Here is a 144,179-nt window from a genome sequence, read left to right as displayed (position 1 = left end):
ATAGCCAGTGTCTAACCCAGGGTGGTGTGGAGTGCAAAAAAACGATGGATTTAGGCCCAGATCCTTGTACTGGGCTGAATGTATGACATTGTTCTACATTCTGTCCATCAACTGTGTTTTTTGCAATTTTCACCCCGAGTGGGCTGGGTATGCTCAAAAGTGAGTCCCAGGCTCTCCACACCACTGGAGTCAAGCTATCCAGGCTGATGAAGGCTGATAGCCAGAAACCGGTCCTTGGATGCTTGATTCCGGTCTGGGAAAGACATGGCTTGGTAGTTCGGACTGGACTGTTCCCATGAGGCACTGGGTCAGAGCTGATTTGCATATAGCCAGTGTCTAACCCAGGATGGTGTGGAGTGCAAAAAACGATGGATTTAGGCCCGGATCCTTGTACTGGGCTGAATGTATGACATTGTTCTACATTCTGTCCATCAACTGTGTTTTTTGCAATTTTCACCCCGAGTGGGCGGGGTATGCTCAGACGTGAGTCCCAGGCTCTCCACACCACTGGAGTCAAGCTATCCAGGCTGATGAAGGATGATAGCCAGAAACCGGTCCTTGGATGCTTGATTCCGGTCTGGGAAAGACATGGCTTGGTAGTTCGGACTGGATTGTTCCCATGAGGCACAGGGTCAGAGCTGATTTGCATATAGCCATTGTCTAACCCAGGGTGGTGTGGAGAGCAAAAAACGATGGATTTAGGCCCAGATCCTTGTACTGGGGTGAATGTATGACATTGTTCTACATTCTGTCCATCAACTGTGTTTTTTGCAATTTTCACCCCGAGTGGGCTGGGTATGCTCAGACGTGAGTCCCAGGCTCTCCTCACCACTGGAGTCAAGCTATCCAGGCTGATGAAGGCTGATAGCCAGAAACCGGTCCTTGGATGCTTGATTCCGGTCTGGGAAAGACATGGCTTGGTAGTTCGGACTGGACTGTTCCCATGAGGCACAGGGTCAGAGCTGATTTGCATATAGCCAGTGTCTAACCCAGGGTGGTGTGGAGTGCAAAAAAACGATGGATTTAGGCCCAGATCCTTGTACTGGGCTGAATGTATGACATTGTTCTACATTCTGTCCATCAACTGTGTTTTTTGCAATTTTCACCCCGAGTGGGCGGGGTATGCTCAGACGTGAGTCCCAGGCTCTCCACACCACTGGAGTCAAGCTATCCAGGCTGATGAAGGATGATAGCCAGAAACCGGTCCTTGGATGCTTGATTCCGGTCTGGGAAAGACATGGCTTGGTAGTTCGGACTGGACTGTTCCCATGAGGCACAGGGTCAGAGCTGATTTGCATATAGCCATTGTCTAACCCAGGGTGGTGTGGAGTGCAAAAAACGATGGATTTAGGCCCAGATCCTTGTACTGGGGTGAATGTATGACATTGTTCTACATTCTGTCCATCAACTGTGTTTTTTGCAATTTTCACCCCGAGTGGGCTGGGTATGCTCAGACGTGAGTCCCAGGCTCTCCACACCACTGGAGTCAAGCTATCCAGGCTGATGAAGGCTGATAGCCAGAAACCGGTCCTTGGATGCTTGATTCCGGTCTGGGAAAGACATGGCTTGGTAGTTCGGACTGGACTGTTCCCATGAGGCACATGGTCAGAGCTGATTTGCATATAGCCAGTGTCTAACCCAGGGTGGTGTGGAGTGCAAAAAAATGATGGATTTAGGCCTAGATCCTTGTACTGGGGTGAATGTATGACATTGTTCTACATTCTGTCCATCAACTGTGTTTTTTGCAATTTTCACCCCGAGTGGGCTGGGTATGCTCAGACGTGAGTCCCAGGCTCTCCACACCACTGGAGTCAAGCTATCCAGGCTGATGAAGGCTGATAGCCAGAAACCGGTCCTTGGATGCTTGATTCCGGTCTGGGAAAGACATGGCTTGGTAGTTCGGACTGGACTGTTCCCATGAGGCACAGGGTCAGAGCTGATTTGCATATAGCCAGTGTCTAACCCAGGGTGGTGTGGAGTGCAAAAAAACGATGGATTTAGGCCCAGATCCTTGTACTGGGCTGAATGTATGACATTGTTCTACATTCTGTCCATCAACTGTGTTTTTTGCAATTTTCACCCCGAGTGGGCTGGGTATGCTCAAAAGTGAGTCCCAGGCTCTCCACACCACTGGAGTCAAGCTATCCAGGCTGATGAAGGCTGATAGCTAGAAACCGGTCCTTGGATGCTTGATTCCGGTCTGGGAAAGACATGGCTTGGTAGTTCGGACTGGACTGTTCCCATGAGGCACTGGGTCAGAGCTGATTTGCATATAGCCAGTGTCTAACCCAGGATGGTGTGGAGTGCAAAAAACGATGGATTTAGGCCCGGATCCTTGTACTGGGCTGAATGTATGACATTGTTCTACATTCTGTCCATCAACTGTGTTTTTTGCAATTTTCACCCCGAGTGGGCGGGGTATGCTCAGACGTGAGTCCCAGGCTCTCCACACCACTGGAGTCAAGCTATCCAGGCTGATGAAGGGTGATAGCCAGAAACCGGTCCTTGGATGCTTGATTCCGGTCTGGGAAAGACATGGCTTGGTAGTTCGGACTGGACTGTTCCCATGAGGCACAGGGTCAGAGCTGATTTGCATATAGCCAGTGTCTAACCCAGGGTGGTGTGGAGTGCAAAAAAACGATGGATTTAGGCCCAGATCCTTGTACTGGGGTGAATGTATGACATTGTTGTACATTCTGTCCATCAACTGTGTTTTTTTGCAATTTTCACCCCGAGTGGGCTGGGTATGCTCAAAAGTGAGTCCCAGGCTTTCCACACCACTGGAGTCAAGCTATCCAGGCTGATGAAGGCTGATAGCCAGAAACCGGTCCTTGGATGCTTGATTCCGGTCTGGGAAAGACATGGCTTGGTAGTTCGGACTGGACTGTTCCCATGAAGCACAGGGTCAGAGCTGATTTGCATATAGCCAGTGTCTAACCCAGGGTGGTGTGGAGTGCAAAAAACGATGGATTTAGGCCCAGATCCTTGTACTGGGGTGAATGTATGACATTATTCTACATTCTGTCCATCAACTGTGTTTTTTGCAATTTTCACCCCGAGTGGGCTGGGTATGCTCAAAAGTGAGTCCCAGGCTTTCCACACCACTGGAATCAAGCTATCCAGGCTGATGAAGGCTGATAGCCAGAAACCGGTCCCTGGATGCTTGATTCTGGTCTGGGAAAGACATGGCTTGGTAGTTCGGACTGGACTGTTCCCATTAGGCATAGGGTCAGAGCTGATTTGCATATAGCCAGTGTCTAACCCAGGGTGGTGTGGAGTGCAAAAAAACGATGGATTTAGGCCCAGATCCTTGTACTGGGGTGAATGTATGACATTGTTCTACATTCTGTCCATCAACTGTGTTTTTTGCAATTTTCACCCCGAATGGGCTGGGTATGCTCAGACGTGAGTCCCAGGCTCTCCACACCACTGGAGTCAAGCTGTCCAGGCTGATGAAGGCTGATAGCCAGAAACCGGTCCTTGGATGCTTGATTCCGGTCTGGGAAAGACATGGCTTGGTAGTTCGGACTGGACTGTTCCCATGAGGCACATGGTCAGTGTTGAAAGTTGGACTGAGACCGTCAACATTATCGGCGCCCTCTTGCTCTCCTTAACCTTTTTGTGCGCGTAAAACGGCCGCCATTTTGAACACCATGGCTTCCCTGCTCCCGCCGAGAGCCAGCGCGCCTCTCTCCCACTCCTAGCTTCGCCGGCATCCCCCGCATACTGACAACCCCCCTGCCTGCACCTGCCGCGAATCATAAAACCCCTCTTCAGCGCTGCTCTGCGCCAGGCCCTCGTCCTGTTCCCAGCGCGACACCTCCCTTCTTCCCATTTATGATCCCCGGCCCTTTGATGCAAACCCCTTTTCCCCGTGTGCCCGTTTGTCTTCCTCGTTCCCAGGCCGACACCCAGCTCTGCCGATACTGTTCCTTGCCCCTCCCCGTGCAATAGAAAGTTTCCCCCCAGCAAGGGATCCCCGGGTTGATCAAAGCCCCCCCGCCCTACGAGATCCGATCAAACCCCACACACTCCGTGAATCGGCGGAATATCCAGCTGCGCGATGATCATCACCTGTTGTGAACGGGGCGGGGACTCCCACTGTAACCTTGCGTGGGAACGGGCTGGGAAGGGGGGATTCGGAGGATGTCTTTCCGTACATCAAAGTATCGACGAGAATGTGTTACATGCAATAAAAAGATAAACTTGTGTATAAGAGGCCAGGCCTCAGGGATGCAGTTAGAGCACCTCAGAACGATACCTTCTGTCCGTTTCGTTGTGTTCTCCTCCGGAGAAAATAAAAAACCTTGTTTCCTGCCTTCCAGTCTCCAGCGCCTGCCTCTTCAATAGTTTAACTTCTTTGTGGGTTCAAGAGGCGACACCGCCGGGCAAATACTTAAGGATCTTATATCCTGGTTGGTAGTGCCCCCCAATTATTTTCTACAGTCAGAGCTGATTTGCATATAGCCAGTGTCTAACCCAGGGTGGTGTGGAGTGCAAAAAAACGATGGATTTAGGCCCAGATCCTTGTACTGGGCTGAATGTATGACATTGTTCTACATTCTGTCCATCAACTGTGTTTTTTGCAATTTTCACCCCGAGTGGGCTGGGTATGCTCAAAAGTGAGTCCCAGGCTCTCCACACCACTGGAGTCAAGCTATCCAGGCTGATGAAGGCTGATAGCCAGAAACCGGTCCTTGGATGCTTGATTCCGGTCTGGGAAAGACATGGCTTGGTAGTTTGGACTGGACTGTTCCCATGAGGCACATGGTCAGAGCTGATTTGCATATAGCCAGTGTCTAACCCAGGGTGGTGTGGAGTGCAAAAAAATGATGGATTTAGGCCCAGATCCTTGTACTGGGGTGAATGTATGACATTGTTCTACATTCTGTCCATCAACTGTGTTTTTTGCAATTTTCACCCCGAGTGGGCTGGGTATGCTCAGACGTGAGTCCCAGGCTCTCCACACCACTGGAGTCAAGCTATCCAGGCTGATGAAGGCTGATAGCCAGAAACCGGTCCTTGGATGCTTGATTCCGGTCTGGGAAAGACATGGCTTGGTAGTTCGGACTGGACTGTTCCCATGAGGCACTGGGTCAGAGCTGATTTGCATATAGCCAGTGTCTAACCCAGGGTGGTGTGGAGTGCAAAAAAACGATGGATTTAGGCCCAGATCCTTGTACTGGGCTGAATGTATGACATTGTTCTACATTCTGTCCATCAACTGTGTTTTTTGCAATTTTCACCCCGAGTGGGCTGGGTATGCTCAAAAGTGAGTCCCAGGCTCTCCACACCACTGGAGTCAAGCTATCCAGGCTGATGAAGGCTGATAGCCAGAAACCGGTCCTTGGATGCTTGATTCCGGTCTGGGAAAGACATGGCTTGGTAGTTCGGACTGGACTGTTCCCATGAGGCACTGGGTCAGAGCTGATTTGCATATAGCCAGTGTCTAACCCAGGATGGTGTGGAGTGCAAAAAACGATGGATTTAGGCCCGGATCCTTGTACTGGGCTGAATGTATGACATTGTTCTACATTCTGTCCATCAACTGTGTTTTTTGCAATTTTCACCCCGAGTGGGCGGGGTATGCTCAGACGTGAGTCCCAGGCTCTCCACACCACTGGAGTCAAGCTATCCAGGCTGATGAAGGATGATAGCCAGAAACCGGTCCTTGGATGCTTGATTCCGGTCTGGGAAAGACATGGCTTGGTAGTTCGGACTGGACTGTTCCCATGAGGCACAGGGTCAGAGCTGATTTGCATATAGCCAGTGTCTAACCCAGGGTGGTGTGGAGTGCAAAAAAACGATGGATTTAGGCCCAGATCCTTGTACTGGGGTGAATGTATGACATTGTTGTACATTCTGTCCATCAACTGTGTTTTTTTGCAATTTTCACCCCGAGTGGGCTGGGTATGCTCAAAAGTGAGTCCCAGGCTTTCCACACCATGGGAGTCAAGCTATCCAGGCTGATGAAGGCTGATAGCCAGAAACCGGTCCTTGGAGGCTTGATTCCGGTCTGGGAAAGACATGGCTTGGTAGTTCGGACTGGACTGTTCCCATGAGGCACAGGGTCAGAGCTGATTTGCATATAGCCAGTGTCTAACCCAGGGTGGTGTGGAGTGCAAAAAAACGATGGATTTAGGCCCAGATCCTTGTACTGGGGTGAATGTATGACATTATTCTACATTCTGTCCATCAACTGTGTTTTTTGCAATTTTCACCCCGAGTGGGCTGGGTATGCTCAAATGTGAGTCCCAGGCTTTCCACACCATTGGAATCAAGCTATCCAGGCTGATGAAGGCTGATAGCCAGAAACCGGTCCCTGGATGCTTGATTCCGGTCTGGGAAAGACATGGCTTGGTAGTTCGGACTGGACTGTTCCCATGAGGCATAGGGTCAGAGCTGATTTGCATATAGCCAGTGTCTAACCCAGGGTGGTGTGGAGTGCAAAAAAACGATGAATTTAGGCCCAGATCCTTGTACTGGGCTGAATGTATGACATTGTTCTACATTCTGTCCATCAACTGTGTTTTTTGCAATTTTCACCCCGAGTGGGCTGGGTATGCTCAGACGTGAGTACCAGGCATCTCCACACCACTGGAGTCAAGCTATCCAGGCTGATGAAAGCTGATAGCCAGAAACCGGTCCTTGGATGCTTGATTCCGGTCTGGGAAAGACATGGCTTGGTAGTTCGGACTGGACTGTTCCCATGAGTCACAGGGTCAGAGCTGATTTGCATATAGCCAGTGTCTAACCCAGGGTGGTGTGGAGTGCAAAAAAAACGATGGATTTAGGCCCAGATCCTTGTACTGGGGTGAATGTATGACATTGTTCTACATTCTGTCCATCAACAGTGTTTTTTGCAATATTCACCCCGAGTGGGCTGGGTGTGCTCAGACGTGAGTCCCAGGTTCTCCACACCACTGGAGTCAAGCTATCCAGGCTGATGAAGGCTGATAGCCAGAAACCGGTCCCTGGATGCTTGATTCCGGTCTGGGAAAGACATGGCTTGGTAGTTCGGACTGGACTGTTCCCATGAGGCATAGGGTCAGAGCTGATTTGCATATAGCCAGTGTCTAACCCAGGGTGGTGTGGAGTGCAAAAAAACGATGAATTTAGGCCCAGATCCTTGTACTGGGGTGAATGTATGACATTGTTCTACATTCTGTCCATCAACTGTGTCTTTTGCAATTTTCACCCCGAGTGGGCTGGGTATGCTCAAAAGTGAGTCCCAGGCTTTCCACACAACTGGAGTCAAGCTATCCAGGCTGATGAAGGATGATAGCCAGAAACCGGTCCTTGGATGCTTGATTCCGGTCTGGGAAAGACATGGCTTGGTAGTCCGGACTGGACTGTTCCCATGAGGCCCAGGGTCAGAGCTGATTTGCATATAGCCAGTGTCTAACCCAGGGTGGTGTGGAGTGCAAAAAAATGATGGATTTAGGCCCAGATCCTTGTACTGGGGTGATTGTATGACATTGTTCTACATTCTGTCCATCAACTGTGTTTTTTGCAATTTTCACCCCGAGTGGGCTGGGTATGCTCAAAAGTGAGTCCCAGGCTTTCCACACCACTGGAGTCAAGCTATCCAGGCTGATGAAGGCGGATAGCCAGAAACCGGTCCTTGGATGCTTGATTCCGGTCTGGGAAAGACATGGCTTGGTAGTTCGGACTGGACTGTTCCCATGAGGCACAGGGTCAGAGCTGATTTGCATATAGCCAGTGTCTAACCCAGGGTGGTGTGGAGTGCAAAAAAACGATGGATTTAGGCCCAGATCCTTGTACTGGGGTGAATGTATGACTTTGTTCTACATTCTGTCCATCAACTGTGTTTTTTGCAATTTTCACCCCGAGTGGGCGGGGTATGCTCAGACGTGAGTCCCAGGCTCTCCACACCACTGGAGTCAAGCTATCCAGGCTGATGAAGGATGATAGCCAGAAACCGGTCCTTGGATGCTTGATTCCGGTCTGGGAAAGACATGGCTTGGTAGTTCGGACTGGACTGTTCCTATGAGGCACAGGGTCAGAGCTGATTTGCATATAGCCAGTGTCTAACCCAGGGTGGTGTGGAGTGCAAAAAACGATGGATTTAGGCCCAGATCCTTGTACTGGGGTGAATGTATGACATTGTTCTACATTCTGTCCATCAACTGTGTTTTTTGCAATTTTCACCCGAGTGGGCTGGGTATGCTCAGACGTGAGTCCCAGGCTCTCCACACCACTGGAGTCAAGCTATCCAGGCTGATGAAGGATGATAGCCAGAAACCGGTGCTTGGATGCTTGATTCCGGTCTGGGAAAGATGTGCTTGGTAGTTCGGACTGGACTGTTCCCATGAGGCACAGGGTCAGAGCTGATTTGCATATAGCCATTGTCTAACCCAGGGTGGTGTGGAGTGCAAAAAAATGATGGATTTAGGCCCAGATCCTTGTACTGGGGTGAATGTATGACATTGTTCTACATTCTGTCCATCAACTGTGTTTTTTGCAATTTTCACCCCGAGTGGGCTGGGTATGCTCAAAAGTGAGTCCCAGGCTTTCCACACCACTGGAGTCAAGCTATCCAGGCTGATGAAGGCTGATAGCCAGAAACCGGTCCTTGGATGCTTGATTCCGGTCTGGGAAAGACATGGCTTGGTAGTTCGGACTGGACTGTTCCCATGAGGCACAGGGTCAGAGCTGATTTGCATATAGCCAGTGTCTAACCCAGGGTGGTGTGGAGTGCAAAAAAACAATGTATTTAGGCCCAGATCCTTGTACTGTGGTGAATGTATGACATTGTTCTACATTCTGTCCATCAACTGTGTTTTTTGCAATTTTCACCCCGAGTGGGCTGGGTATGCTCAAAAGTGAGTCCCAGGCTTTCCACACCACTGGAGTCAAGCTATCCAGGCTGATGAAGGCTGATAGCCAGAAACCGGTCCTTGGATGCTTGATTCCGGTCTGGGAAAGACATGACTTGGTAGTTCGGACTGGACTGTTCCCATGAGGCACAGGGTCAGAGCTGATTTGCATATAGCCAGTGTCTAACCCAGGGTGGTGTGGAGTGCAAAAAAACGATGGATTTAGGCCCAGATCCTTGTACTGGGGTGAATGTATGACATTGTTCTACATTCTGTCCATCAACTGTGTTTTTTGCAATTTTCACCCCGAGTGGGCTGGGTATGCTCAGACGTGAGTCCCAGGCTCTCCACACCACTGGAGTCAAGCTATCCAGGCTGCTGAAGGCTGATAGCCAGAAACCGGTCCTTGGATGCTTGATTCCGGTCTGGGAAAGACATGGCTTGGTAGTTCGGACTGGACTGTTCCCATGAGGCACATGGTCAGAGCTGATTTGCATATAGCTAGTGTCTAACCCAGGTTGTGTGTAGTGCAAAAAAATGATGGATTTAGGCCCAGATCCTTGTACTGGGAAGAATGTATGACATTGTTCTACATTCTGTCCATCAACTGTGTTTTTTGCAATTTTCACCCCGAGTGGGCTGGGTATGCTCAGACGTGAGTCCCAGGCTCTCCACACCACTGGAGTCAAGCTATCCAGGCTGATGAAGGCTGATAGCCAGAAACCGGTCCTTGGATGCTTGATTCCGGTCTGGGAAAGACATGGCTTGGTAGTTCGGACTGGACTGTTCCCATGAGTCACAGGGTCAGAGCTGATTTGCATATAGCCAGTGTCTAACCCAGGGTGGTGTGGAGTGCAAAAAAATCGATGGATTTAGGCCCAGATCCTTGTACTGGGGTGAATGTATGACATTGTTCTACATTCTGTCCATCAACTGTGTTTTTTGCAATATTCACCCCGAGTGGGCTGGGTGTGCTCAGACGTGAGTCCCAGGTTCTCCACACCACTGGAGTCAAGCTATCCAGGCTGATGAAGGCTGATAGCCAGAAACCGGTCCTTGGATGCTTGATTCCGGTCTGGGAAAGACATGGCTTGGTAGTTCGGACTGGACTGTTCCCATGAGGCAAAGGGTCAGAGCTGATTTGCATATAGCCAGTGTCTAACCCAGGGTGGTGTGGAGTGCAAAAAAACGATGGATTTAGGCCCAGATCCTTGTACTGGGGTGAATGTATGACATTTTTCTACATTCTGTCCATCAACACTGTTTTTTGCAATATTCACCCCGAGTGGGCTGGGTGTGCTCAGACGTGAGTCCCAGGTTCTCCACACCACTGGAGTCAAGCTATCCAGGCTGATGAAGGCTGATAGCCAGAAACCGGTCCCTGGATGCTTGATTCCGGTCTGGGAAAGACATGGCTTGGTAGTTCGGACTGGACTGTTCCCATGAGGCATAGGGTCAGAGCTGATTTGCATTTAGCCAGTTTCTAACCCAGGGTGGTGTGGAGTGCAAAAAAACGATGAATTTAGGCCCAGATACTTGTACTGGTGTGAATGTATGACATTGTTCTACATTCTGTCCATCAACTGTGTTTTTTGCAATTTTCACCCCGAGTGGGCGGGGTATGCTCAGACGTGAGTCCCAGGCTCTCCACACCACTGGAGTCAAGCTATCCAGGCTGATGAAGGATGATAGCCAGAAACCGGTCCTTGGATGCTTAATTCCGGTCTGGGAAAGACATGGCTTGGTAGTTCGGACTGGACTGTTCCCATGAAGCACAGGGTCAGAGCTGATTTGCATATAGCCAGTGTCTAACCCAGGGTGGTGTGGAGTGCAAAAAAACAATGGATTTAGGCCCAGATCCTTGTACTGGGGTGAATGTATGACATTGTTCTACATTCTGTCCATCAACTGTGTTTTTTGCAATTTTCACCCCGAGTTGGCTGGGTATGCTCAGACGTGAGTCCCAGGCTCTCCACACCACTGGAGTCAAGCTATCCAGGCTGATGAAGGCTGATAGCCGGAAACCGGTCCTTGGATGCTTGATTCCGGTCTGGGAAAGACATGGCTTGGTAGTTCGGACTGGACTGTTCCCATGAGGCACAGGGTCAGAGCTGATTTGCATATAGCCATTGTCTAACCCAGGGGTTTGTGGAGTGCAAAAAAACGATGGATTTAGGCCCAGATCCTTGTACTGGGGTGAATGTATGACATTGTTCTACATTCTGTCCATCAACTGTGTTTTTTGCAATTTTCACCCCGAATGGGCTGGGTATGCTCAGACGTGAGTCCCAGGCTCTCCACACCACTGGAGTCAAGCTGTCCAGGCTGATGAAGGCTGATAGCCAGAAACCGGTCCTTAGATGCTTGATTCCGGTCTGGGAAAGACATGGCTTGGTAGTTCGGACTGGACTGTTCCCATGAGGCACATGGTCAGAGCTGATTTGCATATAGCCAGTGTCTAACCCAGGGTGGTGTGGAGTGCAAAAAAACGATGGATTTAGGCCCAGATCCTTGTACTGGGCTGAATGTATGACATTGTTCTACATTCTGTCCATCAACTGTGTTTTTTGCAATTTTCACCCCGAGTGGGCTGGGTATGCTCAAAAGTGAGTCCCAGGCTCTCCACACCACTGGAGTCAAGCTATCCAGGCTGATGAAGGCTGATAGCCAGAAACCGGTCCTTGGATGCTTGATTCCGGTCTGGGAAAGACATGGCTTGGTAGTTTGGACTGGACTGTTCCCATGAGGCACATGGTCAGAGCTGATTTGCATATAGCCAGTGTCTAACCCAGGGTGGTGTGGAGTGCAAAAAAATGATGGATTTAGGCCCTGATCCTTGTACTGGGGTGAATGTATGACATTGTTCTACATTCTGTCCATCAACTGTGTTTTTTGCAATTTTCACCCCGAGTGGGCTGGGTATGCTCAGACGTGAGTCCCAGGCTCTCCACACCACTGGAGTCAAGCTATCCAGGCTGATGAAGGCTGATAGCCAGAAACCGGTCCTTGGATGCTTGATTCCGGTCTGGGAAAGACATGGCTTGGTAGTTCGGACTGGACTGTTCCCATGAGGCACAGGGTCAGAGCTGATTTGCATATAGCCATTGTCTAACACAGGGTGGTGTGGAGTGCAAAAAACGATGGATTTAGGCCCAGATCCTTGTACTGGGGTGAATGTATGACATTGTTCTACATTCTGTCCATCAACTGTGTTTTTTGCAATTTTCACCCCGAGTGGGCTGGGTATGCTCAGACGTGAGTCCCAGGCTCTCCACACCACTGGAGTCAAGCTATCCAGGCTGATGAAGGCTGATAGCCAGAAACCGGTCCTTGGATGCTTGATTCCGGTCTGGGAAAGACATGGCTTGGTAGTTCGGACTGGACTGTTCCCATGAGGCACATGGTCAGAGCTGATTTGCATATAGCCAGTGTCTAACCCAGGGTGGTGTGGAGTGCAAAAAAATGATGGATTTAGGCCCAGATCCTTGTACTGGGGTGAATGTATGACATTGTTCTACATTCTGTCCATCAACTGTGTTTTTTGCAATTTTCACCCCGAGTGGGCTGGGTATGCTCAGACGTGAGTCCCAGGCTCTCCACACCACTGGAGTCAAGCTATCCAGGCTGATGAAGGCTGATAGCCAGAAACCGGTCCTTGGATGCTTGATTCCGGTCTGGGAAAGACATGGCTTGGTAGTTCGGACTGGACTGTTCCCATGAGGCACTGGGTCAGAGCTGATTTGCATATAGCCAGTGTCTAACCCAGGATGGTGTGGAGTGCAAAAAACGATGGATTTAGGCCCGGATCCTTGTACTGGGCTGAATGTATGACATTGTTCTACATTCTGTCCATCAACTGTGTTTTTTGCAATTTTCACCCCGAGTGGGCGGGGTATGCTCAGACGTGAGTCCCAGGCTCTCCACACCACTGGAGTCAAGCTATCCAGGCTGATGAAGGATGATAGCCAGAAACCGGTCCTTGGATGCTTGATTCCGGTCTGGGAAAGACACGGCTTGGTAGTTCGGACTGGACTGTTCCCATGAGGCACTGGGTCAGAGCTGATTTGCATATAGCCAGTGTCTAACCCAGGGTGGTGTGGAGTGCAAAAAAACGATGGATTTAGGCCCAGATCCTTGTACTGGGGTGAATGTATGACATTGTTCTACATTCTGTCCATCAACTGTGTTTTTTGCAATTTTCACCCCGAGTGGGCTGGGTATGCTCAAAAGTGAGTCCCAGGCTTTCCACACCACTAGAGTCAAGCTATCCAGGCTGATGAAGGCTGATAGCCAGAAACCGGTCCTTGGATGCTTGATTCCGGTCTGGGAAAGACATGGCTTGGTAGTTCGGACTGGACTGTTCCCATGAGGCACAGGGTCAGAGCTGATTTGCATATAGCCATTGTCTAACCCAGGGTGGTGTGGAGTGCAAAAAACGATGGATTTAGGCCCAGATCCTTGTACTGGGGTAAATGTATGACATTGTTCTACATTCTGTCCATCAACTGTGTTTTTTGCAATTTTCACCCCGAGTGGGCTGGGTATGCTCAGACGTGAGTCCCAGGCTCTCCACACCACTGGAGTCAAGCTATCCAGGCTGATGAAGGCTGATAGCCAGAAACCGTTCCTTGGATGCTTAATTCCGGTCTGGGAAAGACATGGCTTGGTAGTTCGGACTGGACTGTTCCCATGAGGCACATGGTCAGAGCTGATTTGCATATAGCCAGTGTCTAACCCAGGGTGGTGTGGAGTGCAAAAAAATGATGGATTTAGGCCCAGATCCTTGTACTGGGGTGAATGTATGACATTGTTCTACATTCTGTCCATCAACTGTGTTTTTTGCAATTTTCACCCCGAGTGGGCTGGGTATGCTCAGACGTGAGTCCCAGGCTCTCCACACCACTGGAGTCAAGCTATCCAGGCTGATGAAGGCTGATAGCCAGAAACCGGTCCTTGGATGCTTGATTCCGGTCTGGGAAAGACATGGCTTGGTAGTTCGGACTGGACTGTTCCCATGAGGCACAGGGTCAGAGCTGATTTGCATATAGCCAGTGTCTAACCCAGGGTGGTGTGGAGTGCAAAAAAACGATGGATTTAGGCCCAGATCCTTGTACTGGGCTGAATGTATGACATCGTTCTACATTCTGTCCATCAACTGTGTTTTTTGCAATTTTCACCCCGAGTGGGCTGGGTATGCTCAAAAGTGAGTCCCAGTCTCTCCACACCACTGGAGTCAAGCTATCCAGGCTGATGAAGGCTGATAGCCAGAAACCGGTCCTTGGATGCTTGATTCCGGTCTGGGAAAGACATGGCTTGGTAGTTCGGACTGGACTGTTCCCATGAGGCACTGGGTCAGAGCTGATTTGCATATAGCCAGTGTCTAACCCAGGATGGTGTGGAGTGCAAAAAATGATGGATTTAGGCCCAGATCCTTGTACTGGGCTGAATGTATGACATTGTTCTACATTCTGTCCATCAACTGTGTTTTTTGCAATTTTCATCCCGAGTGGGTGGGGTATGCTCAGACGTGAGTCCCAGGCTCTCCACACCACTGGAGTCAAGCTATCCAGGCTGATGAAGGATGATAGCCAGAAACCGGTCCTTGGATGCTTGATTCTGGTCTGGGAAAGACATGGCTTGGTAGTTCGGACTGGACTGTTCCCATGAGGCACAGGGTCAGAGCTGATTTGCATATAGCCAGTGTCTAACCCAGGGTGGTGTGGAGTGCATAAAAACGATGGATTTAGGCCCAGATCCTTGTACTGGGGTGAATGTATGACATTGTTCTACATTCTGTCCATCAACTGTGTTTTTTGCAATTTTCACCCCGAGTGGGCGGGGTATGCTCAGACGTGAGTCCCAGGCTCTCCACACCACTGGAGTCAAGCTATCCAGGCTGATGAAGGATGATAGCCAGAAACCGGTCCTTGGATGCTTGATTCCGGTCTGGGAAAGACATGGCTTGGTAGTTCGGACTGGACTGTTCCCATGAGGCACAGGGTCAGAGCTGATTTGCATATAGCCAGTGTCTAACCCAGGGTGGTGTGGAGTGCAAAAAAACGATGGATTTAGGCCCAGATCCTTGTACTGGGGTGAATGTATGACATTGTTGTACATTCTGTCCATCAACTGTGTTTTTTTGCAATTTTCACCCCGAGTGGGCTGGGTATGCTCAAAAGTGAGTCCCAGGCTTTCCACACCACTGGAGTCAAGCTATCCAGGCTGATGAAGGCTGATAGCCAGAAACCGGTCCTTGGATGCTTGATTCTGGTCTGGGAAAGACATGGCTTGGTAGTTCGGACTGGACTGTTCCCATGAGGCACAGGGTCAGAGCTGATTTGCATATAGCCAGTGTCTAACCCAGGGTGGTGTGGAGTGCAAAAAAACGATGGATTTAGGCCCAGATCCTTGTACTGGGGTGAATGTACGACATTATTCTACATTCTGTCCATCAACTGTGTTTTTTGCAATTTTCACCCCGAGTGGGCTGGGTATGCTCAAAAGTGAGTCCCAGGCTTTCCACACCACTGGAATCAAGCTATCCAGGCTGATGAAGGCTGATAGCCAGAAACCGGTCCCTGGATGCTTGATTCCGGTCTGGGAAAGACATGGCTTGGTAGTTCGGACTGGACTGTTCCCATGAGGCATAGGGTCAGAGCTGATTTGCATATAGCCAGTGTCTAACCCAGGATGGTTTGGAGTGCAAAAAACGATGGATTTAGGCCCGGATCCTTGTACTGGGCTGAATGTATGACATTGTTCTACATTCTGTCCATCAACTGTGTTTTTTGCAATTTTCACCCCGAGTGGGCGGGGTATGCTCAGACGTGAGTCCCAGGCTCTCCACACCACTGGAGTCAAGCTATCCAGGCTGATGAAGGATGATAGCCAGAAACCGGTCCTTGGATGCTTGATTCCGGTCTGGGAAAGACATGGCTTGGTAGTTCGGACTGGACTGTTCCCATGAGGCACAGGGTCAGAGCTGATTTGCATATAGCCATTGTCTAACACAGGGTGGTGTGGAGAGCAAAAAACGATGGATTTAGGCCCAGATCCTTGTACTGGGGTGAATGTATGACATTGTTCTACATTCTGTCCATCAACTGTGTTTTTTGCAATTTTCACCCCGAGTGGGCTGGGTATGCTCAGACGTGAGTCCCAGGCTCTCCTCACCACTGGAGTCAAGCTATCCAGGCTGATAGCCAGAAACCGGTCCTTGGATGCTTGATTCCGGTCTGGGAAAGACATGGCTTGGTAGTTCGGACTGGACTGTTCCCATGAGGCACAGGGTCAGAGCTGATTTGCATATAGCCAGTGTCTAACCCAGGGTGGTGTGGAGTGCAAAAAAACGATGGATTTAGGCCCAGATCCTTGTACTGGGCTGAATGTATGACATTGTTCTACATTCTGTCCATCAACTGTGTTTTTTGCAATTTTCACCCCGAGTGGGCTGGGTATGCTCAAAAGTGAGTCCCAGGCTCTCCACACCACTGGAGTCAAGCTATCCAGGCTGATGAAGGCTGATAGCCAGAAACCGGTCCTTGGATGCTTGATTCCGGTCTGGGAAAGACATGGCTTGGTAGTTCGGACTGGACTGTTCCCATGAGGCACAGGGTCAGAGCTGATTTGCATATAGCCATTGTCTAACCCAGGGTGGTGTGGAGTGCAAAAAACGATGGATTTAGGCCCAGATCCTTGTACTGGGGTGAATGTATGACATTGTTCTACATTCTGTCCATCAACTGTGTTTTTTGCAATTTTCACCCCGAGTGGGCTGGGTATGCTCAGACGTGAGTCCCAGGCTCTCCACACCACTGGAGTCAAGCTATCCAGGCTGATGAAGGCTGATAGCCAGAAACCGGTCCTTGGATGCTTGATTCCGGTCTGGGAAAGACATGGCTTGGTAGTTCGGACTGGACTGTTCCCATGAGGCACATGGTCAGAGCTGATTTGCATATAGCCAGTGTCTAACCCAGGGTGGTGTGGAGTGCAAAAAAATGATGGATTTAGGCCTAGATCCTTGTACTGGGGTGAATGTATGACATTGTTCTACATTCTGTCCATCAACTGTGTTTTTTGCAATTTTCACCCCGAGTGGGCTGGGTATGCTCAGACGTGAGTCCCAGGCTCTCCACACCACTGGAGTCAAGCTATCCAGGCTGATGAAGGCTGATAGCCAGAAACCGGTCCTTGGATGCTTGATTCCGGTCTGGGAAAGACATGGCTTGGTAGTTCGGACTGGACTGTTCCCATGAGGCACAGGGTCAGAGCTGATTTGCATATAGCCAGTGTCTAACCCAGGGTGGTGTGGAGTGCAAAAAAACGATGGATTTAGGCCCAGATCCTTGTACTGGGCTGAATGTATGACATTGTTCTACATTCTGTCCATCAACTGTGTTTTTTGCAATTTTCACCCCGAGTGGGCTGGGTATGCTCAAAAGTGAGTCCCAGGCTCTCCACACCACTGGAGTCAAGCTATCCAGGCTGATGAAGGCTGATAGCCAGAAACCGGTCCTTGGATGCTTGATTCCGGTCTGGGAAAGACATGGCTTGGTAGTTCGGACTGGACTGTTCCCATGAGGCACTGGGTCAGAGCTGATTTGCATATAGCCAGTGTCTAACCCAGGATGGTGTGGAGTGCAAAAAACGATGGATTTAGGCCCGGATCCTTGTACTGGGCTGAATGTATGACATTGTTCTACATTCTGTCCATCAACTGTGTTTTTTGCAATTTTCACCCCGAGTGGGCGGGGTATGCTCAGACGTGAGTCCCAGGCTCTCCACACCACTGGAGTCAAGCTATCCAGGCTGATGAAGGGTGATAGCCAGAAACCGGTCCTTGGATGCTTGATTCCGGTCTGGGAAAGACATGGCTTGGTAGTTCGGACTGGACTGTTCCCATGAGGCACAGGGTCAGAGCTGATTTGCATATAGCCAGTGTCTAACCCAGGGTGGTGTGGAGTGCAAAAAAACGATGGATTTAGGCCCAGATCCTTGTACTGGGGTGAATGTATGACATTGTTGTACATTCTGTCCATCAACTGTGTTTTTTTGCAATTTTCACCCCGAGTGGGCTGGGTATGCTCAAAAGTGAGTCCCAGGCTTTCCACACCACTGGAGTCAAGCTATCCAGGCTGATGAAGGCTGATAGCCAGAAACCGGTCCTTGGATGCTTGATTCCGGTCTGGGAAAGACATGGCTTGGTAGTTCGGACTGGACTGTTCCCATGAGGCACAGGGTCAGAGCTGATTTGCATATAGCCAGTGTCTAACCCAGGGTGGTGTGGAGTGCAAAAAACGATGGATTTAGGCCCAGATCCTTGTACTGGGGTGAATGTATGACATTATTCTACATTCTGTCCATCAACTGTGTTTTTTGCAATTTTCACCCCGAGTGGGCTGGGTATGCTCAAAAGTGAGTCCCAGGCTTTCCACACCACTGGAATCAAGCTATCCAGGCTGATGAAGGCTGATAGCCAGAAACCGGTCCCTGGATGCTTGATTCTGGTCTGGGAAAGACATGGCTTGGTAGTTCGGACTGGACTGTTCCCATTAGGCATAGGGTCAGAGCTGATTTGCATATAGCCAGTGTCTAACCCAGGGTGGTGTGGAGTGCAAAAAAACGATGGATTTAGGCCCAGATCCTTGTACTGGGGTGAATGTATGACATTGTTCTACATTCTGTCCATCAACTGTGTTTTTTGCAATTTTCACCCCGAATGGGCTGGGTATGCTCAGACGTGAGTCCCAGGCTCTCCACACCACTGGAGTCAAGCTGTCCAGGCTGATGAAGGCTGATAGCCAGAAACCGGTCCTTAGATGCTTGATTCCGGTCTGGGAAAGACATGGCTTGGTAGTTCGGACTGGACTGTTCCCATGAGGCACATGGTCAGAGCTGATTTGCATATAGCCAGTGTCTAACCCAGGGTGGTGTGGAGTGCAAAAAAACGATGGATTTAGGCCCAGATCCTTGTACTGGGCTGAATGTATGACATTGTTCTACATTCTGTCCATCAACTGTGTTTTTTGCAATTTTCACCCCGAGTGGGCTGGGTATGCTCAAAAGTGAGTCCCAGGCTCTCCACACCACTGGAGTCAAGCTATCCAGGCTGATGAAGGCTGATAGCCAGAAACCGGTCCTTGGATGCTTGATTCCGGTCTGGGAAAGACATGGCTTGGTAGTTTGGACTGGACTGTTCCCATGAGGCACATGGTCAGAGCTGATTTGCATATAGCCAGTGTCTAACCCAGGGTGGTGTGGAGTGCAAAAAAATGATGGATTTAGGCCCTGATCCTTGTACTGGGGTGAATGTATGACATTGTTCTACATTCTGTCCATCAACTGTGTTTTTTGCAATTTTCACCCCGAGTGGGCTGGGTATGCTCAGACGTGAGTCCCAGGCTCTCCACACCACTGGAGTCAAGCTATCCAGGCTGATGAAGGCTGATAGCCAGAAACCGGTCCTTGGATGCTTGATTCCGGTCTGGGAAAGACATGGCTTGGTAGTTCGGACTGGACTGTTCCCATGAGGCACTGGGTCAGAGCTGATTTGCATATAGCCAGTGTCTAACCCAGGGTGGTGTGGAGTGCAAAAAAACGATGGATTTAGGCCCAGATCCTTGTACTGGGCTGAATGTATGACATTGTTCTACATTCTGTCCATCAACTGTGTTTTTTGCAATTTTCACCCCGAGTGGGCTGGGTATGCTCAAAAGTGAGTCCCAGGCTCTCCACACCACTGGAGTCAAGCTATCCAGGCTGATGAAGGCTGATAGCCAGAAACCGGTCCTTGGATGCTTGATTCCGGTCTGGGAAAGACATGGCTTGGTAGTTCGGACTGGACTGTTCCCATGAGGCACTGGGTCAGAGCTGATTTGCATATAGCCAGTGTCTAACCCAGGATGGTGTGGAGTGCAAAAAACGATGGATTTAGGCCCGGATCCTTGTACTGGGCTGAATGTATGACATTGTTCTACATTCTGTCCATCAACTGTGTTTTTTGCAATTTTCACCCCGAGTGGGCGGGGTATGCTCAGACGTGAGTCCCAGGCTCTCCACACCACTGGAGTCAAGCTATCCAGGCTGATGAAGGATGATAGCCAGAAACCGGTCCTTGGATGCTTGATTCCGGTCTGGGAAAGACATGGCTTGGTAGTTCGGACTGGACTGTTCCCATGAGGCACAGGGTCAGAGCTGATTTGCATATAGCCAGTGTCTAACCCAGGGTGGTGTGGAGTGCAAAAAAACGATGGATTTAGGCCCAGATCCTTGTACTGGGGTGAATGTATGACATTGTTGTACATTCTGTCCATCAACTGTGTTTTTTTGCAATTTTCACCCCGAGTGGGCTGGGTATGCTCAAAAGTGAGTCCCAGGCTTTCCACACCACTGGAGTCAAGCTATCCAGGCTGATGAAGGCTAATAGCCAGAAACCGGTCCTTGGATGCTTGATTCCGGTCTGGGAAAGACATGGCTTGGTAGTTCGGACTGGACTGTTCCCATGAGGCACAGGGTCAGAGCTGATTTGCATATAGCCAGTGTCTAACCCAGGGTGGTGTGGAGTGCAAAAAAACGATGGATTTAGGCCCAGATCCTTGTACTGGGGTGAATGTATGACATTATTCTACATTCTGTCCATCAACTGTGTTTTTTGCAATTTTCACCCCGAGTGGGCTGGGTATGCTCAAAAGTGAGTCCCAGGCTTTCCACACCATTGGAATCAAGCTATCCAGGCTGATGAAGGCTGATAGCCAGAAACCGGTCCCTGGATGCTTGATTCCGGTCTGGGAAAGACATGGCTTGGTAGTTCGGACTGGACTGTTCCCATGAGGCATAGGGTCAGAGCTGATTTGCATATAGCCAGTGTCTAACCCAGGGTGGTGTGGAGTGCAAAAAAACGATGAATTTAGGCCCAGATCCTTGTACTGGGCTGAATGTATGACATTGTTCTACATTCTGTCCATCAACTGTGTTTTTTGCAATTTTCACCCCGAGTGGGCTGGGTATGCTCAGACGTGAGTACCAGGCACCTCCACACCACTGGAGTCAAGCTATCCAGGCTGATGAAAGCTGATAGCCAGAAACCGGTCCTTGGATGCTTGATTCCGGTCTGGGAAAGACATGGCTTGGTAGTTCGGACTGGACTGTTCCCATGAGTCACAGGGTCAGAGCTGATTTGCATATAGCCAGTGTCTAACCCAGGGTGGTGTGGAGTGCAAAAAAAACGATGGATTTAGGCCCAGATCCTTGTACTGGGGTGAATGTATGACATTGTTCTACATTCTGTCCATCAACAGTGTTTTTTGCAATATTCACCCCGAGTGGGCTGGGTGTGCTCAGACGTGAGTCCCAGGTTCTCCACACCACTGGAGTCAAGCTATCCAGGCTGATGAAGGCTGATAGCCAGAAACCGGTCCCTGGATGCTTGATTCCGGTCTGGGAAAGACATGGCTTGGTAGTTCGGACTGGACTGTTCCCATGAGGCATAGGGTCAGAGCTGATTTGCATATAGCCAGTGTCTAACCCAGGGTGGTGTGGAGTGCAAAAAAACGATGAATTTAGGCCCAGATCCTTGTACTGGGGTGAATGTATGACATTGTTCTACATTCTGTCCATCAACTGTGTCTTTTGCAATTTTCACCCCGAGTGGGCTGGGTATGCTCAAAAGTGAGTCCCAGGCTTTCCACACAACTGGAGTCAAGCTATCCAGGCTGATGAAGGATGATAGCCAGAAACCGGTCCTTGGATGCTTGATTCCGGTCTGGGAAAGACATGGCTTGGTAGTCCGGACTGGACTGTTCCCATGAGGCCCAGGGTCAGAGCTGATTTGCATATAGCCAGTGTCTAACCCAGGGTGGTGTGGAGTGCAAAAAAATGATGGATTTAGGCCCAGATCCTTGTACTGGGGTGATTGTATGACATTGTTCTACATTCTGTCCATCAACTGTGTTTTTTGCAATTTTCACCCCGAGTGGGCTGGGTATGCTCAAAAGTGAGTCCCAGGCTTTCCACACCACTGGAGTCAAGCTATCCAGGCTGATGAAGGCGGATAGCCAGAAACCGGTCCTTGGATGCTTGATTCCGGTCTGGGAAAGACATGGCTTGGTAGTTCGGACTGGACTGTTCCCATGAGGCACAGGGTCAGAGCTGATTTGCATATAGCCAGTGTCTAACCCAGGGTGGTGTGGAGTGCAAAAAAACGATGGATTTAGGCCCAGATCCTTGTACTGGGGTGAATGTATGACTTTGTTCTACATTCTGTCCATCAACTGTGTTTTTTGCAATTTTCACCCCGAGTGGGCGGGGTATGCTCAGACGTGAGTCCCAGGCTCTCCACACCACTGGAGTCAAGCTATCCAGGCTGATGAAGGATGATAGCCAGAAACCGGTCCTTGGATGCTTGATTCCGGTCTGGGAAAGACATGGCTTGGTAGTTCGGACTGGACTGTTCCTATGAGGCACAGGGTCAGAGCTGATTTGCATATAGCCAGTGTCTAACCCAGGGTGGTGTGGAGTGCAAAAAACGATGGATTTAGGCCCAGATCCTTGTACTGGGGTGAATGTATGACATTGTTCTACATTCTGTCCATCAACTGTGTTTTTTGCAATTTTCACCCGAGTGGGCTGGGTATGCTCAGACGTGAGTCCCAGGCTCTCCACACCACTGGAGTCAAGCTATCCAGGCTGATGAAGGATGATAGCCAGAAACCGGTGCTTGGATGCTTGATTCCGGTCTGGGAAAGATGTGCTTGGTAGTTCGGACTGGACTGTTCCCATGAGGCACAGGGTCAGAGCTGATTTGCATATAGCCATTGTCTAACCCAGGGTGGTGTGGAGTGCAAAAAAATGATGGATTTAGGCCCAGATCCTTGTACTGGGGTGAATGTATGACATTGTTCTACATTCTGTCCATCAACTGTGTTTTTTGCAATTTTCACCCCGAGTGGGCTGGGTATGCTCAAAAGTGAGTCCCAGGCTTTCCACACCACTGGAGTCAAGCTATCCAGGCTGATGAAGGCTGATAGCCAGAAACCGGTCCTTGGATGCTTGATTCCGGTCTGGGAAAGACATGGCTTGGTAGTTCGGACTGGACTGTTCCCATGAGGCACAGGGTCAGAGCTGATTTGCATATAGCCAGTGTCTAACCCAGGGTGGTGTGGAGTGCAAAAAAACAATGTATTTAGGCCCAGATCCTTGTACTGTGGTGAATGTATGACATTGTTCTACATTCTGTCCATCAACTGTGTTTTTTGCAATTTTCACCCCGAGTGGGCTGGGTATGCTCAAAAGTGAGTCCCAGGCTTTCCACACCACTGGAGTCAAGCTATCCAGGCTGATGAAGGCTGATAGCCAGAAACCGGTCCTTGGATGCTTGATTCCGGTCTGGGAAAGACATGGCTTGGTAGTTCGGACTGGACTGTTCCCATGAGGCACAGGGTCAGAGCTGATTTGCATATAGCCAGTGTCTAACCCAGGGTGGTGTGGAGTGCAAAAAAACGATGGATTTAGGCCCAGATCCTTGTACTGGGGTGAATGTATGACATTGTTCTACATTCTGTCCATCAACTGTGTTTTTTGCAATTTTCACCCCGAGTGGGCTGGGTATGCTCAGACGTGAGTCCCAGGCTCTCCACACCACTGAAGTCAAGCTATCCAGGCTGCTGAAGGCTGATAGCCAGAAACCGGTCCTTGGATGCTTGATTCCGGTCTGGGAAAGACATGGCTTGGTAGTTCGGACTGGACTGTTCCCATGAGGCACATGGTCAGAGCTGATTTGCATATAGCTAGTGTCTAACCCAGGGTGGTGTGTAGTGCAAAAAAATGATGGATTTAGGCCCAGATCCTTGTACTGGGAAGAATGTATGACATTGTTCTACATTCTGTCCATCAACTGTGTTTTTTGCAATTTTCACCCCGAGTGGGCTGGGTATGCTCAGACGTGAGTCCCAGGCTCTCCACACCACTGGAGTCAAGCTATCCAGGCTGATGAAGGCTGATAGCCAGAAACCGGTCCTTGGATGCTTGATTCCGGTCTGGGAAAGACATGGCTTGGTAGTTCGGACTGGACTGTTCCCATGAGTCACAGGGTCAGAGCTGATTTGCATATAGCCAGTGTCTAACCCAGGGTGGTGTGGAGTGCAAAAAAATCGATGGATTTAGGCCCAGATCCTTGTACTGGGGTGAATGTATGACATTGTTCTACATTCTGTCCATCAACTGTGTTTTTTGCAATATTCACCCCGAGTGGGCTGGGTGTGCTCAGACGTGAGTCCCAGGTTCTCCACACCACTGGAGTCAAGCTATCCAGGCTGATGAAGGCTGATAGCCAGAAACCGGTCCCTGGATGCTTGATACCGGTCTGGGAAAGACATGGCTTGGTAGTTCGGACTGGACTGTTCCCATGAGGCAATAGGGTCAGAGCTGATTTGCATATAGCCAGTGTCTAACCCAGGGTGGTGTGGAGTGCAAAAAAACGATGGATTTAGGCCCAGATCCTTGTACTGGGGTGAATGTATGACATTGTTCTACATTCTGTCCATCAACTGTGTTTTTTGCAATTTTCACCCCGAGTGGGCTGGGTATGCTCAGACGTGAGTCCCAGGCTCTCCACACCACTGGAGTCAAGCTATCCAGGCTGATGAAGGCTGATAGCCAGAAACCGGTCCTTGGATGCTTGATTCCGGTCTGGGAAAGACATGGCTTGGTAGTTCGGACTGGACTGTTCCCATGAGGCACAGGGTCAGAGCTGATTTGCATATAGCCAGTGTCTAACCCAGGGTGGTGTGGAGTGCAAACAAACGATGGATTTAGGCCCAGATCCTCGTACTGGGGTGAATGTATGACATTGTTCTACATTCTGTCCATCAACTGTGTTTTTTGCAATTTTCACCCTGAGTGGGCTGGGTATGCTCAGACGTGAGTTCCAGGCTCTCCACACCACTGGAGTCAAGCTATCCAGGCTGATGAAGGCCGATAGCCAGAAACCGGTCCTTGGATGCTTGATTCCGGTCTGGGAAAGACATGGCTTGGTAGTTCGGACTGCACTGTTCCCATGAGGCACAGGGTCAGAGCTGATTTGCATATAGCCAGTGTCTATCCCAGGGTGGTGTGGAGTGCAAAAAAACGATGGATTTAGGCCCAGATCCTTGTACTGGGGTGAATGTATGACATTGTTCTACATTCTGTCCATCAACTGTGTTTTTTGCAATTTTCACCCCGAATGGGCTGGGCATGCTCAGACGTGAGTCCCCGTCTCTCCACACCACTGGAGTCAAGCTATCCAGGCTGATGAAGGCTGATAGCCAGAAACCGGTCCTTGGATGCTTGATTCCGGTCTGGGAAAGACATGGCTTGGTAGTTCGGACTGGACTGTTCCCATGAGGCACAGGGTCAGAGCTGATTTGCATATAGCCAGTGTCTAACCCAGGGTGGTGTGGAATGCAAAAAAACGATGGATTTAGGCCCAGATCCTTGTACTGGGGTGAATGTATGACACTGTTCTATATTCTGTCCATCAACTGTGTTTTTTGCAATTTTCACCCCAAGTGGGCTGGGTATGCTCAGACGTGAGTCCCAGGCTCTCCACACCACTGGAGTCAAGCTATCCAGGCTGATGAAGGCTGATAGCCAGAAACCGGTCCTTGGATGCTTGATTCCGGTCTGGGAAAGACATGGCTTGGTAGTTCGGACTGGACTGTTCCCATGAGGCACTGGGTCAGAGCTGATTTGCATATAGCCAGTGTCTAACCCAGGATGGTGTGGAGTGCATGGATTTAGGCCCAGATCCTTGTACTGGGCTGAATGTATGACATTGTTCTACATTCTGTCCATCAACTGTGTTTTTTGCAATTTTCACCCCGAGTGGGCTGGGTATGCTCAGACGTGAGTCCCAGGCACCTCCACACCACTGGAGTCAAGATATCCAGGCTGATGAAGGCTGATAGCCAGAAACCGGTCCTTGGATGCTTGATTCCGGTCTGGGAAAGACATGGCTTGGTAGTTCGGACTGGACCGTTCCCATGAGTCACAGGGTCAGAGCTGATTTGCATATAGCCAGTGTCTAACCCAGGGTGGTGTGGAGTGCAAAAAAATCGATGGATTTAGGCCCAGATCCTTGTACTGGGGTGAATGTATGACATTGTTCTACATTCTGTCCATCAACTGTGTTTTTTGCAATTTTCACCCCGAGAGGGCTGGGTATGCTCAGACGTGAGTCCCAGGCTCTCCACACCACTGGAGTCAAGCTATCCAGGCTGATGAAGGCTGATAGCCAGAAACCGGTCCTTGGATGCTTAGATCCGGTCTGGGAAAGACATTGCTTGGTAGTTCGGACTGGACTGTTCCCATGAGGCAAAGGGTCAGAGCTGATTTGCATATAGCCAGTGTCTAACCCAGGGTGGCGTGGAGTGCAAAAAAACGATGGATTTAGGCCCAGATCCTTGTACTGGGGTGAATGTATGACATTGTTCTACATTCTATCCATCAACAGTGTTTTTTGCAATATTCACCCCGAGTGGGCTGGGTGTGCTCAGACCTGAGTCCCAGGTTCTCCACACCACTGGAGTCAAGCTATCCAGGCTGATGAAGGCTGATAGCCAGAAACCGGTCCCTGGATGCTTGATTCCGATCTGGGAAAGACATAGCTTGGTAGTTCGGACTGGACTGTTCCCATGAGGCATAGGGTCAGAGCTGATTTGCATATAGCCAGTGTCTAACCCAGGGTGGTGTGGAGTGCAAAAAAACGATGAATTTAGGCCCAGATCCTTGTACTGGGGTGAATGTATGACATTGTTCTACATTCTGTCCATCAACTGTGTTTTTTGCAATTTTCACCCCGAGTGGGCGGGGTATGCTCAGACGTGAGTCCCAGGCTCTCCACACCACTGGAGTAAAGCTATCCAGGCTGATGAAGGATGATAGCCAGAAACCGGTCCTTGGATGCTTGATTCCGGTCTGGGAAAGACATGGCTTGGTAGTTCGGACTGGACTGTTCCCATGAGGCACAGGGTCAGAGCTGATTTGCATATAGCCATTGTCTAACCCAGGGTGGTGTGGAGTGCAAAAAAACGATGGATTTAGGCCCAGATCCTTGTACTGGGGTGAATGTATGACATTGTTCTACATTCTGTCCATCAACTGTGTTTTTTGCAATTTTCACCCCGAGTGGGCTGGGTATGCTCAGACGTGAGTCCCAGGCTCTCCACACCACTAGAGTCAAGCTATCCAGGCTGATGAAGGCTGATAGCCAGAAACCGGTCCTTGGATGCTTGATTCCGGTCTGGGAAAGACATGGCTTGGTAGTTCGGACTGGACTGTTCCCATGAGGCACAGGGTCAGAGCTGATTTGCATATAGCCAGTGTCTAACCAAGGGTGGTGTGGAGTGCAAAAAAACGATGGATTTAGGCCCAGATCCTTGTACTGGGGTGAATGTATGACATTGTTCTACATTCTGTCCATCAACAGTGTTTTTTGCAATTTTCACCCCGAGTGGGCTGGGTATGCTCAGACGTGAGTCCCAGGTTCTCCACACCACTGGAGTCAAGCTATCCAGGCTGATGAAGGCTGATAGCCAGAAACCGGTCCCTGGATGCTTGATTCCGGTCTGGGAAAGACATGGCTTGGTAGTTCGGACTGGACTGTTCCCATGAGGCACTGGGTCAGAGCTGATTTGCATATAGCCAGTGTCTAACCCAGGATGGTGTGGAGTGCAAAAAACGATGGATTTAGGCCCAGATCCTTGTACTGGGCTGAATGTATGACATTGTTCTACATTCTGTCCATCAACTGTGTTTTTTGCAATTTTCACCCCGAGTGGGCTGGGTATGCTCAGACGTGAGTCCCAGGCACCTCCACACCACTGGAGTCAAGCTATCCAGGCTGATGAAGGCTGATAGCCAGAAACTGGTCCTTGGATGCTTGATTCCGGTCTGGGAAAGACATGGCTTGGTAGTTCGGACTGGACTGTTCCCATGAGGCACATGGTCAGAGCTGATTTGCATATAGCCATTGTCTAACCCAGGGTGGTGTGGAGTGCAAAAAAATGATGGATTTAGGCCCAGATCCTTGTACTGGGGTGAATGTATGACATTGTTCTAAATTCTGTCCATCAACTGTGTTTTTTGCAATTTTCACCCCGAGTGGGCTGGGTATGCTCAGACGTGAGTCCCAGGCTCTCCACACCACTGGAGTCAAGCTATCCAGGCTGATGAAGGCTGATAGCCAGAAACCGGTCCTTGGATGCTTGATTCCGGTCTGGGAAAGACATGGCTTGGTAGTTCGGACTGGACTGTTCCCATGAGGCACAGGGTCAGAGCTGATTTGCATATAGCCAGTGTCTAACCCAGGGTGGTGTGGAGTGTAAAAAAATGATGGATTTAGGCCCAGATCCTTGTACTGGGGTGAATGTATGACATTGTTCTACATTCTGTCCATCAACTGTGTTTTTTGCACTTTTCACCCCGAGTGGGCTGGGTATGCTCAGACGTGAGTCCCAGGCTCTCCACACCACTGGAGTCAAGCTATCCAGGCTGGTGAAGGCTGATAGCCAGAAACCGGTCCTTGGATGCTTGATTCCGGTCTGGGAAAGACATGGCTTGGTAGTTCGGACTGGACTGTTCCCATGAGGCACAGGGTCAGAGCTGATTTGCATATAGCCAGTGTCTAACACAGGGTGGTGTGGAGTGCAAAAAAACGATGGATTTAGGCCCAGATCCTTGTACTGGGGTGAATGTATGACATTGTTCTACATTCTGTCCATCAACTGTGTTTTTTGCAATTTTCACCCCGAGTGGGCTGGGTATGCTCAGACGTGAGTCCCAGGCACCTCCACACCACTGGAGTCAAGCTATCCAGGCTGATGAAGGCTGATAGCCAGAAACCGGTCCTTGGATGCTTGATTCCGGTCTGGGAAAGACATGGCTTGGTAGTTCGGACTGGACCGTTCCCATGAGTCACAGGGTCAGAGCTGATTTGCATATAGCCAGTGTCTAACCCAGGGTGGTGTGGAGTGCAAAAAAATCGATGGATTTAGGCCCAGATCCTTGTACTGGGGTGAATGTATGACATTGTTCTACATTCTGTCCATCAACTGTGTTTTTTGCAATTTTCACCCCGAGTGGGCTGGGTATGCTCAGACGTGAGTCCCAGGCTCTCCACACCACTGGAGTCAAGCTATCCAGGCTGATGAAGGCTGATAGCCAGAAACCGGTCCTTGGATGCTTGATTCCGGTCTGGGAAAGACATTGCTTGGTAGTTCGGACTGGACTGTTCCCATGAGGCAAAGGGTCAGAGCTGATTTGCATATAGCCAGTGTCTAACCCAGGGTGGCGTGGAGTGCAAAAAAACGATGGATTTAGGCCCAGATCCTTGTACTGGGGTGAATGTATGACATTGTTCTACATTCTATCCATCAACTGTGTTTTTTGCAATTTTCACCCCGAGTGGGCTGGGTATGCTCAGACGTGAGTCCCAGGCTCTCCACACCACTGGAGTCAAGCTATCCAGGCTGATGAAGGCTGATAGCCAGAAACCGGTCCTTGGATGCTTGATTCCGGTCTGGGAAAGACATTGCTTGGTAGTTCGGACTGGACTGTTCCCATGAGGCAAAGGGTCAGAGCTGATTTGCATATAGCCAGTGTCTAACCCAGGGTGGCGTGGAGTGCAAAAAAACGATGGATTTAGGCCCAGATCCTTGTACTGGGGTGAATGTATGACATTGTTCTACATTCTATCCATCAACAGTGTTTTTTGCAATATTCACCCCGAGTGGGCTGGGTGTGCTCAGACTTGAGTCCCAGGTTCTCCACACCACTGGAGTCAAGCTATCCAGGCTGATGAAGGCTGATAGCCAGAAACCGGTCCCTGGATGCTTGATTCCGATCTGGGAAAGACATGGCTTGGTAGTTCGGACTGGACTGTTCCCATGAGGCATAGGGTCAGAGCTGATTTGCATATAGCCAGTGTCTAACCCAGGGTGGTGTGGAGTGCAAAAAAACGATGAATTTAGGCCCAGATCCTTGTACTGGGGTGAATGTATGACATTGTTCTACATTCTGTCCATCAACTGTGTTTTTTGCAATTTTCACCCCGAGTGGGCGGGGTATGCTCAGACGTGAGTCCCAGGCTCTCCACACCACTGGAGTCAAGCTATCCAGGCTGATGAAGGATGATAGCCAGAAACCGGTCCTTGGATGCTTGATTCCGGTCTGGGAAAGACTTGGCTTGGTAGTTCGGACTGGACTGTTCCCATGAGGCACAGGGTCAGAGCTGATTTGCATATAGCCAGTGTCTAACCCAGGGTGGTGTGGAGTGCAAAAAAATGATGGATTTAGGCCCAGATCCTTGTACTGGGGTGAATGTATGACATTGTTCTACATTCTGTCAATCAACAGTGTTTTTTGCAATTTTCACCCCGAGTGGGCTGGGTATGCTCAGACGTGAGTCCCAGGTTCTCCACACCACTGGAGTCAAGCTATCCAGGCTGATGAAGGCTGATAGCCAGAAACCGGTCCCTGGATGCTTGATTCCGGTCTGGGAAAGACATGGCTTGGTAGTTCGGACTGGACTGTTCCCATGAGGCACTGGGTCAGAGCTGATTTGCATATAGCCAGTGTCTAACCCAGGATGGTGTGGAGTGCAAAAAATGATGGATTTAGGCCCAGATCCTTGTACTGGGCTGAATGTATGACATTGTTCTACATTCTGTCCATCAACTGTGTTTTTTGCAATTTTCACCCCGAGTGGGCTGGGTATGCTCAGACGTGAGTCCCAGGCTCTCCACACCACTGGAGTCAAGCTATCCAGGCTGATGAAGGCTGATAGCCAGAAACCGGTCCTTGGATGCTTGATTCCGGTCTGGGAAAGACATGGCTTGGTAGTTCGGACTGGACTGTTCCCATGAGGCACAGGGTCAGAGCTGATTTGCATATAGCCAGTGTCTAACCCAGGGTGGTGTGGAGTGCAAAAAAACGATGGATTTAGGCCCAGATCCTTGTACTGGGGTGAATGTATGACATTGTTCTACATTCTTTCCATCAACTGTGTTTTTTGCACTTTTCACCCCGAGTGGGCTGGGTATGCTCAGACGTGAGTCCCAGGCTCTCCACACCACTGGAGTCAAGCTATCCAGGCTGGTGAAGGCTGATAGCCAGAAACCGGTCCTTGGATGCTTGATTCCGGTCTGGGAAAGACATGGCTTGGTAGTTCGGACTGGACTGTTCCCATGTGGCACAGGGTTAGAGCTGATTTGCATATAGCCAGTGTCTAATCCAGGGTGGTGTGGAGTGCAAAAAAATGATGGATTTAGGCCCAGATCCTTGTACTGGGATGAATGTATGACATTGTTCTACATTCTGTCCATCAACTGTGTTTTTTGCCCTGTCCATAACTGGCAGGGCCGCTCTCATAAAAATGGTAATATTACCCAAACTATTATATCTGTTTGTCAATATTCCCTACTCCCCCAGCCGACACTTTTTCTCGATCATTAAAAGCCTACTTATGAAACTCACTTGGGGAGGAAAAATAGCCAGACTTCGGTGGGACATTCTAAAAACTCACTTGGGGAGGACAAATAGCCAGACTTCGGTGGGACATTCTCATGCGACCCTTCTGGGTAGGCGGATTTGAAATACCGGACCTGGAGTTATACTTTACCTGTGCCCAAGCTCATTTTGCCTCATATTGGATAACCCACCCTATGTGCCACACCTGGCGATTGAGGATGGATATATGACCCCGACCCCATGCACTGCCTACCTAAGCACCCCTGTAGTCCCAAGGTTTCTTGCCTCCACCACTGTACAATGCACCACCAGCGCATGGCAAGACCTAGCAATCCTCACACAATGCGCTCTGCTGAACTCCCCCTTGTGACCCTGTCCACTAGACAGGATATCCCAGTTACACAAGAAGGCAGGTGTCACAGGCTCCTCCGAAAGCTGTCAATAAAACCTGGGGGAAACTTTACATTTCTACTATGTTAGGTGATGTCAAAGCACTAACCCCCTGATTCCCACAGGATCCTCCCATCTTGTTCCCCTACATGTCCTTCTACAACAAACCGCTGCCTCCCACGTTATATCACTACTTTACAGCACAGTACAAAAAGACAGAGAATATGAACCTCCCCTAGCTAAGGGCAGATGAGAGGACGAATTAAGGCATCCCTTAACTGACTAACAGTGGTCCTTTTGCTGCAGACAGACTGGAGATATCATTGCAAACAGCACATTTTGAATCATTCATTATAAATATATCCATCGTCTCTACTACATCGCCTGGGACTGTCCACCCGTTCGCTGCTTCTGGACGGAGTTACTCGCGGCATTAGACCACATGACAGGGCTGCATGTTCCCGATGACCCCCTGACAACACTCTTAAGATACACTGAACCTCTTGCTACCAAAATCTGCAGACACGCATCCCTCGCACTTCTCCTTGTGAAGAGAAGGATCGCTTGCAGATGGGGAAGAGGGAGGACACCAAAATGTAAGGATTGGCTTCAAGACCTTATCTATTGCCAAGAACAATTGCACACTTATGCGGAACTCCTACCCCCTCTCCTCCCGACCACGGTGCCCGCTATGGCCAGTCCGGCCCTGATCAGCCATGGTACCCCTCTTTCAAATACTCATGTGTCTCAGATACAATGTCAGTAGGAAGTTAAACTCCTTTGAAGTCTGATTCATTGGTCAAACCATGCACCCAGCGGCTCCCCTGAGACCTCTGGGACCAAGTACATCACAAATATTGTACAGTACTAAAATAACATGCTTAAGTTTTGACTAATCATATACATGTTAACTATAATGCTCCTGGTGGCTGTCTTCTTTATGGCTTTTAAAGGTTCACCACTCAGGGCTGTATCCTTGCTCTAAAGATCCCATATCCTCTTTTTCTGTCCCCTCAGTACCGTCAAACTGTGCCATCCACATCACTCCATTTCATTTCTATAAAGTGACATACATATATGCATACATATAATAAATACTCAATGTGCCTAAAGGTGGAACCCAACCTACAGACAAAGCTGGCCCAATGGAAGTGGGACTGGCCCACAAACAGCATGGTGTCTTTACAATGAGCATCACTTTGGCCTCATTATGTGTACCCTGGATGGGGACAAGAAGATGTGGTTAGTTCAAATTGTGGTACTGTTCATAAAACCTGACTCTCTTCATTAGATGGTTTCCGTGGCCACAGTGAAATATTGATGATGCTACCTAGGATTAACAAGGCTGAGAAAAGGATGGGTTGTAGACTTCTACGGCCATTTTAAACTTTATTGGAAGCAATACACTTTAAATCAAAATGATGTGATTTAGATGACACCATGCTGAGAAGTCCGACATCACAGGCATCCGTGGTAGCACACCCTCTCATGCTATACCTTTTCACCGGCTTACCTGAAACACAAAGACAACACAAATCAGTTTCCCATCCTCTAGTGTACTTTGTAAGTTCATAAAACTGTAGAACTCTGCATAACATGCATTGTTTGACCGGTTGAGATATAGTGTGAGTATGAAAAGTTGCACATCACATAACATGCATTTTTGATGATTGAACTGAGACTTTTTTTCTACAAAAGGAAGGCACCAAACAATTAACTTATTTCTGTTCAGTTGTGATACTAAGAACCTATTAAGAGAACATATTGTGATATTGACAACACTTGGTGGGAACCTCATACCCAGATGGGTAAATTTCTCAGGGCAAAAATAACATATTTCTAGAATGAACACTTTTGCTGCAATAAGTGACTTCAGTATTATATTATTTGCTCATTATTTGTTCATCGTACCACATTCTACATTCTTAAAATCTTTAAGCTGACACTTGTGTCGTTTGTGTTTGGATCGATCGAATAAGCTTTCAGAAGGCTGAATTGGGCAATAAAACCAGAAACCAAAAGTTGAAACAAATAAGGAACCTCATTTTAAAGTCCATCTTACATTTTCTCAGGTAAGCAGAAGGAATATTTTTGAATTAAGGCATCATGTGCTTGACTAATCATACAATTTAAGAGTGTAACCTTCCTCAGCAATAAGTGAGGACAGGTGCCCAACAGCCAGGACGCTGAGATATAAGGATATCAGTGATGTATATTTAAGTGGAAAGACAGCAGGTACATTTAGAGGGGTATTAACATGGTACGTGGTTATCAAAGCATAATTTTTTATATTTGTTTTGTAGTACTATAGCTGCTGTGACTGTTCAGGGTAGCATTTACTGAACCATTGTTTATTGTTCCGTGTTCTGTGACACCCATTGTACCTATGGGGGCTCAAGACCTTTTTATTGTTATTAGTTCATGGTAAGAAAAAGCAAATCTTGGGGGAGGGGTCCATTTTGGCTTACCAGGCAATCAAATATAATAGGAGGAGCATCTCACACCAATCTACAGATGACTACATTTTTTCCATCCCCAAGTAGTCCATGCCACAGCTGTTCCTACCGGCTACCAGTAGCCATTGAAAATGCTGCGACTGCAGGGCCTTGTTCTGATTGAGTGAATGCTTTGTCAATCAGATTCTTCAACAACATCATCTTCCAACAATTCTGATTGGGCATGCTTTCAACCAATTAGAATATATTTTAGACAGTTTAGACCATTCTGATCAGGCTGCTAGTGGCTTTCTCTGTTTGGGTGCAAAACCTGCTTTTCTCTAGTCTGCTGTTGGGGCGTATTTGTTTGCAGTTTTTTAGATTATGATTTTTATTTTACAAGGAGGGTTCTACAAGGGAACCAGACTATGTTAAATGTATATTTTTGTCTAGTAGGGAAGTATAATGTAAAGATCTGGATTGGAGGTATCTAGTAGCAGAATGGGTTTAGAAAAGAGAAGCCAAGTAACTGTCAGTGGTGAGGCTGTATATGGCTCAGTAACATAAGATCTTCAATAATCAACACTTGCTCATAGGGAGCCAGTCAAGGAGAGGAAGATGGATAGAAATCTCACCGCCACGCAGCCCCCTGTGTGTTCTGGTTTCTGCTGCCACCGCTGCCCTCTAACCCGGCTAAGTGCTGTGTTTGCCATTCTTGATTGTCTGCTCGTCTTGGTTGTTGTTGTTATTAATCCCTTGATTGCCCCCCTGTGCCACTCTTGCCTTTTGTACCCTTTTGTACCCCTGTGCTCTGTTTCCACATGTGTGCCCCCTTTCTCCCTGTCCCCGCTAACTCCGTTTCCCCCGCCGTTTCTCCCCCATTGCTGCTTCCCTGCGGCCCGGCCCCCTCGACTCCCATTGGCCGCCCCGCTCCCAACTCACTGCTGCTCCTCCCTCCCTCTGCCCCTCATATAGAGGCTGCGCAGCAGTAGAGAGAGCGACCTTTGACCCTGCCACCAGGTAGCTCGCTCCCCTCACCGCCAGCCAGCCCCCTGTGTGTCCTGGTTCCTGCTGCCACTGCCGCACTTCTTAGCCGCCTCTAACCAGGTTAAGTACTGTGTTTGCCGTTCTTGATTGTCTGCTCGTCTTGGTTGTTGTTGTTATTGCTCCCTTGATTGCCCCCCTGTGCCACTCTTGCCTTTTGTACCCTTTTGTACCCCTGTGCTCTGTTTCCACATTTGTGCCCCCTTTCTCGCTGTCCCCGCTGCCTCCGTTTCCCCCACTGTTTCTCCCCCGGTGCTGCGCCCTGCGGCCCCGCCCCCTCGACTCCCATTGGCCGCCCTGCTCCCACCTCCCAGCTGCTCCTCCCTCACTCTGCCCTTCACATGGAGGCCGCGCAGCGACCGCGCGCAGTGGGCGCGCCCCTGGCGTGCCGTAGGCAAGCCCATCTGCGCCTGTCCGCCCCTGTCCCAGTAGCCCTGGCCCCCGCATGAGCCAGAAGCATTGACTGAGATACGACCCCGCTGCCCTCAACGCACTCAACACCGGACGACCACCTACCTGCTACCGAGCCACCCCAAGGCGCACCCAGGGATCCTTCATCTGCCAAGCCTTCAAATTCACCTGCCTCCGAACCTTCCCCCGCCCGCTGGACCAAGCAACGACAACAATCACCTCAAAAGCATCCTCCTCAACACCCGGTCTGTCCACATGTACGCCATCGAACCTTGGGACCTCCTCGACACAACAGCACCAGACATCGCCTTTCTCACGGAAACCTGGACAAACGCCTCCTCGGCCCCCGACATCGCCATAGCCATCCCGGAAGGCTACAAGATCACCCGGAAGAACCGCATCAACCAAACCGGAGGAGGAATTGCCTTCGTCTTCAAGAACACCATCAGCATCATGACCAACACCGAAGACACACTCTCCGCCGCCGAACACCTACACTTCCAGATTCACACCAACCCCAAGACCACCGTTAGAGGAACACTCATATACAGACCCCCGGTTCCGCGCACACAAATCAGCGAAACCATCACCGACTTCATCAGCCCGCACGCCCTAGCCTCACCAGAATACATCCTCTTAGGGGACCTGAACTTTCACCTGGAGGACAACAGCGACAACAACACCACCACCCTGCTCGACAACCTCGCCAACCTCGGACTCAAGCAACTGGTGAACACCCCCACCCACCTCGCTGGCCACACGCTCGACCCCATCTTCTCCGCTAGCAACCACGTCTCCTACAGCCACTCCACCGGACTATACTGGACCGACCACAGATGCATCCACTTCACCTTCCAAAAGAATACATCCCACCACCGTACGCAACAAATCCCCCACAGAAGCTGGAGCAAAATCACCACAGACCAGCTCCTTTCATCTCTGAGCCTGAACCCGGCAGCCAACCAACGGCGCAGCCCACAACCTCGCACAGTGGATCACCAACTGCGCCGACGACCTCGCCCCACTGAAGAAAACCCCTTGCATGACGGGCAACAGGAAAACCTCATGGTTCACAGATGCCCTCAAAGAATTAAAGAAATCCTGCCGTACCCTCGAAAAAACCTGGCGTCACGAACGTACTACAGAAAACATGACAGCCCTCAATTACGCCACTCGCGGACACCTCCAGCTGATTCGCACCACCAAAAGGTCATCGTTCAAAAAGCGGCTCGACAGCAACACCCACAACAGCAAGGAACTCTTCAGCATCGTCAAATAGCTCTCCAACCCTAACGCCAACAACAATGACATCACACCGTCACAAAATCTCTGCAACTCTCTCACCACGTACTTCCACCGCAAGATCGCAGACATACATGACAGATTCGGACCCCAGACTTCACCTCGAGTCACCGAACCAACGACGCCCACCACCACCCTCTGTTGGGATTTAGACTCGCGCCTACCGAACTACATATCCCATGATAACCGAGCCTCAGACTACTTCTCCCATGAGCCTTTGCTGCTGCGGGATATAGTGAGTCCGGACTGGGGAGTGAGTGTACTTGATTTTGACCCATGTACCTGCGGGAGCGCTGGCCGGCATTCTCAGTTGGTTTCCTAGAGGCTGTCTCCTTGAACTACTGCAGGCTGAGAAGAACTTCGATCCGGTAACGGTCCAGCGTTTCCTGTTTAGTGCGTTGCTGGGATTGTTAAAGAGCGGTTAGCTCTTGGACTTTGCAAAATATTCTGTTCTAGTTTTGTTTTGGGCTCTTTTAAGCAAGTCTCCGTGAGGGAGGAGTTGAAAGAGAATTACGCTGTTATTAGTGGACCGGTGGTCCGTCCAGTGGCGGAATGCAGGGGGGGCTCCTCCGCATTGCAGTCATGAATTCATGACGTCTGAAGCTCTATCTTGGATTACAAATACCAAAGCGGGCGGCGGTAGTGCTGGAACTACGCCCTGCCGTGTTTGGTGTGTCTTATTACTTTTCTTTGCACTTTTGTTTCCCATCGGTGTGAATGAGGAAATCTATATCGTTTTGCTTGTGAATCACCTTTGGAGTTGTTTTGATGACATTGAATCACTTACCAAAAAGGAGAGGATCTGTAGTCACGCTAGTGCTTAAACTAACTATGGCTGCTTTATGTCGGGGTGGTTAATTCCCCAGGGGTATGTACCATTTCCTTAGTGTTTCATACTTCGTATCATGTTAAGATAAACAGTATAAAACTAATGGTGGTTTTTATGTTGTTTAAGGAAGGAAGGTGTAAGGAGTATGTTGCTGGTTGGAAACTCAGAAGCATAAACAGGGCAGGTGACACTCCTTTCTATTTAGCGAGAATTTAATGAGAGTAGGCTTGAGGAATTGTATTAACCTGTATGCACTTTGTTTTACAGCTTCCCTTTCCCAGCAGTCCCCTTCCTTTCCTTTCCCGGTTTTTTCCCCTTTGGAGTTTTTTCCCTCACCGTATCACTTGAACACCCTGTGTTTACATATCAGGGTGTTCGGGAGGTCCGGAGGTGGAGCTTTATAACGGCGAACGGATCCTGCAGAGTGCCAACCTTGACACCCTCAGCGCCTGGACCCCCATCAGCACTGAAGACACCACCTACATCATGAACACCATCCACTCTGGCTCTCCTTCTGACCCATGCCCACATCATATCTTCAACAAAGCTGACATCATCATCGCACCCCACCTCCTTCACGTTATAAACAACTCCTTCACGTCAGCCACCTTCCCTGAGAGCTGGAAGCACGCAGAAATCAATGCCCTTCTGAAGAAACCCACACCGGACCCCAAAGACCTCAAGACATTTTGCCCCATCTCTCTTCTGCCCTTCCCGGCTAAAGTCATCGAGAAGACCGTCAATAAACACCTGTCTGCATTGCTCGAGGCAAACAACTCGCTCGACCCGTCCCAGTCCGGATTTCGAGCCAACCACAGCACCGAGACCGCCCTCATCGCAGCCACCAACGACATCAGGACCCTGTTGGACAATGGAGAAACAACCGCTCTCATCCTCCTAGACCTTTCGGCAGCCTTTGACACTGTATGCCATCGCACCCTAATAACCCTTCTCTTCAACACTGGAATCCAAGGAAAGGCCCTGGACTGGATCACCTTGTTCCTCTCCGACAGAACCCCGAGAGTCCGCCTCCCCCCCTTCCGCTCAGAGGCCACCAAGATCATCTGCGGTGTAGCCCAAGGATCCTCGCTCAGCCCAACCCTCTTCAATATCTACATGAGCCCCCTCGTTGCCATCGCACGCAAACACAACATCAACATCATCTCCTACGCCGACGACACCCAGCTTATATTCTCCCTCACGAAACACCCAGCCACCGCCAAAACCAAACGCCAGGAAGGGATTAAAGACGTCGCAGAATGGATGAAGCTCAGTCGCCTGAAGCTGAACTCAGACAAGATGGAAGTCCTCATCCTCGGACAATCCCCATCCGCCTGGGACAACTCCTGGTGGCTCACAGCACTGGGAACCGTACCGACACCCACGAACCACACACGCAACCTGGGATTCATCCTGGACTCCTCCCTCACGATGACCAAGCAAGTCAATGCCATCTCATCCTCTTGCTTTAACACCCTGTGCATGCTCCGGTAAATCTTCAGGTGGATCCCCACCAAAACCAGAAAGACCGTCACCCAGGCCATCGTCACCAGCCGACTAGACTACGGAAACGCGCTATATGCCGGAACCACTGCCAAACTTCAGAAACGACTCCAACGCATACAGAACGCCTCCGCACAACTCATCCTTTACATCCCTCGCCACAGCCACATATCCGCACACCTGAGAAACCTGTACTTCCTCCCCATCAGCTAAAGGATCACGTTCAGACTCCTCACCCACGCACACGGCTCCATGGCATGGGCCCCGAATACCTCAACAGCCGCCTCTCGTTCTACATCCCCACCCTCCAGCTCCGCTCCGCCAACCTCGCCCTTGCCAACGTTCCACAGATACGCAGGACCACCACCGGAGGAAGATCGTTCTCCTACCTGGCAGCCAAAACACTGAACTCCCTCCCCGCACACCTACGACTGACACAGGACCATCTCACCTTCAGGAAACACCTAAAGACCTGGCTATTCGAGCAGTAGCAGCAACCCCACCCCAGCGCCTTGAGACCCTCGTGGGTGAGTAGCGCGCTATATAAATGTACTGATTGATTGATTGATTGATTGATAGAGGAGATAGCCGACAATCCTACAAAAGAGAATTGCAATAGTCCAAAGTAGAAATGATGAGAGCCCGAAATAGGTTATTTCTGGAGCAGCTCTGCAGGAACCAAGTAATTTCTCTGATTACTTAAAGCATAAGGAAGGATGTAGTAAGCTTCTCAATATGTGCCACAAAGCAATTTGTCATGAAAAATAACATACAGAATTATTAGAAACCAACTTGCCTATGGACATTAATTTGCCTGCTTCATCAACCACTGTCCCAGTTCTCAATGTCTGCTCCCCCATCTTGAGCACCCTTTCTGCCTACAAAACACAGAGGGGCATATTTACAAGAAGATATCACCACCAGAACATCACTTTTAGCGATGTTCTGGTGGCGATATGCCCTTCTCCATATTTATAAAGTGGTATTAAGTCACTTTTTCTGGCCTAAGGCCACTTTGTAAATAAGGCCCCTTTACATGCATAACATAGAAAGGCATTACAAAGGGGGGTTTGATCTCATTCAAGAATGCTTCCAGGTGGTAATCTACTTTGAACTCTAAAAAAGACACAGTAAGAGAACTGGCCATAAGAGGGTATAGAGTTTGGTTGTCAGTATAATGCCAATAGGTCCCTTTTAGTTCAGATTTAAAATTAACCCAGCATCGGCTGGAGAAAACCGAAGATTCTTCTACCCAATCTGGCCCAGCGAATCTTACATTGTCTGAAGTCAGGCAATCCTACAGTTCATCTATGGCCATATGCAATGTCACGAGTTCTGGGGTAACTCAGGGGGATATGTACAAGGAAGTGGCAGAGTGGGGCGTTAGCCGTCATGGCTTAACGCCTCACTCCACCACTTCAGAAACACAAGGGTACACCACATTTACAAGGATATGGTGTGGCTTTGCATTTCCCCCTGCACTGATGGTACACTTAGCAGTGTAGAGCCATTGCAGGTACCCTTGCACCACAGTGTAAGGGAGGACTATTTATGTGTAGGAAGGTGTCCCTTCCTGCATATAAACAACCCTAAAATGCCATTTTGTCACTTTTATGCGGGCACATGAAAGTCACAAAATGGCATTTTTTTAGAGATTGTTTAGGTGCAGGAAGGGGGACCTTGCTGTACATAACCAAGCCATGGCATTTGGATTTTTCCATGTGTGCTGCACAAGGCAACACACATGGAAAAAGCAAAAAAGTATTTCCTGGTCTTAATTTTGGCACTGCCTCCTATGCACGCTGCCCTTGTACATAAGGGGCAACATCAACATCAATGGGTTTTGCTGTGGAATGCCCACCACAACACCCATTGCCCACACCTTTCACACTAACAATAGTGTGAAAAGGGCTTTATTTACATTAAGTTGGTTAACACTGCCTTGTAAATAAGGCTAAGCCCCTATCGCCACCACAACGTTGAAAAAACTGATGTTGTGGTGGCGATAGGGGCTTGTACATATGGCCTTCAGAGTCTCAGCCAGCACAAAAGCCGTATTAACCCAACTGTGTCATTGATGTGTCTAAGGCAATAATATAGATGTAGGGAGACAAGCGGGGTGCAAGCTGGTAAGCTACTTAGGTACCTCATAAAAACAATCTTCTTTTATCTCTAAGGTCTAGTGTCTTGGAAGCCCAAAAGCTCTCCACTGTACAGAATGGCTCCTAGTGACTGAGCTTTGTAGATTTCAAGAGCTGGAGTCAACTGATGAGAAAAGGAGCCCTCAAAATACCCCCACAATGTAGTTTGAGCCCACGCATCTGAATATGGGGTAATCAATCAAATCGTTCTGTGAGCGTAACCCCCAGATAAATGAACATCCGAACTCTTTCAAGAGCCACTCTGAGTCAGGTTTGCATGGGTAGTTGGCCAGGAGTTGGAAACCATGCATTTTGTCTTGCTAAGGTTAATCTTCAGCATATACTGCTTGCAGAATGACCAAAACAACTCAGAGAATCTAGATCCCTATAGGGGATTTCGATAATAAAAGGGTATTGTCTGCAAACAATAGGGTTACGACCCTGGCACTACGTAGGGTGTCACTCTCACATTTCTTAAGCTGTGATACTAAATCATTAATACATAAGAGAAAGAGGGTAGGAACCAACACTCACTCCCGCCTTACTCCCTGGTGATACGGGATGGGATGCATTAAATCACCCTGGGATCCGCATAATTTGTCGAATGTAGTCTAGTTAAAACTTCTATTAGAAACTCCCGGACCTCCATCTCTGCCAATACCTTCCACAGAGATTCTCTGGGCGCTAGATCAAAAGCATACTGAAGGTACAAAAATATAACAAAGTCTGCTGCCCCCTACGTGAATGTATTTCAAGTATAACAATTGCAGGCGGAATACCTGGTCAATTGTTCTAAGCCATCAGTGAAACCCACCTGCAAGGAAGTTAGTACATTAAACCTATTAAAAATTATCTGACAAAACAATTATTATGAATTATCAATGAGGCTGATTGGTCTGTAGTTAGAGGGTAGGGACCTAGAACACGTTTTAAAAATTGGGTTAATTTCAGCCACTGCTCTAGTGGAAGGCATAGATGCACCGACCTCTATAGCACTAAAGAACAGAGAAAAATAAGGACTCACTACATCTCCGTAGGTCTTGAAAAGATCACCTGCCATCTTATCCAAACCTAGGACTTTATTTGGCACGATCCAGTCTAATGCTTTGGAGATCTCACTGTTGGAAATACTGTGGGCTGTTTGCGTCAGCGACTAAATGGAATGCTCAGCCATACATTTCGGAAGGAGTTAGTACTTGCCACCCCGGTGGCTTGGGTATAAAGGGCAGCCTGGGACAATCCCTGGTCGACAGCTCCCGAATATAACTGGGTGAAATTCTCAACCCAAGCAACAGCAGAAATGTTACTATCCAATGGGGCATGGGTGCCAAAGTCCTCATTAGCGATGTTGCGCCAAAAAGAACAATAATACTTGCATTTGTTGGTACTTAGAATAGAGTCCCATTTAAAAAGGTTCCCTTTTAGAAATAACAATTTATTTTTGTAGAGTGACCTGGCCATCCAGATGGGGGTTCTACATCCAGTTTTGGTGGCCCAGGATAGGGCACACATGGCCACTCACCAGGTGTAGCATAGGGCCTCTTTCTTCCTCATGGGAATGGTCTAAATTCTATTAAGAATAAATTCCTTGGGGAGGAAAACATAAGCTTACAAATTTCACTCAATCTCAGTAGGGAAGTTGCGTCATCTGGGGTCCTAAAATCTGTGAGTCTGATTCTGTCAGAGAGCTGCTCCACTTGAGCCTACGCCTCTCCCATTGCACTCCCGTAGAAAATTGCTATATGTAAAAGCATTTAGCTATAACACAGTAGCAGTCCATCTCTTGACCATGAGGGAGTGGGAGGCCAGGAACACCCATGGCGTCATCCTCATCACTGATTGGATCTTCTAGCAGGGCAGACAGCAGCTGAAATTTTCAATTAAAAAGTGCCTGCCACCAGTTTAAAAGTTTTTGTGCGGGCAGATCAGTCATATGTGAAACAATCAAATCAGTTACTTGAAGCTCAGCACCATTACCCCATGCCTGCAGTACACATTATATAAGTAGTATATACTACCTGTATAAAAGCAAAGGGAAACACACTGTACATCAGCACTACCCAATGCAAACTACCCAGACATGCAGCAAACAGTAGTTTTGATCCAAACTGACAATGCTCTAGAGGGTCTTCCCTTCCCTGTGGTGGTAGGAATTAGGTTAAAATTGACAAACCCTGCTTGGCGTCTGGGGCAACTGACAAAGAAGCAGATTAAAAAGATTTTATGCCATGCTTGTGTCACAAAAGGGAAGCATATCAGCGCCAAATCATTTTGTCGGATTTTCTTTCCAGTTCCAAACTTGTTTAATGATGGAAATAAGGTGAAAGTATCTCGTAGCATTGCATGGCACTGCTATGCATTACTTAGTGCCAAGGGGGCATACCATGGGTGTTCCAATTTCCTAAATAAAGTAGACAGACTTTAGCATCAGAAAATAGTGCAACCTCCTTTATTTTCCGACTACACATGTGTGGTACACTATACATAACACATACAAAGTGGGAACATTTCTAAAATTATCTAAACATATTATTTTGAGCTGGAAGGGTAGCCTTCCACTACAAAATCTATGCTTGACTCACGGAGACATCTTTGCACTATGGCGCAAAGGTGTCTCCGTGGTGTACGGCAGCTAATCTCAGCTCCACACTACAGAGAGGGTAGGAGAGTGCCATATTTCCTAAATGTGGCGCTCACCTGCCATCTCCTCAAGCAGTGCAGAATTTTTGGCTGCTGCACTATTCTGCATGAGGCCTTGGTACATCTGGCCAAAAGTCTCTTGAAACAGGCAGATGTCAAATTAATCTGTGGAAAGACCGTAATCAGGGTACTCAAGTTTTGACACCAAGCCAGCAAAATTCAAGGAGATGATCTTAGTATGGGAGTGCAGGTGCAGTGGAGTGTCGCCCAAAATGTGAGACCCCAAGGCTATGGGGGATTCATGAGGAAGCCCAACATAACTAAGGGAGGGGGATACACACTCCAAATGGAGTAGGAGCAGAACATGGTGGAGTAGTGGGAGACGGCTGCACCTTGGTGGGAAGGAATTTAGACACTGTAGCCAGAATATCGCTATTGCTGGTAGACAGACCAGGGTGTCAGTCTAAACTATCCTGGTTGGTGAGAGAAACAATTCTGTTGGAGGTCAAGCCTGAAAACGTATCTCCAGCAGCAACCCTGGATGATCCCAAACTTTCCCTGGGTGACAAATGCTTACAGAAAAATGCCAGGGGGACAAGGTTAATGTCGTCTCTCACTAAACAGGCCCGAGCCCCATTCTTTACCAACCACTGAGCCAGACCAGGGTTCCTACAATTGAAAACAACACAATCCCCTCTCATGTTTTTGGGTGATGAGTCCACCCAACACACCCTCCTTACCAATAGGATGTTGTCATATTGAGCGATTTCGAAAACCGTATGATTGATCAAGTAATGACATACCTTATTTTTAAGGTGCTCATAGGCTCTTCACGGCACCCCTGAGGTGGGGGTACTCCAGTAAGAATGGCTACATATGGACAGCAGGCAGGGGAGGTTCAGGCAGGACTTAGGCTGAGGGGAGTCACTTGAGTCCAGGGCACCCAATCCTAATGTATGCACCCCTGGGCCGTTTACCCCTCTTGTTCCCAACTGTAGGGGGCACAAATCACCTTGAACTTGGGAGGACTGGTCAGGACCTATGCTTTCCAGTAACCTCAAGGGAACAGCTGAAGTAGTACTATCACCAACAATGTTAGTCAACTGCAGCTACGCCAAAACCTGTTGACCTTAGGCAACGTATAATGAAAACATCAACTGGCTAACAGTATGTTCCCGGAAACATATCTTATCCAACAATGGAGAAATGCAAGCATGCACAGAAGACGAACATCTGTCCAAAATCCCATCCTAGTCGATAGGTGACGGTACACCATCATCAGCTGCAGGTTTAATTGAAGCCTGCCCAGACAGCAGCAAGGCGTGGGGGGGTCTACATACACCTTGCAACCAGTACTATGACTGAAACTGCATTGTAATTTAGCACGTCCCTCATGCTTCGTTTTATGGTTCCTTTTGGAGCTAGGTTCACTGTCACTGATTTTTGTACCGCCCTGATTGCAGAAAGATGTAGGAGTGGGCAGGGCAGCCCTCTGGTCTGTAGCCATAATCGGCATTAATCCAGGGGTGATAGGTGGGACTGGAATGATTGGACCTGCGGATGGACTTGCCAGGGAAGTTAGAGGACAACCAGAGGCAACACCAAAATCCTGAGAGAGACACCTTTCGGCCAGTTCTATTTCCTTTGAAACAACATAGACAACACAAATTAAAAATGAGAGCAATGTTGTACCTCCTGAGGTATTGGCAGAAGTAATGACTTTGCCTCTTGGAATTTTCTTTTCAACCATTATTCTATTCACCCTATGCAAGGACCACAAGAAAATATAGGTGGGCATGAAATTTAAGGTGCTAAAGCACCAGAGCTGACAACCACCTAGAGATAGCACAGCCAGGGTACTACACAACAATAGCAGGAGGGTCAGCGAGCTACAAATGAAAGAAAATATGCCCAGCCTCTTCTAGTGCTAGGTGACTCATAGTACACTTGGAGGGGCACATCACATCCTTCACTTCAGGGCCCCCGCCTTGCACTGAAAATGTCTGGGGGAAGTAGTCCCACCCTAAACTGGTGCAGAGACAAAAAAATTGCAGTTATGTCCAAACCCCTCTAGCCCTTGTCTGCATAGTCATGGAAACATTAAATGAAATTATGGCTAAGAAGTTTCTAGCGGTGGATAGGATGAGCGGCCTAATCTGGAGAGTGCAGCAAACACCCCTCCTCAGCAGCTGCCTTAAAACATATAATTCCCTGATAAGCTAATGGGATTCAATAGATGGACAAGCCTTCCTGCGCTCATGGACATAAGAGCATGCAAAAAAGGTTCTTTACCCAAGTCGACTAAGGAAAGTAGACAATGCAGGAGCCACAAAACACACAGGGTAGTGAGTCACACTGCCTGCATGAGTTCGAGATGGTCCAGCAGGGTCAGGCAGGTAGATGGGCCAAGTTTTAAAAAAACAAGCGGCGGGCCCAGCTCAACCTTCCCTGGGCTCCGGTGGACATGGATGGGCCCACCCTGGCCTTTGCCCATGCAGAACCCTCATGTGTCCCGCACACGTGTCACAACACTTTGTAGAGCTGATGATCGGACCTCCCAGGCCTTCTCTGAGAGTTGGAGCTCTTACAGTGCAGGGATCTCTGGAACTGAAGGTTCGTTCCAATAATGCAGAAATGTTCAATATGGCATGGTACTCCATGCCCCCCCACATGTAGCTTTAGTCCTCTTCTACTATAACCACTACTCCTAGGTATATATAGTTTCCTTCTGTTGCAACAGCATTTACCACTACCACCATTTTATCACCACTCAAGCCATGCCTACAATCCTAAATCTATGTAAAATGCATTCTAATTCCACTTCCGCAGAGAGATCAGCTTCTGCGCAGAGGTCTCCCTTTTGTACAGTCATGGTTGAAATTAACTCTTTCATTATCAGGAACTTGGACTACCGCATTAGTACTTTAGTGACCCTTCTATATCACTTTCTCAACACAAGAACACTTTGGGCCAGATGTACGATCCTTACAATTTGCAAGTTGCAAATGTTGTCGTTTTGCGACTTGAAAAATGTAATTTACAACAGTGTCTCAGACAGTGGTTGTGATTCCTCGTGGGGTCGCAAGTTGCCAGTCTCATTAATATTCATGACGTAGGTGCAATTTGCAACCCAATTGGGAACAATTTTGCATTCGCAAATGGGCCGATTACCCTTGGAATTCTTATGGAATTAAGGTGTGTGACAAGTGTAATCACAGTAACATCTTTGTGAATCGGGCACCTCTATCATCATACTTTTGGCAAATATATCTCTTCCTGCAACCTAATATCAGCTCATTTTTGCTTCTTAACTGTTGTAAGACTCCCCTGTGCACTTCTGAGTCCGGTCCTTCTGGGACCAAAACAGTGGAACCCTCTTCCACTGGCTACCAATACCAGCAGAACAGGGTGGGAGTTCAAAGGTCATGTGCTTAACTGTTTATGCAGCCAGGCTTTGAAAGAGCCAGGTCCCTCTGACTCTCGGACCTGATAGTATTTTAAAACGGACATTGAAACGAGTCCCTATATTCATGCCCAAGACTTTTCAGGGATTTCTGAAAAATAAATATAATAAAGATTTAGGTAATTCATGTCAGTGATTCTGTTCTGGTATATATTTCATATCTTGTCACAAATCTTGAACTCCATTAGAGTGTTAGCTATCTCCGGGATATTGATTTTTGTGTATGTTTTTGTAGCATATTACTCTTGTAAGGTGCATGCTTTGAACTTAGCCATCTTTAGCTGTTTATAAAAGCTGCGACAGAGCTCTGAACTTGAGACTAAAGGCAGTGCGAGTTTCTCACAATGCCTGTCAATGGGATGCTCAGAATACATATTCAACCAATCCCTGGCTTTTCTCCACACAAACAACCATTGACAAAACCAACAGTTTTAGGTGTTCCAAAATACTGGTCTGGTGGCACACACACACAGAAATTGTTTGTGTTTAAGTCACGGCTATAACTGCAAAGGCCAAAACCCTTTGAGAGATCCTCCCCACCTTTTATCCCATTTGAGCTCTGCATGCAGTTCTTCCTAAGAGTACAGATATGTCAGTTGTGCCTATATACCTCAAGCAAACAGTCATTTGCCCGTTACATTGACCTGTTAAAATGTTACAGGTTCTACGGTACTCACATATATATGACCTTGTTGTGTTCTTTTCCATTCCATCAACACGTTTTCACTACTTTCATGTACTAGATGTATTCTTTCTTTAATGCACATAAATAAATGCAAATTTTATTTCATTGAATAAATAAATGCATATTTTCTCTAGCTTCCTTATCTAGTGCTCTTAGCCAAAGCGTATCAGTTTGCTGTAAAATTATCCAATATGATGAACAGCTTTTTACTGGGACTTGTTAATAAGTTACCATATTAAATAACTGATAACAATGATGCATCACCCATGAGGGTTACCTGGTTTGGAGCCTGATTTAGTGAAGGTGGTACACTTGTCCTCCTTGCCTACGCAGAGAATGTCCTCCGCAGGTGTGCATCCATCAGAGGACTGGTCCGTGAAGCATGCTGGACACTTGTATCCATTCGCCGTCACATTTACAGGATGCACTAAAGGAACAAGGAAAAAAAATCTCAGGGTTTTTCAACTACATTTGAGGAATAAAAAGTGTCACAAAGGTGATGATGCCCTATTCTACTTCAACGGGATACAAGAACCTGTCTTTACATGGACCACATCACTACCGGTAGACTGTCCCAGTTAGCCACATCCCGAGGTAGCTACTCACTTCTCAAATCTCCCATATAAAGTGAGGTGCAGTGTGCACTCCTGGACAAACATGCAGTGTCCAGAGGGGATAAACAAGTCCATTTGTACATCTCCTCTACTGGGGACATGCAGCATCAAAGGTCCTGCCAGTCTCACCTGCAATGCCAGCTGTTCCAGCATCTTCATAAATGAATGGATTAACATTTTCCTCAGAACCTCTGAGCACAACACTGTGGCCTGTGGGCTACACATAAAAACTTTGGAGCTAACCCCATAGACTTCATATAATGTGAACAGTGAGGTCTTTTCACTTTCTACTAGGGTAGTGTAATAATAGAAAAGGCTTTTATTTACACGTGTGTTAAAAAGTAAATTAAACGCAATACACAGAGAACACTGAAAGGTCCTAACACCTTCTTGAGTTGAGGAAGAACATAGAGCATGCACATGCACTTGGTTGCTTTAACACTGGGCTATGCTTGAGCTGAACCAGGGATCTTTGGGACTTGCTACAAGTAATGCAATGTTACATTAATGCAACAATCTTATGATATTTTTTACTCTGTTGTAATGCCTCTGGTTCAAGAGGACTAGTCTACTCGTTAAAGCTTCAGCTACTACTCAGTTTTTAGATAGAACACAGTTCGAAACCTATTTAGGCTGAAACAGTTTTTTAGTTTGTAGCACCAGAGGGATGTGATAGTCCATTGATACCCCTGGTCTCAACTGATATCTTCTAGCTGTTAGGTGAACCAGTCCCCATGGGAAAACGTCTTTAGGATGGATACCCAGCACCAAGAAAAGTAGTATAATCTTTGTAAGTTCCACAAACTTGCTTTGGTCTTTGCGTCCTTGGATGTGGAGCTTGATGGCTCTGGGGTGGGCTCTATTCATTGAAAGATCCTCCCAGAGCCAGACTCAGAATCCAAAGCAGTCCTGGAAAATGTTGTCAGACCAGCCCCCCTATGGTGCATAGTGTGTGCAGGGATAGAGCCTGACAACTACAAAGGGGAGCTTTGAGGGGAATTTTCCCCCAAGGAAAACGTGGGGGGAAATCGTGCATTCTACAACACGTTTTTCACTTTATATATTCAATTGTATTAGCTTTTGAAGCACAGTAAGAAATTACCTCTGTGTTCATTCTGAATCCCCGCTTTTGCCGAAAACCCTTCCCTCCCCCTCCCTTGACTTCCAATTTACGGTCGTTGAGTCCGATCCCACCCCCCCTTCCTCACCGAAGTTCTTTGGGTGGGCCCGCACTCACTCTTTCAGGCGATCCGCCGTCAGAGCACCTCCTCCTTCATTCCTGTTTTCTTTCGCCCTTTCTTCCATTGATTTTCTTGATTCGACCCACTTTCCAAGTTGTGGTTTTACCGCTCATGGCTCATATGACGTGCTCGAGCGCGTCTTTCCCCTTCATAACGAGGAATGGCCCTTGGCAGGGTGGCGTCGTGTCCCCCGCTTGCCTACGGTCTTTCCTCTAATTTTCCGGCAGCGGCTGGCTCGAGCGCATCAGTTACATCGTGCTCCCCAGCTGCTGCCGGATATCTCACCGATACTGTTTCAACTCGCGTCTTTTAAGGATCTTTACTGATACTCCTACAAAAAAGGGGTAAACAAATTTTATTGGGAAGACAGCTTTTACTCCCATTTTACTAACCCTCACTGGCCCTGACTTTAAATTAATAAATATATACCCAGCATTTTTCACCTTATTAACCTATATATCTCTTACTAAAAAGCTAAAAAAAAAATAACAAAATTGGCACTTATATATATATTTTTTGTTATTCTAACCCATTCTTACCTGTTGTTCATAAGTCCATATCCAACAACAGTATCTTTATCTTCTAAATGCCTGTTATGTCTGACATGGAGTCCGACGATGGCATTGCCAGTTCCCCTAATCACACAAGTGACTCTTTTAAAAACTTCCTGCAAAAAGAAATGAGGTCCTGCATGATGTGCATGCTAAAGGAGGTTATGTCATCTAAGAAACCCTTTCTTTTTGAACATGATGACACCTCTTCTTGCGATCCTCTACTCTTACACACCAAGAGCAGTAGGAAGTCCAAATACTGCGAAGGCACTATGGGAGGTCGTGGAACCTCAACTGACTTGGGAGGTCCCAGCACCTCAAACTTGTTGGAAGCCCCTTGCGCCTCAAAAGATACAGGTGTCCCTCGCGACACAAATAGGATGGGTGCCCCTAGCGACAAGAATTATAATAGTGCCCAAAATGATGCAGGTAGAGACTCTGATGAGGAAGAAGTCTTGACCTGGACGATGAAGATCTCAACTTCAATAATCATTTTGAGCTTGACTCGTCCCCCTCTGCTAAAGATGCTATCCTTGACCCCCTGGGTGGGGAAATGTTCTCTCCTCTCAACATCTCCCACCCCAATAGTTCCAAATGGTTTCCACAAGATCATGTTTCAAAATGTATCATCAGATGGCTCAGAAATTCTCTTGAGAGGGAAACGCGTAACACTCTTAGGTCAGAATGTCAGAGGCCCTCCATTCAAGACAAGGTCTGTCAGGCTCCAAACCTCGACCCTGATTTAATAAAAAAATTATTCAAACTAGGTAAAGACCCTCGTAAGGGCCTTGAAAGAGCTCTCAAGAACTCCCTTCTGGCCTTCTCAGGCATGGTTCCTGACAACCTCGGAACTGTCTAGCGACATCCCCTTCCTAATCCCTGCAACGAAAGTTCTGGTTTCAAACGCAAACGGAGAAGATCACCACCTAATCCTTTCAGGGAATTTGAACCTTCTTGCTTGAAAAGTGTCAGGCAATCTAACGAGTTGTCTGGACTTTCGTCATCAGCTCCCACTCTCCTCAGAGAGTCCTGGGCACCAGGGACACATTACAGGTACAATAGCATTTGGAGAAAATGGTTTTGTTGGTGCATGGAGAGGAACCTGGAGCCCGTGGAGGCTCCTATCGTCAGCATAGTTAATTTCCTTGTCGAATTATTTGACAATGGCCTCTCCTATAGATCCATTAATTGTTACAGATCAGCGATCTCTGCTGGACATTCTCTCGTCAACGGTAACACGGTATGTATGAATGTTATCATTTGTAGAGTTCTGAAAAGTGTTAGACTAAGAAGACCTCCTAGACCCAAATACCAATCCTTGTGGGATGTTAGACTTATCCTAGACCTTTTTTCTTCATGGCCTGATAATCCCTTTCTTAATAGGAAATACTTTTCCATTAAACTTGCTACTCTCTTATGTTTGATATCTTGTCGTTGGGTATCTGATGTTGAATCATTTTGATATTTCTAATAGATGTTATGACATGTATGGTGTTAAGTTTGAAATTCTTAGGAGTACTAAAACTATGTCAGATTCCATCTTTTACCCTCGTTTAGATTACTGCAAAAAAACTTTGTGTTGTTGATTGTATGAAAGAATATGATTCCAGAATGAAAAACATTCGCCCTCAGGATGCTAATCAACTTCTTATTTCATTTGTTAAACCATTTAAGCCAGTCTCTTCTTGTTCCATTGCTAGATGGGTCAAACTAGCTATGAACCTCGCTGGTATTGACCTTTCTAAATTCCAAGCCCACTCTCTCAGTGGTGCTATGGCTAGTAAATCCTTCTGGTCTGGTGGTAAGTTAGATGATATCCTTAAAGCGGCTGATTGGTTCAATGCTTCCACTTTTGCTCGTCATTATTGTAAACCTATTGAACATATGTCCGATGTTGTCCTTCAAGGCTACCAACATGCATAATGTAGCCTCCTGTCTTGGAATGAAATTGCGATTCTCCTATTAACATGACCAGAGATTCTGGATTTCATTAAAGACGCGGAGGCTAACATTATCCCACCAGTCCCTCCCTTGGAGGGAGTATCTATTTATATGTTGTTGATCTTTTGCACGTGTTTCTTTACTGTTTACTGTAATCATTTTTTCTGCCTTCATTGCTTAAGGTTTGAACCTTTTTAACTTTTTCATTTTTCTTTTCAGGTAACTCAACTCAGTGGTATCTTCCACTGTAGGGGAAATCTTAACTAAGCCACAACACCTCTGCCCCTACGATCGCCTTGGAAGGCGCCGAGGTGACATCACTTAGAATGTCACGGCTGAGAGCGTTCTAAGGCAAGCGCCCGCAGAAGCTGGCGGCTGGCATGCTGTGAGTGAGTCAACTGTTGCTGGGATCTGTTATGTACTACTTGTGAAGTTACCTTAATAAAGCTGTTTTAGTATCCACGACTTCGGCGTCTTCTTATGCCATTCTAGATGCTACACTGGCGACGAGGATCAACAAGAAAATGAAAAAGCAGCTTCGACCCCAACACGCAACACTCAGCCAGCCAACATAAAGGAGAAACCTACCGGGAGAAGACAGGCAGGTGTTGGTGCCATAACCGCTGCTATTGAAAGTGAAAGATATAGTCTCTCCCCGCTGGATCAGTGGAGCAGTAAGTGTGGCACATAGCTGTGGGCTGAAATCCAGAAGAGTGACCACTGTCGTATAGGGGGTCAGTACCTGGGAGTGACGGACGGTGCTAACATGTCCCGGTGTGTGCGATGGAAGGCTAATGAGGGTGCGCTCTCTCCTAGCGCCAAGTGAAGGAGGTGCGGTTCTGAGGCAGAGTGAGACTAAGTAGAACATAACTCCACGCAACAGTAAAGGTAGCCAGAAGAGGCTGGTGTGTGTCTTCAAGGATTTCTGGCAGTCCCTGTCACATGACGAAAAAAGGAACTGGGGCGAAGGAGCTGAAACACTGGTTAATTGGGAGGAAGACCTTGCCAGGGAAAATCTGCAGTGAGGGACAGCGCCATCTAGTGGGCTCCAGGGAGTACTAAGTTACATCTTCCACCATGTATGAAGAACTGTGTGTCTGAGAAAAGAGAACTGGACTTCAATGAGGGCTCTGTTCTCCTAGGGAAAATACGGAAGAGTGGTTATTTTTTGTTATTAAGTGTACATTTCCAAGTGGGTTATTGTGCTGAAAATTGTGATTGTGCTAGAAATGCAAATTTCACTAGGGCTAAAATGCAAAATGTAATGCCCCCTCCTTTCTTCTTACCAAGCCCAGGGGAAGAACTATGCAGTTGTATGTGGACCCAATTTAGGACTGAAAAGGAAAGTAGCATTGTTGGCGTATTACATGGGGGCGGAAGGAGAGGAAGTGCTAGAACATCTCCCAGATCTGAGTGCACATGAAGCAAGAGGATTGAATGAATTCGAAATTAGTCTTAAAAAACTATATCCAGGTACCATTTTGGTAAAAGAGGGCAGAAGGAAGGAGAATCAAAAATCAAATAAAAATATTTTTTTTTAAAAAAGGAAGGAGAATCAATACAAGACTTCGTCTCAGATCTGCGCAAACTGGCTGCCACGTGCAAGTTTGGGGGTGCGTGTGAGGAAAGGATCAGAGACCAGTTTGTGTTGACATGCAGGACTGAGCGAGTGTGGGAAGAGTTGTGGCTAAAAGACGACCCACCACTAAGGGAGGTGCTCATAGTGGCCAAGCAAGTGGAACACATGATGCAGTGTGTAAGCGAAATCAAGCAAGACAGCGAAAGCAAAGTCAGCGAGAGCAAGGTTAAAGTGAGTGAAGTAGTAGTAGAAGGCAATAGTGTGTTGGCAGTTAAGGAGCGGAAGAATGTGCAGAAGGAACAGAAGGAGAGCAAAGGGGGATGGACTTTCAAGGGAAACTGCTATAGGTGTGGCAAGCAAGGACATATGGCAAGTGACAAAGATTGTCCTGCGTTGAAATACACGTGTAGTAAGTGTGCAGGAAGGGTCATTTCAGACAGTACTGCAGGAGCGGTCAGGGTTACAAGAGGCAAGGAAAGGATAACACTGCACAGGTGTGTGAGGAAATCGTCTTGCATGTACAGAGCGGACAGGTCAGCAATCCTAAGAACTCGATAAAGGTTGAGGAGACAGGGTTGGAGGACATGTTTGACTCTTGTTCGAAGATAACGATCATTAATGCCAAAGAATTTGAAAGGGTGGCCAAAGGGAAACTCAAATTGAGCAAAATGGATGTAAGGCTGGGGGGCTATGGGGGTCAACTCATCAACATGAAAGGTTATTTCTGGGGCACTATAGTCTACAAGGACAGATTGACGGTCTCTAAGATCTATGTATCCTTGGAGGGAGACAACATACTGGGGTGGCAGGCCCAAAAAGAACTAGGTGTATACCTCAACCCCAACAAAACCCCACAGACTTTGGTGCAAGAGGTAGGTGAGACTTGGGGAAGCATTGAAGAAGAGTTTAAGGAAGTGTTCAGTGGGGAACTAGGGTGCCTAAAAAACTACTCCCACAGAATAAAATTGAAGGAGCATACAATGCCAGTAGTAGCAAGAGTAAGAAATCTCCCCAAAGCAGTCCAGGAGGCAGTCAGAGCAGAATTAGGGAAACTGTGCAAACTAGGGGTCATAGAACCTGTGGAGGCAACCGAATGGCTGGCACCGATCGTCGCAGCAAGGAAGAAAGATGGTTCAGTCCGTTTATGCATCGATCTCAGGGCACTGAACAAAGAGGTCGTGGTCGACAAGTTCCCGCTGCCCAAAATCACGCAAATGTTGAGTATGCTGGAAGGAGCGAAAATATTCTCGACATTAGATTTGACCTCGGCCTATTTCTAAATCAAGCTTCATGAAGATTCGCAGAAACTCACGGCGTTCGTCACACCAATGGGAGCTTACAAGTTCAAGAGAATGCCGTTCGGTCTAGTCTCGGCCGCAGCGGTATTCCAAAGAATTATGGGCAATATTCTTAGAGACATTCCTGGTGTTGTGTGCTATCAAGACGACGTGCTGGTCTTTGGCTCGAACAACGGGCAACACGACACAAGATTGAGACAGATGCTGGCGAGATACAGAGAACAAGGCCTCACGGTGAAGAGAGAAAAGTGCAGGATTGGCTGTAAAGAGTTAGACTTCTTGGGTCACAAGGTAACACCGGGTGGAATTCGCCCCAAAGCAGAACTCCAGAACATCATTATCAGTTTGGTGCCGCCGAAGAACAAAGAGGAAATAAAATCATTTATGGGAACGCTGGAGTTCTACAGCAAGTTCATACAGAATTTCACTGGCAGGACCTATGGCATACACCAATTGCTCAAGAAGGACGTGGTGTTCAATTGGGATAAAGAGTGCAAAAAGGAATTCGAAGACGTGGGAAAGGCACTGGCTGATGCGGCAAGCCTCAAAGCATTCATACCCAACAGGAAGACGGTGGTGACAACAGTTGCAAGTTCAAAAGGACTTGGGCAGTTCTTGCACAAGTGGGAGAGAGTGGTGAGGAAACCATAGCCTTCACATCGAGATCCCTTCGGAAGTCCGAGGTCAACTACTCGGTGATAGAGAAGGAGGCCTTGGCGGTACACCGGGCTATGAACAAGTTCTGGGACTTCATCTGGGGAACAAAGTTCAACCTGAGAACTGACCACAAGCCTCTGGTCGAAGTATTCAACAAATAAGTGCTCAATGCGATCTCTAGCAGAATCGGGCGTTGGGTTGTAAACCTCCAGGAGTGTACGTTCGGCCTTGAATACATGCCTGGGACAAGGAATCTCACGGCATACTGCCTCTCACGCCTTGTGGAAGAAACGAAGGAAGATGAGGCAGGCGAGGAGAGCGGAGAAGATAAGGATGAGACATAAGAGGTAAAAGTTTGTGTAATTACCCAAGGGGCCATTGGAGAAGAAAGTTGGAAAGAGGCCCTTAGAGCTGATGACGAGTTGAGGGAGGTGTGCGAGAGAGTAAAAGAGCATTGGAAGCACAAAGACAAACATGACGAGACTCTACGCACGTGCTGGATGATCAGGAATGAACTGTCCGTCATGGACGAATTTCTGTTCCGTGGCACAAGATTGATCCCGCCCAAGACCTTGAGGGACTATCTTGTAGATTTGGCCCATGAAGGACATCTGGGTATCAGCAAGACGAAACAGAGGATGCGGGAAGACTACTGGTGGCCCAGCATGGACAAGGTGATTGAGAAAAAAGTAAGAGACTGCGTACCATGCACTATCAGTGACAAGGTTTTACAACAGCATACGCTCCCCCATGCAAGGTAGACCACCCCCATCGAGGCCTTGGGATGAAGTGGCGTTGGACATAATAGGTCCACTGACGGGTGAAAATCGCACTCCTTACATCTTCGTGCTCGTGGATTTATATTCTAGATGGCCAGAAGTGAAGATAGTATCTGAGATCACCACCAAAGTGGTCATTGAGTTCTTGCAAGAACTATTCCTCAGGGAAGGTCTACCCAGGAGTCTGTTGACGGATAATGGGGTACAATTATGCTCAAAAGAAATGAGGGACGTTCTCGAGAATAATGGGATCGAATACAAACGCTGCGCATTGTACCACCCTGAGACCAACGGAATGGTTGAGCGGTTCAGCAAAACTCTCAAGGAGAGCATCCAGCTAGCAAGAACAAATGGACTAAATTGGAAGGAAGAGATAGGGAAACGTCTAGAAGCCTACCGCCTGACCCCTCATCAGACAACTGGGGTAACTCCTTTTGAACTACTCCGGGCAAGAAGGCCCAACACGAAGCTTTCACCGGGATGGATGGGGTGGCACAAAGGGTGGACGGGACACTATAGGGAGTCGCAAAGGTTGGACAGGGAGCACAAAGCCATGATAGACAAGAAAGACAGGTTTGACAAACCACACTCCGTGAAAGACGTAGTAAAGATCAGAGCACCAACAGGCAGAGCGAGTTGGTCTGAGTTTACCAAACCCACAAAAATTGTCAAACTGTTTAAAAATGCTGTAAAAACTCAGGAGTGGAAGATCTGGAATGTGGGAAGAGTTGTAAGATACCACTCTCCTCCAGAGACCAGAGATAATGAGGCCAGGAGGGAAGACAATCCCCAGATGTGGGGCGACCTGCCCGTGAGGAAGCGTCTTGGGGAATCCCACGCTCTCCGCAGAACTAGCCAAAGGGTGGTTGGTCGCCCAAAACACCTGGAGCAATATGTTACCATGTAGAGTGCGACCATTGTTCTCATTTTCCTCACATGTGTTGTTTTCTTGATTTGTGCAGGGAAGGGGGATGTGTGGTATCTTCCACTGTAGGGGAAAGGTTAACTAAGCCACGACACCTCTGCCCCTACGATCGCCTTGGAACGCGCCGAGGTGACATCACTTAGAATGTCACGGCTGAGAGCGTTCTAAGGCGAGCGCCCGCAGAAGCTGGCGGCTGGCATGCTGTGAGTGAGTCAGCTGTGGCTGGGGTTTGTTATGTACTACCTGTGAAGTTGCCTTAATAAAGCTGTTTGAGTATCCATGACTTCGGCGTCTTCTTATGCCATTCTAGATGCTACATCAACCTAATGGATTGTCCTCATATCCTCTAATCCTCCCGTATTTTATTTGCTCCCAAGATAGAGTTGCATCTTAACCTTATAAACCTTTGTTGCTTCATTCCATTTAAAAGAGGCAGCTCTGTTGTTGCTCATGCCTTTTATTAGTTGTTGTCACTGCATTCTAGAACTGTTTTGCTTATGATGTAAGTGCGGCTGCTTGTGACTGCATTATAAGATTAATGCATAATGTTAGCCGCCGTGTCTTTAATGAAATCCAGCTTCTCTGGTCATGTTAATAGGAGAATTGCAATTATGTGCCATGGGATTGTGAGGAAATTCTTTGACTGGCCTACTGTTTCTGAAGAGAAACATCTTAATGCAGGCTCAATATGGTTTCCAGAAGGGAAAGTGATAAGGGGCTTTATAAAGAAGTTGGGGTCCAGCCCCGTGGACACGGTTAAAACTGTCTATCTAGCCAAAACAAAGGCGGCAGTACCCTACGGGACTGGAGTCTGGGGGATGGCTCATATTGAGAAATTGCAGAGAATGGAAAACCCCTATTTTAAGTCTAGGGTCTCATTATCACCTACAGCATCCAATTTTATCGTACACCTTGAATTAGGACTCCCTTAACTGTCCGACTGCATCAGGCTGGCACCGATACTACTGTGGCTCTCCATCTGGTGGAGGTCGACGGTTAATTTAACTCAACGTATTATTGGTGATTGCCTCAGGTTGGAGGGTCGCAGAGGGATCGGTTGGCTCAGTTATGTAGAAGCCGAGCTAAGAGCCATCGGGCAGGAGGAGCTGTTAAAAGACCCAGCTTCTTGCGGGATCATCTCTAAACAGAAACTGACCAATCTATACATGCAGAGGGCTTATTTTATTCGCAGGGGGAGGATTTGTCAACAACAGGTTCTTAGCACCTTTGTCCTTGTTCCGCCTAGACCTACGGGGGACCATCACTATTTCTATCTCTCACGTATCACTATGGCTCAACACAGATTTATCTTGATGGATTTTGGTCTCAACTTTATCCCACTGATGCTCAGGTTCCCAGAGAGGAAGTTCAAGCATGCTGACCTCATCTTGTGTCCGTGTGACAATGTCTCACCCCAAACTGATCTACACTTGGTATTGTTTTGTAAATTTTACCACAAAGAAAGAGAAATGTTATATTTAGCCTGTCTCCTTTCTGTCCATGGGATTCCACTGTGACTCACATGATGTCACCACTAGAATGTTTGGTGACATCATGGAGTGTTGGGGGCTTGCCCTGATCACGACTGGCAGTTGGCACCAGGCAGGCTGAGTGACATACTGCTACTGGCATGTTGAGAACAGTGATCTCTTCTTCTTTGGTAACCTCGGGTGAGAGACCGCTTACCGAAGCACGAGACTTTCTCTTTCATTATTTTGCTGGTCATTGTAATGTTTATCTCGTTATCCATGTGGGTTCAGTGAGTGGTCAGTGGTGAATCAGTAGTGATTATTGTCCTATTGCAGTTTATTTTGGGGTGGTGTGTGCCTTGTGTAATTTATTTTAGGGTGGTGAGTGGAGATGGTGGTGTGTTTTTGGGATGTTGAGTGCCCCGTGCAGTTTATTTTATATTTGGTGAGTGGCAAGTGAGTGGTGAGTGCCTGTGTAGTTAATTTTAGGTGTGGTGAGCGGCATGTGAATGGTGAGTGCAGCCGTACTATTGTGTATTTGTGGGGTAGTGTGTTTTAGGGGTGGTGAGTGCCTCGTATGGTTTGTTATAGCTGGTAATGTTCCAGTTTGAATTCAGAGTGATACCCTGTTACATGTTTATTTTTGAGATGGAAGCTATATGCTACAATTGTTTTAAGTTTACAGGCTGAGGTGCACTTTGTTGCATCCTCGGTTGTGGGACTATATGTGTCCCAGTTATGGAGTTACGGTTCACAGGGCGTTGTGTGCCCTGTTGCGGAGTAAAGAGTACTCCAATTTTTTTTTTGGGCTCATGGGGTGATGAGTGCCCTGGTACGGAACAAAGTGTACTCCAATTTTAGTTTTAGGGGTGGTGAGTTCCCTATTACATATTTGGTGGCGGAGCAATATGTACTCCAAGGTGTGGTTCACGGGGTGAGGTGTACCCCGTTACGGAGCAAACTGGGCTCCATTTTGTCACAAAATCAATTTGTGTTTGATTGTGTTTCCCAAGGAATGGGGATGAGACTAGTTGTGTTTGGGATTTGTTAGTAATTACCTTTGGCACTTGTTACTAATTACCTGAGGGTGTGAGGTAGTGTGAATGTTATCTTAATGCTCTATCTTTAGAATGCATTGTGTACTTTGATATCGATATGTACACTGAAGTTAATGTTATTAATTTTAATTTCACCTTTTCTGATTTCCCTAAAGAAAGGAGATGTGTTATATTTATCCTTTCTGTCCATGGGATTCCACTGTGACTCACATGATGTCACCACTAGAATGTTTGGTGACATCATGGAGTGTTGGGGGCTTGCCCTGGTCACGGCTGGCAGTTGGCACCAGGCAGGCTGAGTGACAAGGAGGTCACTCCTGGTGGGTCTTCACTATGTCTTCTGTGTTTCCATCTTAATGACTTGACCTGAAATCCAGCCTGAATAAAGACAACCTGATAATAGACCCGGCTCCAAGGACTTCTATTTACAACAAGAAACATTTATTTTACCCATCTTAAGACTTCAACATTTTAAACAATGCAGGGTGGCCCTGTACTTTCTGAAGTCTTTACCTAATTTGTATGTTTTTTCTCAGTAGTATCTTTTCTGTGGGCTTGTATGAGAAAAAGAAAGTCGATGGTCATGCTAACTTGAATTACTGTAAAAGTTACCTAAAATGTTATGATTGTAAATTGTGTTACGGTCTTTTTAACGGTTTAATCCAATGCATTTGTGCTTTTATAATTTTTTTTAATAGATCGAATAAAGATTTTAAATGAAAAAAATGACTGGCTTACTGTTTCTGAAAGAGATGTAATTGGACAGGGAGTGGTGATGTTACAAGTGAGCCAACCTGACACCATTTACAAACACAGGCTCCTGGTGTTCCTGGATGTTGGTTGGGGTTTGAGTATCGGTACTTTACCTCCTATCCAAGCCATCCACAGCCAGCTCTATTACATCAGAAAAGCTTCTAGAGTAACTCCTATAAATCAGATAGACTGACATCTGTTCAGTTGGAGGAATATTTGGGACATTACGCTTTAAGTGACCATGTGCCTCACAACAATAACACCTATCTCCATTGAGCTGAGGTGCCTCCTTCCTACCTCCACCATTCACATTTTTGAGAAAATTAAAAAAGTGAACTATTGTTTTTATTCTTGACATTTCGGCCTTTTGCCACATTTTCTTGTCACCAATGTTGCTTCTTCTGGATTCCTTGTTCAAAACTCACTTGTTAGAATGTGCTGTAAAGAATGTAATGCCACTGCTCTGTGAATCAATCATGACAAAGTTTTTCTGAGAATACATAGCATATTTGATTTATACACAACAGAGTAGGTCATCCATGGAAGATTGTCAGATTCTTTCCCTTCACATACCACCCAAACATAAAAAAACTCAATCAATATTTTTCTTCCAATTCACATTCAGCATTTTAGCACCTTTAACTTGTTTTAACACTGATTAGAACATTGGAAAGTTGGGCGCTCTATTAAAAACAATGGAGTGCTCTGGGCTTCTCACAGCTGGTAGGATCCCTGAGCATCAACATTCTAATGTTTAACAAAGGCCTAAAGTTGTTTTGACCCCCCTCGGATCCATGAGGCCTTTGTTTTACAAATTAGAACATTTGGCCCTCTAGAGGCGGACTGTTTTAATAGCTTTAGAGCCCTCCGTAATGGGCTCTACTGGCCTGATCCTTCTTTAAGGCTCTTGCTTTTGGCTCAGGCCGTTAACGCCGAAGCAGGCCTGTAAGGTGCTACAGTGGAAGTTGGAATCTCATACTGTCTCAATTCTAGGGCATTAGCAAGCTCCATCTCTTGTTTCTTCCTCTTTCTGCTTAATGTCTTCCTATCTGCCCCTTTCATTCTTTTTTATTAGAAAGCTTTTGTTTATTGATTTAAAACTCTATATCTTGCTCACCCTCTTTGAACCTCCACCTTTCCCTTTATCTTTCAAAGGGTACAGCCCTATCTATGACAAGTAGTCATGCGGGATTAAGTATGTACCCAGTGGGGGAACCCATGGGCCCAGGTATAGAAAGGGTGGAGGGTCAGAATCTGACAAGACTATACCTACTGTAGTTTCTGTGCCTGTGATGATGATATTGTCACTATTAAATGTTTTGAAATTTTTACTGATATTAACATGTTACACGCAAATGTACTAGGTGTGTACTTTTCACGTTCAGACTGACCACAGCAAATGTAGACCTCATTTTAAAATATTTAGTGCAGTGTCTGCCTGCCATCTTTTTCCATTTTGTGTATATTTCTTTATATTAGGAGAAAGTGAAGCAGCAATCTCATATGGTGTCATTTTCGTTTTCTGTTCCTATGTGAAAAGTTGTGTTTACACATTTTCAACACACTAACGTGCATGTGTAGAGTACTTCTTGAACCAAGCATATCTCATTAAGTTACAGATAACCGTTAGTCCAAAGTATGTTTAGAGTTGGACTATTGTACAGTAGCCTGTGAAAATAATAACAATTTGTTATCTTCATGTCCCCTAAAGTGATTGACCCTTCGTGTGGCAATCATGGGTAGGTGTATCAAGTGTTAGAATTGTGTGATTTAAACTAATGCAATGTAGACAGAGATGCAGGTGCATACCACAGATGCCCTTTCATTTGCCTTTAACGCTGAACCCTTTTCACTTACATTCTAGCAGAACCTTTCCATGACTTAGCAAGGTAGGGTGGTCTCTTTATGGTAGAACTGACCTTGCTTAATTTGCCTTTGAGACGTAAAATAGTGTTTATATTTGAAAGGCAACAACCTAGGCAACTAATGTCTAGAACACATTAATGGTGAATTAAATAAACAATTGGCTGAGGCTGACTGTAAGACTTGAGTATTTTTATTCGGCAATTACACAATTAATAAATCATTACTATAACACAATCGTAAAAGTTAAAATTTCATACAAGATTATAAAACAAGAACAAATAAAGACACAAGTTAAAAATATGTTTGTCAATGGTAAATCAGTGGCGAAAAATGGGTCTCTACGCGCGTTTCGGCGGCCAGCGCCTTCTTCCTGGAGTAGCCACACAATTTCTATAAAGTGAAAATACACATAGATTATATATATAAAATTACATATTGACACAATTTATACAGTTGAAAAGGTTTTTAACATCTAGAATTTTAATTTTTACAGCCAGTCAGTCCAGTTTCTGGTTTTACAGATTTATAAAACAACAGTGATTTCCATTGTTCATTTTTATTCCTGTCATTTCCTTACATGTTCTGTCTTAGTCCAAAAAGACACCTGTCTTAAGTTGGAGATTTAAACGTAGGGTATGGGACAACATGATAGAAAATGGCACGTTGCGTGGATGTAGGATATAAAAAGATATTTTTAAGAGTATCCTAGTTCAGTAATTTGAATAGCATTCATTGATGCTTCAGACAATTCATAGCTTCCCAATAAATGAGAGAGGAGATGAGCGAAAGGTCTTTTGAGGGCTTACTGTGAAGCTGTATTGATAAGGAAACAAATATATGACAAAGAAAGTATCTTAACTTACTTTTATATAGAACAAGAAAATAAAGATTTTTGATTCCCTTGCTATGGTGGTGTTTTCTTTTATATTAGTATTTATGTCTGTGGTACTTACTATAAAAATCAATTATTGAACACTGGTCAAGACGGTTTTCTATTTCTTATGTAACTCTTTTTGGATCCAGTGTTACAGGAGCTTGGGTAGAAAATCATACCTGTTATTGGTTTTTTATTGGTTACTTTCTTTGTCATATATTTGTTTCCTTATCAATACAGCTTCACAGTAAGCCCTCAAAAGACCTTTCGCTTATCTCCTCTCTCATTTATTGGGAAGCTATGAATTGTCTGAAGCATCAATGAATGCTATTCAAATTACTGAACTAGGATACTCTTAAAAATATCTTTTTATATCCTACATCCACGCAACGTGCCATTTTCTATCATGTTGTCCCATACCCTACGTTTAAATCTCCAACTTAAGACAGGTGTCTTTTTGGACTAAGACAGAACATGTAAGGAAATGACAGGAATAAAAATGAACAATGGAAATCACTGTTGTTTTATAAATCTGTAAAACCAGAAACTGGACTGACTGGCTGTAAAAATTAAAATTCTAGATGTTAAAAACCTTTTCAACTGTATAAATTGTGTCAATATGTAATTTTATATATATAATCTATGTGTATTTTCACTTTATAGAAATTGTGTGGCTACTCCAGGAAGAAGGCGCTGGCCGCCGAAACGCGCGTAGAGACGTATTTTTCGCCACTGATTTACCATTGACAAACATATTTTTAACTTGTGTCTTTATTTGTTCTTGTTTTATAATCTTGTATGAAATTTTAACTTTTACGATGGTGTTATAGTAATGATTTATTAATTGTGTAATTGCCGAATAAAAATACTCAAGTCTTACAGTCAGCCTCAGCCAATTGTTTATTTAATTCACCATTAATGTGTTCTAGACATTAGTTGCCTAGGTTGTTGCCTTTCAAATGTATTAATTTCCCTGACCTAGGAACTATAAGATCCATATACTCAGGGGGTCCTTGTTAAATACACGTCAGTAAAATAGTGTTTATTCATGATGATTTGCTTTAAGTATATTGACTAACTCATTTATGTATTGATTCAAAACAAATTTGGTGTTTTCAGTTTAAAACTTTGCTAACCTTTTGATAAACCTTTATGGTTTTAAAACTTAACCACTCCCTGTCTTACTTGTGTAGCCAAATGTGTTCACATTATTGACTTGTATTGATGTTTGGTGCCAGCCTCAGTCGGAACTAAATTTTCATCGGAGAGTGCTTTCTGAACCTGAATTTGTACGAGGATTTTCAAGGGTTAAAGTGCTCTATCACTGGTCACATTGTGGGCATCCTGCACCTCAAAAACTCAGTCACAATAAATCTGCCTTATGCAGCCCTGCATATGTCAGCAGCATTCTGTACAGGATTATTGCAGCTGATTACTTGTCATTTAATTGGTGCATGTGCAGTTCTTCTTTGACAGTCCGATTAAGATTTGACAAATAACTGCAAATTCATCCAATAATGATGCATTGAACTCCCTGCTGGATTCTACGGTGATGGTAGGCAGATTACTTTCCTTGGGCTTCCAAAAAGCAGCGATCTTAGATCTAAAAGTATGTGTTGGTAATGCGACGATGGTGAATTTATAAGTGCAAATTTTACAAATTGAAGTCACCTTTACACTTTTCTAAATCTTTTTTAATTTTCACGAGCCTGTTTACATTTTGGATGGCCAGATCAGGAATGTTCCTTACCATAAATTTCATGATGGTTACATTTGTCTGAGTCACAGCAATTTCGTGTGATCTGCAAGGAAATGCCAGCGCCCGTGATCACAACTTCCTTTCCACAGGTGGCCAGTTTGGCGGGCTTCAAGCAACCCTTGAATGCAGTTAAAACAACTTTGGGCCCTACGTAAAAAAGAACACATTTTCTTGTTAAAAGAAAAGGGAATTGCTGCAAAAAGTGGCCTAATATCTAACACCTACACAAACACAGGCACTCTGGGTATAGCCCTTCAGTATTTTAAGAACTACATTCTATCAGTTCAATGAACTCGTTGGACTTATCACAGCAGCACAATTTGCTTCTGGCATAGCAAGAATGTTCTCAAAATGTTCCAAAAGTTAAAATGATGTCATAATAAGTGGAAGAGGAAACAACTGATTGATGTGCAATAAAAACAATTGGCTATACAATTCAATTAAAATATTGAGCTAGTAGTGTGTGGGTGAGTAACACACACTTCTCACCCCCAACACATTTGTAGCAAATTCAAGAGTCTTAGCTGGTCTCCTGCTGCACTGTTCAACTACTTATTCCAGCAATTTGTAAATGGTCTTTCTAACCTAATTTCCAGAATATCTTCTCAGCTATGCTCATTAAACCAAGTTCTAATGCATTTAGGTTTAATTGCTAATATCGGACAAGTCCATCGATAAGTTTGAGTTGAGTGTCTCAACAATATCCCAGTGTTATCCCAATAAGGCCCCAAATTTGTATCTTCTATAAATTTTACATCAAAAGAGTGCAAAATCTCGTATTTGTTATCCCGAAAAAATGTGAAATTTAAGAAAATTGTGAAAAAATGGCATGTAATGTACAATGTTATCTCGAGTGAACACTAAACATATGAGTATTCCTTACATTCAAAAGTCGCCGACAAGGGGAATGGATCATATTGGAAATTTTTTTTATGGCACGTTTTCTGTCAGAATCTGTCTCCCAAGACCTTTTAGGCTTGAATAGCTTCCACACCATAAAATGTAATAAATTACCTAATGGTGTCTCCTTTAACATTTCTCAAAGTATGCAAAATGGAAAATTACCTAAATTACACCCGCTTTCCATAAAATTAGCATGGTCTTACTTTTCACACATTGTGCTGAACTGCGGCCGGAGCAAATGAGGAAAGTGTACCATATTGAAATGAATGTCCTGCCTCCAAAGCAGATGTACACTTCCGCTGCCCTGGGGGCTGTGCATTCAATTGAAATACTGACCAGCAGTTTGAAACCTGCTCCTCGTTTCACAGTGCAGGCAGAAACCCACATGCACATTTAAGGGAGATTAGAGATCCCCTTGCCAATGGGTGCAGTGAGTGACTGTACCCGCATTCAGGGTAATGTCTTAGGAGGTCCATGGGACCTTGTTTCTCCCCCCGAGGCTGCCGTTGGAAGGCACACTGAAAGTGTGCTACCTATTTGTGGCACACCTTCAGTACACCTCTCTGCCCACGTCAGTAATACAGCACGGGCACAGAGGCAAAGTGATTCCCTCATTTACATGGAGCCATGCCTCTATGCAAATGTAGAAATGCCCTCTCATGATAGCACTGGAGAAACTTGTGCACCAGCGCTATCTGTATTGCAGAAGGGGACATACAAGCATATGTGGCTTCTTTTGTAGTACCAGTGTGCCCGGGGAGCTCAAAGTGGGCGCACATGCCTTCTGCGCCCCATGTGCACAATGCATGTAAATGGCCTAGGTCAGCAATGAAGGCACAATTAATCCATTCATCCATGGACACATACCTACTGTTTTATTCCGCAAGCCATTGATGCAGTGAGTGACTCCTTGGGGGCACTGGTCAAAACTGCCAGAGCAACTGTTGTTGTTGATGCTTAAGCAATGCTCACAAATGAGGGAACTCCCTGAAAAGAAAATAATGTTTATATTGTTAGATTTTGTGTGTTGTTACATTTTTCATTGTGGAACTATTTTGCTACTGGGCCCAGGATGTTTGTCAGAAACTTATATTTATGATGTGTGTTGGCTCTGAAAACATTTTCTAAGGTTCTACTGGTTCTACTGTACATATTGCAGAAAATATATTAGTATTCAATTAAACTGCACCTACATTTCTCTTTTTTAGAATATTCTCCAATCTGGGGACTGTGTACATTAAATGATGCTGAGCCACAGGCTGGTGTGTCATATTATATATTATATGCACCTAAGAATTGGCATGAGAAGGAAATTGCTAAAAAGAAACAAGCACTGGCAGTGCTAATAAGTCTAGCTTATAACTGAAAGTTCCTCTTCTGTCACTGATGTATTTTAGCAACTCACCATGGAAGTCATCATGAATGCACTCTGCCACTCATTCCTGGGCTTTTAGATAAATTCATCCACCCAATGGGTCATTCTTGCATTTAGCAGATTATCCAACCAAAATAAAACATACTGGCAAATTCCCACTTGCACAATAAATATAAAGAGCACACATAGATAAATGAATACAAGCCACCTCCTAAACTTGGTGAGTAAAGGCAAATACAATATTGCATAGGAAGAGGCGGTCACCTTTCAATGGTATTGTACATAGTGTACAACTGTTTTACATTCAAGATAGATGCCACATTAAGTAGCAATGTGTTGGCCACCTTGGAGCAGTAAAAGCAATGACAAAGTATGCACAATAAAATCTTAAAATGCTAAAGCCATATTAAGCCAAATAGGCCGACATAACACTTCAAAATATGTTGACCATATTGGAACTAGAAAACAATGACACATATAGACAAAACAATTTCAAGATGGGCAACCAGTTTAGAAATAATGACAACAGCGGATGCAGCAAATTACATTTTGGGGTAAGCGAGCAGCTGGTAGAAGTGTGTGAGAGCTGCAGGATGGTCATGAAAAAGAATCAAAGAAATGAAAGCTGACCTATGAAATGAAAACATGGGAAACTAATGGATTGGTCACCAGCCCAGACAAAGAAGTGCCCTCGTTTTCAGATAGATGTGCACATCTGATTGGGACAAATTCTGTTACCCACAGCCAATTGCAGAAATGGACAAGATGAGTGCCCCATGCACTATGCTGTCATGGGGAGAAGCAGAATAAGAAAGACTCTTGAACAGATAGAAAAGGCCTGGCCCAACGGTCCTTTATGTATTTAGGTAAGGAGATTTACAGACACCACCCGACATAAGAAGGCCTAATAAGAATTACTACAATGCCAGTCCTCTACACAAAGTGTTGTCCAAGGTATCTGTGAGATTCCATGTAACAAAATATCAGTCTGCTGTCTTCAATACAGTGGCATAACAATCCACTCATAAAGGCCTATTGGATTTAATAAATGTATTTCACAATAAGTAGGCCAGGCCTACTCCCTTTGTAATGTTTAATAATAAACATATCAGACCTGTGGCAACTGAAATAGCGTTTCTCAATGAACGAATCAAGATAATAACCTTCATTATTGAGTTATCGCCATAACAAACTGAGGCCACCATAAGCCGGCAACCATCATCAACAGTTGAAGAATAACAAATATATGCAAACTTAGACTTAGCAAAGCAATAGACAACACTAGTGAAATCGGCCTAACAAGGATTATCCCATAGCAAGTCTTCAACTACAAGTGTTTATACAAAGCGATAACCAAACTGAACCCCTTGATCACGATTTACATCTGTGATATTCCTAGTAATAAAATATCTGTCTACAACCTTTAACTAAGTGTAGTGACTATATGATCATACTTAAAGGCCCGTTGGCATTAACCAACACTTTTCACAATAAATTAGTCAGCCTTACTGCCTTTGTCATACTTTTTCATAATAAGCATATCAGAAGCAGATGGATGGATTGCTTATTTGCAGGAAATGTTGTAGCGACACTGTTCTGCCCACTCAAGGTGCTTCCGGCACTGATACAGCCGTGGCCACTCCAAACACTGCTAATATATGGAGGCCTGAGGGATTTCATGATCAAGGCCTCCTCCAAGCCCCATCAGTTTGGCTCTTCAGGACATCTCTACGGGGTAACTAGAAACGTGTTATCCCACAGGATAGAAAACCGCCTGCTGGCCAGCAGGATAGTTGTAAGTCAGCCCACCTGATGACCCACATCAGCAACAAGGCTAAGGATGAAGAAGCAATCCAAGGCAGAGAGGCAGTGTGGATGGACATGCAGTCTTGCAGCAACAGCAGATGGAGATTAGATCCTGATGGGGCGCTGGAAGTGAGATGGCAGAGGTAGGCAGCAGTACTCCTTGCGCAGCTAGGTAGCTTGGAGCATGGGTGAGAACTTTAGCGCTCTTTCCGGGATAGAGCTGGCGGAGGGTGGAAGTGGCCCAGCTAGGTCCGTGGTGCAACTTGCCCCCCTCTGTTCGCTCCCTCACATCTGGACCTAGCCTAAAGTACTGCAACCTTCCACCCATGTCCTTTATGGGAGTGCCAAACAAGATTTAAGAGTAGTCTACAAATTGTCTCCATCTCCAAGCCATTCAAAACACTGCATAATGCAAAGAAAGTAGGCCTGCCATTAAGACCACCTTCAGCTTTATTCTAGGCACAAAGTTTCAGTTTCATTTGTAGAGTGCGACGATTGACAAGAACAGTACATGACAATCTATTCAGAGGCACGCAATTTAGTGCTTACGACCCACGGTCAACAAAAAGTTGCTCCCTTCTGCAATCCCAGTAAGACCAGTGCAAGGGCAACAACAGAATCTATTATCTAAAGAATTAGAGAGAGAGAGAGAGGTGCTTCTGTGGGAGTGGAGGCCCTCACTCTCCCCTGAACACCAAAATTAGAGGGTGGTGTCAAACAGCCACGGCCCGTGGAGGGAGTTTCGGTGGGGCGGAGAGGCGGGGCGGGGTAGGGGCAGGGTGGGGGTGCTAAAAACTGGAGTATGGATAATTGAAGGTAAGTAAACAATTTAATTAATAAAACAAATTTCGTAGCGCGCCCTGCATCGCGAAATGCAATGCAGGGCACGCTACAAAATTTGTTTTATTTATTAAATTGTTTACTTACCTTCAATTGTCCATTCTCCAGTTTTCAGTACCCTTTCACCCTGCCCCTCCCCCACCCCACCTCTCCGCCCCACTGAAACTTCCTCCACGGGCCGTGTCTGATGTCAAACCTAACCCACCATGTAGGATCGAATGAGGTCGGGGAAACACTGTTGACACTGAAAACCATTGGGCATAATCAGAGGTGCACACATGATTCTAAAAGTAACACCATTCAGTGCTCCATTCTATGAAGTAACAAGCAAACAGGATCCACCAGCATACACACCTTGGCCCCAGGAGCATACACTTAACTAACCAACAAATGACTATAGATGGTTGTTGAGCAGACTGGCCTCTTCCACCATTTCATTTGCCTCTACATTGGAAGCTACCCTCCAGTTGCAAGAAATGATCCTGGTAGAAACAGGAACAATAGAGTATCATTTGGTCTCTTGGGATTGATTCCCAGATCTGGCTGAAACTAGTGCAATATTAAACAACACTCAAAACTACTCAATGCATATTATCAAAGAGGTGCAATGCAGGGGACATGGGAGGTTCTGCTAAATTCATTCCAAGTGGCAGTAGACGTATCAACGTATCAGTCAAAGAAACTTGACCTGTGGGTCAATTTACTTAATACCATGGCAATTTATGTCACTGCAATCAATAACAAAATAGGGGCCTTAATTAATCTGATACAGCGACCACAAGCAGATGCGGCACAATCAGTAGTGGTGTCTACCTGAGGTCCAATGATTGACAAATCATCGACCCTTCCTGCATAATGTGATGCTGTACTAAACTAAATAAAACTTCAAATTAAGCCAAGAACTGCACAATTGAAAAACAAGCAATCTGCAAACTCCCTGAAATGATAACCAGTGATAATACCTAATGACCCCAAACTCAGAGTAGGTTGAGTCTATAGACCTCTTTAAAGAGACCTCCTCATATCATCGGAACAACTGATTCTTGAGCCAGGGCTAACTAGTATTTGTCAAAAAAGCAACACAAGCGACAAAGAAAGGCCCACAACAAGCAGCCCTCTCAAGGGGGATTCACCAAACAGATGGACCAGATATATTCCATCTTCAGAAGAGCATCTAAAAAAGTAGGGCCAGCTCCTCAGTCATCAATGGAGGCCATAGCAGAAGCAGCAAGATGGAGTTCTTCAACAATAGCGAATTCCAACTTGCAAAATACCAGTAATGTAATAAAACTGGGTGCGCCTCATCCTTCCAGCACAAAAGAAGATACCACTAGTACACAAGATACAAGTAGAACCCTGGGTTATCCAGAAGGAAACAGGTCCCAGTGACTACCAGAAGCAGTTAGACAAGTGTGAAAATTCAACCACCTAAAATCACCAAATGGGCGGCACACCAGATCTTAAGTCCGGATCAAACATTACTGCAGCTCTAAAAACAACAATGCAGGAAGGGGTTATCCTTGCAGTAAAACATGTCAGGTACCTCCAGACCTTCCAGGCTTCATGGAGTTATTAGAACCAAGCAACAGTGTCATTCTGCAGGTCACAATAAAACGCCCATTGAATGAAGATCACAGTAATTTGAATGCCGAGAGCAAGGACCAGAGGCAGTGAAGGCGCAAAACACTTGTACATTGCAGAATAAATTAATTTTCACTCAAATTATATTTTCTTTATTTGCTGATTAATTAAAGTCATTACAAAAGACAGACCAGTACACAATTTTAAAAATCTGTAACTGATTAGGCACACAATTTCAATTGATAGAGTGTGATTTTTGTTTAAAGAGGAAACTGTATTTAAAAACTGGCTACAACTCTCACAGGGCAGAGAATACCCATAATTACTAGGATGCAGTACAGTAGTGTATAAGCAAAGAACTGTATGGTGGGAGCTTGAGATTGACTTTCATGGGCTGGGCAGCCACTCAGTCTATTACCTTGTAGCAGGAACTTTGTGGCCCTGCAGAGGGAGCTAGAGCGACTGACTGTTCAAGTGCATCATCACAGTGGGTTGGCAGAATCTTATCTGGAGAGCCCATAGTAGAAGTTTCCATCTCAGCTAGCTGATTGTCAGGCAAATGCAAAAAACTAATACGGTCTCCTTCCACATAAATGACAGTCAGGGACCAACCAGGTTTGTTTCCAGGCTTGAACCTAGTCTTTTGATGGGAGAACTCCCAGGCAGATTAGAAGCAGATAATGTTATATTGATGGGGATATATGACGTATGAGGTAGGGTTGTGGGCCCCAACCTTTGTAGGTTTGCATAATCATTCAGTTGTGTTCTGCTTGAGCCATCTCTGCATTGTTAAGTGTCCAGGTTTGTAATTTGGCTGCTTTATTAACAATTTTGTGGTAAAACTGATGTTTAGGTCCCACGCTTTGGCCAGGTTAAGGGTGTTTAACGCTTGCTGAAGCACCGTTAGCCAGTCATTTTTGGTTGTGTGCTGGTTCTTCATTTTGGTCCAGCATAAGGCAGCCAGTGAATCTGGTTTTGCCGATCTTAATTTCTGACACAGTTTGATATGTGCGTCCATCCTTATTCGGCGATTGATGGAATAACCCAAATTTCAATCAAACCAGAGCTTGAGAAGTGTATTGCGGACGGCGATGAATGCATTTAAAGAGGGTGGACTGAAGTTCTTTTAGAGTGGTCGCATCCTTTCCCTTTAAAAGTTTCAAACCGTAAGTAAGTGTAAGGTGACACTTAGCTGCTGTTACTTGTAGATGGGAGTGTGACATGCACCCTAGCTTTATTTGTACTGTGTTAAGTGCGAAACGCAATATTAGCCTCAGCCCTTCTTTGAACTAGGTGCTCCTTAATCTTTAGTCTGGAGTGCAGGACTAGTTCCTGTTTGTTCCCTGCTGTTTTCCACTTGAATTCGATATTGTGATGATAGGCGTTTGCAGAAAAACAGATGCCCTTTGTTTCATTATAGTTCAATTCTAGACCCAACACTTCTATGCAAGGAAGTCATCTGGTCATCAGGTGCTGAAGACCAATTGGGGTCTGACTACGTACAACAATGTCGTCCACATATTTTAGGCACCCCACTGGGCTCTTTGCTAGTTTGGGTGGATCGCTTAGTCCTTCAGAGAACCGTTCATCTAGGTCTGCCATCAAGATTTTAAATAAGCAAGGGGCAAACACACACACCCTTGCTTTAGGCCGGTGAGTGTGGGGTTCTTCACTGTTGTTCTGTTGCCCTTGTCTAGCTTTACTCTAAACCATGTCTATGAGTATAAGTTGATTATGCCCCCAGTAGCTTTGGTGGTGCACCCCATCTGGCCATCTCTGCCCAAAGGTGCTCTTTCTGGACCATGTCAAATGCCGATTTTAGGTCAACAAAGCAGATGCATAATTTAGAGGTCTTGTGAATAGCTTTTTCAACAAGGAGACTCAGTGCAAGAAAGTTGCTCATTGTGCTCATGACAGCTCTAAATCCCACTTGTGTAATTTATTTATTTTATTTTATTTTTTATTTAGGGAGTTTTATAAAGCGCATGGTGACGCAACAACGGCGTGTCCCCGCGCTGAGGAGAACTTTTATTACTGGAACTTACAGAAGCGGCAGACCTACTGAGCGAATAGAGCAGTTTTAAGCTTAGCTCTAAAAATTGATTCAGATGGCTCTAATCGCAGTGCCATGGGCAGCTTGTTCCATCTAGCGGCTGCAAGGCATCTGAAAGATCTTCCCCCCATCCGTGCTCTGGACACCTTAGGGACAACCAGGAGTCCAGAGCCGGAAGATCTCAGGGATCGGGGAGGCTCATAAGATGTCAAAAGTCCTTGCAGAGGGAGAGGGGATCTCCCATTAATGATCCGATGGCACGTACAGAGTGCTTTAAATTCTACCCTGCTTCTGACCGGGAGCCAGTGCAAAGACCGGAGAGCCGCTGCAGAAGCAGCTCTTCTGGGTAGTCTGAGCACTAGTCGTGCCGTAGCATTCTGTAGGACCTGTAAGCGACTAAGATTCTTCTCCAGGGTGCCTAAATAGAGAAGGTTGCCATAGTCCATCCTTGATGTGACTAGTGCATGTACCAAGGTTTGTCGGGCTCTCACAGGCAAGAACTTCAGAGTCTTCCTAAGTCTTTTAAGGGTCCCAAAGCAAAGTCCGACCACCTGGTTGATCTGAGGGCCAAAGGTGAGGGCGGCATCAAACCAAATGCCCAGGTTCCTCGCTTTTTGGCACGGAATGGGTGTTGGGCCCAGGGAAGATGGCCACCATGCCGACGTCCATGCAGACTGGCAACCCCCCACGACCAGCACCTCGGTCTTGCCTCCGTTGAGCTTGAGGCAATTGGCGGACATCCAGGCAGCAAGGTCTTGCATGCAGGCTCTGAAGATGTCCGCCGAAAGACCGGGTGCGCGCGATAGGGAGATAACCAACTGCGTGTCGTCGGCATACGACACCAAGCTGAGGCCGTGACTCTCTACTAAGGTGGCAATCGGAGCGACATAAAGATTGAAAAGTGTTGGACTCAGGGACGAGCCCTGAGGCACCCCCTGGTCCAAAGGAATTCGCTCCGAGTAGTGGTCACCCTGCCTCACTTGGAAACCCCGGCCAGTAAGAAATGAATAAATCCATTTCAACGCTGCCCCTCTCACCCCAACCTTGTTCAGACACTGTAGCAAGATGGAATGTGCTACAGTGTCGAACGCGGCGCTAAGATCTAATAAAATTAGCGCCATTGTTTGTCCCTCGTCGGCACCCTGCCTGAGAGCTTCGGTAGCCATCAGAAGGGCGGACTCGGTAGAATGACGGGCCGAAACCCGAATTGGGTAGGATGAAGATGGTTGCCGTCCTCCACATATGTCATTAGCTGTTTATTTACCACCTTCTCCGCTACCTTGGAGAGATAAGGCAGCAAGGAGATGGGGCGTAGATTGTCCAGGTTCTCAAAGCTAATGTTGGGCTTCTTGCGGAGGGGAAGCACCACAGCCTGTTTCCAATCCTCAGGTATTGAACTGGATCGGAAGGAGACATCTAGCACATGCCTGATGTACGGTTCAAGGGTCTCCAAACTGTCATTCAATCTTTTAGGGGGTGCAGGATCTCGGGGAGAGCCAGATTTAACAGACCTGCAAATTTTGATTAGCTCTTCCGGCGAGGGGGTGATAAAGTTAAGTAGCTGATTTCGATCATCTTCCTCTGCTGCTAGGTCTATCGGCTCTTCCGGTGCATGAGGTATTTCGGGGAAAGCAGCGTAAATGTTAGACACTTTATCTCCGAAATAAGTAGCGATGCGGTTGCATGCTGCTACTGAGTGATCTTTGTCTAGACTTGCACTTTTTGGGGTGGCTAGAGACTTATATATGCTGAACAGTTCCTTGGCGGAATTCTCTGCCCTCTGGATTCTGTCTGCATAGTATGTAGCTTTCTCTATACGGATTTTATTATGATAGATACGTCTCTTGATATGATAGGCTTCTTTCATCGAATCATCATATGCCACTCTCCATTGTCTCTCTGCCCGTTTACAGTCCCTTTTGGCGAGGCGCAATGCCTCGCCAAACCAGGGAGCAGTTATCTGTCTGTGGGCACCTTTTGTTGGCCGACCCAATGGGGCTGTGCAATCCAGAGCGGCTATGATGCAGTCATTGAGCAATTTGTTTGCCGTTGCCACATCCTTGCCTCCTGGAGGCCCTTCCTCAATGAGAGCCTTATTGAACTCTGGCAGGGAAAATGTTGCCCACCTTCGACGAGGGTAATTGAGCGGGGCAGAAGCATGAACTTTGTGCTTAGGCAGGTGAATAACAAATGGGACAAAGGAGTGATCTGTCCACGGCAGGGGCTCTGGGGGTGCAACTAGGACATCCTCCCAGTTGGCAAATATGGGATCTAACAGATGCCCACGGTTATGTGTGGGAAGCTGTCCCTTGAGCTCTAATTGTAGGGTATGCAGTTCCTCGCGGAGCTCCATCGCCCCTTTGTCTAGTGGATCTTCTAGATGTGTGTTTAAGTCACCTAGCAGCAGAAACTTATCACTTCTTAACGCTGTTTCAGTGATACACTCTAGAAGATTACCTTTGAATCTGGACGTAGGTCCTGGTTGGCGGTAAACTAGCAAGCCTTTTAGAGTTATGTTACCGTCAATTGTTATGGTGAAAAAGCCCGCCTCACAACTTGCCAAACTGATTGGTTCAAGTTTACAAGCCCAATGTTGTTTAAAGGCGATCGCAATTCCACCTCCTCTGCCTTTCGGTCTGTCCAGGCGGACCATCTGATAATTCTCTGGTAAGGCCTGTATAATATCAGAGTCACAGTTGGAATCAAGCCATGTTTCTGTAATGAACAGTAAGTCAGGATTTTTATCGATGAGTAGCTCATATACATCATATTTGTGACAACTCAACGATCTCACATTAATTGGAACAATGCGGCTGGCTGCGGCCCAAGCCTCAAGGTCTAATAGTAATTTGGCTTCAATGTCGATAGGCGCGATTAATCAGTAGTTCTATGGGTTGGATCTATTACCTGCTTTGAAGATTGGATTTAATTTTCACCCCTGAATTCAATTCCATGATTTAATTAATAAATGTGTAATGTTACTGTGACCCAGGAAAATCCTTCTCTGCAGCACATCACAACCAAGTGAACTGCTGTATTTTTGGGACGACCTATTGCCCATGCCTTTCTGGAGATTCGCCTGCTGCCTGTTGTCTCCCCCGCCTCCGCCGCCTAGTAAACATCAAAGGCGCGGCCGCCGAGCGGTGAGACTGCATTGACCAGAAGCACCTGCACTAAGGAACACACCCCTCTATGCGTCCGGTGACGCTTAAATCCAAGCCTGACTTCCGGGGGAGCGGGAGCTCTAGCGAACTGCTGTATTTTTGGGACGACCTATTGCCCTTGCCTTTCTGGAGATTCGCCTGCTGCCTGTTGTCTCCCCCGCCGCCGCCGCCTAGTAAACATCAAAGGTGCGGCCGCCGAGCGGGGAGACTGCATTGACCAGAACCACCTGCACTTAGGAACACGCCCCCCTACGCGTCCGGTGACGCTTAAATCCAAGCCTGACCTGCGGGGGAGCGGGAGCTCTAGCGAACTGCTGTATTTTTGGGACGACCTATTGCCCTTGCCTTTCTGGAGATTCGCCTGCTGCCTGTTGTCTCCCCCGCCGCCGCCGCCGCCGCCTAGTAAACATTTAAGGCGCGGCCGCCGAGCGGGGAGACTGCATTGACCAGAACCACCTGCACTAAGGAACACGCCCCCCTAAGCTTCCGGTGACGCTTAAATTCAAGCCTTACCTCCCGCGTCGCGGGACGCGCGCGTGGGCGAAGCCCGGGCAAAGGGAGGGCCCTCTGTGGCCCTCAGAGGCCTGAGGAGACTGGACTGGGCCATAGACCCTGGATCTCAAACCCAAACCACGGACATTAGATCTGTAAGCACACCCACATTTTTTCTGTCCCTTTGGTAATCTATGTTTGGGACCTTTACTGTCGACCAGTCGCCACTCTGCAATTCATTCAATACGGGATTTTTGTTTGTTATTTCTCTTGTTTCCCTTGTTATTTCTGCTAAGGGGAATGACTACTCGTGGAACAAGAAGTATGGCTGCAGCGGGAGGCAAAAAGTTGACGGGCACATTGGACGATTTTATTATACGTACTAATTCCCTAATTGATCAAGGAATTGTACTAATGGAAAGAAGGGTCTCTCAAGACCTTGTACTAGGTAAAAGGTCGTCCTTGGGCCATATTGCTTCTGCACGCACCCCTGATAACACCTTAAGTACAATCAATCCCTTGCAGACCCATGCTGAGGTCCACAATATTATCTGTAACCAGCCAGATTTTCAAGACCTATTGTCCCTCGATCCCCAGGCCCGACCCCTTCAGAAACTAGTTCGGTAGTTTCATTAGTAGACACCCAAGTTGAGAGTAGTAATAACCAAAAGAGGGGGAAACAGGAAGGGGCCATTCCCAAATGTAAGCGTACTAATACCATCACCTCTGGAGCCAGGAAAGCTAACTTAGCAAAGGGAGGGAGCTCTAGTTATAACATCAGTGTTAGGGGTAGCATAGAGGAGGGGAGGGAATCAATTGGACAAACAACAACTGGGACGGAAGAGGATCGATCTGTAACTCTACAACTACCCCTGAGCATCCTTGATGATACCATTCTGGATAATACCTTGGCTGACGTCCTTGCAGATAGCACCATAGCCGATAGTACAGGAGCCATAGAAGCAAAGGATGATTTTCTAGTTTGTACCCTAACAAAACTTATCAAAACCCTACTCACTCCTTTAGAAGTAAGGCTTCACGGCATAGAGAAACAGCTCGAGGAACTACACAAGGTCATAAGATCCCAGAATACTAACCATGCTAAAAGGGCAATTCATGCAACTGTTCCAGCTAGCAAAACCCAGGCAATGAACAAATGTCCAGCAGTGGTAAAAATAACAACACCCAAGATCCCCCTGCCGAATCTCCATAACCCTGAGTGCAACAAAACATGTGCCAAACCCCCTGTAGCAATTGAGTCCACCAATCGAACAAAATCAGATGGTCCTATTACCCCCACTTTAATTCCTGACATAGTCCACCACGATAAAACCCAGAAGCGTCGAAATACTAACTTACCGCCAGATGCCAGTCCTTATGTGATAGGTTTGACAGGGGTTCCGGAATTGGCCACCTCAACTACAGAACCCTTTTGGGCACTTAAAACAAGGTATGCCACTGGCTAGACAACACTCATCCTCTACCACTAAATATCTATAGTAATATCTTAATGGTTGAGAGCGTCCCCTGGGTGGGACATAACAGAAAAAGAATACAGGGAGATTGTGTAGTAGTAACTTTTGAGGACCCCCGTACTGTGGAGCATATCTGCTTGGGGGCCTCCCGAAACACGGTACTACGATTATGGCCAGAGCTCTGTCTTACTTCTACATGCCTGTGGAGCAGCCAGATAATGGATGGAGTTGGATGAGGGATATCAACCAGGTTATGGGAGGGAGGAGGCGTGAGGTACACAGGGACTTGAATCTTTATAGCTGGGGATGGGGTGATGATGAGGGTTGGAATTTAATACAACGAAGAGCTGGGAGGATCCACCAAGGTGGCAATCAGTACAGTGGAGAATGGTTTGGCCCCCAGTTCATCCCCCTCCCCTTATCCCCTGTTATAACCGGTACAGCGAACTGGAAGCTCCCGGCACAGGAAAAGGTATCTCTAGCCTTCCCTGTTCCATCTCCTGCATTAGACAAAACGGTTAGAAGTCGATCTAGGTCTCCAGAACGTTTTGATAACCTACCTCTTATATTGTCTCCCTCGTTATGTGAGGATAATAATTTTAATGCCCAGTGCTTAAATTCCACCATGCGTTCGATGATTGATGAGGACCACTCTGCCCTGACAGGAATTGGCAAATGCGGACAAAAGAATCTCATAGTACTTGACAACCCATCCCATCCGGATCCAACTGATGGTAGTGGCAAAGACCCTGTTTTAATACATACTAATGGCTAAAATAGCTATCTGAACCTCATCTCTTTGAACATAGCTGGCCTGGGGAACAAAATATTACTTCCCGACTGGAATGATTTAATTGAAAAATATGACCTGTGCATTTTTCAAGAAGCTTGGTGCCTTGAACCTGTGTACAAGTCTGGTTATTCCACTTTTTACATTCCAGCCACCTCTTCTGGAAGGGGTCGCCCGTCTGGCGGCCTGTTAATTTGGGTCAGTATCTGTTTAAATTGTAAAATAACTCACCATTCTAGTACCTCTTCTGATATGATGAGGCTAACGATCCTGGTTCCTCCAGCCGCAGTGATTCTGGAGCTTTTTAATATATATGCCAGAGGCCTGAAAGGGGGAGGGGCAAATCTCCAACTTTCTCCTTGCTAGCAGACTCACTCCATTCTTGCCCCCCAGACTCTTTGCCCATAATTGCCGGCAACTTTAATTGCACTTTTGAAATGCTGGCAGTTGACGGCGTGGTAGGTTTCTCAGATGAGGATGCAAGATGGGGAATTCCACAACTGACGACTGTGCCAATTAAAAAATGGACACCAGTCGTAATTCAACTAAATGCCTTGGTAATGGAGCATGCACTGGTTGGTGTGAACGGGCGCACGCCATCTGATTTTGCGGGTGCTTGCACTTATAACAGGGTCACTTGCCCCAGCAGAATATACTACATCTTGGTCGACAGGAGACTGTGGAGATATGTGTCAGACATGATAGTCATCCCATCTATCCATAGTGACCATAACCCCCTATCTCTTAGCTTGTGGAATTTCACCACTGAGGGGAAGCCCCTGCCCACTAATAGATCAACGCTGGCGACCAGAGAAATTGCACCTTCAAACTGCAAAAGATTCATTAAATGGCAAACATTTGCCATTAATGAACAAAAGACCAGCGCCCTGGGGGAGATCGCAAGAGCTCAAATGGAGAAGCTCTCTGCAGTCTGTATTAACGATCTAGGTCTTGCCCAGGCTGATGTGGTCTATGTGGAGACAATTGCCAGGATGGCTGCTCTCTTTCTTGACTCTCGTGGGTCAAGTCAATTGAAGAGTAGGAAATCCATAGCCAAGTGGTACAATTAAGAATGTAGATGAGCCAAATCTAAATTGATAAGGGCCAGCAAAACCCGTGATGCAGCCGAGGTTCGCTTAGCTCGAGCCGCGTACAGGCAAACACTATTGGCTTCAAAGAGGGCTTGGGATGACTCCCATTGGGAAGAGTTGAAACAGGCTAGCCAGTCCAAAAATGGTGAGTGGTTTTGGGCTTTAGTTAGAAGAGCAAACGATGGTGATACCGAACCATTACCCAACCATATTACGGATAGGGACTGGTTTGAACATTTCAGGAGGCTGTATGAAGGGCCAGGGGTATTTGATAGCAGCGAGCCCTCTGTACACTGTACACCACCTCTGTCCACCACCGCGAGCCCCATTGATCTCATAGGACAAATAGAGGTTGAGTCAGCTAATAATAAAATTGTTCAAGGCAAGGCACCAGGCCAGGATGGCATCCCTGGCGATCTGTTCCGTGCCAGCCCCAAGCAGTGGGCCAAGTTCTTCTCCCTATTGATCAACGCCCTTCTCCTTGGGTCCCCAGTACCAAGCTCATGGAAGGGGGCTGAGGTGATCCCCATTTATAAGAAGGGGCCAAGGGGTGAACCTGCCAACTATCGTCCAATCAGCTTGATCGATGCTGGTCAGAAGGTGGTTGGCAGGGTTCTTTTGGAAAGAATCCTCTCCTGGGCGGAGGAGAATAACATCATCTCCCAATTCCAGGCAGGCTTCAGGGCTTGCACAGGCACCGTCGACCAGGCATTTAGGCTGGTACTACTCCACTGGAAGATAGTATCCATTGGTAAAGGCGGCCTGTACCTGGCCTTTATTGTCCTGAACACGGCATTCGATCTGGTCCCCCGAGAGCGCCTGTGGGTGGTTTTGCAGGAGATGGGGTTTCCATTGCCCATTCTGAACCTGTTGGCCCGCATGCACGACGGAACGTATGCATGCATCCGGTGGGGCACTCAGGAGCAGAAAACGGCTAAAATCCCGGTAAACAGAGGTGTCCGCCAAGGATGCGTCCTGGCGCAGACCCTCTTTTCTCTGTTTGTAAACAGGGTTGTCTCCTTTCTATCTGACATCGACGCTGATGCCCCCAGCTTGGCTGATGTTAAAGTCCCCGCTATGCTTTTTGCTGACGGCACGCTATTGGTTTCTAAAATGCCCATGGGGCTCCAAAAGCTTTTGGATCTGTTTTGTGTCTTCTGCAACTTAAGGGGCTTGGTTATTAACACCTCCAAAACAAAGCTCCTCTACTTTAACCCCAGTAGGATAGCAAACCGCACGCTCACACTAAATGAGGAGCCACTAGAGCGTGTTAAATTGTTTGACTACTTAGGGATTAGGATATCCAATCAACTCAAATGGAACCCACATATTGAAAAAATGGCCCTAAACCATAAACGTGTTGTGGGCGTTATCGGTAGGGAGCATAGGTCCTCATTATCCAGACCCATACCTCCTGCACTGGAGATCTATTCTGCAAAAGCTATAGGCAGCGCACTGTACGGAGCGGAGCTCTGGGGCTTTAATAATGTTGATTCCCTTGTCGTGGCTGAAAATAATTTCTTTATGGAGCTCCTGTCCCTACCTAGGGGCACGCCTAACAAACCTCTCCAGCATGACCTTGGCCGCAGATCTATTAAAGACCTTATAATCCTGCGTCCGCTTCTCTACTGGGCTCGTCTGTGGCGCACACCTGAGCTAGTTAGCTACGCAGACGGCCTTAGAGAAGTTATGAATATGCCGGGGTCTCATAAAATTGTTTGGTTATCAAAGGTTAAGGAGCTTCTAACAGCTATTGGTTTTAGTGCTGCATGGGAGACCGGTGCATCGGTTTCTAATCTGGAGGTCAAGCGAGCATATTGGTTGTGGGTCGATGCCCAAGATGCTAGAGCTGAAAATCTGGGTAGACTCACAGACGAGTTTCGTCTACACAAGACAGTACACTCTCTTGAACCTTACATGGACTTTATCAGAAAACCCAAAGACAGGGCCTTATACATCCAGTTTAGATTGGGAACCCTTCCGGTTCGAGAACGCACTTCCAAGTGTAAACCCCCTCACCAAACACTTGCCACTTGTCCATTCTGCAACGCTGCACTAGAAACTATTCCACACCTTTTTTTCGTTTGCAGCGCCTATAACAAACCCCGATCGAAATGGCTAAAACCTGTTTGTCGGCAGCTTGAGAGTAGGAGCCATGTCTCTGCCTTAAGAATCCTACGGACTGATCCTAACACTACATTGGCCTGTGGGGTAGCAAAATTCTTCAGCTGGGCATGGGTGATTAGACTTAAAGGCCTATGACAAATTTCACTAGGTGATTTTTTTTATTTTTAAAATCACGCTCAAAGCTGTAAACGTTTTAATGTCTTTTTATCCTCGTCTTTTAATTAATTACGAAGCGTTTTTTAACCAAAAATATATTGCATTTTAATTGTTATGTGCTTTTAAAATATTTTCTATATCGAAATAAAGCTTTGATTGATTGACATCACAACCAATGACATTTTAACAGTTGCATTCCGGCGACCAGCGCAGAAGAAAATGGAAGAATCTACTAATATTACTTGGGCAAATAATCAAATCGCAAAGCAGGTATGGAAGAAGAAAACAACATTTGATAAGTGAGTTAGAGGAATTGCCCAACACAAGGAACTTTCACAGAAATGTGCTCTTGGAAATACTGTAGTCCATAAACATCACATATATGTATCAAAGCATATGTTATTCTTTCTTTACTTCATGTCCACAGAAACATTATTCCCATACAAAGAACATCCAACCAATCCCTTTAGGTCAAACAGAATTTTGAACTTCGTCAGGGCTGTATGTAACATACAAAAAGCAAGAGTAAGACAATTCTTGCTGGCACATTGGAATACTACAACACTATGTACAAGTACATGAAAGGAAATAAATTTATAAAACAAGAATTACAAAAGAACAAAAAAAATCATCATATTACACAACTATCACAAAATTATAAAGTTCAGTGGGTCTATAGAAGCGCATGTGTATAGAGGGGGGCTCAAACATGTAAAAATAATAAGCTCACTCCCATCATCTAGTGCTTAGTTCTAATTCCCTTAAGCAAAGTAATGCACTGCTAAGGAGTCTTACACAAACAGTGCTTAGATATTTTATAATGAGTCACTGAATACCCAGTCCTCTTCATTCACTACCTATTATTCTCAACCACAGAGGGACCGCCCACATGATATCTACTTGTCCCCATATGATGCTTAAATAGAACATACCTCATATACACTTGTTCACTTTATACTCCTAGTATGGATAATGTTTTTCTCTTCTTTGTGAAATCCTTCCAAGTGTGTTGGATAAATGTCTAATGTAAGAAACAGCTCTCATATTCACGGATGAGATCCATCCAGGGAAACATGTTACTTCTATCAGAACATATTCTGGGAGGAATCCCTCCAGAGATGATACCTATAAGGATTATACGAATGGTATATAAATTAATGATGTAACACAACAATAAGTTATCAAAGTCCTGCAAATAACATGCAAAATGTCAGAAGGATTATACGTGTAAAGAGCACAAAATCTCTATTATAAAAACCTCATGTGCCAACCCCGATTGTGCTTTTAATCAAATCCCTACTTCATGAAGACACACACAATTCAGTAACATAGGGGTAGATTGCCCAAAAGTACGATCCCAGTAAGTGAATCATCCTTGAGTGCAAAAGCACAGAACGCGCATACAACAACATTTGTTGTGTACTAAAATACCTCAAACCGCAGTATGAGAAGCAACACATCTTGAACATTAAACCCTCCGATTCTCACTTAGTTGTATACGGTGAAACTGAAGTGCTCGAACTGTGCAAAGCCACACAAAAACCGTCAATAAATAGTTCACCAGATTAAACACATCCTTCAAAGTATTTGAAAACTCGACCGTAATGGGCTGATATAATGTGTGTGGGCCGTAAAATAGAAAACATGTTCAAGGATAAAACCGCCCACTGACCATGAAATCTATTCACAAGAGAATGACTAAGGACTTATGAGGGTCCCAGAACGTAACTAAACACAGGTGAACAAACTTGGATTGTGGGAACAAACCTCCATTCGAGCGATCCCATTTTTCTCAGAGATGTTGTACACCATAATAAAGACACTGTTCCAAAGCCTTAACTTAGCGCCCAGTAACCACGTGTAACTTGATACGAATCCTGTTGCTCATGTAAACCCTGCCAATCAGTGACAGCGCCCTTTTAAGGTAAGCTGGAAATGCTACTCGTCATCAGCTGGTTCATGGAACTCACGGAAGTCCATGGCCACCGGATATCAGGGACTAACACAAAGGTGGCTTCCACCTTAGTGTGGCATAAAAGAGCATATATGCTTATCAAACTGTTACAATATAGATGGTTATTACAGATCACTGGAGAGTCAAGGTGCAATTTAAAATATTGAGATATCATAATTATGTAGTCTAAATGTAATATACTCTTTAGACATGTTGCAAAATATAAACAATCACATTTCCAAAATTGAATTGAGGTGATACTGGAAGGACATAGTTGGTTAGGGAAAAAATATTACAAATTAAGGTCCTTAGACATGTTGCACGATATAAACAATCAAATTGCCAATATCCAATTGAGGTGATGCTGGAAGGGCATACTGGCCAAGAAAACACATTTTTAGAATGAAAGTCAAAGGCTACCATTGTGCTGAGAGAAGCCCTTAAATATGAAATTTAAAATATGATGCAGCACTGGAGGTCACTCCAGATGCCATCCATTTTTAAATAAAGATCTTTAGGAGGAGTAAAAATTGTATAATCAATCCCAATAATTCATCTCCATTACCGCAAATCAGTGTATCAGACAAATTAGTGATAAAAAGGTGGTATGAAATATGTGGGATTACATTCGCATTATTACAAAGACATTGAGCAAGAGACAATGATGTGAGTACAAATTCCAATATCAGAATGCTGAAGTCTTAAAATTATGTCAAAAGTCTGTCACGAAGGTTGGAAGTAATATTAGATGGGCATAATGATCAAGAGAAAGGAAACTTACAAGTTAATAGTCACAAGATTCTATTGTGATGGGAAAGAAAACCTCACCACACTCAGCCATACAAAAAATGTAAGCTTAAAATTAGATGTGGCACTGGAGGTCTGTCCAGGTACCATTCATCTATATATGGAGATATCTAATATAGCCCTGCATACCAAAACAATTGAAAGTGTCAGAGTAAGTCTGTAATAAAGTTTCATAAACTAATGGTATATATGGTCACGATCTTAACCAAAGAAGTGGTCAAATTCATTGTCTGCGTGATGACCATCAGTGATAGCTCTCAAACGGCATATCCAATTGGCCTCAAGTTGTCTAAAAATCAATTCTCTGTTCCTCTCACGTGAGTTCTCAATAACATGGTCAATTCCTAGGAACCAAAAGCTCAAGTTATTTGGATGAGACACCCTGCAATGGTCAGCCATGGAATATCTGCGATATACATTCCTTAATGCTCTGCGGTGTTCTTGTATGCGTGTCTTAAGATCATGGACTGTTGTGCCTGCATAAATTATATTGCATTATCAGCCAATTAGATATACTACAAAGCATGTGTTGCAATTAATGAAATATTTTAAACGGTGTTCTTGTGATGCATTGAATCTAAACTTGTTTGTCTTGTTTCTGCCATATGGACATACATTGCAGGTATTTCATGTATAAACAACGCATGGTTTGGATGTCAATCATGTTCCTTCTTGTTGTGTTGAGGTAATGTAACTTGGGTACAGAGAATCCCTTAATGTGCGTCCCCTCCTGAATACCACCCGTAGCTTTCTGTAAAATTGTGTTGCGTAACTCCAGAATATCCATAAGGAGATATATATATATATATATTTAACCCAGCCATCATACTTTTGGTTCATTGTATTAGAACTGAAAATAGATGTGAAACTGCTCTATCCCAGTTACTATCATGATTAATATATTCCATATTTCAGGTGTCTGGGATTCTTCACTTTTGCTGCCCCAAAACTCTTGTACCACATTGGTGATATTAATGTGAATTATGAACTGTTCCTTAGATACCTGAAAACCCATTCTCACGTGTCATTTGCTTGAGAACCCCATTGTTGTAGAAGTTTTTCATCTGGAGTCACCCCCATAGAGGTCTAGTATACTAAAGCATGGGACCCACTCTGTCCACCTATTCCTCCGAGGCTCTAGATTGGGACACTCAGAGAATGTGGGCCTCAGGTGGATGATTTAGTTTGTCCTATACCTCCTTCAATAATATCCTTTTCTATTCTTTGTATCTGCGCCTTTAACTACCGCAATGTGATGCTCCTGAGCAAGAGGGTGGATACATCTTGTGGCATGCCGCTGCAATGCACAATCCCACTGGAAATGTGCACACTTTGGCCAAAAATTCTCTTCATTCCTGATAGTTCCCTGAACTATTCCAACCATCTATAAATGGTCATAACCATGTCTGCATACTCTTACATAAAGCAGTATATCATTTTCTTAAAAGGAAGTAATGCCTAGCCTTAACCCTCCATTTTCCTGCTCTTTGCGTCCATACAATTGCTAATGGTTCCTTTAGAAATGCAACCTTGAGTGGTCCCTCGTACTACCCTACATGACTCCTGTTGCACTGAGTTCCTCCTCTTCAGTATGGTTGGATGTGTTGCTTTTCTGATCGCACAGTCTTTGAAATTTTTTACTGTGAGTGTGTGTCACGGGGCGGGATGCCACAGTGATGACATGGATGCTGACGTAGACTGGTGGACGGCTGTTCCTCCCTTTTCACCCCTTTCTGTTTCCGACTCACAGCCTGCCTCCTCCTGGCCGGAGGAGTGGTCTAGGACGGACAGGAACACCCGATGGGAAGACAGAGACCCAGAGGCACACGGACCCTTTAATTCACCCGGCGAAGACGACGAGACCCCGCCCCTCTGGTTCGCAGCGGAAGCAAAAGGAGGCCCGACCCGGAAGTCATCGAACGGCGGTTCCCGAGGAGGAGAAAGCGAGAGCGACTGGAGAGCGGAGACGGAGTACGACAGGAAGAGATCCTGACGAGCCCAGCTGTGGACTGCAAGCCAGGAGGCCAACGGACCGGTGACTCGCCCCGCCACGTTCCCGCGGGAGGAGCGTGGCTTACAAAGGTACGGGGCAGAGTGGCGGACTGGGTTACACGTAGCGGCCAATCGAACGTATAGTTGACCAGTGTAAATAGTGTACAGGCTCCACATCCCCTTCCCTCACGAGCACGTAAAGCACAGGACCGGCCGTGTGGAGAAATCACTGCAGCACTTGGTGTCCCTCACTTCCCTGGTCCCAAAGAACTTTAAGAAGAACGTCCGAGTAATTACTCCTCCTTTGTTTTTCTTGTTTCCTGTTGCGTTCCTGACCTGGGAGAGAGTCCCTGACCCCGACGACCTACGCAGAAACACCGGTCTGGCGGGCCCCTATACCTGGTGTGACAGAAGCACCCTGGAACGACCTATATTCCCCAGAGGCGTCAAGACGGAACCGGACGAGTTTGCCCGGTTAAGACTCTCCAGCCGGAGACGAAAAGCTTACCTTAAAATAAAACCTTCTTTGAAAGCATTATTTCAGGTGTCAGAGTCGCTACCTTCTGCCTCTCCTGATCCTGAACCCCAACAGTGTGTCTCAATACTGGTGTCTCACCCTCAGTAATCACATGGTAAACGGACTGCTCAGGTTTACTACCAGTGTCTGCCTGTTTTTTACGGTAAGGCTGCTGCAATAGAGCAAGGGTAAGGGGCACTTGGCTGGATACATGTGGGCTGTTGTGTCTAGCCATGTAACAGTGAACAGATAATGGAGACTCTGCAGGATTATGTATTCATGTGGGATAGGCTTTTTAAGGGCTGTGTACACTTACAGGGGAAGTTAGTGTGCCTTACTGTTTTTCCTTTATTGGCGCCCATTATACACATAGGGAGAGAACTGCCTAAGAATATAGTTTCTCTCCCCCTTGGCCTACAGAGACCATTGACATCTTGAATTGGAGCACAAGCAGTACAGAAAAAAATATATATAGCTTTCAACATGATAACTGTATCTCTTATGGGTCATCCAGTGTTTCCATATTTTCCTGGCTCAGTTCAAGATCAAAGCCCAGGCCTTGTGTCATCCTGCTCTGCTCAAGAATGCACATTTTCTCAAGCAGCAGGAACAAAGGCCACCCAACACAAAATGACCAATTAGCAATACTTCTCCCAGTTCCTGAGGAGGAAAGTGTGGGGGCGGAATGATCTCCATCAATCACTCAGCTGTCACACTGTATCAGACATGGGTCTACCCAAGCCCACTGAACAGAGGAGAGTGCCAAGAAAACTGGAGCCAACCCAGAAGGGGATTGGCTTTGAAATTCTAGTGTGCAAGTCCCTGCCAGAGATGTCAGTAAGGGATAGAGCTGAGACCCCAGGAGATGTTGTGACCAGGTAAGTGGAAGCCCATAATTAACCAAGGGTGTCTGTCTTCTAAAACCTTCTCCTTCGCATTAAAAACTCTTGAACAAGAAAGAGACACTCTTTTGCCTGTGGATTTCTGCACACTTCCCAACAGGGCCTGAGTTATGGTATTCTAAAGTTTGGCAACCTTTGACCTGCATTTCTACCTCGGAGCTCTGCCGCTGCTCCAATATTCTCCCCAAGGGTGGACCAGGGAACAGGGGATGGCTCAGGGAAACTGCTGGCTTATACGTTTGAGGGGAGAAGTCATTTGCGGGACACCATCCCCGCTCTTCCCTTTTTCCTGGGGACCCCATTCCCTGGGCAAATTCATGCCTAAAGGGGGCCAGACCACATCCTCAGGCCACTGAGTGCTAAACCGATGCTGGGGAAGCACTATTGCGCTTCTCTAAAGTGCTGTCAAATGTTTACCCCTCAGGAGGCGGGGGGGACCAAGGACTCCATCCCTGGCCCCAAGACAACAATAGAGGACGGGGAGACCGCTGCACCCCCAACCCCTACGTGGTTCACCGCCAGGCTACCTGTGCCTGTGGCTAGAGAGAGCATGAGGTGGCCGCTTCACATCTCTCCCTGGGAACAGGCAGATGCCAATGACCCCTGCCATTGCAGGGAACCGACAAGAGCAGCTAGTGGTGGCCTCCCTGAGCTGCCCTCCAATGTACTTTGTGGCATGGAGTACCTGAGTGGGGGTGGCACCCCACAATGGAAATCCACGGCATGAGGCTGCAGGAAAAATGAAGTGAAACCAAAAGGAGAACCCGATGGGGCTTCTCTCAAGTGCGGCATGAGAGTCACTGCTAAGAAATTAATCTGCTCAATGAAACTCACGCCAAAAGAACTTGAATTGCCTCCTATTTTAAATAAAGTTTTGCCCAAGTGACTCCTGTATATTTGCTTTCTCGATTACCAATCTGCTTTCTATCATATATATTAGGACATGCTTTTGTGCAAGGTAAATGACTGGAAAATTCAACTTACCCTTCTGAAACACCTGGTCTTGCAGTAGACAGACATGTGGGTAGATGTTAAGCTAGCGGCTGGTACACACCTAGCTCAACACATTTTAACCACCAAAGGCATAAAGCAGGCTTGCATGCTTGCCCCAACCCTGTTTATTTTTTTCAGCAGATCTTACACCAAGGTTGAACTGCTGCAAATTCCAGTCTCTAAAGCTGTGGGGGTTGATATTTTCAAATCTGTTTAATGCCAATGATTTGGTTTTGATGAGCTGCACGGTTGGGCTCCAATGCTTGCTTAATGTTACAAAAATGTACTTGATCCAGAACGACCTGAAGATCAACTGCGGAAAAACTAAAACTCTGATACTAAAGTAAGGGAAACAAATAGCCCTATATTGGTACTTAGCCAACCAACGTCTTGCAACAGTAGCAGAATTTAAGTACTTGGGAGTGATAACAGACAACAACGGTTCATTCACTCCCCAGAAAGAAGCCCTAAGGAGAAGAGGCAGCCCTCTAGATCTCGCAATAAAAAGCTTGAAGAAGACAGTTTTACACCTTTAGTCCTAGTAATTCAGTCAAAGCTTGTTTCAACAATAACCTGTGGGAGTGAGTCAATGGGGCAGACATGCGCCTCTTCTGGATGGAATAATGGAGAATGCATTCAGACTGTTCAAAAGGCTCCTTAAATACACTTCATCAGCGCAGCTATGGCTAGAGATTGACCAGCAGAAGCAGAAAAGGCATAACTGCATAAACGGAAGCTAAGATATGGACCACCTATGTCGCTGAGTGAAATTGCCCTGACCTAAGGAGCTGAGGATTGCCCTCGCTACACTAAACCCCTGTCTGTGTGGCACCTGCTGAGTACTCTTTTACCAATGAACTCACTGCTGGTAGGGGACTGGCAGGCACTGGGAAAATGCACAATTAATGTACTTTTCAGTCTTGATATTGCTTTCTATTTGTTGACTCTGTTTACTTACCCTTGCGTCTTTGCACACTCCAGCTAATGATTACACCCTGTCTGGGAACAGACAAGCACTCACACATCACTTGTGGACTATCAGGCACTTTAAACTGTCAGTGAAATCTGGGGATCAATTCTATACGCAGTGGCAATTATGTTTAATGCACTCCAGTGTGAGCAACAGGTTTTAATAATCATGCAAGACCTTGTAAGGAACTGGGGACATGGCGTTCACTGACTACTTTTTTTTAAACAAATTAATCCAGTGCTGGCAAGGGGCTGGCAGGGTCTTAGTAAATGCACAACAAAGCGCTTTTTTCTCTAGATCCTGTTTTTTTTTTTGCTGACTCTGTTTAATTTCCCTTACGTCTTTGCACAATCCGGCTAATGAGTACATGTTTCCTGGGAACAGTCAAACACTTGACCATCATTCACAAGCTATATTGTACCTTACATATTTTAATTATTAGTGCAATCTGTTTTTCAATATTATACTGCATGGCAATGATGTTTATTATTGTGGGTAACAGGCTTCATTAACCAGGCAAGACATTGATAGGAATTAGGGACATGCATTACTTTTGCACTTTTTAGGTCTCACCTAGGCAGTGTTTGCGCTGTCTCTTCTAGACATGCTGTTTTCAGGTATGGACTCGAAGCTCCGCCCATTTTCCGCTGATCTTTTCAATTGGCTCCCGTTACTGTCCATTCGGAATGGTTACTTTTGATTCATGAATAGGCTTAGTAGTCCCTCCCTAGTACCGCTTTTCTGCTTTTGTAACCCCCCAGGAGGACTGGCCCTTTTACTTTTGTTGTTATTCAGTATGTTTCAGTTACAGTCTGTGAGCACTATTTTCTTAAATGCGTTTCTCCTACCTGCTATTGTAGGCACACATTTTGCTTCCTAGCTAACACACAGAGCATTTATTTTGCTCATCATCAGAGGCATTTGCAAGGTGCCTGCTCTGTTCTGTGCACTTCCCTGCCACCCTCCTTGTTTTTTTAGGTCTCGCCTATGCTGCGCGCCTGCGCTACATAGGAAAAAGACCTTTAGAAATCAACACAGCTTTGCGGCCAAAAACGTGCAAGTGTTGCACTGCTTTGAATGGCAACGCGTGCACGTTTGGTGATTCCCTTGTGGGAGCGAGCTTTAAAACCATGTTAGTAATTAACATATGGTTAATACAAAGTTAGCCGAGAGCCAAACCTGATCTCGGCAAACTTTCGCGCGCGCGAAACTTTTACAACGAACTACCATTACAACACAACTTTTACAAAGCAAACTATTACAACGCATTGCTCTGGGGGGCGCTCTAGGATAGGGAATAGGTTAATTTACTATCCAATAACCTTCCCTACTATCCACGGGGACTGGAGTTGGAATAGTAAATTAAACTATTCACTATCCAGCGCCCAAAAGCATTATGCGTTGTAATGGTATGCGTTGTAAAACTTACGATGTAAAGGTAGGCGTTGTAATGTCATACATCCCTGCGCTGGTCTTTCAGCGCTTGTCTTTAGAGAGATGAGCGCTGCCTTCAATACATTGCATGGCTTTGCACTTTCATTTGTTTATGAACGGCGCTGCGTTCACTTTAAGCACCCGTTTAATTGTTAATAAAACATCCTGACCACAAACATGGGCAGGGACGTGGGTAGAGCTGGCCTCGCCCTGCATGCCAGCGCTCCCAAAACAGGCTTCATTGTTCACTTGCCACGGCTGCTGTGTGCACTGCACAGGAGGTAAAGAAAAATGTCACGCTGTAAGGCACCTGTAAAGAAATCGCAAGCACTTGCTCATTGTGGGATTAACTCAATTTATACAGTTGAGGAGAATTTAGATTTTTCACAGCCTGCTGGGCAGAAAATCTGGATTTTATTAAACACACGGAGGCTAAGATTATGCAATCTCCTTTATTGCTTAGCTCACAGCAGCAACAATAAAGGGTTCTAGAACTATAATAAACAATCCAGGTAGGTATATAGTCCATGTGCACGTAGTGGTCTACCTTCTTTGTGCAGCGAACAAGATAACTTATATAAATAACTTAAAGAACATTGAAGGAATAAACTTGAAGCCATAGAACTTGAGGGCATCGCAGGAAGCTTGTAGAGAAATTAATCTGTAAAATAGAAGTAACAAAGATAAGAGAAAAAATCACATCCGAGGGAGGGAGCAAAATAGGTGGGATAATCTTAGCCTCCGTGTCTTAAATAAATAGATTTTCTGCCCAGCAGGCTGTGAAAAATCTAAATTTTATGGCATGACACGGAGGCCAATATTATGCAAGTTCAAAGTGTGTTCAAAACATTATCAATTACATTTGATACAGGTTTAAAATAACATCTTTTGAAAATACATTCGTTTGACCAATCCGCAGCCCTAAGGATATCTTGCAGGCCACCACCTAAAATAAAGGCCTTTGAAGCTGAAGCGCCTCTAAGAGAGTGAGCGCCAAAAATTGAAATATCGATCCCAGCTTCTTTCATGACGTCCTTAACTCATCTAGCTAAGGTGGGAGGAGAAACTGCTCTATGAGGATACTTATGGGAAATGATCAGTTGCTCTACAGAACTTCTTAGACCTAAAGTCCTTCTCTCATACTCCAACAGGCAACGCACCACACACAAGATTTCATTCTGAGGAAAAAAGGGATGAAAAACAGAAGTTGACATAGTTTTAGTCCGTCTTTTAATGAAAAAACAAACACCTTCAGGTTGAAAAGCCCTACTAGAGAGATCTAAGGCCTTTACGTCTGAAGTAGGCCTGAAGGAAACAAGGCACAGGAGAACAGTCAATTTTTAGGACAGTTTTTTTAAGCAGAGAGAAGAGTTCTCGCCCCAAGAGGAGATAAGTCTGAGAACATCCCTCACGTCCCAGAGAGCAGAGTACTTAGGCTGAGGAGGATTTAAAACACGCATACTCCTCATTAGTTTTTTGGTCAGAAGGTTTTGGCCTACGGAGGTACCATCTTGCAAGCAGTGACCCGCTGCAATTGTAAAGTGATTTTAAGACTTTATTTACCATTTTGAGTGTGATAATATTGTGAGTTACAACATTCCTACCTCGATCCCCCTCTGCCACGGGATACTTTAGCGTGTGGACGCCCTGCCCTGGGCCACGCAGGCCACGCCCACCACCTAACAGGCCACGCCCCTTTTTGACGAACGTTCAAATAGCGCGCCAAACCAAGCGCGAGGCAGAACATTTGTGACCTCCTGAGGCGGAAAGCCGGGAGAGTCGAGCTAGCATTTTAAAATTGTAAAACTGTGTAATGTAAAGTGATTTTAAGACTTTATTTACCATTTTGAGTGTGATAATATTGTGAGTTACAACATTCCTACCTCGATCCCCCTCTGCCACGGGATACTTTCGCGTGTGGACGCCCTGCCCTGGGACACGCAGGCCACGCCCACCACCTAACAGGCCACGCCCTTCCCTCCGCCACTATTTATCATGTGTTTCCACCGGAAGCGCAGCGGACGGGCGCAGCGGGGGCGCCGTTTGCGCGCCGAAGGCGCGCCTAAGGCAAGCCCGTCTGCGCCCGTCCGCGACCAGACCGCGGCCGGGGCCAGACATGCTGCTGGCTGTGGTTCACAAGGCGGAAGGTTAGTGTGGTCAGGTGAGGACCTAAAGGCTCTTGCTCCCTCATCCAAATGCTGCCCGCATTCTACAGACCCTCTGACTGTTGCCCCTCCTCAGATAGGCAGCAATTGTGAGATAGTTTTTGGCAGCTAAGTCCCTGTGAGGCCTCCTAATCCCAAACCCCCACCTCAGATAGGCCTTAGAGCTGGCTTACTGAATTGTAGATCCCTAGCCAAACATGCTGATGATGTCTGGCTTTTACTCGAAGAACAGGAATGGGATATCCTGTTTTTAACAGAAACATGGATTAAGGAAGACAACTTGATCCCCATCGCACTGGCAGTCCCTTTGGGATTTAAAATATGCCTCGCCAACCGCTCTGGGACGAAAAGAGGCGGTGGCGTAGCTATTATTTTTAAAGAGCACTTAATATTAACTTCCTCAGCCCCTACGACTATTCAAGGAATCGAAGGCCTTCACTTCTGCTTTCAGGCGAGCCCTCAGCTTTCACTAGCAGGATTGGTGATATACCGCCCTCCGGGCGGCATAGATCCCAACCTAATCACCCTACTGGACACGATTGTTCAAAGCTCGCTCCTCCACCCCCATTTCATTGTGGTGGGTGACTTCAACATCCATATGGACAAACCCGACTGTGCCATGGCAGAGCATCTCAGAGCTACTTTAAGCACGGCCAGTCTTAGACTGATCAATGAGGGCCCTACACATACGGGGGGCCATACTATTGATCTCATCTTCTCTAACATCAAAAATGTGTTGCCCGAGGTACCTCTCCCTCTGACTTGGTCAGACCACTCACTTGTCCCATTTACATTGAACTTGGTGCATGACATCTCTGCGTCCAGCAAATGTTACTTTTTAAAAAGGCAATGGAAAAAGCTGACCCCCGAGACTATGGGCCCTGTCCTGGCTCAAACCACCCCATCTCTGACAAACAATGCTAATACGGATGCTCAACTCCTCAACGAGTGGGTTGGAAAGATGGTCTCCTCCATTGCGCCAGCCTCCCGAGCACTATCAAAAAGAGACTCCCCCTCCGCACCCTGGTTCTCGCAGGAACTAAGAAAAGAGAAAGCTGCTTGTAAAAAGCTGGAAAGACTCTGGAGAGTAAGTTATGGCCTGGAGGAAAGAACTAGGTATAAGGAAGCCTCTAAAAATCTACGGAAAGCTATTAGAAAAAGTAAAAAACGCTTTTACGCAGACTCGATTCTACAGGCAGAACAGTCTAGTAAACAGATCTTCAAAGTAGTACAGTCGTTTTTTAAACCAAAGTGCATTGAGAGGGAGGTTGCTCCAACAGTTATGCTATGTGAGCAAATTTCCGAGTTCTTCGACCAAAAAATTAAAAAGGTCTATGACTCTTTTGGACCAATAATAAAAACAGTAAACAGGACCTCGCGAGTAATAGTGAGCTAGGTGAGACTTTCACCCAGTTCCTGTATATCCCCCTGAGCGAAGTAAGGCAAGAGCTCGTCCGATGCAAATCTGGTTCACCAGACGACCCTTGCCCTGCAAAATTATGGAGCAATATAGCCGACTTCGTAGCCCCTACACTCCAACATATCTGGAACTCCTCCATTGTTTCGGGCATATTTCCGGATGTATGGAAACATGCTACCCTCTTGCCCTTAAAGAAAAAGCCTAACGGGGATCCAGCGGATCTCACCAATCTCCGCCCAATATCCCTATTAGCTGCCCCGGGAAAAATGTTGGAGAAAGTCATACAGCGCCAACTGAGTAAATTTGTAGAAGTAAATAAAATCCTACATGAAACACAGTCTGGCTTCCGCCCCGGCTTTAGCACGGAAACAACGCTTCTTGAGGTAGCCGAGTCAGTAAGGTGGTCGATGGATGCAGGGAACTCAGCAATGCTGGTACTCCTGGATCTGTCGGCCGCCTTCGATACGGTGGATCACGCCAGGCTACTCAGCCGGCTGGCCGAGATAGGGATTCAGGATAAGGCGCTGGGTTGGATACATTCTTATCTATCCCAGAGAACTCAGAAGGTGGCACTTGGGACGATCTCTTCGTCACCCAAGACCCTTGACTGTGGAGTGCCGCAGGGGTCGGCCCTAAGCCCCCTTCTGTTCAACGTCTACCTTGCTCCCCTCTTTACGCTAATTGCCAACTGGGGTGTCAAGGCAATTTCATATGCCGACGATACCCAGTTGGTATTTCCGTATTCCGAGATCACGCAAGAGTCCTTTTCTAACTTCAAAGGCTGTCTCCAAGATGTAGCACATTGGATGAATGCAAATAAATTAAGACTCAATGCCAATAAGACCGAAGTTATCTTTTTTGGCAAAGGTCCCCTCCCCGCGTCAGAACTTTGGTGGCCGATGGAGATGGGCCCTGCCCCCCTACCTAGTCACACGGCAAAAAATCTTGGATAAGATGGGATGATAGCATGTCCTTTACATCCCATATCCAACAAGTTGCCGGCTGTTGCATGAGTAAACTGAGAAATCTCCGAAAAATCCTCAGACTCCTCCCAGAGAGCTGCCGAAAAACGGTTATCCATGCTACTGTTACTTCAAGGCTGGATTATGCCAACGGACTCTACCTAGGCCTTCCAAAATACCTTACACAAAAGCTTCAGGTAGTTCAAAATGCGGCTGCGAGACTGTTACTGCGTATTCCACTCAAGCAGTCAATCTCTCCGCATCTTCGATCCCTGCACTGGCTGCCAGTTACCAGCAGAATAAAGTTTAAAGCACGGACGTTGGCGTTTAGATCCCTGCATGGCTCCTGTCCAGAATACCTGAAAAACCGCCTCCCCAGATACTCCCAAACCCGTGCATTGCGGTCCAATTGCCGTGTTCAATTGGCAGTCCCACGCACGAAAAAGGCTCGACTAGGCGGTCGGACCTTCTCGGCTAACGTCTCCGCTCTGTGGAATACCCTGCCACAAGAAATTCAACAGGCTCCCTCTGAACCCTGTTTTAAGACACTGCTGAAAACTTGGCTCTTTATCCAACCCCGTTAGTTTCTTCCATCATTAGCCTCGGGTCATCTGTGTTCTACTAGCGCCGGGATACCTCCTAGCGAGGTAGCTGTTGCGCTATACAAAATCCAGTTTTATTATTATTATTGCCGATCTATAAACGTTAACGGTACGATAAGCTAGACCCGAAGCGAAAATTTCCGTCAAGAAGTTAAGAACTTGAACTACATCAGCTGAAACGGAATCATAACCCCGTCGAAGGCAACAGCAAACCCATTTACGCCAAGCCAATCTATAGGCTTTTCTGGTACCAGGGGCCCATGATTCTGACATGAGTCTGAAAGCGCCCTCCGAAAGTCCTGGGATCTGCCACTGTCTCCTGTAATCTTCCAGGCCATCAGGCTCAGGATGCCCTGAAGAACTAGTGGGTGGCACTCCCCGTGAGGTCCTGTCAGTAATTCTTCGAAAGTGGGGATGAGAATTGGAAAATCCACACTCATTTCTAGAAGGATGGGGAACCAAGACTGAGATTTCCAGAGGGGAGTTATAACTACTACAGATTCTCTGTTCCTCCGTATCTGAACGAGGAGGCGTGGGAGCATTGCAAAAGGTGGGAATGCATAGGATCTCAGACCAAGCCAGTTCTGAAAAAATGTGTCTATTCCCAGGGCCAGAGGGTCCGGCCTCCAGCTGAAAAACTTGGGTAGCTGAGAATTGAGACGGTCCGCAAAAAGGTCTATTCCAAAGGGACCCCAGCGAGATTGAATCGCAAGAAAAACTTTCCGGTCTAGTCTCCAGTTGCTTGAATCTACAAAGTTCCTGGAGAACCAGTCTGCTACCCCATTGTTCAGTCCTGGAATATGTTCGGCAAGAGCCGAGATGCCCTTGTTGAGGCAGTAAGTCCAAAAACTCTTGGCCAAGTCCGAGAGGCCTTTCGAATGAGGGCCGCCCATTTTGTTCACGTACCTCACTGCGGATACGTTGTCCATGCGAAGCATGACTGAGCATTTCATCAGGTCTTTGGTGAAGCTCTGGATAGCAAAGGACCCCGCGAGAAGTTCCAGGCAGTTGATGTGCAGGTTCTTCTCCTGTGAGGTCCAAATTCCCCCTCTTGAGGAATCGCCGCACGTTGCGCCCCAACCTTCTAGGCTCACATCCGAGTGAATAACTAGGTTCGGTTCGTCTCCGAAGATTGCTCTGCCGTTCCAGGCTTCTGCATTCTTCAACCACCAAATTATCTCTTTCCTGGACTCTGAGTCCAGGCAAACCATTTGAGAATAGGATGAATTTACCCTGAGGGCTTTGGCCTTGAGTCTCTGTAGTGCCCGATAATGTAGGGGACCCGGATAAATCGCTTGGATAGTTGAGGACAGTAGGCCCAGAATTCTTGCTAAGGTCTTTAGAGGAAAGGTGCGAATTTTTAGTGCTTTAGTTCTTTTCTGAGTTTCCTGAGTTTGTCTCTGGATAGTTTCAACTTCGCTTGGAGAGTATCCACCGAAAAACCCAAGAGCTGAGTGACCTGGGTTGGAGACGTAGAGGACTTCTATCACAAAGCCTAGGTGTTCCAGAAGATTTATTGCGAGGGTAGTGTGTTGTGAAGCGACTTCCCTGGATTCGGCCATTATTAAGATGTCGTCTAAGTATAGAATTAGTCTGACCCCTTTGTTCCTTAGCCATCCTGCTATCGGGCGGAGTACCTTGGTGAAGCACCAAGCACCAAGGGGACGATGAGAGACCGAAAGGGAGGCTGCAAAACTGCCAAAGTTTGCCCTCCCAGAAGAATTGGAAGAATTTTTGGGGAGGGGGCCAGATCGGGATTGTCAGATACGCATCCTTGAGGTCCAGGCGAGTAAGCCAGTCGCCCTTTCTCAATACATCTCTGAGAAGGTGAATTCCCTCCATTTTGAAATGGCGGTAGATCACCCACTGGTTAAGTTCTTTGAGATTTATGACGGGTCTCATTTTTTTGTATTTCTTTTCTACTAGAAACACGTTGCTGACGAAGCCACCCTCTTCTCCCTCCCGAATTGCACCCTTTAAGAAAAGGTCTTTGACTTCCTGGGATACTAGAGCAGAGTCTTTCTGTGCGAAACTTATTTCTTGTGGGGGAGTTCTTTGGACAGGAGAGTCGGTAAACTCTATTTTGTATCCCCTCACGGTGTCTAGTACCAAGGGTCCTGACTCACCATAGTCCAGTTCCCAGAGAAAAGGGCTAGTCTCCCGCCCACCTTTATAGGGATATCTGAAAGGTCTTTGGAGGTTCTTACCGCTAGAGAAGCTTCTTCCTCTCCTTTCGCCTCTGAATCCTCTTCCTCTGAATCTTTGTCTCTGGGGAAAGAAGGATGACTGGTACCCATATCCTGACTGAAAGGATCTTCCACCACGTCCTCCAAAGGGTCTTGATGAAGAATTTCCACGGCCGGGGAATCGACCCCGCATCCTCCCGGCCCGTGAAAAAACTCTGTTGTTAAAGACTCTCTTGATATCTTTTTGGGACTTCTGGATGGAGTTAAAAGCTCCCACATACTTTGCCATTTCCTTGATAAAGTCATCTCCGAAGAGAAGGCCTTGAGATGATGCACCCCCTTCGTTTGTGGCAAGCTTGATCAATTTCGGGTCGATCTTTAAAAGTATGCTCTTGCGTCTTTCATTAGAAAGTGCAGTATTGGCGTTGCCTAGGAGGCAGATCGCTCTTTGTGCCCATTGGCGTAGTTCTTTTGGGTCGATGGGGGTATCAGATACATACGCCCCTTCCGCCAGCTCGAACATTTTAGTGATGGACCGGTGATGTCTAGCAGCCTATCTTGACAGGATTTCAGCCCCCTATCAAGTCCCCTTCTGGGATCCTTGCACGTCTTGGCAATGAAAGCCACCACTTTATTATCTAGATCAGGGGTGAAAGCAATTTTGTCGGGAAGGGCATTCGGATCTCAGGCGAGCCCTGACTTCTTTTGGCATTTCTTTACGGAGCCAAAAGGAAAGATATTCTCCAATATGTTGTGAGGGGGTCCATTCTGGCGAGAGGGGGTGTTTAATAAGTAGAGGGTCGAACATGTGTTCCCCGAAGGGGTCAAGTATTCCCATTTTAGACCCAGAGGCCTCGGATGCCTCACCCAAACTCTCTCTGATTTCACCTTCCTCTCCATCTGAGTTAAAGTCTGAGGAACAAGAGAGGTTTATGTCGTCTTGTGATCCGTCGTCACTATCATTTGGGCCTTTAGACTGCCCATCTTGTATGCCCGAGGCATCATTATTATCACCGCCAGAGCGTGAGTTCTGAAGATTAGAGGTAGAGCTCTTAGACTTTTTGGCATCATCAGGGTTTTTTTTTGTAAATTTGCCTTTTTCTCTGGATAGAAGTAGCCTTTGAAGAGTACCCTTGGGCTCTTTTCTGTTGCCAATCTGGTTTTACGAGTAATTCTAATTTTTTGTTTATGGTCTCATCCAGAGACCCCATCACTTTGTCCAGGGCTTTGATAATAAGTCCCTCTAATTTGTCTTCCATAGTGGAAGTTGAAGGATCTGAAGCCATGGTAAAGGGTAGATGTGATAGCTGTGGTAGGTAAAAGCTAACTGTCAGAAACAAGAATGTTGGTGACAAAATGGAGATGAGTAGTCATGGAAACGAACTCGGGTGCCAAGGGGCTTTGCTTTAATGTAAGGTAGTCGTTACTCTGTTTCTTAGGTTGTTAATTAGGTTCCTGATCATTTGTAATGTACTTTCCTCTAAAGGAAGAAGTAGTCCTATTTCTATTTCCATGTACTGTAAGGGTGCTCCTAAAGCGATCGTCTTTCTACTTTTTTTTTTTTTAATGGGAAGGAGGACGAGCGTTATAGAAGAGCTACAGAGGATTAGGCATGTCGGAATGCGTCAGCGTGGTAAGTGTATGACTCCTCTGATTAGCCCGTGTATTCATGCCGGTAAATGTATTCATGCCGGTAAAAGCCATTCATGGGTCGCGTCTCCATGGAAACCCAGCGCGGCCCTGTTACGCAGAGGAAGGGGCCGCGCTGTCATGGAGACGCGTGCAGAAGAATTAGAAGTATGCGACCGGCGTTTCAAAAGACGCCGGTCCCGAGAAGTACGGGGCCGGCGTTCAAACGACGCCGGTCCCGAGTGGTTTGCTCCTATGGCCTGAGGCGGCCAAGGGAGCAAAGGGATTATAAGATCTGGGAGCGGAGCTCGGAGGCAGGAGCGGTTCCGTTGGTCGCGGCAACGCTAGTCACATAGGAGTGGAGCCCGCAATTGAGTGAGCAACAAGCATGTCGGCAGGAAAAAGCAGCACTCGAGAGAGAGGCAGAAAGGGTGGACATAAGGGGGCACCGAAAGGGACCCTGAAGAAAAGCGACAGAAGAGAGTAGGTAATAATCAGGAAGTCCTGATAAAATAGCGTTTCAGAGATATGGAGTTGCTGAAGGGTTAGGGGAGGGGGAAGGGGATCCACAAAACCTCCCACAGCTCACAATATATAGCATAAACAACAGTCAAACAGACAAGAGCATAAGAGCAAAGAAGGTTACTTATCTTGTGAGCAGCAGCACCAAAGAAGGAAGACCACTACGTGCACATGGACTATATACCTACCTGGAATGTTTATTATAGTTCTAGAACCCTTCATTGTTGCTGCTGTGAGCTAAGCAATAAAGGAGATTGCATAATATTGGCCTCCGTGTCAAGCCATAAAATGAATGCACAGTAACACAGAGCTTTCCTCACAAGGAGAGACTTGGTGTGCAGCAGCCTCTCTGTGTAAACAAACTCTCTGTGGTCTTCAGTGAGCCCAGGAAACCAAAGAGCAGGCTAGCGGGTAGGCTGCTATTGGCGGTAACTCACCTGTACTTTTTAATCACCCCAGATTATTTTTTTAAATAGGTCAAACAAAACAAGCATGACGTAGAGAGAAGACATTGTGTAAATTGGCCTCCGTGTCAAGCCATAAAATGAATGCACAGTAACACAGAGCTTTCCTCACAAGGAGAGACTTGGTGTGCAGCATCCAAACAAACTCTCTGTGGTCTTCAGTGAGCCCAGGAAACCAAAGAGCAGGCTAGCGGGTAGGCTGCTATTGGCGGTAACTCACCTGTACTTTTTAATCACCCCAGATTTTTTTTTTAAATAGGTCAAACAAAACAAGCATGACGTAGAGAGAAGACATTGTGTAAATACAGACAGCTAGCGTCTATCAAACACAATGAGCTGAACACAATACAGTACACTTACTAACAGATCTCAGTCAGCTTGACAGGAAAAGAGGGTTTGGGCAGTATGCAGAAAGGGTGGGCCTGACACCGTGTACAGAATTGGAAGAGACCCGCCAAAACCAGTGTTCTGCATTTTACCTTTTGTGCATTTCTTTGTCTCTCCCTCTACACATTTCTTAGATTGCAAACATTTTAAACATATCAAGCAAGGCGTTTTTTTGGTTTAAAAAGCACTTTGGGAGTGGGTGGCCAGTTGACATTCTGCAGTATCCAAATATGAAAGCGCGATTGTCTAGGGTATTTTTTCGTGTCATGAGTAGGGCAGGAAGAAACTGCAAAAATAATTCCCTTTGAGTAGTATAGCTGAAAAAAAACCAAAATTACAAGTATGACTGAAAACCTGCTTGGCTGGCAGTGGTATCTCATGTGAAAAGTGAACAGGAGGGCTCACCTAGCAATCATAAGTTGCACAAGATACTGCGAGTAGAAAGTGATTTGCACCACCGCTGCACATTAGTTTCTCAGTTCATGCGAGCCAATGTCTACTTGAGCTCGCCTCCCGCAGGAGAAAAATCACACAATAAAAGATTAAGAGCCAAAAAATGCAAAATCATGAGAAGACCGAGAGCGAGTGGCAGAGATTTCTCAGACATGCGGAAATAGTGACAAGGTGCAGAAGAGCACTTTTCTTTTCTTTTGTTTCAGACTAGCAAAGGAATTTATTTTTTCCAAACACGCTCAGCAGCTGGTTTCTCCCCGTCCCCCAATTACCCCCCTCCCGCTGTTAAGTACTTGTTGTCATGTCCGAGCCTCTCATACCCCTCCTCCATTCTCAACCATTTCCCTTGCTTCTTGCTCCTGAGCGCCGCTCGTTTTAGGACTTCTTTACTGGCAATAAGTGCTTATGTTCCGTGAGCATGATTGTGTAGCTCTTCTAATGTGGAGTCAAAATCAGGCTCGAACCTACTTTCTCTGCTCTAAAGGCGGCACCTCTAGCCTTATGCCACACCCTAACACATAACAATGAACGCATTTCCCATATTATATACAATGAATGTGTGGTTGTTGCATATTTATCTTATGCAATTTACAATTATTCACAAAGCCATTAGTGCTGGTACAGTGGTGCGCAGTTTATAAAGCACTAGTCAAATTAGGAGCAGTTGCTCGTATAATTTTTTATTTCAGCATGGTGTTTACTAAAATAGAACCTCTGGATATTTTAATTTAAACTTTCACAAATTATAGGCTTTCTTTTTTTTAATTGTTTTTATTAAGAACAATAATAAGGCATCTGATAGACAATTGGTACATACAGCATGAAAGGCAATTCAAAGTAAGAGGCAGCATCAGTACAATTTGTAAAATATTCAAATAACATCGCCCCAAATCCATTGGTACATTCCATAGCCCCCCACCCCCTCCCGTCTAAAATTCAGAATTACTTTATTCATCCGGCCTCTGTGGATCACACAGATGCCCCCTGTATTCGTTCCAGGCACCACAAATCTTATCCCATTTTCGGGGACAACCCTGGTGTAGGTATACCAGACTCTCCGCCATCATGGCCGCATCTAAATCCGTGCACCAGTCTCTCAAAGTGCGTACCTCCTCAGCGCCCCAGTATTTGGCGATATTGCATTTGGCAAACATTATACCCAATGTCACCCAGTCCTGAGCAGGGAGGGTAAGGTCGTTCGGATCCCAGACGTTTAATAAACAACACCGTGGTTCAGGTAACACAGATGCATTCACTACCTGCGACATCGTCCTCATGACCTTGGCCCAGTATGTAGTGACCCGGAGGCATTGCCATATGGTATGGAAGAATGTTCCCTCCTCCCCGCAACCCCTTAGACAAAAACGGTGTGTGGCGTGTCCTTTAGTGTGCAGAGTAGTCCTAGTGTAGTACACACGATGGAGTATTTTTAACTGTATCAGGCAGAGCCTAGAGGGTATGGCCACTTCTCTCGAGGAAGACAGCGCTGTCTGCCAGTCTGCCTCCTCAAATTCCCCCAAGTCCCCAGACCAACTGTGCATTAATTTCAGGGTGGGATCTGGTAAATTATTAACTAGCTTGCGATACGTAAATGACGTCGCTTTTTTATGCATGTGTTCCGTAAGTAACCTGTCTTCCAGCGGAGTTGATTCAGGCAGATCAGTATTTGGTGGGATAACCGACCGCAGGGCATGGCGGACCTGCAAATATCTAAATCTTTCAGTGGGCGCTAAGTCGTATTGGGTTTGAAGCTGGTCAAATGGTATGATTGCACCCCTGTTCCATAGGTCGCCTACCGTGGAGATTCCTATCAGGTCCCATTCTCTAAACCCTTTACTGTTGCAGAGTTTACTCAGTCTGCGTATAGTCCATAGTGGAGTCATTTGAGTAATTGTGTCCTTGCACTTGAGACGAGTCTGCGCAGCGTACCATATGCCCACTGTGTGTGCTGTTGGGCCGAGGAGGGACGATGTACCCTTTTTGTCATACAGTACAGAAAGAATTCCTTCCTCCCCAATCTCATATCTGTCAGCTTGGAATGCCGGTTCTGTTTGTGATGCGTGCAGCCATTGGTTTATTATTTTTAAATGGGCATCCCAATAATACAACTGGATATCTGGGAGGGCGATGCCTCCGTCATACCAGCTTCTAATTAACTTGCCACGTGACATCCGTGCCGTCTTATTACCCCAAAGTAGACCTGAATCTAGGTTATCTCTTTCTTTGAAATACTTTACAGGAACGGGGAACGGGGTGTTTTCCAATATATATAACAGTCGTGGAAGTGTCATCATCTTGTAAAGGGCCGCTTTACCAAGAAGTGTCAAAGGCAGGGTATGCCAGTGCTTTACATCGGAACGGAATCGCTCAAGGGGAGGTTCTAGATTTTTAAGGAGGAAGACACTAGGGTTAGGCGTTACCCACACCCCAAGTATTTAAAGGACTCCTCTGTAACCCTTAGGGGGCATTCCGCCGGAAGTTGTAGAGGTGGGCCTTTAAGGACAAATAAGATAGACTTAGACCAGTTAATAGTATAGCCAGACACCGTCCGAAAATCTCACAAATATTTAAGAGCGCCATGATAGACCGCTTTTGGTGATGTTAAGTATAAAAGGATATCATCCGGATAGAAGGAGATGCGGTCCTCCCACGTTGCGGTCCAGTGTAGCCCTTTAATCATACAGTCCCATCGAATCCAGGCTGCCAATGGCTCCAATGCCAGAGCAAATAGCAACGGAGACAATGGGCAGCCCTGGCACGTGCCACGACCTAGCTTAAAGTCCCTGGAAATATGGCCATTGGCCACCACGTGGGCCAGGAGGCGTGAATACAATAATTTCACCCAGGCACAGAACTTGAGGCCAAAGCCCAGATGCTCGAGGACTGCAAATAAGTAAGTCCACTCCACCATGTCGAATGCCATTCGAGCATCTAAGGAAAGAATGACTGCCGGCTCCTGGAGCCATAACCGCGTGGACTTTCCGCAGGTTAAGTGCAGTACTTCTATTGGGCATAAACCCGGATTGATCCGGATGGATATGTGTTTTGAGATGTGGGGTTAACCTTGCAGCTATCATCTTAGCCAAGATCTTTGCCTCAGCGTTAAGCAGAGATATTGGTCGGTAAGAGGAGCATTCATCTGGGGGTTTTCCTGGTTTAGGCACTGTAACTATAGTGACCCTTTGTTGGTCACGCGGCAGGGCACCGGCATCCAAGCTGTGCAGAAACATGGTTAAGAGATACAGGGCAGTGGAATCGGACGTGCGTTTGTGTAGTTCAATGGGGATGCCATTGGGCCCTCCAGCCTTTCCGGACTGCAGAGCATGAATGGCAGTTGTAACCTCGTAAATCGTGAAGTCAGCCTCCATAATCGATGCTGCTTCCTCTGTAAGAGTCGGCATTTGAATATCTTTTATGTACGTATGAGCTTCTTCAACTCTCATAGGGGAAGTAGAGGTGTATACTTGCTCAAAATAGTCAGCCAAGGTGCACACTATGTCTTCAGGGGTGGTGACTATGGAACCAGTCAAAGTGTGAAGTTGAGCTATCGTTCTCTGCGTTCTGTCCCTCCTGTCTAACCACGCTAAGAGCTTGTCAGTCTTGTCACCAACCTCGTATATGGTATGCATAGTAGCTAGGAGCCGTAGTTTAATCTGCTCACTCTGGTATTTTTTAAGTGCACACTGTATGAGACGCAGGCTTTGCGTCGTGTCCGGTGAGGGGATCCGTTCGTGTTGTTCCTGAAGCACTGCCAGGTCAGCCTCCAGGGTGTCTAGCTCTCCCCTCGCCTCTCACCTATAGCCCGTTATAGAGGCAATAGCTTGCCCTCGAACCACTGTCTTATATGCTGCCCATAAAATGCCCGGGGACTGTACAGAGTTTTCATTTTCGTGGAAGTAGTGCTTTGTAGCCCTCACTATGGCTTTGCGGATCTTGGGGACTTGTAAATAACCCGGGGGAATAGGGAAAATACGCTTCCTTGTTTTGATATGTAGTGTATAAGTCAGGTGCACTGGTGAGTGGTCTGAAATGCCTCGAGGGCCCCCTATAAGAAGTTCTCCGTCAGGCAGGTCCAATAGGAAGGAGCTGAGCGCTGGGAAACATACAGAATGAAGAGCGGGGGGGATATACACTGACACTAAATAAAATCTTTTCCCTTCCCACTGGCACGAGACGGCTGCAAACCACCCGCGAGTATCTGACCAGGTGCGATGTACAATCAACGGGAATCGTTAACGAACCAAAATGCCCACTCCTCTCGAGCCCGATGTGAACTCAGAGTGCACCAGCATTCTGAACCCCCAGCTGTCCATAGCCCTGCATGCCAAACCCACCAAATGTGTTTCCTGTAACAGTACCACCGCTGGTGCAGAACGCTTCAGATATTGCAACACTAGACTGCTCTTAATGTTATCCCCCAAACCATGCACGTTCTAAGTAAGCACTGTCAAAGGGGACACTGGGGCCATAGAGGGAACATCAGTACCAATTTCAGAACACGCTGATACCGTCTCTCCTGCCATAAATAACACACAGTTCTAAATCGTTGCCGAGGCAGCGCAGCCACACAGCAGCATCATGTACATTAACCTTCAGATTTTGCCCTAAATCTAGAACTGAAAAAACTAGAACATTATGCAAAAAAAACCTTCTCCCCCTTCCACCCTCCCTTCCTCCTTGCTTGACGGTACTAGAACTGCCCGCCACCCCAACAAAGCAGTGTGCTTAATACCCATTCCAGTCCGGAATGGTGAAGGCGAGAGAAAGTTGCTCCAGTCCTCCATAGAGCCCTTGTACTACATCAATGTCAATGACCCAACATCACAGTCGAGTGGCAGCAGAAAATGAAAGACTGCAGTAAAGTTGTCTTGCAATTGTCATTAAAGCGCAATCAGGTCAGACCATCCCTCACGGTAAGGCCCCCCCCCACACCCGCATCAAACAGTGACCCAGAATGTGTACCCTATACTCAGTGTATCCCCTAACATTTCTGGTCAAACCTAGTTACCAAATCTGGTGCAGCTCCGCAGGGCCTCAGTCTTGGTCAGTCCCGCAGCCATTGTGTTGGCCTCCCATCCTCAATGTTTCCGTTGTATGCGATTCTCATTCATGTTAGGCCCACAGTGCATTAGTGCTCATCTCGTTGTTGGTCCCGGTGATCATTGCGGTCCTGTCTCCCCACCTTCCGCCATCCGTCCAGCCAATCCTGGGCCTCGTCAGGTGTGAGAAAGAACCACACCTTTTCTCCATCCTCCACTCTCAACTTGGCCGGGAATAGCCTAGAGTACTTTATCTCCCACTCACGGAGAGCCTTCTTCACTTCGAGGAACCCCCTGCGTTGTTTTGAGACTGCCGCGGTGTAGTCCGGGAAGATAGTGATGTTGGCGTTCTCGATGGCAATCGGTGGAGCCTTTCTGGCCGCTTGTAGAATGGCTTCGCGGTCTCGAAAGTTAAAAATTCTCGCCAGGATCGGGCGTGGGGGTGCCGCGGGCTTGGGTCTGCCACCCGGGACCCGGTGAGCCCGCTCCATGGAGAAAAAGTTGGATAACCCCCGAGACTGAAGATGAGTTGTTACCAGGTCCTCTACAAAGAGATCAAGGGGCGGCTCTCCCATTTTCTCTGGCACACCAACTAAATGAATATTGTTCCTCCTCGAGCACCCTTCTTGGCCCTCCAGGCCGGCCTTTAGAAATTTATTGTCCTCCTCTAACTGGTGCACTTGTTGTTTGAGGGTGGAGGTGTCCGTAACAAGGGTCTCAGTAGTGGTCTCGATATCCGAAATCTTGGAGGACAGTTTATTGAAATCCGCCCGGATTAGAGCCAGGTCGACTGCAAGCGTCCCAATCCTGGTGTCCACTTTATTTAATGTTGCCATTATGTCCTTCAGGGTGATGTCCTGCCCCGCCCCACCCGGCTCCCCCGCAGGCGAAGAAACATCCTTGTTCTGCGCCGCATCCTGCGATTTGGCGAAGGCAAATGTGTCCAACCTTCTCTGGGTGGCCCCTCTTGAGTTTCTACCACTCATGGCGGTAGCAGATTAGAGAAGTGTTCTATGGGCAGGATATCAGGGTGTCCTCAGGGTAGGTAACAGCGGTTCTTTCAGGTCGTGAAAGCCAGAGGTGCCCCACTGAGGGAAGCGGCTAAGACACGTGTGGCTTTTCCGCAGGGCAGGCGATATCTCGGGCTTTGAAGGGTAGAGTACCTGGAAGAATGGAGGACACCAGGACTATCGGCGATGTCAATATGTCCCACGGAGTACAGCGATGGCCCCGGGGGGACCGAGCGTCAGTTCCTTGGTCAATTCAATCAGATGGCATTGCAGCGTGAGGCAAAAGTGGCAAGGTGGGGGGGCGTTCGTCTGGCTGAAGTAGTCCCCTCGGGTATCACCGACACCCTCCTAGTCCGGCGCTATTCTTCTTAGGGGTCCCCACGGGGGTCCGAGTTCACACCCGCAATCGGGGGCCAGGGAAAGGCAAGCAGTGCAGATCAACAGAGAGGGGGGGGATTTCTCGCCTCCCTGCCTCAGCTCCTAATCAATGTCCCTGAGCACCTCTGCGCCCCGACAGTCAAAAGGACGGCAATCAACTAGGCAAAATGGCGGTCATGGGGGCTCTATCGGATCCCCTCTTTAATCAGCTCCGCCGGGCTCCCAGTCTCAGCACTCCAACCGGCTCTTGCAGCATCGAGTAGGTCAATATTCCTTACTCTGCCGCAGTGTCCCTCGCAGACTATCAGCACACTCCGACCGGAAGTGGTGGTAGGGCAGTCTCCTCCACTCCATCCCGGATCGTTGGCCCGCTCTCACGGGGAACTACGCCAGTCATCGCCCTGGACCGCTAGCCACTCCCGCGCCGCCTCCACTCACATCCCCTCGAAGGACAACGGGGGGAGGCGGAGTCTCCGATGTCGCCGCCTGTCCACGCTCAGGAGATCCGGCGCAGGGCCTCCTCTCTCAGGCACCACCTCCATTGTGTGTCCCGGTCTTCACACGCAGGTAGGCCCCAGCCTTTTCACAACAACCACTGCTGCAGGCAAGGTGGCGGACTTTGTTGATCGGCACCGGACGGTACCAGACAGTTTCCGCTGCGATCCCACAAACTTTGGGGTCAAGGAGAATATGGATAATTTATCGGATTAGTCGGGCTCCGTGTTAGGTGCTCAGAGCCTCTCTAGGCTGTGGCCATATTCCTTGGCTGCTAGCAACGCCCCCCATAGACTTTCTTTTTAATAAGTATCTAGATGTGCGGCAATTGTAGAGTTCTTACTATTTACTATTATTAGAAAATAAACAGCAGCATGCTTTTGACTTTTTGTGGATGTTTTTCTTCGTTTTACCATATTGTCATTGTGTAGGTCTCGCCTACGCAGCGCTTGCGCTGCCTAAGAGAGACCTTTTGGAATCGATTCAGCTTGTGCCCTACAAACGTGCACGCGTTGCATTGCTTTCAATGGCAACGCATGCACGTTTGGCGATTCCCTTGCGGGACCAAGCTTTGACACCATATGTTTGTAAAAGCACTTGCAAACATATGGTGCTCCTGCTCACTCCCGCAAGAGAAACACCAGGGGAAACACAAGGCGCAGGTTTCAGTCTCACGCCTTGCCTTTTTTTTCTTGAGCTGGAAAAGGTCACGCTGAACGGGTGTTTCACACTTTTCAGAAAACAAGCGGGCGGGAAGGATGACTCGCTGCTGCTTCTCTTCCTGCCCACGGCGTGCCCAGAGACCCTTCCTCTTCCTCGAAGCACAGCCCGGGCTCCTCCAGCTAAACACAGCAGGAGCTGCTGAGTCTCGAGCACAGCGAGAAGCGCTGTTTAACGAACACACGAGCACGCGCTGCCCGGGACTTGTTGACCAGCCCTGAGTTATCGAATACCTCGAATAGCTGTCATATTTGCGGTTGCTCCTGCTTCAAGTCAGAGAGGCTCGTTTTTTTTTCCTGTTGTTCTGTAAACGAAGAGGCTAGCTTTTGTCACCCAAGGTTGCCTCTCGGAGCTACCCGAATTGGCAAGACCCCAATTCCCCGCTGCCCCCACCCCTCCCCACCTGAGAAGCTCACGTGGCTTGTAAAGTTAGTTTGACAGCAGGACCACTACTGATATATGCCATTGTACGTCTAGTGCACGGCAGGCAGCTCTGGAAACGAGCAGGTGTCGTGAGGTTTGCTGTTTATTTTGATATTTAGTTCACGGTTGTGTTTATCTGAGAACCAGGCCCGGACTTTAAACAAATAAGTCAGGCATGACAGTAGCCTATTGAGAGCATCACAAATTAGGCACTTCTAGATTTCAAAGGCACTTTATAGCTGAGTTTCTGTAATTTAATGGGACTTCTGGCTCAGGCTTCTATGCATAAACTGGGGGCAGTACTGGCACTTTACAACAACGTTACTGTACTCAGAACAGGTGGTCGAATGTTACTACGGAACTGATGAACTTTTGGGACAGTGTCATTATTTCTTAGCACATGGGTTGACCTTTTACAAGGACAGTACAGCCTCTTATCTGCAAAGCTGCAGTGCCTCTTTAATGATTTGCGAGACCCCGGGGAAAGATATATTTTGTTGCCCCATTCGGTACAACTTTTGATTTTGTTATCCACGCTCTCCCGATACAAGTCACTGCAAACCTAGGGCTGCACCTTCCCCTCGCTCTCTGCTGCTCTGGGATTTCTAACTTATTGCTTCTGTTTTATTTCACAAAAATGGTGCCATGTCCCTGTAGATGTGTGTCAGTACACAAAACCTGGCCTGGATACAGGGGCAGTGTGGGCTATTCTGAACGGTTTACGTCGAATTAGAAAACAGTGTTAGCTTTTGCAAGCTGCCGTTCCCTTCACAAATATTAAACAACATTCTATTTGCCTAATAGTCAGCAAATATTTAAAAGAACTTCTAAAAGCATTTGCAAAAAAGAATTGCTGCCTATTACAGAAATTTTCTGAAAAATGTGGCATGCATCCGATTAATGTTTTAGTAAGGCCCCAACCCCTGCAGCCTTAGTGCTCCCCTGAGCCCCTGCCACCCCTATGGCCTCAGTGTACCCTAACCTGTGGCCTACGGGCTCCCGGGACCCACTCCCTACAGCATCAGCGCTTTTTTTATTCTGTAAATGGGTCACTCATAAGAAGCTGATTTTGGCTTGCGGGGACTTATTTCTATATTTTATATTCTTTATTTCTATATCTATATCTTGACAGATTTGTTTTTTGTTGATGGCGTGCCTTAAGAATCAGAATAGACTTATTAATTGAAAACAATAACAATATCAACGTGCTTAAGCTCAGCCTATCCCATGCAGTTTAGCCTGTGAATAAAATGGATTATCTTTTATAGAATTTTTGTCTATTTTTAATTTATATCAGATGCAAACACTTTGCTCCTACACTCTTTTAAAAATAGGTTGGGGCTGGAACAGGCTGTTGTGATTATGTGCCAAAGTTTTGAAAAAAAACATGTGTCTGTGACAAACACAAGCAAACGCCTGCACAAATTAAGCACTGGATCGGCAACAGACAACTCTACAGCATCTCTGAATGCAAACATATTACCACCCTCAGTCTCTCTTCACACGTGTTTCTGCCCACAGCATATCTCTCAACCTTTTAAGATTTTGCTCCTCTTATATTAAATGCAATGGTTTTACTTATTCATTCCCTTGTGCCTTGAAGGTTTTCTTTTACTGTGAATAAAACGTATTCAAGACCTAGCGGTGCACGAGTGAATCAAAAATGGAAATGTTTCCAAGCACATGCCACACGTGTGCTTGTTTTGTTAGCCTTACTTAAATATGCTTTTATATCCACTTTCTTACTGACTCTCACTCGCTCACTAACGCTCACTCTCTCACTAAATAACTGACTCTCACTTTCCCACTGACTAACTGATTCTCTCACTCTAACTAACTGACTAACTCTCTCACTAACTGACTCTCTCTCACTGACTTACTCTCGAAAATCACTCTCACTAACTACCTAATTAACTGACTAAATAATCTTCACCCTCCTGTTATTTATGCCACCCCCTTAACAAAAAAAATTGGTATAGCCAATAGGTCTCGCCTTTGGGATCTTATTCGTTTTTAGCCATGCAACAGTAGATGTTATTGCACCAAGGATATTGTGCTGCATAACTAAATACTTATAAGGTCCCAAAAGCGAAACCCATTGGCTATGCCAATGCTTGTCTTTTTTTATACGAACACAATGTTTTGGGCAACAAATGGAGAAACTATTGAATCCGTTCACACCACCATAGACTTCTTGTCTCTGGCTATTCTTTTTTTTTGTATTAGACCATACTTTATCAGCGCTGCACCCGTTTCACAAGTGCTGCACTGGTTTTGCTTTCAGTGTTGTGTATTTTACTGGCTTCTCCATTCCACTTTCCCTGCTCTCCCTCCCCCACCAATCAGTCAGCAGGCTCCAGCCTCACCTGCCTCACAGCAGAGCAGTGGAGCCAGGGTGGATTGTGCTGCAGGCTACCTCAGAGCAGGGGGCAATGCTGTCTGTCCCTGCTCCTCGCAGCTGCCCCAGATGTGGACTGGTTCTAGTCTCTGCAGAGAACTGCAGGTATTAGCTCTTTCCATCAGTGGCACCATTTTCACAAACACTGCGCTAGTTTTGCTTTTGTTCTCGTGTCTTTTCCCCATCTCCTCCACCTGACTCTATCTGATCACCCTCGCACTCCCTTTCAATGAGTCACGGGGCTCCAGCTTGCTACTGCCTCCCAGCGGAGCAAGGTGGATGGAGACAGAGAACTCTGCTGCTGGTTTAAAGTGGCTTCACCGGAAAGCTGAAAGCAGAGACAGGTGACTTCGCTCACAATTTATAATGCCATGGATTGCCACAGCCACCTTCTTTTAAAAACCAGACCGAGAGACTCTCCCTGACCAGTGGTCGAAGTGGGGAAAAAAAAGTAGGGGAACTGTGGGTGGAGAATCAGGGGGCGGGAATAACTGAAGATTGAATCAGTGGGCGGAGTCAGGGGCGTGGCTAGAAATAGCAAAACATGCCAATTTTTAGTACGTTTAGCATTTCACTTACCAGTTACAGCTGATAACGTTATTTAATTAAAACAATGGATAAACATGTTTGAGGTTTAATTCAGGAAAAAGCAAACACTCATAGGGAATACAGGTTTATGTAAAGCGTGTGAAATATAACCAGGAACAACATGTTACCTTAATGCTTTTACTCAATGTTCAGAAATCCATGATTATTTTTTGTCTCAAACATTGAGGTCATGAATACAGGGCTCCTCCTGTACACATGTGTTAAGCAGGGCTCAGAAGAGAAATGAACTCTTCTGGAGAATCTAGACTCACAGAAACCCACAAAGGCTCCTTCATATTCATGTCGCCAGCCAGCTGCTCAATCATAATATAGCAAAAAGAACAACTGAATGCAGAACAATATCATACATTCAACCCAGTACAGAGATCTGGGCCTAAATCCATTGTTTCTTTGCTCACCATGCCATTCCAGTTTGGACCCAGCCATATGCAAATCAATCTAGATTCTGCACCCAATGGGAACAGTCCTGCCCCCTCCCTTCTCCTGCCCCCGTCACCGCTCCTGCCCCCGTCACCGCTCCTGCCCCCGTCACTTCTCCTCCCCCGTCACTTCTCCTCCCCCGTCACTTCTCCTGCCCCCGTCACGTCTCCTGTCCCCGTCACGTCTCCTGTCCCGTCACTTCTCCTGTCCCGTCACTTCTCCTGTCCCCGTCACTTCTCCTGCCCCGTCACTTGTTCTGTCCCCTTCACTTCTCCTGTCCCCTTCACTTCTCCTGTCCCCTTCACTTCTCCTGTCCCTTCACTTCTGCTGCCCCGTCACTTCTCCTGCCCCGTCACTTCTCCTTCTCCTGTCCCTTCATTTCTCCTGTCCTTTCACTTCTCCTGTCCCTTGACTTCTCCTGTCCCTTCACTTCACCTGCCCCCGTCACTTCTCCTGTCCCGTCACTTCTCCTGTCCCGTCACTTCTCCCGTCACTTCTCCTGTCCCGTCACTTCTCCGTCTCCTGTCCCATCACTTCTTCGTCTCCTGTCCCATCACTTCTTCTCCTGTCCCTTCACTTTTCCTGTCTCCGTCACTACTCCTGTCCCCGTCACTTCTCCTGCCCCCGTCACTTCTCCTGTCCCCGTAACTTCTCCTGTCCCCGTCACTTCTTCGAGTGGAGGATGGGCACATTTACTTATTTTGCTTGGTGTGCATCAGAGGTTTACTGCAAAATGGGGGGCATTCTAATTTTCTGACCACTCCCTTGGTTGGATGGAGCAGTGAAGGCCGCTCTTTTAGGGAGTGCAAAGCACACTCTCATCACGTGCTGCTTGCCATGATAAGTGTAGATCAAAGTTCAGGGCATTTTGATTTTCTGGCTTCTCCCCTGAGCAGAGCCTCACACCTTAAAGGCCACAGGATCGCAGAGGAGGGCTTAAGATCACGTTGTCCTCCAGTTAAAGGGATCTGGCAGTTTAATGGAAAACCCCTGTTCTCTTTATCACACCTCATGCAGATCTCACTGGCATATGCTAAAGGCAGGCAGCGGGCAGGCGCATTGTCATTCCAAAGGGGATACTCAGCCTCAATCGGAATGACAATGGGCCCGCCCTCGGTCTGTGCGAGCTCAGGGAGGGGCTGCTGCAGCCTCTGGAGTTGAACAGAGAAGTGCGAGCAGCCCCTGGAAGCTGAAAAAAAAGTTCTCGTTTTTGGACTATTCTCTCCGTCCCGGGATGCTTTTTTCAAAGAAAGAAGTAGGGGAACGGGCTGAAATTATTTTTAGAAGTAGGGGCACGCCGTGCCCTTTGGTCCCCGCCCACTTCTACCGCTGTCCCTGACCTGATTTTCTTAGAGCTACAGAGGTATTGGGGTAATGTTAATTTTTGTATGTAACAACGTGGTCTGTCGTTTATGTCAAGAAATTACTTTTATTTTATCAGGAAGTTTGTCTGGAGGCTGTCCGTTTTCGGTGGCCATCGCAGTCTTACAATTGGTGGCTGCGGGAATGAGGGTTTACTGGGGGTGGCACTCAAAGAGTGTACACCCCCGGGCAGCTTCGAGCACATAGCATGGCCCTAGGACAGTTTAGGCAATGCGGATTGGCTGACGCTTATCAGCACGAGCCTCAGTTGTGAACATTCTAAGTGGCGCACTCTGCTTGACCACGGTGAGGTAGGGTAACGAATTTTGGCGCCCTATGACTTGTGGTAAAAAATTTGCTAATTATTGGTTGTTTTTTATATGGAAACTGCCGCTTCTGTCAAGGAAGCGCTGCGGGAACTGTGCGAGGCCGGGAGGGAGTATTCGCTTGTGCCCGGTGTACTCTCTGAGGCGTGGGTCGGCATGGAGCAGCGAAGGCGACAGGCTCTGGGCAGAGTTTTACCATCTGTCTCCGCTTGTTTATCTACTGAGGGTTCACAGTTGCCGTCTATTAGCGGCAGCCACTCGCTGAAAGACGCCTCACCTTCTTTTAGTCAGCAGCTCCCCCGGTCGGCGTCTGCCTCTGAATTCTCAAGCCCACGGAAAAATTGGGAGGGGCAGGCCGCGCACATTCACAGTGCCTTCCTCTTCCTTTAACAGGAAAACAGAAACGAGTTGTCTTGAAGAGAATTGACTCAGTGGCTGATATAAATAAGGAAAATCCGCCACCTAGAGGCCAAATAGAGAAAACGCCCAGCATTACTTCTAATTCACAGGTTATGAAGGGGAATAAAGATATTTTTATATTTGGAAAACGTTTGTTTAAAAATGTTGAAATGTCAGAGGAACAGTTAACTGACAGAGGTTTGTCCCCTATTACAGCCAGTGAGAAAGGTAATACTATTTTGATGCCAAAAAATACCTCAAAGAAAATAGATGTTTTACCTACTTTACCTCAGAAATCTGGTCATGAGTTGCGTAACTTTAATGTAAATACAGATAAAGACGACCTCCTTTTGTTTGATATTAACAAAAAGGATGAGGTTAGTCAGGTTGTCAGTTCCCTGGTACCCGAGCAAGATGGACAATGGGTGTGGATACCGAAAGAAATAATTGATGAACGGAGATTATTAAATTTAAAAGAGAATAGCTCTCTCCAAGCTGCAAGTTCAAGTGTCTTGCAGCCCAACATCGGCGGGACACTGCCAGGCCCAAGAAAGGGCAGTACAGATATTCCAGTCAGGCTTCTAGGGTCCTGCAACGTAAGAAATAGCGAAGAGGGGGATTTTTCAGTGAAATTTCCCACACCGTTGGACGTAAAAAGAGCTTCAGTTTACAGAAAAGCTATTAACTGGAATGAATACAATGGGGATATAGGGGATGGGGAACAGCCTAGCAGTAGCAGGAGGGGTGGTAGTGTAAGGAATAAGGGGGTGGTAGGATCTCAGCGGCTAGTTGATGGGAATGAGTCTTTGGAAGAAGGGGAAATATTAGAAAATGAAGATACCGGAAGGTTGTCAACAACTGACGGGGAAAAGGGGGGGGTTATACTAAAGATGTCTCGAGAATTTATTTTTCGCGGAACCAAGTGAAAGAGGGCACCCAGTGCGGACTCAGTTTGAAGCACCAGAACAAAGTGACGAAGAACAGACTGCTGACCGAAGACCATACACGTATAAATTCAGTTGAGGTACATACGCATTTTGTGCACAAACGTTTGCGGGTGGATACAAGCGTGGGCACTGATGGTAATCTTAATGAGGTGGTAATACCAAATAAGGACAGTCAAGGAGTTGAAGAGGTTGGAGCAGGAGATGACAAGGTTAAAATTCCGGTAAGTTCAGATACCATGCATAAAACAGAGTCTGTAGAAAAGAACACATAACATTTTAAATGCTTACCTTACATGGGATTTTTTATGCCATTAGGTGCACATTTAAGCAAGACTACAAAAGATAAAATATGGAAAGGGGAGTTCATTAATGTATTTAAACTACTCCATAGGGAAATACAAGCGAAAGAAGGCTCAAAGGAAGTAGCATGGGAATTGTCAAAGAGACCAAGGGTACCAACAAATATAGGCACATGGACTTCTACCTTTCTCATTTTCGCCAGGGTATACTGCGAAAAATTCCCTGATAGGTCAGTGTCATTGTTAAAGTACTTAGACACGATTCGGAAGGCCGCAACAGAATTTGGGGGTTATTCCTAGTTACACTACGATGAGCAGTTCAGGGCCAGCCTAGTGTTAATGCCAGAAAAACCAAGGGGGGAGGTCGATAACGAGTTTTGGGTCCAATGGATGTATCCTCAACGGCCTCCGCCATCCATGCACACGGCTAGTGGTTTAGCGGTTTCTAATCGGCCCTTTCAGAATGGACCCACCCTGTGGGGGTGGGTACTTGGAACAGATCACAGACAATTGTCTCCGACGCATGCTGGAATTTTAATAAAGGGTACTGTACAATAAACCCTTGCAAATACAAACACTAATGCTCAAGGTATGGGGGAAAACATGCAGTTATGTTTCACATTTTGGGGTGGTCCCTTAGAAAACTGAAGGGGAATTCAGAATGATTCAACACCTATCATGGCCCCAAGGTTTTTAACCAGCTGAGGCATGGCTGGGTACTACCGTTCACGCTGCCAAAAAGGCGACCTCAGTTAAAGTAACCCTGGAGAACTTTACAATACGGGAAGGCCTGGAACTAAAAACCATAATAAAAGGAATAAAATCCGGTTCGCCCAGAGACCCGGCGCGACCTGAGGAAATGATGGAGGGGATGGATACAATCCTACCTTATATTGAGGATCTCCTCCTCCGCTCCTTCCAGTCGGGAATAGTCCCTAAGAAATGGAAGCAGGCCATTGTTAGACCATTTAAGAAGAAACCTACATTAGACTACACCAGACTAGACAATCTGCACCCAATCTCAGATCGCAGAATCGCAGAAAAAATCACAAATAAACAGCTAGTTGACCACATTAACATGAACGACCTGTTACACCCCTCACAATCAGGTTTTAGAATGGCACACTTAAAAGAATCAGCACTATTAATGGCGATAGAGGCTCTGAGGAAACATGTGGATGAGGGGCAAACAGCGCGACGTTTGACACCGTCTCTCATTCACTACCACTTCAGAGGCTAGAGACCTGCGGCATTAGGAGTAATGCCCTGAAGTGGCTGACTTCGTTCCTAGCCGAACGGAGCTTCCAAGTGGCCCAACGGACACACCTGTCCGATAGCTACCCCCTCCCTCAAGGGGTCCCACAGGGATCAATTTTATGCCCCACGCTCTTTAATCTGTATGTGGGACCACTGGCAGACTGTGTAGAGAAACACGAGGTGTCAATAGTGTCCTACGCTGACGACACGCAACTAATTGTAATGCTATCCCAAAACAAAGATCAGGCAGCTACCCGCTTTGCAAACTGTCTAGAAGAAGTGGCTCACTGGATGTCAAACCACTGCCTCTGGTTAAATGGTAATAAAACCGAGGTATTAGTGGTAGGGAAGACACCCACCATCTGGTCATCTGCTTGGTGGCCAGAAGTACTAAGCCAAGTCCCCCACCCAAAATTAGAGGTGAAAAACTTTGGAATGTGGATAGACTCCAAACTATCATTTGACAATCAAATCCAGAAGGTAGCGGGAAAATGCTATGATGCCATAAAAACCCTTAGGAAAGTTATAGATCCACTACCAGCCAAAGCCAGAAAGACCATAGTCCACGCAGTTATCACCCCACAATTGGACTATGGAAATGTACTGGACTTAGGGGCCTCAAAAAAAGGCCTAGCCAAACTACAGAGGGTGCAAAATCCTGCGGCACGTGTGGTTCTCAGTCTCCCCAGGAGAACGAACACTAGGAAGGCTCTTGACTCCCTACACTGGCTGCCAGTGGAAGAAAGAGCCATGTTCAAGGGGATGTGCTATTGCCATCGCATCCTCTCACACAAAGGCCCCAGATACCTGCAACCATTGCTGACTAAATATATCCCCGGACGTAACCTAAGGTCCATGCACATGGCTTTAGTGAAGGTCCCTAGAATTTTTAAAGCCCGTACAGGAGCCCGTTCCTTCAGGTACTTGGCGGACAAAATCTGGAACACTCAACCGTGTCCATAAGATCGGAACCCAGCAAAAGTGTGTTCCGGAAACAGCTGCAGACGTGGCTGTTCTCCAATACATATGAGGGAGGAGTGTAGGACCCACTCAAAAACGGTAGTCACTCATCTGACGATGTCTTAGCACGGGGAAACACCGTTGGTGTAACCATGCACTCTACAACTGAATAAATAAATAAATAAATAAAATAAATATTGCAAGAGAGGATTCCATGGTCCAATTCGCTTCGATAGATTCGGTTTTAGCAATGATAAGGATTGTAGGGGAAAATTGGCAAAGTGTGATATTAAGTCAGCTTTCAGGTTATTGCCAATGCACCCGTATGATTTTTCGTTGCTAGGTATCTTTTTTGAAGGTAAATTTTTCATAGATTAGACCCTCCCCATGGGTTGTGCTATATCTTGCTGATTGATTGAATCCTTCAGCTATTTCCTGCAGTGGTGTTTTTCTTTTCGTACAGGGCATATCGGAGTGACGCACTACCTTAACGAATATGGCCAATTCCCAACAAGTAAAAAGGCTCTACAGGATTTCAAAATATTTGCACAGGACATGGGTGTGCCTTTAGCAGACGACAAAACAGAAAGCCCCAGTTGTTGTCTCACATAACTTGGCATTTAAATAGATACCAATAGAAAGCCAGGCCAGGATCCTTGAGAAGAAAATAATTCAAATAACCAGGCTATTGGAACATGCGCGTAAGGTTGAAATATTTACATTATTGGAGGCCCAATGTCTGTTAGGTCATCTACATTTTGCCTGTAAGGTCATACGAGCAGGCAGAACCTTTTGCAGGTGTCTGGGTTTTTCTATGTCGGGTATCAAGCTACCACATCATAGAATCAGGGTAACGGCCTATAAGCGAGCAGATTTTGAGGTATGGTCCACATTTTTGACAGAATTTAATGATGTGACACTCTAGTCACTGGATGAAGATTTCATTTGGCAGATGCAACTTTTCTCGGTCGGTTCTGGGGCCAATGGTTGAGGCCTTTTTGGGGAAGGAAAGTGGTGCACAGAAAGATGGCCAGCCAAGTGGGTTGCTGAAAATAAAAGTATAGCTTCCCTGTATTGTTTTCCATTGATAGTCTCTCTGGCAGTGAGGGGAACTAAACTGGCAAACAGAACAGTGCTATTCAATGTAGATAATAAAACAGTAGGTGACTTACCGCTATATGTATCAACAAACCATTTTGCATTTCCTAAATAGCGAATTTTAAGGAATCGCTATTTAGGAAATGCAAAACGGTATGTATGTACAAAATCGCTTTCCAATAGCGATTCCTTAGCATTCCTAATTTGAGATTAGCAAATTGTTAATCGCAAATTACCCCTTCATTTCCATGGGCCAGGAGGCCCATAGGAATGAAAGTGCAATTTGCAATTAGCAATTTGCTGATCGCAAATTAGGGATTTTTCCAAGGGTGCAGGGGTGTCTCAAGAACACCCTGCTGCACCCCTGAAAAAGACATTTGGGGGCATATGGCGCACATACATGCCCTAAGGGCATGTATGGGCGTCATATGGCACCTTTGGTTTTTTTCAAAAAAGCTTTTTGATAAGAATTCGCAAATTACCACCAACTAGAAGTTGGTGGTAATTTGCTAATCCTTAATGGCATTTTTTGCATATTATTTGTTTGATACATTGCATTTAAGGAATCGCAAAATTTGCAATTCCTTAAGTGCAATCGCAAAATAAGGATTAGCAAATTTTGCTATTCCTTATTTTGCATCAAACTTGTTTGATACATACCATTTGTCTAATTAGCATTCGCAAAGGCCGAAATTCGCAGAATTTCGGCCTTTGCGAATGCTAAATAGCTTGATACATATAGCGGTTAATCAATGGTCAGAAGGCCGAAGATGAACAGATGTTGAAGTTATTGCAAACTTTTAGGCTAGGCTGTTTAAAGGTTAACATTAGATTCAAAGTTGAACATATTGCAACGATTGGAAAATAACATTGCAGATGCCCTATCTTGTTTTCAGTGGGAGATATTCAGTGCCTTGGTGCCCGGAGCAGATATACGGAAGACTCAGATACCCAGCGAGATATGGCATTTGGTGATATGAATGCTCATCAACTCAAAAACTCATTAGCAAAGAGTACCAAACTGGCTTACAGAAGAGCCTGGCTGGAGTTCCTAGACTCAGGTGCAACACATAGATTTCATGATAGCTTTGGGTTACAACAGCGCAGAGAGCATATAGTCATGTTCATTATGCTTATTGTTGACAAGAACATTTCTTCTACTACAATAGCTGGTAAGCTTGCTGGAATATCATTTTGTAGGAAGTTCTTTTGGGGATATGAGCCATCGGCAGGGGAAATGGGTAGGAGAATACTGCAAGGCTGGGCAAAGACAAAAATGAGAGGGTTATACAAAAGAGAGCCATTATCTCTAAAACTGTTTTATAAGATAACATTCAATCTTCATGAGATTTGTTTTTCTGCTTTCGAATTTCATTTGTTCAAATTGTGCATGATTTGGCTCTTTTTTGGTGCCTTCAGGTTATCTGAATTGTTGAGGACTGTCATTAATGATGACATAAAAACACACAACATATCCTTGGTGCATTCAAATATTGAAATTTTTCTTGAGCACTCAAAAACCGGCCAAACAGGCAAAGGTTCAAAAATAAGTTTGCAAGCTATAGGTGGTTATTTATGCCCTAAACAAGCATGGTTAGATTTTCTAAAAGTAGGAGGTGCAAATTCAACCTTTATTTTTCCGCACCTGGATGGATCTCAACTAAAAACCTCACAATTGCTGTCAATATTGCGGAAGTCATTAAAGAGAATTGGGAAGGATCCATCCAATTTTGATACACACTCATTCCGCATTGGGGTAGTCTCAGAAGCCGCCAAATGGGGGTTTCCCATTAGCGATGTTAAAAAACTGGGGCGTTGGTCCTCTGATTGTTGTTTGCGTTATATTAGGAAGTTAGAGCATGACAGTTAAAAATGGGGATATTAATTGTTTCCTCTTTTCAGGTTTGGTGGCAGATTTGACAAAGTCACAGCATCACGTTTGGATTATTGGACAATCATTCATCAAGTGGGCAGCAAAACAGGCTGAAAAACTGCATATTGGGAACAATTGGGTTTTACTTCTGAAGAAGTTTTGTTGTCTTGGTGGGGCTAGCTAATGCCGTTAATGAGTGAATTATCAGTTAAGAACAAACCAGAAGTGGTCATGTTATACCTGGGGGAAAATAGGTTAGTCCAGTAGTCAGGGCTTGGCCTGTTGATAGAGATAAAAAATGATTTGGAACTTTTCTCAAAGATGTGGCCCAACACACAACTCATCCTTACCGCGCTGATGCCTCGCAGAATTTGGAGGGGGGCATAGAGATTTACTGCTGTTGAAAGAGCAAGAAGGAAAGTCAACAGAAAACTGCAACGTTTTTGTTTTATTGACAGAACATATTGATTAGTTCATGATGAGATTACTAAAGAAGATTAACAGTTTTTTAGGCACAATGGAGTTCACTTGTCCTTTATTGGAAATGAAATTTACATTTTAAACAAAAAATAAATGATTTCTAAAGTTTTGGGTATACACACATCGTGTTGAACTAATGCGTTGAAGCGATAGCATTAATGTGGATGTGTACAGTAACATAACAGTTTTTTCAATATTGTTTCATGAATACACATATGTTACCCATTCCCCCTCCACATTCTTCTCTTACCATTTAGCATCCTCCACTCCCCCATCCCCCATTTTTCTCTCCCTCCCACAAAAAACTTTTTTAATTCATTTAGTTTAAGGTGGTAATTTTATCTGGATATATATTTATTTTAGATAATATATTGACTGTTTGGCGACCGCATGAGTTTTATGCGTTCACGTAGCATTGGTTTTTATATTTGAATGAAGCTCTCTCACCTGTTTGGCGACAGTGGAACTCTGTTTTTTTAAATATAAATGACGACAAGCGTATCATTTTCTTGAATTCCTGGTAAATGAGGGGGGGGGACAAGAAAAACGCCTAAGTTAGGGTCTTTCCTGGTGGCAGAGTTGGATGAGATCAAGACAGGCAGGAAATGTTGGGGCCATTAGGAATAGCTGCGGACAGAGGGAAGCAAGGGAGAGAAGTTGGAGGCAAAAGGTACGCAAGAGAAGGAGATAGGGGGTTGGGGAGGAGGATTAGGCCGAACAAGGTTGGGTAATAGTTGCTATGAGGACATTGCTTAGGGGCGGGGGTATTAGTTTGGAATATGTTTGTGTTATTATCTGTATATAAATATGTTTGTATTGCCTACCTGTCAAATAAGGCAGCCTTTTACCCCAAATTTGGGACTTGGACGTGCTTATTGCCCGATGGGAGGAGCGGTCATAATTGAAACCTCTCTTTTTATGAGTTAGTTACTGCAGCAAATAGTGCGGCAGCTCCAGGGCAGTAGCCATGAAATCCTCTAGCAGTTTTTTCTTTTTAAACAATGTAACATTTTCTTCAGACGATGTTAGTTGAGCTGTTTGAAGTTCGATTCATAGGAGGTTTTGAAAACGGAAGTGGAGCTCAGCCTTGTTACATTTCCTGCCCCTCTCCACACCGCCCATGACTGATTAGTTATGTGGGACCTGGATTCGATTTATTTAGGTGTCTAACCTCCATAGCACATCGAGTTCTCGGTTTTCTCACTCAGTGCGGTTTCATTGATGACTCTATTACCACAAGCACACTTATTTATTTATATTGGTATATTTGTATAGCGCTTCACTGTCACCCCAAGGGCATCCTCCAGTGAGAGAAGGCATTGCGGGTGACGGTCACTTCTCTGGATCTGGTTATTTGAGTAATGGTCCCTTTGTGGCATCCCAGCCCTAACAAGCTGGTTGGCTCACTTCCGCCCGTTTACTCCTTCATTTATTATTAAATTTATGTTTAATAAATAATAATTTTTCTAACAAAGAATGGGGTCACAGATTGGCATGCTATTTTACACTCCGAGAGGAGTTGAAGATTCCTCACATAACAATGAATTTTGGGATCTACCCACTGTAAATGTATCAAAACATTAATTGTTTAAAAAATAGCATTTTAATGCCCTATCTTAAGTTAGGTAAAACTGTATAGGTGATTGGAATGCATTTTTCCAACATTAAACATGAATTGGCCTTTTTACCTCCTAATTTTTGTTACGCATGGAATCATTGGTTTCCTAATTTCTCTTGGTGTTCGTTTGGCACTCTTTGACCAATTATATTTTATTTTGGTTGATTTTTTTCAAATCATCAATTTCATGCTTGAAGTGCTTCTCTTATACCAGGTTTTAATTAGTAATAACCATGCATGTGATGTTTGGCATATATATTGCTAAGTGTGTGTGATTGAGACTAAATTAAATGTTTCCTGTGTTATGATTATACTCAACCTTTGCTAAATGCTTGCTAGATTTCTTCCAATTAAGATTTGAAAGCCTGCTTCCAAATGTTCTTTCTACCTTGGACTAGGGCTAGACTTACTGCCATGACGATGCAGATTGCTTGGAATCTCCCCATCCATGGTCTGTACACATATATGATAAAAGAGTAGAAGAGGTGCTGTTACTGCCAGCCTTGCTTCTCGTGAGCGACGACTAAAAGTACAAAGTGCGTTTTTACACGCTGCTTGCAGGTTTTCAAAACAAATAAATAATCACTTAACCGCGGCGCAAATTCTCCCGCAGTGCGAGAGAATTAATGAGTGGGCGGGCTGCATCGGCCAACAGACGTGCGCTGCAACAGCGAGGTAGTTCTAGCAAGGAACGGGATAAAAGGCGTTGTTAATTACAATGCCAATTGCTCAAACTCCAACAAATGCAACACATATTGCATTGCAAGTGCTTGTTTTTTACTTGATGCTGCTTTCTTTTTGCTGGTTATGCAAATTCTTCCTTGCATCCTTGCGCACACTGTCCAAAGATTTTCTCCTGCGTTAGAGCTGGGAAGCACTTATGTACCATTTAGATGCCATCATGCATTTTAATCAGAAAAAACAAGGGTGGCTGGGCCCAATGGGACGGAGGGTAGGCAGGACCACAAAATTGTAAATAGAAATATTTGCCTATGCCTCCAAACTAATTAAGGTACACACTGATTCAAGTGAGGGTAAACCACAATTTATTAGCTTACCCAGACAATGATTTTTGTCTTTCAATTGTTACTCAGTTCACAAACAGATTTACATTTTACAAAAACAGACCTAAGACCACTGTCGACCTCATGTCTAGCCATATACAATTTTGAAAAACAATTTGTGCAATATATACAGTGAAAAGGAACAAATAACTAACGTTTTTACAAAAATGACTTTTTGCCATAAGTGCATTTTACCATGAGTACATCTTCATGACATGGACAAATTGACCATACACATTTGTGAGTGATATGTGACTTTTTACAATAAAACAATCACAAACAAAGGGAGAAAAAAAGAGGAAAAAATATTTTTAAACAAGATCAACTCCCAAGACCTGAACCCGATGTAATCAGTTTAATTCAGGAAAATTGCCAATTTTTGCATCAGTATCATTGACCAACCGGTCAGAGAAAAACGGGGGGGTGCCGACGCGTTTCGAATCCTGTTTAATGATTTGCAGGATTCTCGTCAGGGCGGTATGATTCTAATCCATGGGAACTGTTTAAAGAAATGAAAAAAACGATTTGTTTACCAAAAAGGGGTCCTCTAGCCAATGCTCCTACAACTCTATATGTGTAAGGATTGAAGCATACCTTGTGTTAATCCTGCCCAAAGTAGCTCCTGTTACAATGAAAATGCCGTCTGTGCCGCGGGGTTTGGGCTGCAACAGAGTAAGGAATGGATCAAGTCTAGTGGGGGTGGGAATCGATGTGAGACACGAATAGTCAGAAAAAGATTTTTTTGTACCTGCAATATTCGTGACCCCTTGACAGTTGTACCGGTGTCTTGCAACTATTTAAGTTGTATGCTCATTTGCATCTCTAAAGAAAAGAAGATAAAAGAAGCGTGTTTTAATGCACCGCTCGCTCGGTGGCGCGCCAATGGTCAGAGCCATTGAGGGAAAACTTACTTGTGAAAAGCTCCGCGATGGCGGCAGAAATTCTCTAACTCTTTCGGCGTGTCTCCTAAGTGTTTTGCTTTACAAGTCTGCAGGGGCAAGGATGGGATGAAGTATTAATGCGCTGATACGCTGCTCCTATGCTTTGTTTAGTGCGCAATAACAGATCACAGTGTAAGCGGGTCCCTGTCTTACCATGATTATCTGTGAAACTCCGCTTATCGTACTCGCTGCAACCCGGCACACTGAGGTTTGTAGGTGTCCGTGGCGCTGCCGGTTCAGACATTCACATAACATGTGATTAGTCCCCGGCCAATCCGAGTTTCAGATGGATTGTGGTGCACTCTGGGAACTATAGTTTATATGCAAAAGGAAGGGTTTCATGCCCTATTGATTTCACTGAGACTATTCAAACCCTTATTTACACTATCAAACTTGAGGATTAAATAAGCCTCCTTGCGCAACAGCATTGTATCAACATCTGGAAAGCGTTTGGGGTCAATCCATGCCAGTGTGGTCCATCTGAAGTCATTCTCAGAATGATTATTATTGGCAAAATGTTCCACCATGGGAGCGGTCAAAACCTTTTTCTTTAAACGGGATCGATGTTGAGTGATCCGAGCATTGATGGGCTGATTTGTTTTGCCTATATAGACTCTGTTGCACGGACAAACCACCGCGTAGACGACATTTCGAGTCTTACAATTTGTGAAACATTCATGTTTCCACCTAATGCCATTATTTGTGAAAGTGTCACCTTCTAGCGTTGTGGAACATGACACACAATTGCCACATTTGTGGTGCCCGCATATAGGTTTCAACTTCCACTGAGCGACAAGGTCACTTTTAGGTAATGGAATATGACTGTCTGCTTTGATCAATTGTTGCCCAATTGTTGATCAATTGTTGCTCAATTGTTGCCTTCTGTTCTTGCGCATGGCGAAAATGGGCTTAGAAAGGGGGTACTCTAGTGTTTCCAATAGGTGCCAATTCTTTCGGATTATATTCTTAAATTGGTTTGTGTGTTGACCAAATGTTGTTACACACACCAATTGGTCCAAATCTCTCTTTTCTTTCTTCTTTAGTAATGTTTCTCGTGGAGTGAATTTGGCCCTGTTTTTCGAGTGTTTCAACAGTTTTTTAGGGTACCCTCTTTCTGCCATCTCACTGCAGAATCGTGTTGCATGACAGTCAAAGTCACATAAACTTGTACAATTACGTCTGATCCTCAATAGTTGACCGTAAGGTAAGTTGTCCTTTAGTGATTGAGGATGCGAGCTGGTGTAATGCAGGATTGTATTCCTGTCAGTTTCCTTCTTGTGTAAGGAAGTTGTCAACTTGGATTCGCTGGTGCCTACAGTGACGTCAAGGAAAGTCATTTCTTTCGGACTATAGTTCAGCGTGAATTTGATGTCAGGGTGCCTTAAGTTTAGCCAAACATGGAACTGATCGAGTTCCGTCTGGCTCCCCTGCCACAGGAGCCAGACGTCATCGATATATCTCAGCCATTGAACAATATGGCCTGAGAAAGGGTTGCCATTCAGAACAAATCTCTCCTCGTATTGTGCCATATACAGCACTGCCAGCTCCGGCGCATAAGGACAACCCATGGCTGTCCCTTTGATTTGGATAAAAAAATTGTTCTCAAACTTAAAATAATTGCTCCGAAGAGTAATTTCAGCCAATGATACAATGAAACTGGTAGGCACCCGATGGGGTCTCGCCCTTTGTTCTAAACAGAGTTCAATGACCTCAAGAGCTTCATCCTGCGGTATTTGGGTGTAGAGCGAGGCAACATCCAATGTCACCATCAACTCAGTCTGTTCATTGAATGTGTGCCCCTCAATCTGTTTAATGAAGTCTGTTGTGTCACTGAGATGCGATCGCACTTGTGCTATACACGGTTTTAAAAAGAAATCAATATATTTCGATACTGGTTCAAGCACCGAATCGCATCCAGAGACTATGGGTCTCCCGGGTGGCGCCTTTTCATTTTTATGAATCTTTGGTAAGAAATAGAGGATAGGTGTTCTTGGCAATTTTTTGTTCAAAAATTCGTGCTCTTTGGACCCTAGAAAACCTTCGTCCAGACCTTCCTTTGTGATTTTGGATATTTTGTCCTGAATAGCATGGACAGGGTCTTCTTTTGATGGTCTGTACCACTCCCTATTGTTCACGTGTACTTGGCCTTCAGCAAGATACATCGGGCGTGGCCATAGAACCACTGCCCCACCTTTATCGGCCTGTTTTATGACTATTGATGTGTCAGATTTAAGATCACCAATAGCTTTTTGTATTCCGTTACTGATGTTGTTTTTAACAAAGCTACTTTTCTTCTCAAGTTTCGTGAGGGAAGACAGTACAGCTTGCTCAAAAGCAATGATCTGTTTTGGGATGTTTAATGTTGGAGTGAACCTTGATTTCACTCTGAGTCCAGTGGTTTCCTGTGTTGACGTCATTTCGGCTCCTGCGAAGTAAGTTTTCAACCTAACCTTACGGCAGAAGTCCAGTGCTTCCAATTTCAATTTTGTGAAATCGGTTCTTTTGGTAGGGACAAATTTGAGGCCCAGATTAAGAAGCATTTCTTCATCTCTTGATAATTCTTTATTGGAAAGGTTCACTATGGTGGACATATTTAATTGTTGTAATTTTTGTTGCGGGTTCGCATTTGCCATGGTTGTTTGAAACGAGGTCGTGTTTGGCCGCCCCTGGACAAAAAAGGAGCCGACCCTCCAGTTGCGCCTCGTTTATTCAAATTAGACTGCCTGGAATCAGTGGAAGAGTCAGATGAAGTGGTGTCAGAAAATGTTAGGAACCTGTTTTTAGATCTGCCCTGGAATGTATTTAGGGCCCCTCGTGACTCACCAAAGAGTTAGAGAATTTCTGCCGCCATCGCAGAGCTTTTCACAAGTAAGTTTTCCCTCAATGGCTCTGACCATTGGCGCGCCACAGAGCGAGCGGTGCATTAAAACACGCTTCTTTTATCTTCTTTTCTTTAGAGATGCAAATGAGCATACAACTTAAATAGTTGCAAGACACCGGTACAACTGTCAAGGGGTCACGAATATTGCAGGTACAAAAAAATCTTTTTCTGACTATTCGTGTTTCACATCGATTCCCACCCCCACTAGACTTGATCCATTCCTTACTCTGTTGCAGCCCAAACCCCGCGGCACAGACGGCATTTTCATTGTAACAGGAGCTACTTTGGGCAGGATTAACACAAGGTATGCTTCAATCCTTACACATATAGAGTTGTAGGAGCATTGGCTAGAGGACCCCTTTTTGGTAAACAAATCGTTTTTTTCATTTCTTTAAACAGTTCCCATGGATTAGAATCATACCGCCCTGACGAGAATCCTGCAAATCATTAAACAGGATTCGAAACGCGTCGGCACCCCCCTGTTTTTCTCTGACCGGTTGGTCAATGATACTGCTGCAAAAATGGGCAATTTTCCTGAATTAAACTGATTACATCGGGTTCAGGTCTTGGGAGTTGATCTTGTTTAAAAATATTTTTTCCTCTTTTTTTCTCCCTTTGTTTGTGATTGTTTTATTGTAAAAAGTCACATATCACTCACAAATGTGTATGGTCAATTTGTCCATGTCATGAAGATGTACTCATGGTAAAATGCACTTATGGCAAAAAGTCATTTTTGTAAAAACGTTAGTTATTTGTTCCTTTTCACTGTATATATTGCACAAATTGTTTTTCAAAATTGTATATGGCTAGACATGAGGTCGACAGTGGTCTTAGGTCTGTTTTTGTAAAATGTAAATCTGTTTGTGAACTGAGTAACAATTGAAAGACAAAAATCATTGTCTGGGTAAGCTAATAAATTGTGGTTTACCCTCACTTGAATCAGTGTGTACCTTAATTAGTTTGGAGGCATAGGCAAATATTTCTATTTACAATCATGCATTTTAAAGCATCTGTGTGAATCTTTGAAACATGTATTTTTTTAACTAACTTTATATGGAGGGGTAATGTTGTAATATGTACAATTGTATGCAAAGGTTTTGATTAACCAAGCAATAATAAATGTACTTACTTACATATCTCGTCTGGTGGTGGTCACAGGACAATGGAACCGCCACCAACTTACTCAGCCCAGTCACAGCTTTTCTTCCTAGCATTCTTTCTGAGTCTTTGCCCAAATTATCACCTCCCCTGGATTTTCAATGTCTTTTTAAGCACTCTCATGGCTGAAGATTTTGCTCTGCAGCAGGGAGTGTTATGCCCTCTGGGGACCATGGGTACAGTGACATTCTGGAAGGACTGAAAATACATACATGTCAGGGGGATGTTCTTATGCCCTCTAGGGACTGCATGTATGGTTGCATTGCAATACTTTTGCAATGTGAGGCTCTCCATGGGCTGTTTGTATAATAGCAGCTTGGTATCAAGTGTCTGAGAATAACACAAACACAGAGCTTATTTCTCATGAATGCTTTATTGGTTATTGGTACACCATAATTATTGCACGTATGTTATAGGTTCACTATAATGATGCATAATGCTCTGTTGATCGCTGCAAAAATGACAATTATGTTTGCTAAAGGTATCTTATTGTGGTTTATTATAAAACAACATGGTCAAACTCACTTGGTATGTTTGAGTTACCCCTCTAGGTGGTCACCAGTGGTTACACAATGTCATCTATTGTATGATCCATCTTCCACTTTATATATTTGTAAATTACTATGTAGCATTTCATAGTGTGTATATGTGTGTAATTAATGTACTTCTCCTTTTTCTAAAGGAAAAGTACTGACTGAACAATGATTTATTCAGTGTTATTACTGCGCACCAGGTATTGGTGCTTACTAACCTACAGTAGGCCTTGGACTGCTCTGCTTCACTACCCTTTAAGAGGCAAGCGCTACAATGGTGTTAGAAGAATTGTGGACCTATTACTATTAACGGCCACAGAACTAATAACTCAATTTGCAACAACTTCTAGTGAATGTATTCTGTGCATACCCTCATCGTAGGATTGCCACTGGAATTATGTGGTTCTGCAGCTGAAGCACTTTTCGCATAATTATACATTTTCTTCATTTGCTACACAATCCTTCATCTGCCGCATATTCTGCAGACAGATTTTAACAAAAAAGGTTTGTTTCTAGCTCACATGGTTCAAAAGTTGCTAAAACTGGGAGAACACATGTTGGCACACAGTAGAACATTCTTTGCAAAGCTGGACCGGTCACCTTTCTGTTGCTTCTTACTATATATGGATGTCAAACTGGTACTAATGAGGTGCAACCAATGCCCAGAGAGTGTTGCGAAGTTAAATTACAAAATGTGTTTCATTGTGCTACATAATTTGTCTTCATATGCTGCATTATTTACTCAACCCTGCTGCATAATTTGTCCCTCTCTTGCCTCATAATTCCATTTCATAACTTCTGCAATAAAACAGCGCAAACATACATGTCCAGCTAATAATGTTGAAATATTTCTCAGTCTTTCAACACTACCAACGATTGGATGTCGGAAATAGGGACTATCTCCAGTACGTTAAAGTACTGTCTGCTGTTGGAGAAGTTGCTCCTCCCTGGTAGAAACCCACGTTGGTTGATGTATCAATCGTCATGATTAACGAAGAATACCATTTGCCTGGTCCCTACTTAGTAATACCCTGATCTTAGCACTGATGACAGGAGGTACATTGACAGTTCCATTACATAATGTCTCGATTTTCGGAGGGATCCTAATGCTCTGATTATGAGGTGGTCATTATATTCCAACCAGTCTTTAAACCCTGTTCACACATGGGTTGCAATAATTATTTGGTAGTTATTTAACACATCTGATAATTATCGAATGTGTTAAATACCTCAACCTTTGTTACATTTTCAGGAGGTCAAACCTGCCAAAATGTAACGTGGAAATAGTATACGATATTTACTTTATCATGCGGATTTTGGTGAGTTAAATTCCAAAATCTATATGCTATTTCCCCCCAACTCATAACAGGTGTAATTTATCGCACCCTTTAAATATGTGCACCGTGGAATTGTTTTTTATCAGGTGTGTTAAGTAGCACCTAAACTTTGTACAAGGTATTTCTACCAGTCGGTCACATGGCTTCTGTGTGAACACAGGTAAATGAGGGGGTAAGTAGAAAAACGGGAATTCAAATAACTAATTGCTTTCCAACTTTTTATATTGAAGTTTTTTAAAAGACAATTGCTTCCAATAATCATGCATTTGAACTAAGTGACCTTTTTCAATTTTTACTGATTTTCTTCACCTATTTACATGTTTCCGGTGCAGAGAACTGGTGCACATCTTATTAGAGGGCCCACCCACTTTCTACAATCACCTTCAGACTATAAGCACCCACTTTCTACAATCACCTTTGGTCTATCGGCCCCTACATTCTACAGTCACCTTCAGACTATGAGCACTCAAATTCTACAATCACCTTAGGCTATGGGCACCCACATTCTACAATCGCCTTCAGGCTATGAGCACCCACATTCTACAATCACCTTCAGACTATGAGCACCCAATTTCTACAGTCACCTTCAGATTAGAGTGAAGGTCATTACCTCATCCTGCCTGCTTGGGTCTCATTTTCGCTTACATTTACTGTGCAGATTGCAGTCTGACAATGCAGGTTGAAGCTACATTATATATCCTCTTTCAATATTATTAGTCGGCCTGGGAGGTGAACTCCACTCAATTCACGGAGTTTATGTGGAGAAGAGTTATTTTCTCGCTCGGCAACAGTAATTTGATGAGTACAAGCGAGGAAAATCCAGCGCTAGTCCGCTTCCCAGCAAAATTTCCCAACACAGGCATTGCGGATGGTCAATACTGCTCGCGTTGAGGAAGCTGCTGCTCGAGTATAATTTCTACTCGGGCTGCAGAAAGAAGCAGCATCCCTTGGGCTGCACATGATGCAGTTTGCACTGATTTAACAGCGTGGTACAAAAACCTGGCACTAAACCAGTGTGATTGGCGTGAGGTAAAGCACTGCGCTGCTTGCAGAAGTCTGCATAGCTTGGTGAAATTTTTTGTCACCTCCCTGAGTTTCACTCCGCCCAGGACCGCTGGTTAGACTCCCCTTTTTATGAAAGTTCCACCTACATTAATGTTTTCACATTTTCTATGAATTTGTAGAAATTTATTTTTTGTTACCTGCAATAAAATGAACTTGTATTCCTTTTATGTACAATTGCACAACAATAACCTCAAGAGGTTTGCTTTAATTAGGTAGCCATTTACAATGCATTAGTTATTCATTTATTGTTCATTGTTCTTTTGTAAAGCACCAAAAGCCCAGACAGCGTGATGACAAATAGACTAACACTGCAGAGGAGTCACCGTATAGTTGGGCACGGATGAAAACCTGACATAGGAAAGGTAAAATATTAATTATGTCCAAAGTCATGGAAAAAAAGTTTCACTGACAAACATAGGCACAGTCTGACAATCGGGTGTAAATGTCCCATGTTTTCCATCCAGTGAAACTGCATAGTCACTGGAAGGCCTAGGAGCTAGCATTTTAAAAGCCTAGTTACCATTTTTCCAATTAATACAGTTCTAAACAAGTAGAGAAAATCATTTCTTTCTGTAAATAGGTACAGAAATTTAGCAAAAATGGAAAATGGTTAGTTAGTTCAAATGCAGGATTATTGAAAGCAACTGTCTTTTAAAATACCTCAATATAAAAAGTCGGAAAGCAATTAGTTAGTTGAAATACCATTTGTCTACTTACCCCCTCATTTGCCTGTATCCGCACAGAAGCCATGTAGCCTACTGGAAGAAATACCTTGTACATGAAACTACTCCAACCCCAATATTCCACACTAATTGAATTTATTCCCAGTGCATTCTTATTATCAAAGATACATCTGGGATAGGGTCCCCTGCCCATTTATCGAATGTTTCTAGGATGAGATGGTTTGTACCTCACTGGCTGTGTTGTTTAGCACTTGGGTACATATTGTAAGCATGTACTGTTTTGCCTTTTCTTATTGTGCCAATCAGAGTTGTTTTCTGGCAGACGATTTTAAAGTTTGTGTTTTGAACTATGTGATCCTGAGTTCTACAAAGTGAACTAAAAATATTGAGAAGCTTCTGAGGTCTTACCTTCAGTGATCACAGAAGAGAGAAAGATGGTGGTTGTGAGAAACACCTGCATGGTGTTGGAGGAAGGATGGAGCTGGGCGGGCAAAATATTTGTGCCTGAGCAGTTCTTCAGGCGTTGTACACATCAGATTTTCTGGCCATTGCATTTATTCAGTTGCATGGAGGGGAGGTCCTGCCTGAGTACCTCATGAGAAGACAAATGCTGATGTGGCAGTCTTGTTGCTTTCCACTGGTCAGTGATTGGGCGAGACTCTCAGGCCTCTCAACCATCACTCCACCCAATACATTATTGAAAGAACAGGCTGTCCTGTTGTAATGCACTTCTCTCTACCAACAGCTTCAATTAATAGGGTGATGTATTATGTATACTGACACATTCTTTCTGAGATGAGAGTTAGTTTTGGGCATCTTGCCTTTGGTCAGCTTCCAATGCAGTCTCTTAACAGCTCCGACAGTGACCTCGGTCTATCCAGCATTTATTAGACCAAAGAAGGTGACATTTCTTTTGGTAAGATGCATATTAAAAATGGCTGAAGCCAAGGGACAGTTGCTGTGTCATGGGGGCCATTCCAGTAAAGTGGTTAACTCCACCTTGAATTTTCGAGTAACTTAGCCATTCGCAAATAGGAAGGTGTCCCCAAGATCCCCTTCCCCTTTGTGAATATTTGTAAATCTATTTTTAAGAACAGGCAGTAGTCCTACGGACCACCAAAACTTTTCATTTTTCGTTTTGTAAAGCATCTTGTTTTCCTTTAAGGAAAACAGACTGCTTTACAAAAAAAAAATGCTTTATTGAAAAGCAAACATGGACATGGTGGTCTGCTGATCTTAGCAGGCCACCATTCACATGATTTTTTCGATTCCTAGGGGGTCGCAAATTTCGACCTACCTCATTAATATTCATGAGGTAGGTCATTTGTAAACCCTTAGGAGTCGGAAAAGGTGTACTATACACCTTCATACATTGCATTTTGCAATTTCTTAATTGTGAATCCTTGTGATTCGCAATTAGGGAATCGCAAAATGCTTGCTATATACATCTGGCCCTAAATGTCTTAAATCGATACACAAAAGAGAACTTTTTGTTTTCTAATATCTCAAAAAAGTAAATCCTTCCCTTTAGCCCTTTCACTTGGTCACTGGGAGGCACTCTGATTGAGACGGTGAAATAATAAACTTATCTGGGCCGAATTTTCTCTAAAAATGTGCAAAATGTTTCCCACTTCAAACATATAGGACGAAAGGCAAATGCCCATGTAGGGGCATTGCACAGATCCTATTTTTCTACAGGGAAAAGACATTTGCAATCTCTGCTTGAGGTTTAGGGCATGAAAATTCCACCTATTTTAGGTTTCCCTCAGGAATACAAACATATTAAAACATGGCAACCAATAAAATTTAAAGAATTGCTGATTTCACGGAAATTGTTAAATTTCACCCAATCAGTTCCGGTACAAGCATTACGTCTTGAGTTATCTTTAGTGAGCATATACAATAGAGCTATCTCTAACATATTAGGGTGGACATCCAATCTATTACACGCACTCCCTGGAACTTTAAGATATCTATTAAAATTGGAGTCTTTTGGAAAGACATCGCCACAATATACTTTTAATAGGAACCTTAATACAGCCCACTGCTGTGAAGCCATCAGCATGCAAGGAGGTGCATTTCAGGCTGCAGCCTCTCTCACAGCGTGGAAGACCGAATTATTATTATTATTATTATTAATTGGGTTTTGTTAAGCGCAAACAACCCGAATCTTGTCTATTTGCATGCCAAACTTTACTGCATGCCAAACTTTACTGCAGCTGAATAGAGGGCGGACTACATACCTCATCGAGCACTGCGGATCGGCGCGCGGTTGTGATTCCATCAATGCCCAAGGAGGTACATTGCAGGCCGCACTCTCTCCCGCAGCGCGGGAGACTGAGTCTTGTCTATTTATATGCCGCACTTTACTGCAGCTGAACAGAGGGGGGACTCCATACACCAGCGGGCACTGCGGATCGGCCCACAGCTGTGAAGCCATCAATGCACCAGGAGGCGCATTTCAGGCTCAGGCTCTCCCGCAGCGCTGGCCGTGCCCAGGCAAAGCCCGTGCCAAGAGCAGGCATGTCTGCACCCGTAACAGTCTAGGCTGGGCCCACCCTCTTGGTTCTGCACTCTGGGAAGAACAACGCACCGTCCAGCCTCCCTGTCTCTAATGAGGAATGAATCCATAGTATAGTAAACCCCTGACTTACCAAGTGTCTTTGTACATATCATCGCTCTTATCACTCTGTTTTGTCACGTTCTAATTTGATTTGATCGTGAGGCGTGAATATAATCTAGAAATGGGGAAAAGAAAACATCCAAGTTCTGCACTAACTAAGTCACCACCTAAGTCAAGGCAGTCTATCCTGAACTATATAACAGTGGCAAAGGGGGTGATAGAAAAGCAAATCCTAAGTGTAGAGGAAACTATAACTAGCTGTTCTGAGAATTTCCCCGAACCAGCAACTCCCTGTTTAACCACACCCACTTTAGGTCATGCGCCTGAATCTTTGACTGTCGGTCTCGGTACTCCATCAAAAGTTACAGATGAACTTGTACTCAACTCATCCTCTTTTGACAACCCTCTTCCAAATGTCAAAAGATATCATGGAACTGTCCCACGGATCCCACAAGGGCTGTATCCAGTAGGTTGACTAAAGCTAAGAAGAAGATTCCAGTGCAGAAGACAGTGGAGATCTCTAAACCCCCTAGAGCCGCTAAAAAACTAATATCGACCACACCACAGGACTGCTCTTCACTGGTGACATCTGTCCAAGTCTTGACTGACCTTATTAAAACCTCGGTCTATAGTCTTACAGACAGATTGAAAGCTATTGAATGTGCTATGCTATCTTGAGTTGAGCGACTAGATGTATCAAATACCCATAGTGGGCCAACTGATTCTACCAGGGCTAATACTACAGGTAGCACCTCGAAACTCCACGCAACTTTCCCGCTACAAAAGTCTGCTATAAAGAACTCTGAGTTTCCTTCTCAACAAATGTTAAATATGCCTTAGAAGCCCCATATAGTGCAAGGGGATGTTGTAGATGTACATAATAATGACGAAAAGTAAAGAAAAAGAGGGAGGTCCCCTTTAAATCCAATATGGGACAGGGGAAAATACTTGAAACAAAGAAGTCCCTAGCACATAGTCAAATGATGTGACAGTTAAACACACATTAGTTGGTAGTCACCTATACTAAAACTCAAAGGAACCACTAGTGCCACATTGTCATAAACATAATTTCAATGTTACAAAAGTACTAATTAAAAAAAAAAAACAATAACACATCATTTATAAAAATACATCATTTATTCGATACAGTACATTATTATGTGCAAATCTCATAAAAACATTTATTTAAAAACATCTTATTATAGGGAAAACAGTTGTCAGAAAAACAGTTATCGACACAGCGTTTCAGTATTGGGTTAACACCTTCTTCACAACAGTTTTTCTCAATTTAAAAATGGTGAGGCACTAAACTACATTAAGTCTCTCACTTCTGATTCTGTGATTATAAGATTAAAACCATGATTTCGGGGAACCGATGTCCTTCTCAATAAAGACAACCTCGAATTGTCAAGTATTTACAGTGTATTTGTTTTCACTAGAGCCACTGTAGACAACATGTAATTGAGGTGGACACTTTTAATTTAGCAAGGAACAAATACTGCATTCATGATTGAATGGATGCATTTATTAATGATGCGCAGATTTCAGGGGATATGTCTTGTCCACATGTCGAGGTCTTTCAATTAATCTGTATGTTCCAATGCGGCCTCCCTGCTCTGGATGTACAGCTTCAGGATAATAATGAAGAGCCACCAATAACTCCCTTGCCCAGCATCCCCTTGAGGGGACTTTCCACTGACCACCCTATCCTTAAAAATAATCCTATATATGCGAATGATTGATTATATATTCCCTCCGCCGCTACCCCCTATGTAATTATACTCACTAATGTTCCGATCTTAGGCACCCCTTGAATTGAATTCAACAAGGGGGAGAGAGAAGGGGGGAAATTTCCACCATTCAGGAGTGGGAGGTCCAGCACGGGTGGTTGCCCCAATCAAGTATACAAAAGAAGGAGTGCTGTGCCGTTCCTCAGGGGGAGGGAACGTAGAAGTCACACTGCGTCGGGGTGCCACTGCATCTCACTGAGATCTTCAGTTGGGCATCCATTTGTTGGATGTAATACCCTCATACACCCTTTCAGGTGTCATGCTTCATCATACGGGCTGCTCCTCGTCGGGTCGGCGGTGCAATACCCGACGGGCTCACCTCAAAGAGGAGCACTATACTGGAGATCTTTTATCCAACAGCCGTTTGGTGAAGTGCGGGTATGGGGCCAGAAATGTGTTGACGTGATATTGAGTTAAAATAAGGCTGGGAGAACCTGAATGCAATTTTATTCTGGGGGTCTCCTGCCTCAATTAAAAGGAAGAAAACTGACACTCAATGGAATATAATGTTTCCTATTTACGTGTCTGTTGGTGTGTGTATTTAACGGTCAACATGTTTCTCGCGTAAGTGTTTATTAACTTGCGATTCTTCAGGACCATACAAAAGGAGCGGTAACTATCTACATTAAAGGATCTATCTCAGTATCCAGTGGGGTATAAAAAGTGTCACAAAAAGAAGGTGCTTGATGTGTCAAAATACCTGTGTTGAGCTGGATCTACCTAGACGGGTAGACACAAGGTATACACAATAGGTCTGAGTTTAAAAACAACAATGACTGTCGTAACTACAAACATTGTTAGGACTATGTCGTTGACTGTGCAATATTTCAAACACAATAAAAAAGTTTAAAAACCATGGTGAAAAACCATCCTACAGTGAGCAAAGGTGGACTGCATGCTCCTGTGGATAATTAATGTTATTTGCAGAAAACATCATGGTAATGGAGAACGTAGGACTCAACTAATATGTCTAGTATCCAGGCAACAACAGTACCCAGCGGTCAGCACATCAGGATTTTTCTTCCATATATTTAGGCTGTGCATGGAGGGATGGTAAGGATTGTTAGATAAAAGAGGGAATGGTTCCGTATCTAGTTGAGAGCCATTTGTCTAGAATACCATAGGTGAAAAGTTGTAGCTTATTGTGTACTGGTGTGAGTTTTAGCTATTGTGTACCAGCTATTGGGAATCATGTTCAGTTTACTAATACAAATCATATGTGCTAGTGTACAGTCTTATCTATTAGACTGTGCTTGCTGTAAGATTGTTCTGTTCTAGTAAGATTCATTCAGAGCTATAATTGTATTTCCCTCACACAGGGGCCTCTTGAATAGTGTTGATTCTGTATGAAGCGGTGAAGCGCCCAGACTGATCCAAATAGCTGTTTTAATACAGTGGTGTGCACTCTTAAACTCTTTTATTGTGTTTGAAATATTGCACAGTCAACGACATAGTCCTAACAATGTTTGTAGTCACTACAGTCATTGTTGTTTTTAAACTCAGACCTATTGTGTATACCTTGTGTCTCCTTGTCTAGGTAGATCCAGCTCAACACAGGTATTTTGATTCATCAAGCACCTTCTTTTTGTGACACTTTTTATAACCCACTGGATACTGAGATAGATCCTTTAGTGTAGATAGTTACCGCTCCTTTTGTATGGTCCTGAAGAATCGCAAGTTAATAAACACTTACGCAAGAAACATGTTGACCGTTAAATACACACACCAACTGACACATAAATAGGAAACATTATATTCCATTGAGTGTCGGTTTTCTTTCTTTTAATTGAGGCAGGAGACCCCCAGAATAAAATTGCATTCAGGTACTCCCAGCCTTATTTTAAGTCACCATCACGTCTACACACTACTGGCCCCACACACGCACTTCACTAAACGGCTGTTGTATAAAAGATCTCCGGTAAAGTGCCCCTCTTTGAGGTGAGCCCGTTGGGTAGTGCACCGCCGACCCGACGAGGAGCAGCCCATATGATGAAGTATGACACCTGAAAGGGTGTGTGAGGGTATTACATCCAACAAATGGATGCCCAACTGTAGATCTCAGTGAGACCGAGTGGTACTCAGATGCAGTGTGACTTCTACATTCCCCCCCCTGAGGAACGGCACAGCACTCCTTGTTTTGTATACCCCTTGTATTGAAGCATGGGATTCATTGTAAAACAAGTCTCTTAATTAGTTAAATTCCACGGTCAGGATAGGAGAGCCTTCTTTAATGATTTTAAGATGGTGAGATGGGTATAGTGGGTTGGCAGGGGCCCTAAAGTATTCCATGGTGATTGTATTGTGATTTCCTTTAAATCACCAGCATTAGTTTAAATGATATTGGAAAATACAAATTCAAATTTTACACCTCCAAACCTGATTTCAGTCTTACCAATTGGGTTCTTTTATAGGCCTCCTCTACATTTGTCTTACCAGCTTCCTTTTGAGAGGCAGCAAACATCCTTAAGACAACCAGGCCTTCAACCATTCAGCTTGAATTCGAATTAACCATCTCAGTGGCTTTGTTCCATTCTAACATCCTCTAGATACGACCGTCTCTCTAGCTTCACTGGGGTAGACTGACTACAGACTGAAGTGGCAATAGATGAATCTGTAGCTAATGCTTTTCCTAATTCCCTAATGCGTGTTAGCTCACCAATAGAGGGGGATTTATTGGAGGTTTAACAATCTACGGTACAGTCTATGCAGCGGGGCGAGAGTAATTTGATCTGTGTAACTCTGATCTCAAATATGATTAGTGTCCTAAGCTGGAATGTTGGTGGGCTTTTCAATAAGATTAATTTACCCGAATGGCTAGAACTAGTAACTGGTTTTAATATTTTCTGCGTATGGAAACTTGGGTCGTGGAACCAATCCACATAAATGGATACAAAACAATTAATTTATCCGCAGTTCTATCGCGACACAGCAGCGCTAAGGGGGTAGATGCATTCCTGTGTCAATTACCTAATTTCCTCTACTGTAATCGCAAAACATCCTAACAAATTTCAATCAATTGTTTCTATGGAACTTCCAGGCGCCATACCTCTGTTTCTAATTAACGTTTACAATGATGCCAATATTGATAACCCTGGATCAACTTAATGCAGAACTTGAAGCTCTACTCAACAAGGGAAATGAGGACAAAATGTTGATTTGGGTGTGGGACTTCAACATCAAATTGTGTAAACTGCTATTGAGCAAAGTTTGTGGCCTTACCTCTCCAACAAATGAGGTTCTTATGCACTTTTTACACTCAGAATATGGTGATAAACTTAATGAACTCATCTTTAAATATGATCTGGGTTTTAGTAATGAATTTGGGATTAGACCAGATATGGTACGATGTACCTATGATGGTGGTATGGGTAAAAGTGACATTGATTTTATCCTGGTCTCCCATTGCTATTTGGTATTTGTTACTGATTTTAAAGTTCACAACTCAGTAATGAGTGACCATCTTCCTCAGAAGTGTATGCTGAGCTTTGGCAGTTTAATAAAAACAAGGTGTTTGTCACTCCACTATGTCTGTAGAACACATAGAACTATCGCGTATGAATAGTTATTCATTGTGGTGGTCTATGATTGAACCAAGTGTTTTTTAAAGAAATGAATCTACCAAAAAAGTAAGGCCTTTGATGTTTGTTTAGATGATCTAGCAAGTCCTGCTGCTGTTATGGAATCATTCGATATTATTACCAAGGCAAAGAAAGCAGGCCTCTTGGCACACCAGAAAGGTAATAGAACAATCAGGAAATCCTGGTTTGATCACGCCTGCTCAGAGGCACATAAAAACTTTAAATTGGCATTAAAGCATACACCCAGAAATATTCAGAAGATTCAGCATATGAGACTGCTGTACAAGCTTGCAATAGAAAATCGTAAGTCTGAAAACAGAGGCTTGGGATTAACTGTACGAGGCCAGTTGTAATAATGACCGTTCTGTATTGTGGAGCATAGTTTATTTTCTTTTTTCTTTTTTTCTTTTTCAAAACTTTATTCAGGAGGAACATACATTGCAGGTTATGCATTGGAAGACACTGTAGTTTAGAACAGCTATATCATGAGTACATGAACTTTGCCATGCAACAGTAGCAAGTAAGTTTGTATTAGCATGCAGATCAATCCAGCATTTAGTGCATATTAAATCATTGTGTCATGTTAATGTAAGGGTCCACGTTATCATTTTCAACCATAACTCTCAAGGGTGCATCTTGGTCTGCTTTTGCGT

The 144,179-nt window shown here is 45.6% G+C and overlaps 1 protein-coding gene across 1 annotated transcript; it reads right to left on the bottom strand.

Moving 5' to 3' along the window:
* Window positions 1–33,090: 33,090 nt before the first annotated feature.
* Window positions 33,091–136,073, bottom strand: LOC144767712 (phospholipase A2 inhibitor and Ly6/PLAUR domain-containing protein-like). The gene is made up of 5 exons (XM_078651102.1): window positions 135,944–136,073; window positions 67,321–67,440; window positions 65,542–65,697; window positions 48,464–48,613; window positions 33,091–33,246 (listed from the first exon to the last, which is right to left on the bottom strand). The coding sequence occupies exons 1-5, from the start codon at window positions 135,993–135,995 to the stop codon at window positions 33,116–33,118; spliced, it is 609 nt and encodes a 202-aa protein (XP_078507228.1). The 5' UTR covers window positions 135,996–136,073; the 3' UTR covers window positions 33,091–33,115.
* Window positions 136,074–144,179: the final 8,106 nt, after the last annotated feature.

Source organism: Lissotriton helveticus, chromosome 7 (genome assembly GCF_964261635.1).
Source record: "Lissotriton helveticus chromosome 7, aLisHel1.1, whole genome shotgun sequence".
Classification (NCBI taxonomy): Eukaryota; Metazoa; Chordata; class Amphibia; order Caudata; family Salamandridae; genus Lissotriton; species Lissotriton helveticus.
The sequence above is the reverse complement of the archived record's forward strand: the minus strand, read 5'-3'. Positions and strand labels throughout refer to the sequence as shown.

Excerpts from the sequence above, each read along its gene's own strand:
- LOC144767712 (XM_078651102.1), bottom strand. The coding sequence starts at position 135,995 with ATGCAGGTGTTTCTCACAACCACCATCTTTCTCTCTTCTGTGATCACT. Across the intron at positions 67,441-135,943 it reads CTCTTCTGTGATCACTGAAG|GGAGTTCCCTCATTTGTGAG; the intron begins GTAAGACCTCAG and ends TTTTCTTTTCAG. Across the intron at positions 65,698-67,320 it reads CTTGCGGAATAAAACAGTAG|GGCCCAAAGTTGTTTTAACT; the intron begins GTATGTGTCCAT and ends TTTTTTACGTAG.